The following is a 144179-nucleotide window of genomic DNA, read 5'->3' as shown; positions in this document are numbered from 1 at the left end:
TTCTATATCCTCTCACCTGTCTGTATTTGTCCTTTAGAAATTTGCTAGCATTTTTAGCTGATTTTTCTTACCAGTGTCTGGTGAGATTTGCCACAGGTAAGCAAGGGCTCACCTCCCCTTTCTTCTTGGAGGATCCTATATTTCCTTAGATTTCACGTTAGTTGGTTGCCCTGTGACCTCAGCTCTTTAACAGGTCCAAGATTTACAGGTTGTCCAGCATTTTTGTTGTTGTAAAGATGGAAGCGATTATTTTTTCCATTTGCCTATCTCCTAAGTGGAGAATGGAAGTCTATGAGTATTTTTAAAACTGTATTATGCCAAATTGCAGTATAATGAACCCCATCACCCAGCTACAATAATAATCAATCAAAGACCTCGTTAGTTTCATCTACCCTAACGGATTATTTTGCAAAAACAAATTCTGCTCATCATGAAATTTTGAACATAGTATGTAATTATAAGATATATTTTAAGACAATAAGTATATCACAACAGTGAAATAACGATTCTATGTTAACTCATTGTTTAAATAAATATCTACGTGTTTGCAAGTGTGTGGACAAACATCTGGAAAGAGATACACCAAACTGAGAGAAGCATTTGTATATGTGGGCATGGGGTGGGATTAGGTGAGGGTCAGGGTGACACGTGTTTATCTGCAATGTCTTTATTAATGATGAGCACGTATTTTTGTATTATTTGTGTGATTTTAAAAGTGTGAAGAAGAAAAAGTAAAGAAAGTAAAAGAAATGAAAGAAATGCAATTAGACTTTGGAATCTGACATGAATTTGAATGCCAGCTCCACTTTGGGCCACATGTGTGACCATGGACAAGTCACATCACGGTGGGGGAGGAAAGGAAGTGGAGAGAATTTGGAAAGGAGATACGGAGGACAGATAAGAATCCCTTACAGGATTACTTGTGCTAAGGGATTAACCAACTCACTCCATATAAACTTTCTGGCATACAGTAGGCACTCAATAAATGTGAAGATCCTCATTTCCTTTGGTGTCTCCACTCAATGTAGAATTATGAGCAGGCACACACTCATGGAGGAATATTAAATCCTAATGATAATGAGCTTCTTCTGCCCCTGTGTGGTGTGTTCAAGTTACTGCTAGAATTTCTCTCATAGAAAAACCAAAATGAATATATTTATTTTCCCCTTAAGTTGGAATTCACCTTTTTTTACCTCTTGACCCCCAAATCTGATTCTGCAGTATCTTGTTTAGGTTTCTATTACTGTCCAGTGCTTACAATATCTCTGTCTCCCTCATCAGCTTGTAAACCTTTTGAGGGCAGGGACCTGTTTTACTCTCTGTCTCCTTTCTCTCTCTCTCTCTTTCTCTCTCATAACAATTTCAAGCCTTCAGGGCTGGTGTGATGATTAAATTGCATCAAGTCTGTGAAAACATTTTGTAAACTACAAAGTGCTTTCCAGATCTACTCATTTGTTTATGCACAAACTTTTGTTACAATGCCTATTGGCTGCACATTGCACAATGTGAAGGGCTCAACTCACTCTCTTGTGGCCACATAGGACGTTGGAGAGAGCAATTGTCAAAATCTACAGAAAGACTATGGTTGGCACTGGACAAAGTGCTGTAGGAGCCTAGAGAAGGAAGGGTTAGCTTTTGCTAGGGACAGGGGCAAGCAAACAGTTGACATGGAAAGAAGATTTGAGCTACAGGTTGGGATCTCAGTAGCAGTTCCTGATGTGGAGAAGGAGGATGCTAGAAGGACTCTCATCAACACGGTGGCATGTGAGAGGCAGATGACACATTCTGGGACCACCCCAGGGTCCTGTGTGGCTGCACTTTAAGCGTCACTGTAGATGTGACTGGAGAAAAGTATTGAACCTTAGGTTGAACAAGAACACGAAGGACTTTGAATGCTGTACTGAGGAAGCTACACATAAATCACTCAAGCTTAGCCCAGTGCCTTCCAGAGGGCAGACATTCGACAATTACCTGGGACATTGAGTTAAATGGATGCAATAGATAGAATCTTTATTGCTTCTATTTTGAATTGTCTATTTTCTTTTACTTAAAGGGAGGTGATTTCAAAGTCTCAGCCTCACCAAGTCTATTTTAACAACAGCATTTCTCCAAACACTTTCACTATGCTAAAGACATTTATATTCATTTTGAAGCAAAGTCTCTTATCTTGACAACTAATGACTTTTTCTTGGAAGGTGATCCTTAAAAATATATGGCGTTTTCTCAGGATGTAAAAATCAATGTGCTAAAATCACTAGCATTCCTATACACCAACAACAGTCAAACTGAGAGCCAAATCAGGAACAAACTCTCATTCAAAATTGCCACACAAAAATAAAATACCTAGGAATACAGCTAACCAGGGAGGTGGAAGATCTCTACAAGGAGAACTATAAAACACTGCTCAAAGAAATCAGAGATGACACTAACAAATGGAAAAATATTCCACGCTCATGGATAGAAAGAATCTATATAGTTAAAATGGCCATACTGCCCAAAGAAATTTATAGATTCAATGCTATTCCTATTAAACTACCATTGACATTCGTCACAGAACTAGAAAAATAACTGTTTTAAAATTTATATAGAACCAAAAAGGAGCCCAAAAAGTCAAGGCAATCCTAAGCAGAAAGAACAAAGCTGGAGGCATCATGATACCCAACTTCAAATTATATTACAAGGTTACAGTAATTAGAACAGCATAGTACTGGTACAAAAACAGATGCATAGACCAGTGGAACAGAATAGAGATCCAGAAATAAGACCACACACTTATAACTATCTGATCTTCAACAAACCTGACAAAAACAAGCAATGGGGAAAGGATTTCCTATTCAATAAATGGTGCTGGGAGAACTGGCTAGCCATATGCAGAAGATTGAAACTAAACACCTTCCTTACACCATATACAAAAATCAACTCAAGATGGATTAAAGACTTAAGTGTAAAACCCAAAACCATAAAAACTCTGGAAGACAACCTAGGCAATACCATTCTGGACATAGGAACAGTCAAAGATTTCGTGACAAAGACCCAGAAACAATTGCAACAGAATCAAAAATTGACACATGGGATGTAATTAAACTAAAGAGCTTCTCCACAGCAAAGGAAACTATCAACAGAGTAAAAAAGTATACAGAATGGGAGAAAAATTTTGCTAACTATGCATCTGACAAAGGTCTAATATCCAGCATCTATAAGGAACTTAAACAAATTTACAAGAAAAAAACCAACCCCATTAAAAAGTGGGCCAAGGACATGAACAGACCAGACCCTTTTCAAAAGAAGACATACATGTGGCCAACAATCATATGGAAAAAAATCAATATTACTGTTCATTAGAGAAATGCAAATCAGCACCACAATGAGATACCATCTCACACCAGCCAGAATGGCTACTATTAAAAAATCAAAAAATAGCAGATGCTGGTGAGTTTGCAGAGAAAAAGGAATACTTATACACTGTTGGTGGGAGTGTAAGTTAGTTCAACAATTGTGTAATGCAGGCTATTCCTCAAAGACCTAGAAATAGAAATACCATTTGACTCAGCAATCCCATTACTGGGTATATACCCAAAGGAATATAAATCATTCTATTATAAAGATACATGCACACATATGCTCATTGCAGCACCATGAAATCAACTCAAATGCCCATCAATGATACACTGGATAAAGAAAATGTGATACATATACACCATGGAATACTATGCAGCCATAAAAAGGAATGAGATCATGTCCTTTACAGGGACATGGATGGAGCTGGAAGCCATTATCTTCAGCAAACTAACACAGGAACAGAAAACCAAACACTGCATGTTCTCACTTATAAGTGGGGGCTAAATGATGAGAACACATGAACGCATAGAGGGGAACAACACACACTGGGGACTATTGGAGGGAGGAGGTAGGAGGAGGGAGAGGATCGGGAAAAATAACTAATGGGTATTAGGCTTAATAGCTGGGTGATTAAATAATCTGTTAAAAAAAAAACCACGACAAAAGTTTACCTGTGTAACAAACCTGCATGTGCAGCCCTGAACTTAAAATAAAAGTTAAATAAAGAATAATTTTAAAATAATATATGGCTTTTTTAGAGGCTTGTCCATGTACACTTTTGGGGATACAAAAGATTCAGTAACCATATCTAGATTTCAGAACATCTACAAGTGGAGCTAAATGATTTTTTGCTAGAAGATAAATTTTTCTCAAAAGAACTTGACTGTCATTTCAGCAGTTGACAGCTAGCATTCATTAAAGATGCTACCTTCAGGCTTTTAAGGAAAAGGAAGAAAATGAAATCTAACTGGTTGGAATGGAGGGTAAACATAAATTAGAGTATAAAGTTTTAAAGTTCTTAAGAATACACTTAGAGAAACTAAAATTAGTAGAAAAGGAAACAAGGAATTTGACTAGGCAAGCTACAAAATACGGGATAAAATCAGTAAATATATTAACAAAAAGGTACTTCAACAAATTAAGACAATATTGTTTTATTTTTACCCTGGCAAAGATTTAAACATATCAATAGTAAGTGTTGCCAAGGGTAGGATAAAATGGGCATGGGCATAGCCAAGCACGGGTGTAGCGGATGCTGTAGTGTGCCACCCAGATTCCCAGTGAAGGATAGAGGCACCTATTTCCCCAGCTGCCAGGAGTGCTGCCTGCTCATGGCTCAAGCAGAGTCCTTCCCTAGGAATTGTCCTTGCCTAAGGAAGCTGCCTCCCTAGTGGATCGCACATCCAATGATTGGGCCATTAGGACACACAAAGCTCTGAGCCCTTGACTTTAATTCAGGACAGCTGAAGGGGCCATCCTCAGCCCTGTTGCTATTGCATTGCAGTTCAGTGTGTCGCTCCACCTGTCCTACTCATTCTCTTGCAGGTGCCATTCCAACAGGCTTTCCCAATAAATCTCCTGCACACAAGTCTCCGTCCTAGGTCTGTTTCAGTCTAAGATGACTGCAGTGAAGAAATAAACGTCTTTTCCTTTGCCAAATCTATTTGTATTTTCATTTATAAAATCTTACTTTGGTTCTACATTTATAAGGTATTTTTCCATCATGAATCAAATTAATATGCATCCATATTTATTTTCTCCTGGTTCTTTTAGTATTCTATATTTTAATATGTAACTCTTTAATTCATCTGGGAATTCATCTCAGTGTCCTCAGTGAAATAGGACTCTAATGGACTCTAATTAACTCCCTCCACCTCCTAAATAGTTGGCCCCTGGAACTCATTATGGGATAAGCCACACGATTCTCAACAGATTTTGAAGGTGTGTGATTTGATTCCACCAGCAGAAAGTCCGGATATCCTAAATTGGGAGTGCTCCAACTTAGAGGGTCCTTCTGCAGGACTATCAATATTTCTATTTAGCCAGCAGAGGGCTCTGGTGCATAAGAAATGTTTTTAGCTAAATTCTGCTAATTGGCTAAATTGTCCCCACAATAAATGATTTGCCTTCTCAGAACACAGTGAACTCTGCAATTGCAGAGCTCCTCTCTCCCTAGCTCCTGATGGGACCCACACGGGAGAGGCCTCTTTCTGCTGTGAATGCTACACAGACCTGTAGCTGAAGACCCTGGCAAAAAGGAATTTGAACTCCACTCAGGGGCATCCCCAAACAGAACAATCTGTCTTCAGGACTAGTGAGTTTCCTGTTGCTGGAAGGGCTCAGACAGAGACTCCAAAAACATTTCAATTAACTTTCCATAGACCCAAAGTCTGACCATCAATGCCACTGCAGGGTGGCTTTATATATGCTATTACACTTAAAGGCCCTTTATTAAATGCAACGTACTGAATGACATTCTTTGTTGAAATTTTCTCAGTGACGACTGAATGACTCTTTTGTGCTCTGATTTGAGGCTCGGGAGAAAGACCTGATCTGCCCCTAACTCTCTCCTGTCATAGCACCTGAGTTGTCTTCACTACAGGCTCATCCCACTGGCTCCCCAGAGCACTCTATTCAGTTAACATGCCCTGCAGGCGGAACAGCAGGGACTCTAGCAGCTGACCCATCCTGGGCCCTGACAGGCTGGTGGAGAGCCAGGGATGACTTCTCTGCGACAGTCATGGCTCCGGCTGTGGCACTGTGGAGCAGGGCAATCGCGAGGCTTCTAATCCCAGCGCTGCCACTGACAGATACAGGCTGCAGCTGCCGTTGAGCTCCTTCTGTCTCAGAGCCTCGCCTGTCAGTCTGTGAGTGGAAGCACAGAATGGGCAGAGCCCTTATTCTCACAGAAATCCTGAATCCTGATTTTAGGAGACGATGGTTTTGTCAGAGGCGTTTGAACCAGAGCAACTCCATCTTGAGTAAGGGTTGGGTAAAATGAGGCTGAGACCTACTGGGTTGCATTCCCAGACACTTAAGGCATTCTGAGTCACAGGATGGGATACCAGGTCAGCACAAGATACAGGTCATGGAGACCTTGCTGATAAAACAGGTTGCAGTAAAGAAGCCAACCCAAACCTACCAAAACCAAGATGGCAATGAGAGTGACCTCTGGTCGTCCTCACAGCTACACTTTCACCAGCACCATGACAGTTTACAAATGCCATGGCAACGTCAGGAAGTTACCTTATATGGTCTAAAAAGGGAAGGCCTGAATAATCCACCCCTTGTTTAGCATGTCATCAAGAAATAACCATAAAAATGGGCAAACAGCAGCCCTCGGGGCTGCTCTGTCTATGGAGTTGCCATTCTATTATTTCTTTACTTTCTTAATAAAGTTGCTTTCACTTTACTCTACAGGCTCGCCCTGAGTTGTTTCTTGCGCGAGATCCAAGAACCCTCTGTTGGGGTCAGGATCTGGACTCCTTTCCTGTAACAGTGTGAACTCTACCAAATGTGATTGGCTTTTGATTTTGTCAGCTAGGGTGGGGTTGCGTCAAGGTGATGTCTACAGGCTCTGCCTCTCCCATAACATGCAGGGCTCCCAGGACCACGGCATTGGGGTCACCTGGTTGTCTGTCACACATACAGACTCCTTGCCTGTCACCTGCCTTACTGAACCAGAGCTGCTGATGTGGGCCCAGCAATCTGCCTGTAATAGACCCTTGGGTGATTCTGATGCACAGTGAAGTCTGAGACTCCTGTCCACAGGGAAAAGTTCAGCCTCTCTCTCACATGTCTCACAAGCCCTGCAGAATCTGGCCCCTGCCTAATGCTCCTTCCTGTCCTGTGTACTTCTTTCCCCAACAGTACAGTGCACACACACACACACACACACACACACACACACACACCATACATTTTGTTAAATGATAAACTGAGGCACATTAAAATATTAGAGCTTATTTGAGCATTCAACAATCCATGAACTGGGCAGCTCCAGAATTCAAATTGTTCAGGGCTTGCCAAAGAGGTTTGAAAGAAAGGCTTTTGTAGAACAAATGTGGAAGCAGAGCAAAAAAATTATTTGGTTAGTTAATGTTTGAGCAATTGCCTTGAAATAGCCTTTGCAAAAATTATAACAGTGGGAAAATTGTGACAGTGAAAGAGATCCAACCTAACCAACTCCATCTTGCCTTTAACCTCCAAACTGCCCTTGGTCACTTCTGGGTGTTGGCCAAGCTAATGTTGGGAGAAATTTTATAGTTTAAATGATAATAGCTCTTCCCCAAAACTAAAGCCCCTATGTAAAACTAATGAAAAGTCACCAAGTTAGAAGGATGAGAGAGGTCGGAATTTGTAGTTAAATGATTACCAGCCATTATTCCAGAGGTCACAAAATTTGCAACTTCCCCAATTACTCCTGTAAATCACATTACTATTGTAGAATTAAGATTGGTCTTTTAAGATGTCTTTTCAGACTTTGGAATTTCTCATGAGCAGATGACCCCACCCAGACCCATGACTCTCCACACAACCAATCCTATGGCCCCAACCCAAAAGCAGACTCAGAGAATGAGGACCATTTTCCACATCCCTGTGACTGCATACTCAACCAATCAGCAGCATCCATTCTCTAGCCCCCTGCACCCCAAACTATCTTTGAAAAATCCTACCTTCCAAATTTTAGGGGAGGCCAATCTGAGTAATAATAAAACTCTGTTGTCCTGGTTAGCTGACTCTATGTGTGTTAAACTCTTTCTCTATTGCAATTCCCCTGATTCGATAAATTGATTCTATCTGGGCAGTGGGCACAGTGAACTCATTGCGTGGTTATAGCCTCATTTGAACTATCCTAGTACGAAGTTTAAGACAAGATAACAAATGCCCAGTTGGCTGCCTATGATTAGTTGAGCTTAAGTTTTGTTTTCTTTTAATTTCTGAGTTAGGTTTCAGTTTGCTTATACAGGAACCCAGGGTGTCAGAGCCACCTCAAACTAGTGACCTCCTATTTCATTATTTTAACAATTATGACTGGGCATTCCCTTACCATCTAGAATGTGGAGAATTCCCATGGATAATTTATACTACTGTGATTTTGCTAATGCTATTTCCTTCTCCTGAATGTTGTATTGGAGCTCAGAAACTGATACTCCAAAATATGGCATTTTGACATGCTGAACTGAAGAAGGCTCAGGTCTCCCTGACCTCCCCCTTCTTCCATCATTTCTCCCAAAGAAGCTGAAGTTTCTTTATCTAACTAAAATCCAGACCCACCAAGGAGAACAACTCTTCTTTCTTCCCCTCCCTATTATCTCATTATCTATTGCAGAAAAGAAGACCAAAATGTGACTACACCTGAACAGACTCTTTTACAAGCATAATGACTGTCCAAGGATCATCTGCATTCCAAAGAAAACTACTTACTATTTACAAGGTAAGCTCTGTTCCCCATCCAATCACTCTTCCTAGCACTCACTTATTGCCCTTCAATAGAATTCCTCGTCTCCCCCTGCCAATAACCTGTTTTACCAGAATCCAAGCCCCCATTTTTTCTGTAACTTCAAAATGATATATAAGTTCCTGTAGCTCGTTGGGAAGTTGGATCTTCATTCTGAAGGCTCCTGTGCATACACATTAAATACATTTTTATGCCTTTTCCCCAGTTAATCAATCAGTCTCATTCCAGCGATTTTTCAGTGAACCTTTAGGAGGCCAATGGCCATGGTCCCGAAAGATGTTTTCTACACAAACCCCCAGCTGACCCCTTCTCCTGGAAACCCAAGAACAACTGCTCATGCCTTTTGCTTAATCTCCTCCCCAAAGCCTCTCTGGAATCATTTGTCCTCAGAATGCATTGACTCTACATTCCTTTATGTTGTTCCATGTCCTGACTCCTGCCATCTTACCTGTCATACTATGGGGCACTGTGTGTCCACCTTGCCCCTTTGAGCCTTCACTCCTTGAAGGCAGTATCACTGTCTCATTTTTCATTGTGCCCCATGGTCTGCTCCAAGGTGACCACCACCTAGAAGGGACTTCTTAAGTGTTTGTTGGGTGAATGAGTTGTCTACAGAGCTTCAAAGAAGAAAACAAATGTTTTGTGGTCAGCTGAGTTCTGGGTAAATAGACAGTGGATTGGCCAGCTTTGATGAGGGTGTGCAGCTCCTTACTGGAGGATGGTGGAGAATTCTGCAGGGTACCCTGAGGACACTGGTGCCTGAGAACAGCTCAGGGAAATTTGCTCAACAGGGAAAGTGTAAAACTGAAATGGGAAGGGGACATTGACCATCTGGGCCTTTGTCTCATGTTGGGCTGAGATCAGTCTTAGCCATTTGGATGGTGCACATTTTAGAAGGCTGGCCCTCTTGCCATTTACTGCATACACCTTACTCATTTCAGACCATCAGTGGTTAGCACAGTGCCTGGTACATGTAGGCAGTGAGTCAGTGTTGGCTGAATCGGTGGGAAACTTGCAATGGTGCAGGGGTGACTTCTAACAGGGAAGAGCAGAAGCAGGTGGTCAGCAACAGTAGCTATAGTAGGTGAGATCCCTGGGAAGATGACTACCCTGCCTGTGTGGGATATGAGAGAGAAATAGGGGAGCCTCCTCACTTCAGGTGTCACTGCTCAGCATATATCCAGGCTTTGTTTTCATATTGGTCTTGCAAAGAGCCTTTTGGGGACAGTTTTCTTATTGAAACATACTCAGTGTTTGAACCTGCAGGTGTGGGGTGACGGCAGTCCACATGGCATCCTTTGCTCTGTCCCTGGTCTCCTGTCTCTGGCTATTCAGGTTCCCGTGAGGGTACTGTCACCCTTGAATAATGGAGCTTGCATAAGACCAAGCTCTTGTTTTTGGAGTCCTTGTGCTGAGGCCACAAGAACTTCCAAAAAGTTCACTGAACATCTAGGAGGAACAACAGAGGGTAATTGGAGCATAAATTTAGTTGGCTCAGCACATTCAGATATCTGATCCTGGCAGAGTTAGTGTCCTCCGGGGCCTGTCCTATTCCATGAGGAATTCCAAAGAGAGAGCTCATCTAGCGATTTCTCCTTTCTTAGTTCTTGGATTTCATTCCTCACTGTTCTCCCTGGGTTTCCTTACTTTCAAGAGCAACACTCAAGTCCTGAAAGCAGAGAGATGCAGCGAAGGGGTGGTTGGTTGCCCTGTTTTGAGGACCAGCATAGTCAGAGCTCCCCACTTCCCATGGTCTCAGCATAGCAGGAGCCTTCCAGTCCCAAGGACTCCTCCTCCCAAAGCCAAAGTCACACAAGCCAAGACCAGTGGATAACTCAAAATGAGATGTGCTGGTGCAGGGGAAACAGAGACCACAGAACACAGATATTGGCTTCAGGACCCCACAGTTGAAAAGGGAAGGGAAGACAGAGGGTGTATTAGTCAAGACTCTTCAGAGAAACAGAACCAATAAGATATATAGGTGTGTGTGTGTGTATGTGTGTGTGTATATATATATACACGGAGAGAAAGAGCGAGAGAGATCTAAAAGGAGATTTATTACAGCAATTGGCTTATGTGATTTTGGAGTCTGAGAAGTTCCATGATTTGCCATCTGCAAGCTGGAGACCCAGGAAAGTTGGTGATGTAATTCAATCTGAGTCCAAAGGCCTGAGAACAGAGGGGCTGCTGGTGTAAGTCCTGGAGTCTGAGGGCCCAAGAACAAGGAGTCAATGTCAAAGGTCAGGAAAAGATGGAAGTTCCAGCTGAAGAAGAAAGAGAATTTGCTCCTCTTCTGTCATTTTTTTTCTATCTGGGCCCTCAACAGATTGGATGTCACCCACCCACATTCTCTACTCAGTCCATTCATTCAAATGATAATCTCTTCCGGAAACACCCTCACAGACATGCCCAGAAATCATGTTTTACCAGCTATCTGGGCATCTCTTAGCTCAGTCAAGTTGACACATGGAATTAATTATCACAGAAGGGAAATGTCTACAGGGCCTTCCTGTGATGAGGTTAGGGTACTGGAGGCACCACACGTTCACCAAGGAGGGGGTGGTCTAGTCAGCCCAGGAGCACAGACAGAGCCCAATTTGAGAAAATGAACGGGTGAGTTTGGGGTATGGAGAAGGTGGTGGGGAGAGAGGATGTTCCAGACAGAATAAGGAGTGCAGCCAAAGCATGAAGGAATGAAACAACCTAGTCCCATGGGGGACCTCAAACCTGAATATAACTCAGTGTAGGATTGGGGAGTATAGAGGAAAGTCCAGTGACTGTGTCCTCTAGAATAATAGTATTTATAAATGCAGTTGTATATTATTTATATATAAATACATAATATTTCAGTAAATTAAAGAATATAAAATAATGTAAGTCCCCCCCAAACCTGGCCCACACAGTTTACTGAAGGGCTGGAGTGAGAAAGAGGAGAGAGCTATAAGTGAGTCTTCCAGCTCCTCCCTCACGCTCAGAAATAAAAGCAGAAAAAATAAGTTCAACCAAACTTGTAGACTGGTTCAGAAGAGGTTCTAGAAGTCTAGGGACCAGGAGCATCAGAATTTTATTAAAATTTGGAAACTTTGTAACTACCTAAACATGTTATTTTGTTATTCAATATCTGTTCCTACTCAGTGACTTGAAGAAAAGTAGCACATAGTCAGAATATTAGTCAGGACAGGCTGGGGTCTGCTGCAGAAACTAACCCAGGAATCTCTATGACTTTATGGAATAAAGGTTTATACTTTTCCTTGTGTAAAGTTCAATGTGCTCAGGGGGGTCTCTTCTACTTTTTAGTATGTCACTTGATGTATACTGCCTCTGCAAGAGAGAAAGACACATGTCACTTGCATTCACAGGCCATAATTATTCACAGTCTCAATCCAGCTGCAAGGGAGGCTGAGAAGTGCAAAGAAGCACATGGAATACTTGGTGTATGCCATCTCTGCTGAGTGTGCCCTTCTCATGACTGTCTTCTCATTTTTTTCTGCCCCCACATAGAGCTCACTCAACTCTTCCTCTAAAATCTCCCCCAGTCACCACATCCAGTGCAAACTCAGATCTCTGGGTGATGTCTGTCCATCTTCCCAGCAAGTTCGCATGTGGTTCCTTTTGGTCCAAGGATACCAAAACTGAAAAAAAAAAAAAGTCACCTGCCAACCCTGCTTCCAATATATAATGATGGAACTGAGATAATACGGCCTCAATAGGCCCTTCCCACTTGGAAAGGGGAAGGATGGGAAGTACATACAGTCACTGTCCATAGCAATTCTGAAATCCCACTGGGCAGACGTCATGAAAGCCCATATCCTTGGCATCCATGGTTAGGCTCTAATTTTGCTCTCTGAGAGATGCTTCTTTGTTCACTTTTCTCCATGAACCTGGTTCCACCCATGAGGTTATTTCTTTTTTTATAAGCTTCCTTGGTAGCATGTGAATCAGGCATTGAGAAATAAGCCCTCCTTAGGGACTGCTGTTCTAAAAGTTTGGTACAAGCCTTAAGGCTTGAAGACTGAAGGTCTCATTCAGTCTGTCTGTATGGTTTCTTTGGTAATATGACCCTCAAAAATGTAGTACGAGTATAAACTTCATTTTATTGCACTTCACTTTTTTGCACTTCACAGATACTCCATCTTTTACAAATTAAAGGGTTATAGCAACCCTGTGTTCAGCAAGTCTCATTTTTCTAACAGCATGTGCTCACTTCGTGTCTCTGTTTCACATTTTGGTAATCTCAAAATACTTCAGACTTTTTCATTATTATATCTGTTATGGTGATCTGTGATCAGTGATCTCTGATGTCACTACTGCAATTGTCTTGGGGTGCCATAAACAGTGAACTTAATTGATAAATGCATGTGTTCTGACTGCTTCATTGATTAGCTGATCTATCATCTCTCCCCCTCTCCTCAAGCCTCCCTATTTCCTGAGACATAACAATATTGCCATTAGGCCAGTTAATAACCCTACAATGGGCCTTGAAGCATTCAAGTGAAAAGAAAAGTCACACATCTGTCACTTTAAATTAAAAGCTAGAAAAGATTAAGCTTAGTGAGGAAGGCATGTCAAAAAAGTGAGACAGACCAAAAGCTAGGCCTCTTGGGCCAGTTAGCCAAGTTGTGAATGTAAAGGAAAAATTCTCAAAGGAAATTGAAAGTGCTGCTCCAGTGAACACACAAAAGATAAGAAGGCTAAGCAGCCTTATTGCTGATATGGAGAAAGTTTTAGTGATAAGAATAGAGGATCAATTCAGCCACATTTTCTTAAGCCAAAGCCTAACCCAGAACAAGGCCCCAACTCTCTTCAGTTCTGTGAAGGTTGAGAGAAGTGAAGAAGCTGCAGAAGAAAAGCTGGAAGCTAGCAAAGGTTCGTTCATGAGCTTTAAGGAAAGAAGCTGTCTCCATAACATGTAAGAGCAAGGCAAAGCAGCAAGTGCTGATGTAGAAGTTGCAGCAAGTTATCCAGAAGATCACTGATGAAGGTGGCTTCAATGTAGATGAAACAGCCTTCTACTAGAAGAAAAGGCCATCTAGGACTTCCATAGCTGAAGAGGAGAAATTAAGAAATTGATTACTGAATAAATTACTGAGTATCTTAAGTCCCCTGTTGAGACTTACTGCTCATAAAAAAAGATTCCTTTCAAAATATTACTGCTCATTGACAACGAGCCTAGTCACCCAAGAGCTCTGATGATGCTGTACAAGGAGACAAATGTTGTTTCGATGCTTGCTAGCACAACGTCCATTCTGCAGCCCATGGATAAAGGGGTAATTTTGACTTTCAAGTCTTATTATTTAAGAAATACATTTTATAAGGCTATAGTTGCCATAGATAATAAATCCTCTGATGGATCTGGACAAAGTAAATTGAATACTTTCTGGAAAACACTCACCATTCTAAATGTCATTAAGAACATTCCTTATCCATAGGAGGAAGTCAAAATATCAATATGAACAGGAGTTTGAAAGACATTGATTTCAACCCTCATGAATGACTTCCAGGGGTTCAAGACTTTGCAGAGGAAGTAACTACTGATGTAGTAGAAATAGCAAGAGAACTAGAATTAGAAGGGAAGCTTGAAGATATCACTGAATTGCTGAAATCTCTTGAGATGAAATCAACTCCCAGTGAAGATGCTTTGAATATTATTGAAATGACAGCAAAGGATTTAGAATATTACATATACTGAGTTGATAAAGCAGTGATAAGGTTTGAGAGGATTGACTTCAATTTTGAAAGAAGTTCTACTGTGGGTAAAATGCTATCTAAGAGCATACAATACTACAGAGAATATTTTGTGAAGAAAAGAGTTAATCAATGTGGGAAACTTCATGTTTGTCTATTTTAATAAATTGTCACAGCCATGCCAACCATCAGCAGCCGTCACCCTGATCAGTCAGCAGCTTTAAGTATCAAGGCAAGACCCTACACCAATGAAAAGATTACAATTCATTGAAGGCTTAGATGATTTGTTAGCAGTTTTCAGCAATAAAGTATTTTAAAATTACGGTATGTACATTTTTAGACATAATGCTATTGCACACCTAATAGCTTACAGTATGTGTAAACATAACTTTATACGCACTGGGAAACCAAAATATTCATGTATCTTACTTGATTGTGATTTTCACTTTATTGCAGTGGTCTGAAATCAAACCCACAGTATCTTTGAGGTATGCTATACACTCGTGATTTATTTGCTCCCAGCCAAATCCATGCATCAGTAACTGCACCCAAAAAATTGTTTTAAAACTGATTCTCAATCTGCATTATTTCTTCACTCCCTTGCCCTGTGCCCCACCCAACTCAATGGAAGCGCCACTGAAGTCATCTGGAGTAGTAGGTAGGAAAATCCTGCCCTTACTCTGATCTTTGCCATGAATTTGATCTTTACAGGGAAGTTTGGTTGAGATTTTATACCTTAAAGACTTTTTTGCTCCATGTCTTCCTGTTTGGGATCCAGAAGCACTTGGCTTTTCATCATGTAATCTTCACATTTCTGGATTCTCTCTATTCCTCCCTCTCTGCTCCCCTCCCCCAACCTTTTTTTTTTCACTGTAAGCTCATCTCTTCTTATAATACCTTATGAATGCAGCCAATAGCAACCAACACATAGTACTGAAGACATGTTTTCCAAGTCCAACCCTAGAGTTGTCAATTTAGTAAGCACATGGTCTGCTTCCGAAATAACCGTAGGCTGGTTTCACCACACATGGTAGTGTTTTATGACAACATGAATTGACATATTTGCATCCTAAGTAATAATTTTCCTCAATGCCTGTCACCCCACAATGAAGCAAGTATCACATATTTTAGGTTTGTTGCCATAACAGAGCTTTACTTCCAGCCTCAATTTCTGTTTTCATCAAGATAATCAGTGCAGTTGCCATAGCAAATACACTCTGAAATTGTATGGCTTATGTGATCATTGTAAGAGCTTGGTCAGCAAAGATCAGTGTCTAGGGGTTCCCTGAAAACAACTCTGAGAAGGACAGTTGTATATAGAAGGTTTACTGAAAAGTGTCTTGGGGATGCAGCTGTAAGGAAAGGAGGAAGGAGGACTGGGTGGAAGGAGATGCTGACTCGCAGTGTGGTTGCCGCAAAGCCTCAGCCAGTCTTACGGGGAGCTCTGGAGCTGGGATGGTCTTCAGTTTTGTCTCAAACCAGAAAAAGAGAGCTGGGCCTTTGTATCTAGGCACTGGTCAGCCACTGGCTACTGGCCGTTCTTTTGGAAAGGATGTAAGCTTGGGCAAGGCCAAACCCCACGGGGAGGGCAATGTCCAGTGAGGGATACAACTGTGACCCATCAGCCCCCTGAAAAGAGGATATGAGAGGAACACCGCATCATTCATCCAAGGTAGTATAAAGGCTTGGGTTTTACAGCAAAGGCACCGTCGGTGATCCCAGCTGCCCACGTCCCTGGAGCAGGAAGACTGCAGTGGACACCAGGAAGCAAAGGGCATTTGGTACTGACGATCCCAGCTGCCTATCCTCAGACTCCTTTGAATGGGAACAGCTTCTTCTCTTTTTCCTGCCACGTGTCAAGCAAGGGCTTCTCATTTGTAGAAATGAAGCAGAAACCTCATTTAAAGATGATACTGGGAAATTTGGTTGTGATGCAGCAAAGAAGGGGATGGGAGTGCAGGGATGTTGTCAAGTTGAATGCAGACCACCTGACAGTATAGAGGTGCTCCATAAAAGGTCAAAGAAATTAACGACCCCCAAACTGGGAAAACCCTTATGCCCAATGATATTAATCCCAGAATCATTTACCAAAGTGGATATCTGAACAAACCCCAAAAATCCAATAATAAGGACTATTTAAGCTAGCGTGGGCATGAAATCGTGAAGCCAGGCTGCAAGCTCCTTGGAAACCGAGACAGACCTAGCACAGAGCCCAGCTCCAACACTGAGTGGGTGATGGATAATCCAATCAGCACACTTACTGGGGCATAAAAATGAGAACATGCTGCAACAGCATACAATGTGGAGGCCATGATGTTAAGACTAAAAGCTGGATTCAAAATTGAAAGCTCACTGTAATTAAAATAAGTAAAGTATACATGCCGGTGAAATAAGGCAGGAAGAGAAATTAGAAGGGAAAGAAAGCAGCTATAAAGGGCTCTAGGTGGTATCTTTGGAAGCTGAGAGGCTGGGGAAAGCAGAAGAAGGAGAAGGAGCTAGGGGCAGGGTCCGGGGAAGAGAGATGTAAGCCCAGGCACAAGCCATCAGCAGGCGAGTGTGGCAACAGGGCAGCCATTTTGGCTCCAGCCGGTCAAGCCGGCTTATCTCAGGGAAGAGAGCTCTCCACGTATGGGTGGGTGCACTTACCGTCTTCACTTACAGGTAGAATCTGACTATCCCTTGGTTCTTGGGCTGGATATTGTCTAAATCTCTGGGATGAATCCAGCTCAGGTAAGTTAAGCTACTCGTAATGAACAGAGGGTACTGGGATGACAAGTCAGATTTGATCACATCCTTTTTATACACTTTTCACTGCACATCTTTGTTCTGTCCAAACTGGGTGTTGTTTGAGCAGCGTCTAGGGTATGTGCACACTTCGTCATGTCGTCACTGCCATTGCCACCATTGTCATCATCAATCACATGTATTGATTCGTCCACAGACAAACATCCATGCACAAGGCACTCTTCTAGACGCTGGGGTAAAATAATTAACAAAACAGTCAAAGTATCTGCCTTCACGGATTCACGGTGGGAGGAGCCAGGGAAAATAAACAAGTTGCACATAGCAATTGAAGAAAACTAAGCAGGGAAGAGGTATAGAGGTGCAGGGTGGGGGTGATGAGGAGGAGGGACCAACCAAGGGGAGGGGAGGGGAGCAGCCAGGGAAGCAGGAGGAATGATGAGGTCATGTATTGGACTGGGGACATCAAAGCAAGGGAGTGTTTCCAGGAGTGAGGGAAGGGCCAGGGCAGCACTGCTGCTGATGGCTCAGCTGACCTTGGCCACAGCAACTTTGGGGGAGGGGCAGAGGTGTCAGCCTGATTGAAGGGGGTTTTAGAGAGAACAAGAGGAGAGTAATTGGCTCCTCAGGCTGTGAGTATTGGGTTTTTGAGTACAGATTTTCTGAGCACTTTTGATGTGCCTGTTACTCTGCTAAGCAGCTCACAAATACCATTTCCTTTAACCTTTAATGGTCTTTGAGGAGGGGATCATTTATCTCCCCCCCCCCACCTTTTTTTGAGACTCTTTCTATCTATCACCCAGGCTGGAGTGCAGCGGTGCGATCTTGGCTCACTGTAACCTCTGCCTCCGGGGTTCAAGCGATTCTTCTGCCTCAGCCTCCTAAGTAGCTGGGATTACAGGCGCCCATCACCGTGTCCGGCTAATTTGTATTTTCAGTAGGAGTTTCACCATGTTGACCAGGCTGGTCTCAAACTCCTGACCTCAGGTGATCCACCGGCCTCGGCCTCCCAAAGTGCTGGGATTACAAGCGTGAGCCACCACACCCGGCCCCATTTATCCCCCTTTTGACGGGTGAGAAGACCAGGTTTTGGCTCCTGTGAAGATATTCTGTAGATAAGGTTGACAGTCATAATCAGTTGACTTTAACTAAAAAAGACTATCTTTCATAATATAGATTGGCCTCATTTAATCAGTCAAAGGTCTGGAGAGTAAAACTGAAGTTATCTGGAGAAGAAATTCTACCTGAAGACTACAGCTTCGACCTGAGCCTGAGTGTTCAGTCCACTGGCTTGCCCTACAGATACCAGACCTGCCAGCCCCCATAACAGCTCCCGCCCATTCCTTCACATAAATCTCTCTATATATGTGTACATATAAATATATGAAAATATATGAATGCATAATGTATAAAATATATATGGAGGTATGTATATACATGTGTATATATAAATAAAATTTGTATTGTATATACTGTGAACCCTGAATATCTGAGACAGTCTCAGTTAATTTAGAAAGTTTATTTTGCCAAGGTTGAGGATGCACACGCGTGACACAGCCTCAGGAAGTCCTGATGACATGCATCCAAGGTGGTTGGGGCACAGCTGGATTTTATACATTTTAGGGAGACATGAGACATCAATCAATATATGTAAGAAATACGTTGGTTCTCAAAGCAGGGAGGGAGCTTCCAGGTTACAGGTAGTTGAGAGACAAATGGTTGCATTCTTTTGAGTTTCTGATTAGCCTTTCCAAAGGAGGCACTCAGGTATGCATCTGTCGCAGTGAGCAGAAGGATGACTTTGAATAGAACGGGAGGTAAGTTTGCCCTGAGCAGTTCCCAGCTTGACTTTTCCCTGTGGCTTAGTAATTTGGGGGCCCCAAGATTTTCCTTTCACAATACATATATAAAATATATAATATATTCATATATGGATACCTATATATCTACATAGATATGAATATATAGGTATATAAAGATATGCATAAAGTATGTGTGTCTAAAGGTAAGACAGCTCTTATTGGCTCAGTTTCTCTGGACAGCCCGGACTGTAACACCTGGTCTAACGCCTTCATGGGACCCAAGAGGAGAGGCTAAGAGCCATCCAGGGGAAGTGAGACACCCAAGGTTACACTCTGAGTTGGGAGCTAGATCCCAAGCTGTTTCCTGTCCCCCAAATGATGCCTTTTCAGAAATCCGTAACAGGGAGAGAACAGAGCCAAAGAGGACCCACCTTGCTTTCTTTTATCTCCTTTCAAATGCAGCCTTTTCATCATTCCCAGAAGCATCCATGAGGTTTGTGTTAAAATGGATTGGTTTTCATGTCTCGAAACTTTAGCCCCAAAGGGAAGGATGGTGGCATGGAGTGACGGACATTTTCCCTGATTCTCATTTCCTTGAGATTTTGCATAATTTTTGGTCATTAACTTTGGGGAGCATTGTCAGACCATTCAGTCCTCTGGGGGGCAGTAATGACGTCTGCACACAGTTCCAGGTAGAAAACCCCAGGCAAAGAAGGTGTTCAACACTGGGAGCTGACCCAGTTTTTCAAGGAGCCCAAAAGGATTTGCTATGCTTAAAGCCCCACATTCCATTGTTCTTTGTCAGGGAAATTTCTCCTCCTTGTCGCTTCTGCCGTTTTTGCCCTGGAAAGCACATCATGTTCCAGGGTTTATACTGCATAGCACTGTAAAGTACTGTATGGCTTATACTGCACAGTGCTGCCATTGTCATATGGTTTGACAAGTCACCTCTTCAAGCGATGCAGGGTTGCATGGCAGTAGAGAGCTCAGCATGACACTTATTACCCCTGGACATTTGGCTTATTACTAAGCCTCAATCTCCTTATCTGTAAAATGGGCATATCACAGGTAAAACCTTAAAAGGCTCTTATGAGAATTAAACAAGGGAATATACTGGTAACTAGTAAAAAGCCAATAAATGTGAACTTTTATCATGATCATCATTAGAGTGTCTCTCTCACTCGACCTAAACTGGGGCCAGTTAAGCAGGGACTCCCTGTTTGTATGTGTACCTTTGGAATTTAGCCTGGCACAGAATGGATCTTCAAAAAGTGCTGAATGAATGATTAATTAAATGCAATGCTCATTCATGAATGATAATATGCCTTAATGAACAAAAGGGAGATGGATAGGAATCTGCTTAGGTCTAATTCTGAACTCTGAGTTTCAAACATATGTTCAGCAGTGCCACTTTTTGGTGAAACAACACTGTCTGCCAAGGTCTAACATCTAAGAGACAAAAGCAAAGCTCTGGCTGGAGAGGAGCTGGGTGGCTGACCCTCCTAGCTCAGCCTCTCACTCTGTGAGTACCTCGCACCATCTCTGGGTTTCTTCAAGAGTCCCACAAAGATAAATTTGAGTTCAACCTCTCCCATCCACCCACCCACCAATCCAGCCTCCAAAACAGTAGAACCCCTCTCCATGAAAATGTTCCCTGCGCTGTTATGTATGGTGGCAAATCTTTGCAAACAATGAAAAAGATACAGTTTCATGCGCGTCCGTGTAAAGAGACCACCAAACAGGCTTTGTGTGAGCAATAAAGCTTTTAATCACCTGGGTGCAGGCGGGCTGAGTCCGAAAAGAGAGTCAGCAAAGGGAGGTAGGGGTGGGGCCGTTTTATAGGATTTGGGTAGGTAAAGGAAAAGGGGGGTTGTTCTATGGCGGGCAGGAGTGGGGGTCACAAGGTGCTCAGTAGGGGAGATTTTGAGCCAGGATGAGCCAGAAGAAGGAATTTCACAAGATAATGTCATCAGTTAAGGCAGGAACAGGCCATTTTCACTTCTTTTGTGGTGGAATGTCATCAGTTAAGGCAGGAACCGGCCATCTGGATGTGTACATGCAGGTCACAGGGGATATGATGGCTTAGCTTGGGCTTAAAGGCCTGATATTCCTGTCTTCTTATATTAATAAGAAAAATAAAATGAAATGGTAGTAAAGTGTTGGGACGGTGAAACTTTTTGGGGGATGGTATGGAGAGATAATGGGCAATGTCTCTCAGGGCTGCTTTGAGTGGGATTAGGGGCGGCGTGGGAACCTAGAGTGGGAGAGATTGAGCTGAAGGAAGATTTTGTGGTAAGGGGTGATACTGTGAGGTTGTTAGAAGAAACATTTGTTATTTAGAATTATTGGTGATGGCCTGGATACAGTTTTGTATGAAGTGAAAAACTAAACGGAATAAGAGAAGGAGAAAAACAGGTATTTAAGGACTAAGAATTGGGAGGACCTAGGACATCTAATTAGAGAGTGCCTAAGGAGGTTCAGCATAGCCCTGCCAGCAAAGATTATTTATTTACTTTAACAGTGGTGGTTTGAGGATAGCACCAGGAGATATCAGCTGTGATGGCTCGGAGAAACAGTATAAACTGGCAGCGTAAACAAGAGCAGGGCATGTATGAGTAGTTGAGAACAGTGAATAGGAGCATGCCTAGACAGAAGATAGTAGGGATGACAAGTTTTTTGGGGCACAGTCCAAGTTAGTCTGGTGTCTGGAATGAGACTGGGGTCTAATAAAAAGGAGTGTCTATACAGGAGCTCAAATGGGCTGTACCTTGTAGCACTCTGAGGACAGGCCTGAATTCTGAGAAGGGAAAGAGGTAAAAGTATTGTCCAGTCCTTTTTAAGTTGGTGGCTGAGCTTGGTGAGGTGTGTTTTTAAAAGACCATTAGTCTGTTCTACCTTTCCTGAAGACTGAGGACTGTAAGGGATATAAAGGTTTCACTGAATATTAAGAGCCTAAAAAAATGCTTGGGTGATTTGACTAATAAAGGCTGGTCCATTATTGGACTGTATAGAGGTGGGAAGGCCAAACCGAGGAATTATGTCTGACAGAAGGAAAGAAATGACCGTGGTGGCCTTCTTAGACCCTGTGGGAAAGGCCTCTACCTATCCAGTGAAAGTGTCTACCTAGACCAAGAGGTATTTTAGTTATCTGACTCGGGGTATGTTGAGTAAAGCTAATTTGCCAGTCCTGGGTGGGGGAAAATCCTTGAGCTTGATGTGTAGGGAAGGGAGGGGGCTGAATAATCCCTGAGGAGTAGTAGAATAGCAGATGGAACACTGAGAAGTTATTTTCTTGAGGATAGATTTCCACAATGGAAAGGAAATGAGAGGTTCTAAGAGGCTGGCTAGTGGCTTGTACTATAGTATAGACTGCCTTTGCTGGTGTGTGGCGATTAGGCCTGGTGGAACTGCCATCAATAAACCAAGTGTGAGCAGGGTGAGAAACAGGAAAGAAGGAAATGTGGAGAAATGGGGTGAATGTCAGGTGGATCGGAGAGATGCAATTATGAGGGTCAGGTGTGGTATCAGGAATAATGTGGGAGGCCGGATTGAAGTCCAGGCCAGGAACAATGGTAATTGTGGGAGCCTCGACAAAGAGTGAGTACAGCTGAAGGAGCTGGGGAGCAGAAAGTATATGCATCAGGTGTGAGGAAGAAAATAGATTTTGGAAATTATGAGAGCTGTAGAGAGTGAGTTGAGCACAGTTTGTGATTTTAAGGGCCTCTAAAAGTATTAGGGTGGCAGCAGCTGCTGCACGGAGACATGTTGGCCAGCCTAAAACAGTAAGGTCAAGTTGTTCGGACAAAAAGGCTACAGGGTGCATTCCCAGTCCTTGTGTAAGAATTCTGACTGCACAGCCCTGCACTTCAGCTGTGGGTAATGAAAAGGGTTAGGATGAGTCAGGGAGAGCCAGGGTGGGGGCAGTCTCTAAAGCTGTCTTCAAGGAATGGAAAGAGGAGTGGGGAAAGGATTTAGGATCTATGGGGTCAGCTAGGTTTCCTTTTGTGAGTTTATATAATGGTTTTGTTAGGATGGCAAAACCAGGTATCCAAAGGTGAAAGTATCCAACCATGCCCAGGAAGGAAAGGAGTTGTTTTGTAGAAGGGGTTGGGGTTTGGAAGATTAGCCGACAGGATCAGCAGGGAGAACACATGTGTTTTTATGAGAATTATGCCGAGATAGGTAACAGATGAGGAAGAAATTTGGGCTTGACTGAAGTAATGGGGGCTGTCTGTGAAGCTTTGCGGCAGGTAATTGGCTGAGCTTGATGGGTGTCAGGGTCAGTCCAGGTGAAAACAAAGAGAGGCTGGGATGAAGGGTGCAAAGGAATAGTAAAGAAAGCATGTTTGAGATCCAGAACAGAATAATGGATTGTGGAGGGAGGTATTGAGGATAGGAGAGTATATGGGTTTGGCACCATGGGGTGGATAGGCAAAACAATTTGGTTGTTAAGGCATAGATCCTGAACTAACTTGTAAGGTTTGTCTGGTTTTAGGACAGGTAAAATGGGGGAATTGTAAGGAGAGTTTATAGGCTTTGAAAGGCCATGCTGTAGCAGGCGAGTGATAACAGGTTTTAATCCTTTCAAAGCATGCTGTGGGATGGGATATTGGCATTGAATGGGGTAAGGGTGATTAGGTTTTAATGAGATGGTAAGGGGTGCATGATCAGTCACCAAGGAGGGAGTAGAGGTATCTTATACTTGTGGGTTAAGGTTGGGGGATACAAGAGGAGGATGCAAAGGAGGCTTTGGATTGGGAAGAAGGGTGGCAATGAGATGTAGCTGTAGTCCAGGAATAGTCAGGGAAGCAGATAATTTAGTTAAAGTGTCTCGGCCTAATAAGGGAACTGGGCAGGTGGGGATAACTAAAAAGAAGTGCTTAAAAGAGTATTGTCTCAGTTGGCACTAGAGTTGGGGAGGTTTAAGAGGTTTAGAAGCCTGGCTGTCAATACCCCCAACAGTTACGGAGGCAAGGGAAACAGGCCCTTGAAAAGAAGGTAATATGGAGTGAGTATCCTCCGTATTGATTAAGAAGGGGACGGACTTACCCTCCACTGTGAGAGTTACCTAAAGCTCGGCATCTGTGATGGTCTACGGGGCTTCTGAGACCATCAGGCAGTGTCAGTCTTCAGCTGCTAAGCCGAGAAGATCTGGGAAGGAGTCAGTCAGAGAGCCTTGGGCCAGAGTTCCAGGGGCTCTGGGAGTGGCTGCCAGGTGAGTTGAACAGTCCGATTTCCAGTGGGGTCCCACACAGATGGGACATGGCTTAGGAAGAATCCCGGGCTGCGGGCATTCCTTGGCCTGGTGGCCAGATTTCTGGCACTTGTGGCAAGCTCCGGGGGGAGGCAGTTCTGGAGGAATGCCTGGCCACTGCGGTTTAGGCGTTTGGAAGTTCTTGTGTGCTGGAGATGTGGCTGGGGTGGCTGGGGTTTGTCTCATAGTGGAGGCAAGGAATTGCAACTCAGAAATATGTTGATACTTGGCTGCCTCTACTCTATTATTGTACATCTTGAAGGTGAGGTTAATTAAGTCCTGTTGTGGGGTTTGAGGGCTGCAATTTAATTTTTGGAGTTTTATTTAATGTCGGGACCAGACTGGGTAATAAAATGTATATTGAGAATAAGACGGCCTTTTGACCTTTTAGGGTCTAGGGCTGTAAGCATCTCAGGGTTGCTGCCAAACGAGCCATGAACTGTGCTAGATTTTTATATTTGATGAAAAAGAGCCTAAACACTATCTGATTTGGGATAAAGAAAAAGGAGCATTAACCTTGACTATGCCTTTAGCTCCAGCCACCTTTTTAAGAGTAAATTGCTGAGCAGGTGGGGGAGGGCTAGAGATGGAATGAAACCGTAAGCCGGACCGGGTATGAGGAGGGGAGGTGATAAAAGGATTATAGGGTGGAGGAGTGGAGGCTGAGGAAGAATTGGGACCTAGCTTGGCCTGGCGAGCAGGGGAGAGGTCAGATGGGTCTGTAGAAAAGGAAGATCAGAAAGACTCAGCGATGCTTGGGGTTGGGACTGAGGGGACAGGTGGGAGGGAAAGAAGGAAGATTTGGGATGAGTTGCATAGCGAACAGAGACTAGGGAAGGACTGATGTGTAAAAGAATGCCTGGATGTCAGGCACCTCAGACCGTTTGCCTATTTCACGACAAAAATTATTTACATCTTGTAGGATGGAAAAATTGAAAGTGCCATTTTCCAGCTATTTGGAACTACTGTCGAGTTTGTATTGGGGTCAAGTGGCATTGCAGAAGAAAATAAGATGCTTAGATTTTAGGTCAGGTGAGAGTTGAAGAGGTTTTAAGTTCTTAAGAACACAGGCTAAGGGAGAAGAAGGAGGAATGGAAGGTGGAAGCTTGCCCATAGTGAAGAAGGCAAGGCCAGAGAAAAGAGAGTAGAGACATAGAGAAGGGGTGGGGGGTTCTTGCCCTCCAGAAAAGCAGAGAAGGGGTCAGGGTGTGGAAATAAGGGGTTGGGGCACAGAGATAAGAGGTCGGGGCACGGAAATAAGAGATCGGGGCACAGAGATAAGAGGTCGGGGTTCCTGCCCCTCCCCCAGAGAAGCAAGACTTGCCGCTAAGGGTGAAGCAGAAGGGGTTGAGGGGTTCTTGCCCCTCCCCCAGAAAAGCGGGACTTGCCGCTAAGGGTGAAGGGGAAGGGGTTGAGGGGTTCTTGCCCCTCCCCCAGAAAAGTGGGACTTGCCGCTAAGGGTGATGGACCAAGGCAGGCATCCCTTCATGGTCTGAGATCTCTGAAACCTGGGTGAATAATCAGGTGTCCCTGCAATGATTAAACACCAAGGGAAGGCTGCCTTCCCTAGTCCGTGACCGGCACCAGAGTTTTGGGTCCACGGATAAAATGTGTCTCTTTCGTCTCTACCAGAAAATGAAAGGAATTGAAATTAAGAGAAGGGAGAAATTGAAGGGTGGCGCCAAGATGAAAGGAGAAAGAGGTTGAGGGATAGTGAGGGAGGTTGGAGAAGAGAGTAAAAAGAGGCTGCTTACCAGATTTGAAATTGGTGAGGTGTTTCTTGGGCTGGTCGATCTGAGGACCTGAGGTTGTAGGTGGATCTTTCTCACGGAGCAAAGAACAGGAGGACAGGGGATTGATCTCCCAAGGGAGGTCCCCCGATCCTAGTTAAGGCACCAAATTTCATGCACGTCCATGTGAAGAGACCACCAAACAGGCTTTGTGTGAGCAATAAAGCTTTTAATCACCTGGGTGCAGGCGGGCTGAGTCCGAAAAGAGAGTCAGCAAAGGGAGATAGGGGTGGGGCCATTTTATAGGATTTGGGTAGGTAAAGGAAAAGGGGGGTTGTTCTATGGCGGGCAGGAGTGGGGGTCACAAGGTGCTCAGTAGGGGAGCTTTTGAGCCAGGATGAGCCAGGAGAAGGAATTTCACAAGATAATGTCATCAGTTAAGGCAGGAACAGGCCATTTTCACTTCTTTTGTGGTGGAATGTCATCAGTTAAGGCAGGAACCGGCCATCTGGATGTGTATGTGCAGGTCACAGGGGATATGATGGCTTAGCTTGGGCTCAGAGGCCTGACATACAGCAGTGGAGATATTTACACAACAAAGTAAATCAAGACATCTCCACTTGATGGAACAAATTTTGGCTGATAACAATAATTCTGAAAGTAATGTTGTAACACAGGAAAAGACAAGTGGAAAAACACTGGAGCTTTGTAAAATATGCCTTCATCTGATGAAGGGATGTGGAGAGATGTGGAAAAATTAAAACAAAGTGTTGGGCTGGACTAGAGGGATTCTGGGTGAATGTTTTCCCATCTTTCTCATTTGCTTGATTGCTAGCATAAAGCTACTTGTGCAACATATAAGAGCCAAGAGTTAAAAAAAGACAGTTTTTAAAAAATACAAAGTCATTAACTGGGAAGTTCTTATTCTTTGCTCCTATGCTAAAGCTGTTTGACTTGATTCCAGCAAACATTCAAGTTGAAGATAGTATTGTACATTGTTTGTGTGTCTGTGTGCATGTATATGTATATGTGTGGTATGCGTGTGCATGTGTGGTGTGTGCACATGTATCCATGTGTATGTCTATGTGTGTGGTGCATGTATGTATGTGGGGATGTGTGTGCATGTGTGTGCCTACATGTGATGTGTGCACGTGTGGTATGAATAAGTGCTGTTTGTGTGTATGTGTAGCATGTGTATGTGTGTATGTGTGTGCATCTGTGGTGTGTGTGCATGCATGCATATGTATGTTTATGCACAGTAAGTATGTGTGTGGGGTGTGTGCATGTGTGTGTGTTGTTTGTGTGTATGTGTATCATGGTTATGTGTGCATGTGTATGTATGTATGTGGTGTATGTGTGGCATGTCTGCTGTGGATGTGCATGTGTGTATGTTTGTGGTGTGTGTGTACATGATGTGTACATGTCATGTGTGTATGCAAGTGTCTTAGTCCATTTTCTGTTGCTATTACTGAATACCACAGATTGGGTAATTTATAAAGAATAGTGGTTTATTTATTCTACAGTTCTGGAGGCTGGGAAGTACAAAAGCATAACATCAGCATCTGCTGAGGGCCTTCCTGCTACCTCATGACATGGCAGGAAGCATCACATGGCAAGACAGAGCAAGTGTACTAATCTAGTTCTCTCTTCCCCTTCTTATAAAGCCACCAGTCCCCCCATGGGGGCCCCACCCTGATGACCTTCTCTAATCCTATTTATCCCCAAAGGCCCTACCACCAAATGCCATCAATATATGAATTTGGGGACTAAGTTTCCAACACATAAAATCTGGGGACACATTCAAACCATAGCAGCCTACGTGTGCATGTGAGGTTGCATGTGTGTCTAGCACCTCTGAGAGGTAAGTTCTGGTGATCCCAGCCCTGCCACAGCCATCTCTCTGCCTTCCTTCATTAGCCAAGGGGATGCTTCACCAGGCTGGCACTCCTGATGCAGGGCTCTATTAAATACACAGGTTGTCCCTGGCCTATTCTTAGTTCTGGCAGATTCTTACAGGAGGAAAATGAATTCTTCCCCTGCTCAGAAACAGCATGTTCATTCCAAGTAGTGTCACCACTGGGAGATGTGACTGTTACAACGCCTTGTAAAATAACCAGACACTACTAGACAGAGTGGTTTGTTTGTTTTTTAAGAAAAATATTTGAGGGCCAGGCGCAGTGGCTCACGCCTGTAATCCCAGCACTTTGGGAGGCCGAGGCGGGTGGATCACGAGGTCAGGAGATCGAGACCATCCTGGCTAACATGGTGAAACTCCGTCTCTCTAAAAATACAAAAAATTAGCCAGGCATGGTGGTGGGCGGCTGTAGTCCCAGCTACTTGGGATGCTGAGGCAGAAGAATGGCATGAACCCGGGAGGCAGAGGTTGCAGTGAGCAGAGATCACACCACTGTACTCCAGCCTGGGCAACAGAGCAAGAATCTGTCTCAAAAAAAAAAAAAAAAAAAAATTTGAAAGTACCTGTGCTCAGTATGGTGCAGTAAAAGATCATGATCTTGGAATAGGGAAGACCTTATTCCAATTTCAATCTTACCTCTGCCACTTCTTCTACCCGTTAGACTTTGAACTTTTGGGCTAACCTTCCTGAATCTCTCATCTGCAGCTGTTTTCTCATCTATAATTGAGGATAAACATATCTAATTTTAGGATTGATAAGAGAATGAGATGTGATAATGTACAAAAGTATCAATGTCTATCTGGCACATAGTACATGCTTAATAAATATTAGTCTCAAATTCCTAAACATCTTGATTTGCGAAATGCTCCACTCTTTTTTGTCCCAGTTTTTTTTTTCCTGTGTCATCCTCCCTCCTTCTAACGTTTAATACTAATGATGTTAATGAGGAGGAATCTGGAAGTCTGTTAACTGGCTGAGCCCTTGTTTCCCTTCTCCATTCTGTTTGCCTTGTCTACGGATCCCAGAGGGAGCTAATCTCCAGAGCGTGGGGTGGGGGGGTGGTCCTGGTTTTGTGCTAATTACAGGTATGAATCATTATCCCCTATGAGGTTGAGCAAGGGCCCAGACATCACCTTCCTGGAGTTCCAGGGTAAATACTGGGCATTTTAAGATACCCAGTGAGAAGCACTTGGGCCTCAGAGACCTGAGGACTTCAGAAGGAGTGGAGGAAAGGCCACCACTTACCCACACTATGGGCCTGGTCCTTGGACAGCAACTGCTGAAGAAGGCAATGAAATAGTGGATTAAGTTCTGCCTTCCTTTGATGCTGGGTCAGCACAGGAAGCCTTGAGAGCAGGGAGGCTCTGCTAGCCAGGAGCCTCAGCAGTGGGGCCAGGGGCTAACCCCTGGTCTACACCAGCTCTACCTTTTTACCTGCATAAACTTCTGCTGAGGACATATTAATAATCAAACTAAACCAGCACCCTAAAGAGGTGAAAAAAAACAAAAACCCATAACCTATCTAGAGGGTCCAAAGGTGGAGAGAGAGGGAAGCCAAGATAGACAGAACAGGTACTCAGTGAAACAGAGGGCCTGGGGGAAGCAGATGACTTGAATTTTAAAATATAAGAGTAATATAAAGATGTTCAGGTGATAGTAAGAAAAAGACTCCCTGGGACTAGTCTCTGAGCTAAACAAAGGAAAAGGAGGTGTCAGTCATAGTTGAGGCCTAAGTCAGTGGCTCAGAGGGCCAAGTGCATGAACTATCTGAAATCTCAGAACAACATGACTTTGAAATCAGGAGAGAAAAGATAAGAGACTAGGAGGACAGAGGCGGGAGACTTAATACACGAACTACAGGCATTTCAGAAAATGAGAAAGGGATACATAGAGAAAGGACAATCAAGGAACAGATGACATAACAGAAGACCACTGTCTTGAGACAAAGAAAAAAACGGAGTCTGTGGATGGAAAAGTTGTACCAAGTTCTAGGCCTGGATTAATAAGAAAAGGCATAGATGTAGGCATATCCTGGTAAATCCCTGAATTCTAAGGATAAATAGAAGGTTTTATGAGCTTCCTAGCAGAAATAAATTACCTAAAAGGATAAATAATTAGACTCACATCAGACTTCTCTGCATTAACTAGAAGATTGAAGATGGTGTAATTGCATCTACAGACAGCTGAGTGAAAAGGATGGAGAAACCAAATCCGTACTCAGTCAAGGCCATCCTTCACTAGAAGAATATACTCACATGATCCATCTGAAAAGGGACTTGATAATAATATTCATTAAATGATAAATGAACCCAAAGATAGACTAAAGATGGGGAGATGAAGGGCAGGGTACATGGTATTCAGTGATATGTAGTTAAACATAATATTGTATATATGTGTGTGCACAATTAGACGCAGATGAACATGATGAAACTGTCTGGGAGTAGCATAATATGCTTGTTAAATTCTCCTCAAACAGAAGGAAGAGACTATCACACAGAGTTCAAAACTGTGAAACCATCACAGCAAAACCTAGGAGTTTGGAGTGGTGCAGTAAAGGGGCAAATTGACATCAACTTCAAAGTCTCATTGCAGGGGCCAGAGGGAGGGGGCGGTGGGCAAAAAGGAGGACTAAGCTGAAGGAGGAAAGTGAGAATATCTCCAGGACCCATCTCACTGGGCCGAGAGAGAGTAAGAGCAATGCTGAGAATCTTGGTGCATAGGCATCTTTGGTGGGAAAGAGAATAGTTCACATCTGCAGGGCTTCGTGGCTTACCCCTATAATCCCAGCTATTCTGGAGGCTGAGGCAGGAGGACTGCTTGAGGCTGGGAGTTTAAGACCAGCTTGGGCAACATTGTGAGACCTTGTCTTTACACGAGAGAGAGAGAGAGAGAGAGACAGAGAGAGATAGAGAGAGACAGAGAGACGAAGAGAGAAAATAGCTGGGCATGGTGGTTGAGGACGGAGGATTACTTGAGCCTATCACATGCGTCCATGTGAAGAGACCACCAAACAGGCTTTGTGTGAGCAACAAGGCTGTTTATTTCACCTGGGTGCGGGTGGGCTGAGTCCAGAAAGACAGTCAGCCAAGGGAGATAGGGGTGGGGCCGTTTTATAGGATTTGGGTGGGTCGTGGAAAATTACAGTCAAAGGGGGTTTTTCTCTTATGGGCAGGGGCGGGGGTCACAAGGTGCTCAGTCGGGAAGCTTCTGAGCCAGGAGAAGGAATTTCACAAGGTTAATCGCTCAGTTAAGGTGGGGCAGGAATAAATCACAATGGTGGAATGTCATCAGTTAAGGCAGGAACCGGCCATTTTCACTTCTTTTGTGATTCTTCACTTGCTTCAGGCCATCTGGATGTATACATGCAGGCTTGGGCTCAGAGGCCTGACAGAGCCCAGGAATTCAAAGTGGCAGTGAGCTATGATTGTGGAACTGCATTCTAGCCTGGGTGACAGAGTAAGACCTGGTCTCTTAAAAAAAAATTTAAAAGAAGGTTTCTATCTATCTATCTCTATCTATCTATCTATCTATCTATCTATCTATCTATCTATGTATCTATCTATCTAGATATAGATATAGTAAATATATATCTTTAGAGAGAGAGAGAGAGAATAGTTAACATCTTACTTCTGGATATTTGTAGCAAAATGTATAATCAAAGAAGAGAGCCAGCAAAGGAAAAGTCAATGCTAATGGAATGGGTGTGGACAGAAGAGCTCCATATTCACAATGGGAAGAAGTAAAATGAATAGGAACATCTTGGTCATTAGACCTAAACTAAGACAATAAAAGTCAAAAAAGGAGAACCAAATACTAAACATAAAACAAATTGTAAAAAATAGAACAAGGTCTACCAGCAATTACTCTGTATGTTGAATGGCTGGATTTTTCCCACCCAAAGACAGGGACTTTCATATTGGGTTAAAAGATGAAATGCAACCATATTCTGTGTTTGAAAAAACTATGCTTAAGACAGTAATAAGTGCTTAAAATAAAGAGAATGGCAAAAAGAATTTAGTAAGGTGGAATGGTTATAAGATAAAACACAAAAATCAATAGTCTTTCTCTCTTCCAGTAAATAAGCATCCAGAAATGGAAAGGAGGAGAAATATTTTATTTGCAGTAGTGATAAACACTCTAAAGTATTTATAAACAAATATAATTGTAAAAGACAGGACCTATATGGAGAACATTAGAAGATCTCAAGGAAGGATATAGAACTAATACAGAGCTGATCAAAGGAAAGGACATAGTGGGTTGTAAAATAATATTTCTTATAAAAATGTCAGTTCACCTAAAAATAAATATGTAAATGAAATAAAATTTTGATTGGAATTTCAAATGTAATATTTTTCTGAAGTGAGTTATTGAATAATTTAATATATAAATCTATATGGAAAAATAAATGCCTGATAATTGTCCCCACACACACATCAAACATGCGTGGGCCTGAAAGTAGGCCATGCCCTGGACGTATCAAAGGTATAAATGAAGAATGAATGACTCATCTTACCTGACACTGGAATTTTGGAAAAAGTCAGAGTAACCCAACCAATGTGGCACTGGTATCGGACTAAACAGATCAGTGGAACAGAATAGAGCATGCAGAAACTGGTCCTGCTTAACAAGGATTTTCATGTAATAAAAATGGTGGCTAAATTTGGTTGGGAAAATGGATACTTGAACACATGGTGCTGGAACAACTGGTTCTCCTTTTGGAAGGAAACAAAATTGAATCACTATTTTACATCATCCAAAAAAATTTAGGTGGATTACAGACTTGTGTTAAAAAGATTAAAAATTTGCAAGATAAACAATATGTATAATCAAAGGGTGGAAAAAACCTTCTGAACCAAGACAAGTAACCCAGATGTTAAAAAAGAAAAGGTAGGAATATTAGGGTCTATAAAATTTTAAAATATACATGGCAAAAACACTCATGAATGAAATAAGAAGACAGATGATAGACTGGGTGTGGTGGCTCATGCATGTAATCCCAGTACTTTGGGAGGCCTAGGTGGGTGGATCACCTGAGGTCAGAAGTTCCAGACCAGCCTGGCCAATATGGTGAAACCCTGTCTCTACTAAAAATACAAAAATTAGCCAGCTGTGGTGGTGCATGCCTGCAGTCCCAGCTACTTGGGAGGCTTGAACCCGGGAGGCAGAGGTTGCAATTAGCTGAGATTGTGCCACTGCACTCCAGCCTGGGCAACAGAGTAAGAATCTGTCTCAAGAAAAAAAAAAAGACAAATGGTGAGTTTGGAAAGAATGCTGGCAGCACAGATGACTCTATGTATGCATGTGTGTGTGTGTATATATATGTACATATATATGTATGATGTATTCAGTGCTTTAAAATTTGATGAAAACAAACAATACAAGAGAAAAAAAGGGCAGGCTATATGAAGAAGCCGTGTATACAACTGCAAATTCAAATGCGCAAGAATTATATTAAAATTCTCTAGCAGTTAAGAAAAGAGCTTAAATACTACATAAGCATTACAGTTGCAATGGTATATCACTTTCTACCCCAGAGCCTGACAAAAATCTAAGAGAATGATAAATATTGCCAGAGGCCATGTAGGCCAAAAAGCTCTCTCCTGCACTTTGAATGGAAGTGTGAATGGTTAGAACCTTTCAGAAAAGTAATCTGCTAACAACTGTTAACATTAAAAATTCAAATGAACTTTGACCTAGCAATCCCATTCCTGGGATATATTCCATAGAAATGAAACTACTGGCATGTACTCTCATATTGTAATTGCCCAACAGGTTCTTCCCGCCTGCTGCACAGACAAAAACCATTCACTTCTATCACGGTATTGCAGTAAAGAAAGAGTTTAACTAATGCTACACCAGCCACACAGAAGATGGAGTTATTACTCAAATCATTCTCCCCCTAGGTTAGGAGGTTAGGGTTTTTCCAGGATAGTTTGGTGGGCAGGGGACTAGGGAATGGGTGCTACTGATTGGTTGGGGACACAATCACAGGGGTGTGGAAAGGGGTCCTCATGTGCTGAGCCTGCCTATTGGTGGAACCACAGGACCAACTGAGTCATGAGTCATGAGTCTAGGTGGGGTCAGTCGGATGCCAGAATTCAGAAGTCTGAAAAACATCTCCAAAGGCCAATCTCAGGTTCTACAATAGTAATGTTATTTATGGGAGCAATTGGGGCAGTCACAAATCTTGTGACCTCTGGCTACCTGACTCCAGAGCAGTAAGGGATTATAGAAAGTATGCCTACATTTTAGCAGAATTCAGGCCCCTCTCATAATCATAGTCTTGTGGCCTTTCATTAGTCTTACAAAAGCAGTTTCAGGCCCCAAACATGCAGGAGATCAGTTTTAGAGAGGGACTATGATCATCCTTGCTTCAAAGTTAAACCATAAACTAAATTCTTCCTACAGTTAGCTTGGCCTATGCCCAGGAATGAGCAAGGACAGCCAGCCTGTGAGGCTAGAAGCAAGATAGGGTCAGCTGTGCTAGACTCCCCTTGCTGTCATAATCTTTGCTAAGGCGGTTTCCGCATGGACAAAGATGTCTGTTGCAGCATCATTCACAGAGGCCCAAGACAACTAGGATTAAGCAGGTGCCTCTTTTCTCCTTATAATCAGCTTCAAGATCTTAAAGCTCATAACATTTCATAACACTTTGCATATGTATTAGGGCCAGCTGTGGTCAGTGATCCCTTCCTATAGTATTTGCATTTTTAACAGAACACTTCAAAGACCAGTGGAAATTCAACTGTCTTTGGGGCCTGAGGGTAGCCTGAGATCCTCCTGAGGTGAAGCTGCAGGAGTGGGGTACTGTTTCCCAGGTAGGAGCACCTTGCATGGCAGGCTAAGAGTCAGACACTGCTTTGCAGGCAGAGGGGGACTTTAAGACCATGTGATCTACGTGATGAAAGCTGCATTCATGGAAGGAGGGGCTGAACTTGAGGAAACCACTTGCCCTGGCTTTTTGTTCTTTGCTTTCTGAGGCAGAGCCCTACCTGGGGGCATACAGACCATGAATGGTTTCAGAACATTCATAACTGCCTTAGCATTGGATGCAACATCTCGGGTGTATATGGACATGTGTGTCTTCCAGGGAAGAGGGTTACTATTTTCATCAGGGTCTCAGAAGAGCCTGTACCCCACAAAAGGTTAAGAATCACTATTCTAGGGAGATTTTTTTCTGATAAATTATTCCATAGTCATGAGTTCATGCCTTATCCTGCACTGTTCTAGGGATCTGTCTGTTTAAACAGGGAACCCATGGGTCCACGCCATGCACATTGCAGTTTTCAGAGGCTGGGCTGGCCCAGGGAAAAAAAAACATGGCTGCTTTATGTTGAGTACATAAAATCACAGGAATAGAAGACATTATAAGGGAACAGGTTGGAAAAGGGTGGGGCAGGTCAAGTCAAGTCAGGATGAGGTCTGAATCCACCACAGGTAATTATTGATCAATTTAATATGGAACCAGGTAGATGGCATCCCGTCTTTGCTACTTATTGGCTGTGTGGCCTTTGGCAAGTTACTCAGCTTCTCTGCTGTCAATGTCTTCATATGTGAAATGAGGGTAATGACCATCTCTCCATCATGGAGTGTGGGTGTGAGGATGAAATGAGCTAATGTATTTAAAGCACTACGAATACTGGCTGGAACCTAATAAGCACTGCAGAACATTCATTTTTAATTATGATTATTGTCATTGCTCTTACACAGCAGCCCTTCTGGATTAATGAAGGCAATATGGTATCGTGCACTGGTTCTCAAAGTGTGGTCCCAGGACCGGCAGCATCAGCATCATCTGGGAACTTGTTAGAAATGCAAATTCCCTGACCCTACCCAGACTACTGAGTCAGGAGCTCTGGGGGGTGGGGCCAGCAATCCATGTTTCCACAAGACCCCCAGGCGATTCTGAGACCCCCTCAAGAGAACCACTGGTGTGGTCATTAAGAACACAGGCTTTGAATTCTGGCTTCACCATCTGCCCTCTGTATAAACTGGAGAGACTTATTTAGCCTTTCTGTACTTTGGGGTACTCATCTGCAAAATGGGGATGGTTCCAGAATGAAATGCAAGGCAATGCCATCGTGCACGGGAAATGCGTCAGTACCCAGCACAATGAGTACTCCATAAATAACGGCTGTAATTATTAGTATTACGGGTGGAAAGCTATTGTTTGAAGAAACCGTTACAATAGAAGCAGCTAGAATGGGCAGCTTTAGGGTGGACGTTGATTAATCAACTCTAATGGCTGTGTGTATGTGCCTGTGTGTGGGTGTCTGTATGTGTGTGTACATGCTCACATGCACACATACTCATGCCCTTTGCCCTGAGGGGAAGGCAAATGCTTTGTGATAAGAGCTTCTGCTTGAAAGCTTTCTTTCCTACCATAAAGCCCCTTTGAGTACTGGGGGCCACATCTTGAAAGAGAAAAGTGTTTGTAAGGGAAGCACTTCAGACTGTCCCTTCACAAGTTTACAGGGTCAAAATTATCACAGTCCTTTTACTTGTCTGTGAAAGTTGCTTCTTAAGCTTCGTCCTCTCACTGTAGAGCTGCCATATCAAACTCGTCAGCTCCCGTAGGGGCAGGGGATACCAAGGCTCTAGTGGAAATGGTAGGGCTCCAGGATCTCTTTCCTCTCTGCAGGTGAGTAACAGTGAGCCCCGGAGATGCTCCTTGAGCCTGGGCTACGGTAAGGCAGGTGGAGAGCCCCCCTAGGCTTACTCAGGACCTTCCTGGCTTTTGCATCCCAGGAAACCCCTCAGTCTTGAGCAGACCAGGATGGGCAGTCACCCTCTCTGCAGGTCCTCCACTCAACTTTTCTTCAATAGCTGTCACCCTGGTGGAGGCAAACCGTGGGGTCAAATAGCCCATTTCCTGGTGTGTGGCTTGCCTGCCCTGTCAAGGCGGCAGTGCCCAATAGAAGCAGTAGCCAGAAGCTGTCTTCCCTTTTTCTAAGGATTCTCCTGCCAGGTCCTGAAACTTCAGCATGCACAGGGTATCCTGGGGGCTGTTCGATATGCCAGCACCCAGGTCCCACCCACAGAGAGTCTGAGTCAGAAGGCCAGGGCCAGTGCTTGAATTTGTGCCTCCTGGCCGGTGTCAGGAGGTTCTGATGCAGAGGGTCTACAGACCAGGTTTTGGGAAACACTGTCCCAAAGTCTAGGAGCCCATGCTAAAGGCTTCTTGTTCTGGATGGCCTTGTCAAGTCGGGCTAGTTTCAAAGTTCTCGTGAGGAGCTTGTAATAATGAACAAGCAATGCACAGCTAACACACTGGCATTCAGAAGTGTTTAAAGCAGCATACTATTTAATCCTCAGAAATTGTTCATCCATTCCACAAACCCTGGATGAGAAGCTACATTAAGTAAGGAGTGAACAATGAGACCCTGGGTTTGCTAGCCTCGCAAAGCTTAGACAGCAGGGGGACATGGGCATGGGGCAGACAGCCTGTGGGCCAGATGATGGTCTGGTGACATGACAGCCACCCCCCTCTAATGTCTGCATCACAGAAAGGAAGCCAGGAGCAAGGATGTCTTCCCTGTAGGGCTCTGGATGGATCTGCCCATGAGGGCCATCCATGTCCCATCCTCAGTCACAGTGAGCTGTGCTGAGGAAGGGACTTGGCTATGCCCCATCTCCTGTCACTTCTCCCCTTGATTCCTGATGCAATGGACTTTAATTTTTAGCAACACCAAGCAGCCTGCAGCTCCCTCAGATACCTTATTTTGGGTTTTATTATCTCTGCCTGGAATCCTCTTCCTGCCCAGGCATCACCTCCTCTTAGAAGCCGTCTTGGGCTCTCTGGGTTGGGCCAAGCCCCAGGGCTCTTGCTTTGTCTGCCACTCTTGCATCTGACTCACACTCCTAATTTGAGCCTCTTTGTGGTCAGGCCCTTGCTTTGGTCAGCTGGAATTACCAGCTCCTGGCACAAAGGACAGGAGGTGGTCACAACTGTTTGCTGAGTAGATCCTTGTATTGGTCTCCTAATTCACAAACTGAGTGGCCTCAAACAACAGAAACATATTCTCTACAGTTCAGGAGGCTGGAAACTCAAAATCAAGGAGTCAGCAGGGCTGGTTCCTCCTGGAAGCCTGGAGGGAGTGGACCCCCATTCCTCTTCCAGCTTCTGGTGGCCATGGGCAGTCCCTGGCCGCCTTTGGCTTGCAGGATCCAATTTCCATCTCTTTCTTTTCTTTTCTTTTCTTTTTTTTTTTTTTTTTTTTTGAGACAGACTGTCACTCTGTCACCCAGGCTGGAGTGCCATGGCGCTATCTCTGTTCACTGCAACCTCCTCTTCCCGGGTTCAAGCAATTCTCCTGCCTCAGCCTCTCGAGTAGCCAGGATTACAGGCACCTGCCACCACGCCCGGCTAATTTTTATGTTTTTAGTAGAGACGGAGTTTCACTATGTTGTCCAGGCTGGTCTCAAATTCCTGACCTTGTGATCCACCCACCTCGGCCTCCCAAAGTGCTGGGATTACAGGCATCAGCCACCACACCCGGCCTCCATCTCTTTCTTTACATGCCTTTCCCCTCAGTGCCACTCCCCTCCTCTGCGCCTTCTCTTCTAGGGACACTTATCATTGGATTTAGGGTCCACCCTAATCCTGATGATCACGTCTCGAGATCCTGAATTACATCCTCAAAGATTTTTTTCCTATAAAGTCACGTTCACATGTTGCAAGTGGACATACCATTTTGTGGGGAGGGCACCACTCAACCCAACAACCCACATTTCCTCTCCAGGCCTCGGTTTCCATCAGCCATGTCGTGGGGGCTGGACCAGGTGCTGTCTGTGCTGTCAGGACACTGTGGAGCCAGGGCCAGGGCTGTGCTTTGCCTTGAGGGGGAGGGAACAGGCTGCATTCTGAACAGAGTGTTTCTCATGGTAGTTGGGCCCCCTGGGTATGTGCAGCACAAAACCCTCCAGTGAGTGTGTTTCAATCAGTCCCATTTTCCCCTGAGCTCTCCATTCTCCACCAGACCTTCTGGGGGAGACATAAAATATGAAAAAATGAGTTTTCATCTTTTTGTAAAGTAGCAAGCAGAGTCTTATTTATTTAGGTTTTTATTATTATTATACTTTAAGTTCTGGGATACAGGTTTGTTACATAGGTATACACGTGCCATAGTGGTTTGCTGCACCCATCAACCCATCATCTACATTAGGTATTTCTCCGAATGTTATACCTCCCCTAGCCCCCCATGCCCCAACAGGCCCCCGTGTGTGATGTTCCCCTCCCTGTGTCCATGTGTTCTCATTGTTCAACTCCCACTTATGAGTGAAAACATGCAGTGTTTTGTTTTCTGTTCCTGTGGTAGTTTGCTGAGAATGATGGTTTCCAGCTTCATTCATGTCCCTGCAAAGGACAGGAATTCATCCTTTTTTATGGCTGCATAGTATTCCATGGTGTATATGTGCCACATTTTCTTTATCCAGTGTATCATTGATGGGCATTTAGGTTGGTTCCAAGTCTTTGCTATTGTGAACAGTGCTGCAATAAACATACGTGTGCATGTGTCTTTATAGTAGAGGTATTCTCGGTACTTTTACCCATGTTTGGTAATTGAACAAGAGTTGCAATAGTTGCGTAGAATTTTAAGCGTTTTTTGAATTGTCCAGTTACCAAACACAGATAGAAGTACCGAGAATACCTGATGCAGCACCCAAGCATAGCAGGCAGATTTAGAGATGCCTCTTGCAGAGGGCACTCACCATGGGATGTGGAGGGCAGGGGCCTGGAGATACTGATGTTGGATCTACTCCTTATCTCTCAGTTCAGAAAGACCAATCTGGTGTCTGCAGCAGTTCTCTGCACCTGACAGGTTGATTCTCAGAAGCCCTGGTGTATTAGGCCAGTTTTACGTTGCTATGAAGAAATACCGAGGCTGGGTAATTTATAAAGAAAAGAGGTTTAATTGGCTGATGGTTCTTCAGGCTATACAGGAAGCATGGTGCTGGCATGGGGAGGCCTCAGGAAGCTCACAATCATGATGAAAGGTGAAGTGAAGCCAGTATGTCACGTGGCCAGAGCAAGAGCAAGAGAGAGAGATGGGGGAGATGCCATATGCTTTCAACCAACCTGACCTCTTGCAAGAACTCGCTCGCAATGGCAAGGTCAGCACCAAGCCACTCAGAAGGGATCCTGCCCCATGACCCAAACACCTGCCACCAGGCCCCACCTCCAACACTGGGGATCACATTTCAACATGAGATTTGGAGGGGACAAACATCCAAACTAAATTACCTGAGAAGCTGAGTTCTTAGGGTTTTATTTCATTTTATTTCAATTTCATTCTCTTTATCCTTATTCTCAATCCAATTGTCCTCTCCTTCCATACACCTCCATTCTCACGTACTGTGTGTCCTGCCAAACATTGATTTACTCACGTCTCAAGAAAATTACACAATTTGAGGAACATATATACACACATATATATTTAACATATATGTAATTGTTTTGGATATATATGCATATTATTTATGTAAGGTCAGCTGAGAGAAAGGATGAGAGAGAGAGACCCAAGTTCAGGAGACTAAGTTTATTGAACCTGCTGGCTGCTCCATTACAGAGAAGGCAGCCTTGAGCTTACAAAATGAGTTTTATATGGGGGAGAGAGACCCTGGGGTCGTTTGTTGGTTAACTCTGCCACATATCACCTGGTGACATTTATGATAGCAGGAACTTACAGGAGGGTAAAGTTTGTTTATGCTTCCTACGACCTCCCCCTGCCCCCCGTGCAGTCCAGATGGTTTGTAATTGGGATTTGCTTTATCGCAGTAAGGCCTGATAGGTAAAGTCTGCAGGCTTCACCATGGCGCCTAGATAAGGGCTTAGAAATGTAAAAAGGCTTGGGGGAAGGGGAGGGGTGTTGGCAGTGCCAAGAAGCTTTTTTGGGTCGGTTTGTCCCTAACAGTTTACAATATGGAGAATGTGAACCCCCAAAATTTGAGACAGTCTCAGTTAATTTAGAAAGTTTATTTTGCCAAGGTTGCGGATGAGCGCCCATGACACGGCCTCAGGAAGTCCTGACAACATGTGTCCAAGGTGCTCGGGGCACCGCTTAGTTTTATACATTTTAGGGAGACATGAGACATCAATCAATATAGTAAGAAGTACATTGGCTCAGTCTGGAAAGGCAGGACAACTTGAAGGCAGGAAGACTAGAAGAAGGGAGGGGGCTTCCAGGTCATAGGTAGGTGAGGGACAAAAGGTTGAGTTCTTTTGAGTTTCTCATTAGCCTTTCCAAAGGAGGCCATCAGATATGCATCTATCTCAGTGAGCAGAGGGGTGATTTTGAAAAGAATGGGAGGCAGATTTGCCCTGAGCAGTTCCCAGCTTGAAGGAGCCCAAGATATTTTCCTTTCACAATAATAATTCTATTTTCTTCACAGTTTTCACTCCTCATTCTGGTTTTGAAATCAAGCTGACAGCTATGTAGATGTGTATTGTACCTTTTCTTTTCCGTTCCCCTAGTGGGGGAAGCCTAGATTACGTCACTTTCAGTCCTCTGCTACTGTAAATAACAGAGCGATGAACATCTTTGAATATGCCTCCTTGGGTAGCCCTGGAGACTTTCTCTGGAATTGGAACGTGGAGGTGATAGTGCTGGGTCATTGAACATGAATACATCCAGTATAAACACAGCCACGACGCCCTTCAGAAAGGCGGTTCCAAGTTCACATGCATCAGCATTGCAGGAGAACTCCACTTTGCTCATATCCAAGCCCACGCTTAGTGTTACCCAACTTGCTCATTTTGCCAATCTGGTGAATGCAAAGTGGTATCTTAGTTTGATTTGCATTTCTTTGCATACTAAATAATAGCTGTCCAATCCACAAGTACTTACTTATCCTTTTTGTGCCTCAGATTTCTCATCTTAGGAGGCTGTGAAGATTCCCTGAGTTAACTCATGTGAAGTGCTTACAACCACGCTTGGCATAGAGTAAATGCTCAATTAATGTCAGCTAAGAACAGGCAGTCACTGTTTGTGTAGCAGGACGAGCCGCAGACAAAACCTCTCAGACACCAAGCTATAGAAGGAAGGGCTTTATTCAGCTGGGAGCATTGGCAAGCTACTGCCTTAAAATCCGAGCTTCCCGAGTGCACAATTTCTGTCCCTTTTAAGGGCTCACAACACTAAAGATTTCACATGAAAGGATCGTGATTGATTTGAGCAAGCAAGGGGTACGTGACAGGGGCTGCATGCACCGGTGGTCAGAGAGAAACAGAACAGGGCAGGGAGTTTCACAGTGTTCTTCTATACAATGTCTGGAATCTATGAATAACATCGGTTTCTAAGTCATGAGTTGATTTTTAACTACTAGGTTTAGGCCAGGCAGGCCCAGGTCCAATTTTGGGCCTGGTGCCAGGCTGCCTGTTTTTGATTTCCTTGTTTTTTTTCTTTAAACAGGTACTGAGTATAAAACAATATAAAACAATATGAGAGGGTCTCTCTCTTCCCTCATTTGTTGATGTGAATACACCTAGGAACAGGGAGCACACAAGGTGTGAGGCATGACTTGCCCAAAATCAGAGAGTGGTGGGTGGTGGAGCCAGATTCAAATACAGGAGGCCTACCTTTAAAGGGAAATCTGCATTGAAGGGAATTTTAAAATTTATAAAGTGCTTCTCTGTGATGTATTAATAATAGAAGTGCCAGAGTGGAGGGAGTGCATGTGGCTTCCCTCCCCCAGAACCCCTTTCTCTGAAAGCTGCTCACCTTTAGTCCGGGCCAAAGAGACAGAAGTCAGTGTGTAGGTTATGGCACATGACACCCTTCCCCCAGCCCCCACTGGCCACAGACATGCACAGTCCCCTGAGAATTTCAGCCCTGGGTTGGTTGGTGATGGGCCCTGGACCAGCAGGTCAGTGGGGATTTGAGGCCTGTTGGTTGTGGAGATTCATCTGGAGACAGAGAGATGCAAAGAGACAGAGACAGAGACACAGAGACAGAGACAGGGTGACACAGAAAAACTGTAGAGATGGTTCTTAGCAGCTCCCTGAGGCCTGGCTGTTTTGTGGTTCCCAGATATTTTGCTCTGTCCCTACTGAACTCCTGGCTCATGGCAGCTTAAGTGAGTTTCAGTCCCTTGCAAACTAATGCACCCTGATTGAAACTGATTAGTGGTGGAGACCCGGGATCCCTACTTTGCATTCTACTCACTGGCTGTTAACATCTCAAGGGCAGTCACTGTTTACCAGTACAGCTGTATTACTCCAATGACTATTCCAGTGAAAGCAGATATAGTCCTCAGGCCCATCCACTGGAGACTGCAAAATCAAGCTATTGGTATGATGGAATGGGTACAGATGTTTAAAATGATAAATATGATGATCACACAGACAAGGTCCTTTGCTACTTTGCTACCTGTCAATGAAAGAGTTAACTAAAAAAAGTAGGAAGCAGGAATATATATGGATTACAAAGACAGCAAAACAATGTTGACACATTGACAATGATCAGCAGAGGCTCTGGAGAGATATGACTGGTTGCTGGGTTAAGATAAAGGAGTTTATATTTTTATGTGATGCTGATGTAAAAAGAAAGAATATAAAATAATATTGTTTGACCAGTATTAAAATGCACCTTTAAAGCATTTTCTGATAAAATATCTTGAATATGGAATACACAATACATCCAGTAATGCCTTCTTTGGGTCTGGGACCACCAGGCAGGACAGATGGTAGAGATAAGCCAGGCACTGGAGCCACAGAGACCTAGGGTGGGTGCTGGCTTCCCTGTGGAATCTGCATAGGTGGTTGTCATTACCTGCCCTTGATGCATCCCAGTCTGGTGGTTGATGGTCTCACTGCCCTCAGCAAGCTTCTCTCCTCCTCCTCATTGATTCTTTTCCTGACCAGCAACAGGAATTGAGCACCCAATGCTGACACTCTCATATTTGAGCATCTACTGTTTCCCACATGCTTCTGAGTACTGACACACAAAGGTGACTGAGACCAACTATATCAGTTCTGGAGTTTCAACTATGAGTGACAGATAACTCAGTCCTGACTGGCTTACACTGGAAATGCACTTCTTAGCAGTGTCAGAAACTCAGAGGGCAATTGGAGGACCCAGAGGCTCTATGGTGCCAACAAGGATGCAGGTTCTCCCATCCTGTCCTCTGGCATCCACAGTGCTGGACACACACTGGGGCTGGATTCCGTCATGGTCAAGGAGCCATTGGGCCAATGTGGAGAGAAGAGAGTTCCTCATTCATGGCCAGTTGAGAAAAAAGAGTTCTTCCTCACTAACTCTACAGGCAAAGCCCAGTCTTCCTTCTGATTGGAGCAGCTCTTGTGCCTGTATTGCCCCTGACCAACAGCATCTCCAGGGCACCACCACACACTGACTGGCTTAGCCCTGGGCTCAGGACCAGTCATTGCCCAAGGGGATGAGGTTGCCACAATAGTTTGGACTAACACATCCCCATCCCCAGACTGGAGTTTGTTTCTCAGGTGTCATTCTGCTGTATAGTGGGAGGCATGGGGAATCGCAGTGGGTATTTGGCAGTCAGCCAGTGTCCACCACACAGACTCTGTCCTCAGAGGTTCACAGTGTAGTGGCAGGAGTAAAAAAGTCACTGTAATACAGGAGCCGATGGAGAGCCACAGAGGGCCTGCCTCTAGGACACAGAGGAATGACAGCTTGCTCAGCCTGGGGTCCTGAAAAATGCCTGGGAGTCCCCAGCTAATTGCAGAACTAGGGCAGGGGAGGGTAGAAAGGCATTCCTAGGAGGGACAAGTTCCCCTAGAGGGCCACCTTTTGTGTGCCTAGCTGAGCAGTGGGTGGTGCTAGAGCAAAGGGTGGGGTAGAAGCAAAGACCACATTCATGGAATGACCCCAACCTTGGTGCCCTATTTGGGTTAAGCAGCTTTTGCGAGCAAAGTAGGGCCATGGTGGTCTTCAATAGTAACCAAATACAATCAGATCAGCATGTTACAAAACCACACTTCCTATCTGGAGTCTGAAGATCTTTATTTGACCATCTAGGAAGGAGTCTCTTCAACGTAGCTGAAGGATCCTCTCTTCTGACTTTATCGTCCTTCAGTTTGTCAACCCTTGTCCGTTTCCACCAAGCAGCTGGTCTGCAGGGAAGGCCCAGGGGCCTTGTCTGTGACTCAGTCGCCTGATTCTGCAAATCTGATGTAAGCTTTCTGCTGTGAAGCCTTACTGAGCAGCATGTTCCCCTGCCACGGGGAAGTGACAGACAGTGACTGATGTGTGCATGCAAAGGTGTTGCCCAGAGTGTAGGCTGGAGGGAAGATGAATAGAATCCACGCTTGTTTTGTGTTTTGGGTTTGGGGGTAGGAAATCTAATTTTAAACCAACAATGAGTCATAATATTTATCTTCTTTTCTGGATCGAACTAAAGGAAGCACAGTCTGAAATCTCACCGGTGATCCCTACTTGCTTAAATGGGTCCTCTTGAGCTTTGGGGGCCACTGAACAATAGTTGTGACACAGTGATGCATAGTGTTCTTCTTGTTTCTTTAAAAATGTCTCTGCCTCTCTAAGTCTCTGTCCCTCTAACTATCTCCTCCTCTTCTCTCTCTCCCTCTCTATTGGGACAGTATTTCATGTGGGTATCCTACAAATATCTATGCCAGGCATTATTAAAGATTCAGAGAATATGAATTAGTAATTCTCAGGTTTATTGAGGAGACAATTTATATAGCTGGGAAAAAAGCAGCAATAACACACAGAAGGTTTGCTGGTGTGAAATGGTGATATCAGCTCTAAGCTGCAGGCACTTTCTCCACCATTGACGAGGTGGTTTTCCCAGGGGAGGTGTTCCTTGGCCTGGGCCTATGGGGATGTGCCTGGGAGGATTTGGATTTACAAATAAGTTAAACCTGTGTACACTGAGCACCTCCTCTGTGCTGGGCCCTGGACTGGGTTGTGGGGACACAGATGAGTTATGTCCAGCCCCTTCCTCCAAGGAGCCCAGAGTCCAGGCAGCGTGGCAGCATCCCAGGTGCAGCACGCAGTGTGAATCATCAGATCCTGCCTGCCTGAGTACCTGGGCTTAGCTTGGTGATGGAAAATACCCTCTGATCTCTGGGACTGTGTCCTCACCTGTAAGGGGACAGACTAGACTTCACCACCTCTCAGGCCCTCCTGGATCTCATATCTTTGAACCTTTGTATTGTGTTTTCTAGAACCAGAAGCAATAGTTGCTGTTCTTGGTACTGACTAGTAAAGGAGTGCTGAAATCAGGATGGGAATTTCTGGGAATTTGGAAGCCCTAACATCTATCTCGATGCTCCCTGATACTCCCCACCCCAGTCAGCTGATCTCTTCTTAGCCAAGCATCCTAATGGCTGGGATGGGCAAGAGGTGGGCGCTGGAGGGTGAGTGAGAGGTGGTGGCTCTCCCCTTGCCCATCAGAAGAGGAGGGCAGGTCCAGGACTTGTTTCTCCTGTTTGTGCAGGGAAGCCTGGGGGTCTGACCCTGAGGAGGCTGGGGCTGGATCAGAGCATTCAGCTTCGGAAGACCCATGATGGCTAAATCTGATTCTCTGTGCCTCAGATTATTTTCCTGCACACAAAGTGACAACAGTAGGTTTAGAACCTCAGTCTCCTGATGGCACTGAGGTTAACTCCTTGCCTAACCCCAATCTCACCTCTTAATCACCCCCTCCATATCCTGCTGTGAAACAATACTTCTCCACAGCTCTGCGTGAGCTACAGTTCAGGTGTCTACAAATCAGGGCAATGTACAAGATCAGAGCCTTGGATTAGCAGGGTCCATACATGATGCCTTCTGGAGCTTCTCAGCCCACCCCCCAGTCCTTGCTGTGTTTGTACTTTAGGAATTTCAGTTTTGTTTCCATATTATGCAAGTATTACCTGGGGGAGCAGGGAGACGTTACATGTAATTACGGTGAATCATTTAGCAAACAATTAGGGGACAGAAAACAAGTCACTGTTTCCAAAACCCCTCTTTAATCACTTTGCACATCCTCAGAACCCAGAGCAAATATTAAGATAATTAATCACTGCCAACCTGTCACTCATAAGGATCTCACTTCCAATTAATTATGTGCTGTTGGTATTCAGTCCAGGAGCAGACTGAAATTTTGTTCAAGGTCACACTCTGAATTCTGGATCCCCTCTCTGTGGGCAGAGATTCAAGTCAGTTCTGATGCTTTCTCTAGGATTATCTGTCCCCAGCTTGGCTGTCATCGACAGTGAATTCTGCACTTCTATTTCATCCAAGTTCTTCTGCACGACCTTTATGTAACCTTCCATTCTTGGAGAAGGAGGGAGGGACTTTCCAACAATTTCACAAAGATTGGGTTACACACAGGCTGCTTGAACATTTAGGTGAGGCTGGGAGATTTACCAGCATTTGGAAGCAGGATGAGGTGATGCCAGATCACAGAAAGCAGATGGCTTCTGGGTGGGGCAGTTTCGGAGAGCCAAGGATACAGGAGAGACCCTGGGGCTGGTTGCATGTGCTGAGGACTCACCAGCATTTTCCTGGGGTCTGGCACATGGTGAGAGCAGCTAAGTGTTAGTTTGGGTAGATGGACAATGAATTATTAAAACTTTATGCTTCTGTTCTCAGCACAGAACAGGTGTAAAATGAATCAAACTCTTACTCTGCCTTCACAGCTCAGTTCATGTCCTCATATGTTACCTCCCTGAGGAGCTTTCGGAGATACGCTTTGCTGCACTGGGGGCCCTCCTTGAACTTCCACATGCCCCTCCACCTCCACCACAGCTCAGATCCTCATGTTTAATTTCATTTATAATAGTACAATTTAAGTAAAATAATGCATATTAAAGTTTAGTTGAGGCTTTTTGAAGACGAAAGATTGAACACATGTTTTTAGCTTTACTCCTTCCCGAAACCCCATCCAAATGACAACAAAGGAATTTTTAAGAAGGCTTAGACCCTTAAGGCCAAAGAGAGAAGGAGAGGAGGGAGCAGCAGATCTGGAATCTACAATTGCAGGCTGGAAAGCAGATGGATGCGTGGTAACTGAGCAGATTGGAGGCATTAAACCCTAAGTCAAAATGAGGCTGAGAAGCAATGGATGAGCATCACTGAACGAACACCTTACAGGCTCTGGACCTGGTGGCATGGTAGTTTTGGAAGTGGAAGTGATTTGGGGCTAGAAACAGAAGGATTGGTTGAAAGTTCAAAAAGCAGTTAGACTTCCAGCTTCCTCAGCCACTTCATGCTACTGGGCATGCCCCTTTCCCACTCCAGCAGAGGGGTGGGAGCCTTATTCCCTGGAGAAGATAAAGAGAGAGGCTCTGGACTTGGGACACCAAGGGCACAATTCTGGAAAACGCTACATCCTGGAGGCCTGAGAAGTACCAAGGGCAGACAGTGGAAGAGTCTGTCTTGGGTGCAGGTAGCAAAGTCACACTTTGTCTGTAGAGAACTTCCCAAAAATTATACAGCTGGTGAAAAGTCAGTGTGTCGCTTCACACTCATTAGGCTGGCTATTTTTTTTAAAAAAAAATACAGAAGCTGGGCGCGGTGGCTCACGCCTGTAATCCCAGCACTTTGGGAGGCTGAGGCGGGCAGATCATGAGGTCAGGAGATCGAGACCATCCTGGCTAACATGGTGAAACCCCGTCTCTACTAAAAATACAAAAAACTAGATGGGCATGGTGGCGGGCACCTGCAGTCCCAGCTACTCAGGAGGCTGAGGCAGGAGAATGGCGTGAACCCGGGAGGCAGAGCTTGCAGTGAGCCGAGATCGTGCCACTGCGCTTCAGCCTGGGTGACAGAGCGAGACTCTGTCTCAAAAAAAAAAAAAAAAAAAACAGAAAATAACAAGCGTCAGCAAGGATATGGAGAAATCAGAATCCTTGTGCATTGCTGGTGGGAATGTAAAATGCTGCAACTGCTGTGGAAAAGAATATGGTGACTCCTCAAACAATTAAACATAGGATTACTATATAGTACAGAAATTCTACTTTTGGGTATATACCTGAAAGACGTGGAAGCAGGCACTCACAGAGATATTTGTATACCTATGTGCATAGTAGTGGTTATTAACAATAGCCAGGAACGGGAGCAACCCAAGAGCCCATAAATAAAATGTGGTGTACACATACAAGTGGTGTACACATACAAGAGGTGTACACATACAATGGGTTATTATTCAGCCTTAAAAAGGAAGGATATTCTGACACATGCTGCAACATGGATGAACCTTGAAGAATTACGCTAAGTGAAACAAGCCAGTCACAAACGGACAGATAGTGTAGGATTCCACTTATGTGAGATACCTAAAGTAGTCAAAATTGTAGAGACAGAAAGTAGAGAGGAGGTTATCAGGAACTAGGGAGAGATGAGAAGGGGGAGTTAGTGTATTAACGGGTACAGGGTTTTGTTTGGAATGACGAAAAAGTTCTGGAGGTCGATGGTGGTGATTCACCACAGTATGAATGTACTTAGAGCCACTGAACTGTACACTTAAAAATGGTTAAAATGCCCGTAATCCCAGCACTTTGGGAAGCAGAGATAGGAGGATAACTAGACGCCAGGGGTTTGAGACCAGTCAAGGCAACAAAGTAAGACCCTGTCTCTAAAAAAAATAAAAATATTGGCCAGGTGCGGTGGCTCATGCCTGTAATCCCAGCATTTTGGGAGGCCCAGGCAGGCAGATCATGAGGTCAGGAGTTCAAGACCAGCCTGGCCAACATGGTGTGAAATCCCGTCTCTACTAAAAATACAAAAAAAAAAAAAAAAAAAAAAAAATTAGCCAGGGCATGGTGGTGCACACCTGTAATCCCAGCTACAGAGAAGGCTGAGGCAGGAGAATTGCTTGAACCCAGGAGGCAGAGGTTGCAGTGGGCCAAGATTGCGCCACTGCACTCCAGCCTGGGCAACGGAGTGAGACTTTGTCAAAAAAAATAAAAATAAAAAACAAAAAATAAATTAGCTGAAAGTGGTGGCATGTGCCTGTAGTCCCAGCTACTCAGGGGGTGAGGCAGGAAGATCACTTGTGCCCAGGAATTTGGAGTTGCAGTGAGCTATGATTGCACCACTGAACTCGAGTCTGAAGAACAGAGCAAAACTTCATCTCCAAAAAAAGAAATGGTTATAATGATAAATTTTATGTTATGTACATTTTACAACAATAAAAAGCCAAGTTTTTTTTATTATCACCATGTGCTGGTAATTCTGAACAATGTTTTTATAAAGGATTCCTACCTGAAAAATATCTTGTTGGTCTATATTCTAAATAACTGTGTGGTTACTGTTGAGTTTCAATAATACAGATGTCAGATGGGCACACTCACACCTGTAATGTCACCACTTTGAGAGGCTAAGGTGGGAGGATTCCTTGAGCCCAGGAGTTCAAGACTAGCTTGGTCAACATAGCGAGACCCCTATCTCTACAAAAAAAATAAATAAATAAAATAAAATAGCTGGGCTTGGTGGCACATGTCTGTAGTCCCAGCTGCTCAGGAGGCTGAGGTGGGAGGATGACTAGAAATCGAGAGTTTGAGGCTGCAGTGAGCCATGATTGGGCTACTACATTCCAACCTGAGTGACACAGCAAAACCCTTTTTTCAAAAAATAAAAAAGTATGTATAGATGTAAGCTTCAAAACAGCACATTTTATTACTGACCCTTTAATAAGCATTTTATTCTGCATGGAAGTTATTTGCAAGAACCCCAGCATATGAGGACTCAGCACATGTATTTGGTTGAGAGGAGATGGCTAACACTTCAGATCTTGTGCAGCTTCCTTGGTTGTGACCTGGGTCCCATCCCTGGGGTGCGGCATATTCCTGCATTTGTAAAGAAGATTGCAACAATGAGAGATTGTGAATGCAAAGACAAAGAAGCAGAATTTGCATTATTTCACCCTTGGCATTCCATGTGACTGCTTGGAATTTCATGAATGCTTAAAATTTAAATCAGTAAATCAGAGTGTGAACTGAGTGCAGTACTTTGGTTTGGCAAGTGCGGATTTTAGTTCTTACATAAAATACTTTACTGAATCTGCATAATATAATTAAAATGAAAATTTATCCGTCTGTTATGTTAATAGTTTGTTTTAAAACTAAAGAAATAAGGAAGTGATTAATGCTGATTTTACATGATTATTACTGAGAATAATTTTTTCGTATAGAAGAGAGGGTTGTAAATAGGGCCTGCTCTGGGAGAGGGCTGGACTCTGCTAAAAGTTGAAAATGCTGATCATGGACAATGAGTTCTGCACAATCTATTGACATCCAGAAAGAGATTAGGAATCTTTTCTAGGAAATTTCACTAACTCAAAAGAAAAGTGTCAAAGATACCAAGATCTGGAATTACCTAAGGAAATAGGCAGTCAGATCACCCAACGTAACTACAGATAACAAGCTTCCCCAGCCACCTTGCCCAGATTGCTAGTTACCTTCTCAATAACTAGTTGTAAATACCACTGAACAGCTAAGACATTTTGGGAACGCACTTAACACAAAAGCTATCAAAACAAACAAAAAGCTACTTGACTGTAATCCCAGCACTTTGGGAGGCCGAGATGGGCAGATTATTTGAGGTTAGGAGTTCAAGACCAGCCTGACCAACATGGTGAAACCCGTCTCTACTAAAACTACAAAAAAATTAGCCAGCATGGTGGCACATGCCTGTAGATCGCACCACTGCACTCCAGCCTGGGCAACAGAGCAAGACTCTGTCTCAAAAAAAAAAAAAAAAAAAAAAAAAGCCACTTGAAAGAAGCAGAAGCTATTCCGGTAGAGTGAACTTCACATAAATGATTCTTACTATTCTTAACAATTAATATTATTAACATATTCTTTTATAGAGAAGAATGCTTTAAAAAAGAATATGCTATAAAAAGGACTATTCCAAGACCAAAAAAAATCTTGAAAATTAAAAAAATGATATCAGAAATTTAAAAAATCAATTAAAAGGTAGCACTTTGAGAGGTTAAGGTGGGCAGATCACTTGAGCCCAGGAGCTCGAGACCAGCCTGGGCAACATAGCAAGACCCTGTCTCTACAAAAAAAGAAAAAAAAAAAATTAGCCAGGCGTGGTGGTGTATGCCTGTAGTCCCAGCTACTTGGGAGGTTGAAGTGGGAGAATCACCTGAGCTTAGGAGGTCAAGGCTGCAGTGAGCAGTGATTTTGCCACCACACTCCAGCCCAAGTGGCAAAGTGAGACCCTGTCTCAAAAACAGAAAAAAAAAAGATAAGTAGCAAGACAAAGTTGAAAAATCTCATGGAAAGTAGAGTGAGAGACAAAGAGATGAGAAAATAGGAGCTAAATGATGAGAAGGTGTGAGCACCAGATTAGGACATTCAATATCCAAGTAAAAGCAGCTGCAAAGAAGGAAAAGAGAAGAAAGAGAAAAGAGGAATTCACCCATAAAGAATTCAAGTTACTTTCCTGGAACTGAAGGAGCCAAGTTGCTGGTCTGGAAAGACTCACTGAGCACAGAGCAAGGGAGGACAACAGACCCGTCTACATGAGGCACATGGCCATGAGCTTTCAGGATGCAGGGGGGAAGGAGGAATCCCATTTTCTTTCCAAAGGGAGAAAAGGCTTGTGAACTCCAGCACTGCATGACACAAAAGACAGGGGAGCAAAGCCTTCCAGACTCTGAAGGAAAATGATTCCATCTAGAATTTTGTGTCCAGCCAGACTCTTGCTAAAGTGTGAGGATAGATGAAAGACAGGTTCAGAATTTCCGTCTTACTTTGAGATTTATTCATTTTTTTTTGTTTTTTGTAGAGACAAGGTCTTGCTATGTTTCCCAGGCAGTTTTGAACTCCTGGGTTCAAGCAATCTACCCACTTTGGCCTCTCAAAGTGCTGGGATTACAGGCGTAATCCCACCCTTCAGTGGGAAGCTACTGAAGGATGTGTTACACCAAGATGAGGGTGAGTCGAAGGAGATCCAGGCATGAAAAACAGGAAACAGGGGGTGCAACAGACGAAGACCCCCAGATGATGGTAAGGAAGATCCCAAGAGGTCAGCTGCACAGCAGGTGGAGAGAGCCCAGCCCAGATTGGAAGAGGTCAGAAGGAGCCAGGAGAAGTTTCTGTAAGATGCAATGCAATTGTGAGACTGCCTAGTGTGTCTGCACACATTGGGAGAAGATTTACATACCAGGAGACTTCAGAATAGAATAGTGATAAGCATATAAAAAATGAAACAAACAACCTGAGAGTGGGATATGTAGATTTTTATCTTGAACCAATTTTTAAAGCTTTATTAAGGTACAATTTACTTGTAATAAACTGCACATATTTGACATACACAATTGGACAAATTCTGACATACAGATGAAGCTGTGAAACTATGTCCTTTTATAATCCCTCTCCTCATCCTTCCCAGGCGTCCAGGTAACCATTTATTTATTTTGCCCTACAATATATATGTTTACCTTTTCTGGAATTTTATATGATTGGATCATAAAGCGTTTACTCCTCTTATTTTCTGGTTTTATTTGTTTTGTGTAATTACTTTGAGATTTATTAATAATATTATATGAGTAGTTCAGCCTTTTCTTTTTCTGAGTACTCTTCTGATGTTTGAATATGCCACTATTAATTTATCCATTCATTTGCTTATTTTCAGCTTTTAGCTATCATAAATAAACTGGTATGAACAAACAGACAAATAAAAAACTAAATAAACAGGGTATGAGGGAGGGACAATGATTGACTCCAGATATACGAGTACAGGTTTGATGAGAATGACACTAAGATGGGATTAGATGTTGGAAAGATTGATTGGGGGAAACACCTTTGAAGGATCTAGTGGGAAAGCCCAGACAGAGGCAGCAGCACTTGTAGAACTCAGTGCAGGGCTGGCCCCTGTGCAGGAGGGAGGGAAGGGAGGAAGATGAGGCGGGGACAGCCCAGGCTGCAGTGCAGTTCCCAGAAAGGAGCAGCCAGGACAACAGGGGAGTCTCCAGCCCAAGAGGCCAATTGGAGAAGTTGCACGTCTTGCAGGAATGGACCTGTGCTCAGTCACTGGGCCACAGGGATGTGGCCTTGTTGTGAAGGTAATGATGGGCCCAGAGGGGCAGCAGCTGAGCTGTTAGTCTATTATACTCCCTTCAGGAAGACACTGGAGTGGTGCATTTTGTGGCCACCAGACCACACTATATGGCTTATCTAGGTAGAATATTCACATCGTCAGGATCATGCAAAGCTGCTGATCTAAATAAAATGACCACATGACCCCGTTGGGAGGATGAAGGCCAGAAGTGTCTGTGGTGGGTATAGGAGCTAAGGAAAGAGGGTTAAATTCCATAGTAGGAAGTCAATAGAGAAAGCCTCCAAGTCAGTCACCCTAATAAATAGATTATCTATAGATATAGTGAATCTGAAAAGGATCAACAAAAAGAATAAAAAAGGATTACCTGTGGGGAGCAGAAAGTGAGAGAAGGGAGCAGAGGGTGGAGATGGAAGAAAGCATAATAGATGTATAAATGAAAACTAGATTTAGCCAGTGTGGTCAAGCACCTGACACATAGTAAGTACTGTGTACATGTCGTCGTGATGAAGACGATGGAGTGCTGACCCATAGTTGGTCTTCGTGCAGTCTTTGTCATATTCCCTCTTTTAAGGGTGAGCCATTAGCAATGGGTGCTTATTTTAAGTGTTCCTTATTTAGTAATGAGAGCCTTTTAGCATCTATCTGCCTCTCAAACCAGCCACCTTATGGGAGCCAGGACTGCTGTTTTATTCCACATTAATTTATTTCTACAGTGTGTGGACTCCCTCCCTCCATCCCTCCCTTTTCTGAGTCTGTGCTGCTGAGCAAATGTCTTGATGGTGCAGGAGCGGAGATGGCATGTGTGTTTTAATAAGCAGAAAATGCCAGGGTGGGGGTGGGGGGAATAGTGGTGGCTCAGGCAACGTCAGCTTGCAGATGGAGCTGGCAGGTTAAGTGGAGCAAAGCTAGCTGTAGCCACACTCTCTCCAGCTCTGCCCATGGTAAGGAGCAAGGCAGGGTGGGAGAAGCAGGAGCTTCCATGCACTCCTGGAAGTCTGCTGCAGCGGATAGGGCCATGGTGGGGGAAGACCTGCCTTAGCTGTGCTAAAAGGACATTCATAAGGAGGTCTGGGCCCTAACCCCCCAGCTGCACCAGGGGAAAGAGGAATCTTGGGAAAACTGGCCAGCTCTGCCCATGGCTCCACAGTTTCATTGCACTTGCAGATGGAAAGCTTGGGGCCCATATGAGGCTGGTCACTGGCAAAGGCTAATGACAACAAAAGCTCAACACTCACCTGGGCACGAGGACATGGGGCTCTGAGATGGGCTCTCCTCCTTCCATCTCTGGGCCTCAGTTTCTCCAGGATAAAATGATTGGTTCTCTTCATGCATTTTGGCACTGACAAATTTCTATCTGGCACAGTGCCTGCACACAGGAGGTCTGCTTAAACATCTGTGGAGTGAATGCCATGGGGCACCTGCTTGCTATGGTCCTTTCTCCCTCAAGTGTAAGAGGCAGAGAAAGCAGGGAGAATGGGGAGCTGCTGGGAAATTTAAGAATGGATTGGGGAACTCTAAACGTAGCTTTCAGGGGGCAGGGAAAAGGCCAGGCACACACCCAGCTTTTGGTGGAGAAGGCACAGCCGAAAGAGGCAGGCAAATGGCTTTAGGTTACCATGACAACGGCAGCGGATAGGAAAGGCATCCAGAGGATGCCAAGAGCGGCATTTTTCCTCCTGCCTTTTTTTTTTTTTTTTTTTTTTTTTTTAATGACTGGCTTTCTTTCTGTAAGGGAAAGAGAAGAGGAGGTAGAGGGGAAAGAAGGGTCCAATAGAAGGGAGTCTTGGAGTGCAAAACTCACCTTTAAAACTCTAAGGAAATCCATCCCTTTGTCAGAAAACTGGCTGAGCCTGCTTTATGACTGGCAAGAGCCAGTCAATTTCCACAATGGCAGTAGCTGCTGAGTAGCTTCTATGAGGCAGGCCCCTTGCTCAGCCCTTTCCACACCAGGAAGTTTGATCCTCCCCAAGGATGCCATTGACATAGAGAATTAGGCCCACGGTACAAATGGGGAAACTGAACCTCAGATAGGGTAAAAGCCTGTGTCTAAGGGCAGCATGGTGAGTTAGGATTGATGCTCAGGTGCCTCTGGCTGCAAAGCAGTGGCACTGAAACTCTCTGCCAAGTAGCCATGGCAAAACCTGGCAGATGTGGGAGGAAAGCCATGATGATCATGCTTCTTTTTTATTTAGGTGACACTTTCAGGAAGAGATTCCCTAAACCTGTGTCATTGTATTAGTCGTTTTTTACACTGCTCTAAAGAACTGCCTTAGACTGCATAATTTATAAAGGAAAGAGATTTAATTGACTCACAGTTCCACATTGCTGGGGAGACCTCAGGAAATTTACAATCATGGCAGAAGGTGAAGGGGAAGCAAAACACGTTCTTCAGAAGGTGGCAGGAAGGAGAATGAACACAGGAGGAACTACCAAACACTTATAAAACCATCAGATCTCATGATAACTCACTCACTATCACAAGAATAGCATGGGGGAAACTGCCTTCATGATCCATTTACCTCCAACCGTTCTCTCCCTTGACATGTGGAAATTATGGGAATTATAATTCAAGATGAGATTTGGGTGGGATCACAAAGCCTAACCATATTTTTCTGTCCCTGGAGCCTCCCAAGTCTCATGTCACTTTCACATTTCAAAACCAATCACGCCTTCCCCACAGTCCCCCAAAGTCTTAATTCAATGCAGCATTAACCCAAAGTCCAAGTACAAAGTCTCATCTGAGACAAGGCAAGTTCCTTCTTCCTAGGAGCCTGTAAAATCAAAAGCAAGTTAGTTACTTCCAAGATACAATAGTGGTACAGGCATTGGGTAAATGTTCTCATTCCAAATGGGAAAAATTAGCCAAAACAAAGGGGCTACAGGTGCCATACCAGTCCAAAACCCAGCTGGGCAGTCATTAATTTTTATAGCTCCAAAATGATCTCCTTTGACTTTATGTCTTGCATCCAGATCATGCTGATGCAAGAGGTGGGCTCCCATGGCCTTGGGCAGCTCCAGCCCTGTGGCTTTGCAGGGTATAGCTCCTCTTCCAGCTGCATTCACAGGATGGCATTGAATGTCTGTGGCTTTTCCAGGAGCATGGTGCAAACTGTCAATGGATCTACCATTCTGGGGTCCTAGCAGAGGGGAACATAGCAGAGGTTCCCCATAAGGGCTCCACCCCTGCAGCAAACTTCTGCCTGGACACCCAGGAATTTCCATATACCCTCTGAAATCTAGGTGGATGTTCCTAAACCCCAGTTCTTGGCTTCTGTGCACCTGCAGGCCCAACACCATGTGTAAGCTGCCAAGGCTTTGAGCTTGCACTCTCTGAAGCAATGGCCTGAGATGTACATTGGCCTCTTTTAGCCATGGCTAGGATGCAGGGCACCAAGTCCCAAGACTGCACAAAGTAGCAAGACAGTGGGTCCAGACCAGGAAACCATTTTTTCCTTCTAGGCCTCAGGCCTGTGATGGGAGGGGCTGTTGTGAAGACCTCTGACATGCCCTGGAGACATTTTCCCCATTGTCTTGGTGATTAACATTTAACTCCTCATTATTTATGCAATTTTCTGTAGCTGGCTTGAATTTCTCCCTAGAAAATGGGTTTTTCTTTTCAATCACATCATCAGGCTGCAAATTTTCCAAACTTTCATGCTCTGCTTCCCTTTTAAACATAAGTCCCAATTCCAAACCATCCTTTTGTGAATCCATAAAACTGAATGCTTTTAAGAGCACCCAGATTGCCTCTTGAATGCTTTGCTGCTTAGAAATTTCTTCTGCCAAATGCTCTAAACCATGTCTCTCAAGTTCAAAGTTCCACGGATCTCTAGGGTAGAAGCAAAATGTCACCAGCCTCTTTGCTAAAGCATAGTAAGAATCACCTTTATTCCAGTTCCCAAAAACCAGCTCCTCATCTCCATCTGAGACCACCTCAGCCTGGACTTCACTGTTTATATCACTATCAGCATTTTGGTCAAATCAATTAAACAAGTCTCCAGGAAGTTCCAAACTTTCTCACATCTTCCTGTCTTCTGAGCCCTCCAAACTGTTCCCATCTCTGCCTGTTACCCAGTTCCAAAGTCACTCCCACATTTTTGGGTATCTTTATAGCAGTATCCCACTCTCTGCAGCGCCAATTTACTGTATTAGTTCATTTTCACACTGCTAAAAAGAACTATCTGAGACTGGGTAATTTATTAAGGAAGCAGGTTTAATTGACTCACAGTTCAGCATGGCTAGGGAAGCCTCAGAAAACTTACAATCATGGCAGAAGGTGAAGAGGAAGCAAGGTACCTTTTTCAGAAGGTGGCAGGAAGGAGAATGAATGCAGGAGGAACTACCAAGCAGTTACAAAACCATCAGATCTCGTGAGAACTCACTCACTATCACGAGAATCGCATATGGGAAACTGCCCCCATGATCCAATGACCTCTACCTGGTCTCTCCCTTGACACATGGGGATTATGGGGATTATAATTCAAGATGAGATTTGGGTGGGGACACAAAGCCTAACCATATCAGTCATGCAAAGATGTTTATTTCCAGTGACTGGAGTCAACAGAACGCTCTCTCCTCCTGGAGTCTTCAGTTGCCTATGATGGGTGTGTAGGTGGGTGTAGCCATGGGGTATTGGATATATGCAGACCCCTAAATTAGCACTTAGCAGTTGTGTGACCTGGGGCTGTGCCTCAGTTTCCTCTCATGTCAATGGGGATGGCCATGAGATCTTTTCACAGGGCTACAGAGATGACTGAATGTGCAAATGCACATGGAGCCCAGTGAAGTATCTGGCTCATACCACATGCTCAATGGACATCAGCTATGTTACTGAGATGAAAAGGAAGCTGAGAGGAGGAGGAGGGTGGTTCCCCAAAATCTTGCAGCAGCAAGTCAGGGCAGGGCAGTGGCCTGGACTCAGCCTCCTGGTTCTCATGGTGTGTGCATCCATCTGACTCACACTTTGGTGGATGCAGACCCTCACCCATAAGTAGCCCAGCTTCTGGTCACAGACATCATAAGGACACAGATGATACCATGCCAGCTCTCTGGGACCTCCTAACTCTGTGTATGTGTGTGTGTGTGTGTGTGTGTGTGTGTGTCACAGAGAGAGAAAGATATATATATATAAATTGGAATTACAGGCTTCATGAGCCCTGTGGATGGGGGCCTACAGCACTACCTCCCTTGGGTTAATGTTTCGTCAGTGAACAGTCTCACAATTCATTATTTACATCATGCATGCTGCCATAATTGACTAATTAGCTTGAACTATCTGCTTAGCTCATTGGACAGGTCACTGCTCTGACTGCAGGCAGGGTGAGGATCCTGGAAGGTTAGTCCTGGAAGGAGCCTTGAAGGCACCAGGAGACAGGTCTGAAGGCGGGACCACATATGTGGAGGGTTGGGCACTCACATGGGAGCACCCCCTAAAAAGAGAGTGGGTTCCAGATACTAAGAGGACGTTGAAGAAATAAAGGCAAGCTACATTTACTGAGCGCATGCTAAGTGCCCAACACCAGGCTAGGGGCTTATACACACATTCACTGGCTAATTCTTTGTGTTGGATATTTTTATCTCTGATTTGCAAGATAGAAAAACTGAGGCTCAGAAAGAGACATAGAAACTTGTCCATGGTCAAAAATCTTTCAAAGGAGTTAGTCTTTTGCATCTGGAGCCATGGACTCTCACGTTCCTTGTCAAGTGCTCAGAAACAGGAAAGCTGAGTGAAACATGGTCCAGCCACCAGATGGATATGGTGGGTGGAGTGTGTGCAGTCTGTGCTCTCTCGTCAGTGTGGGAATGGAGACGTCAGTCTTTGTGATATGTCTGTGAAAGGCTGGGAGTTGGGTTCGCCAGAGACAGAGACTGCTGTATTTATAGCGCGTGGGTTTCCTAGGGTGAAAGATAAAGTTGCCCGGAGCCCGTGTGGAGAGCATCCCTGGATACGCTGGAAGTGAGTGGCTCATCACTGGCCGAGGCTGGCCTTCAAGGCCAAGCCATCTGTCTTCTGAGGGTGGATGAGTCAGTGGGCAGCTGCCTGCCACAGGTCAGTGGCATGTCTTTGGGGAGAGATTGCTGTATTATTAGAAGGTGTTGACATGGTGCTCTGTTTGCAAAACACTTCTTGGTCACTTTAAGTTTGGGAAATATTTGGTGCAAGTTTACTAATGCCTGAGAATCAAATTTTCTTGGGCAAGCTGTTTTTCGGTGAGTCCTACAAAAGGGAACAACACCAGACGGGGAATTATTGCTACAGTAACCAGAGGTAGTTTAAAGAGTCATCAGATGTGACATCTTTCTAGGACACATTTCTGTGTCACATTTCTGTGACAAGAAATGGAGTAGGAAGAACCCCTAGACACAACCTAGCTCAACCCACTATTTAAAAAGCGTGGAGACTAAGGCCCAAGAATGGCATTCTCAAGGTCATTCAGCCAATTAGCCAATAAGGCAAGAGTGAGACTCAGCTTCCCTGTCTCCAAGCCCTCGACAGGGAGCATGAGAGTTCACGGCACCAGACGCAGAAGGCTGACTCATTTGAGCCTCAGGGGTGCTTGTCAGCTTATCATCAATTGTCCAGGCAGTTGCTTGGTCCCAGCTGGTTAGTTGCTTGGTCCCAGCTGGAGCTAAGATATGAACCTGCATCTTCAGCTTTTTAGTTTGGTGACCCAACCACTTACTACCCCTAAAATTGGTACATAATCTCCCCAACCCTCTGTCAGCTTGTCCAAAAGTTTTCCAGCTAAATCAAAGACTGCATAGATGGTATAATGAACACTTGTCATATCACTTAACATTTCTGAACATTTTTCCTGTATTAGGGGAAATTCTCACATTTTTAAGTCTCTCCTCTTCAAGTAAAAGCTAGAAGTCGATTTCCCAGCCATTTCTGAGAATGTTGCCTAGATGCAGGCCATCAGAGGCATCCATGCAAGGCCTTGATTTGGAAGAAGGAAACATAAAAACGCAGACCCACATGCAATCCTTTCTAGATGAGGATGGTGAAGGATGAGGCAGAGGCAGCATCCAGATCTCAGTTCTGGCAGAGCCCAAGGATGCAGCAGCTGTGTCCTGTGCTTGGCGTCTGCAGGGCCTGTAGCCAGAGGCCATGAGATCCAAGTGAGCTACAAGCAGTGCAAAGGGGCGATTTGGAAATCGTTCCTGGGCATGTGGTCTCCAGGCCCCAGTCTCTGGCCCTCTTGGAGATTCTGCAAGCTCCTAACAATCTTTAAGAAATTCCTCTTCCATTTAAACCAGATAGAGTAGACCTTGTTGTCTGCAACTTAAAATCTGAATGGGCACAAATATCATCCTCATTCTCATCATCGTCACCATCTCTACGATTTGTATTTTAGATATAAAATGGCTTGAGCCAAGTGTAGTGCTGTACACCTGTAATCCCAGCACGTTGGAAGGCTGAGGCAAGAGGATCTCTTGAGCCTAGGAGTTCAAGACCAGCCCTGACAACATAGTGAGGCCCCCATCTCTACAAAAAATTTTAAAAATTATCTGGGTATGGTGGTGCATGCCTGTAGTCTCAGCTATCTGGAAAGCTGAGGTGGGAAGGATCGCTTGAGCCCAGGAGGTTGAGGCTGCAGTGAGCCATGGTTGTGCCACTGCGCTGCAGCCTGGGCGACAGAGCAAGACCCTGTCTCAAAACAAATAAATAAATAAATAAAATGGCAGGTGGGTGTTGCTGTCCCTATTTTCTTGAAGTTCATTTTTCTTTTGAGAGGAAAGGTGTCCTGGTATTTTTCTTTATCTTACTTTATATTACATTGTAGACATGCAAGCTATGCATGTATAATAAGTGTTCATGTTGTTCATTAAAGATTTGCTGGCCACTGGCTAGCTGGGTAGAGAGGTGACATTTCCATGATAAAATATGTCCTAAATCTGATATTTCATTCCTGATTGGTGTTCTTATTAGGATGATTTCAACTGCATGTAATAGATGGCTCCATTAAAAGTGGCTTAAACAAAAAAGGAACCATTTTGCATAACCAGAAATTGGAGTGGATCCAAAAGCAGGGTGGAGTCAGTGTTGCTTAACTCAGACACTCAGGTGTCATCAGAGTCCCTGGTCCTTTCCATCTTTATGCTCTGTCATTTTTGTGTGGTAGCTTTTATTCCCAAGCTTATCTCCTCATAGTCATGAGATGGCTGCAGCACTTCCAGACATCACAGATAGACACCAAACTTCAGTAATACAAAACATCAAACCACATTTACGTCCTTCCTCTTGAGGTATCCCTTTGGAAAGTGATGACACCCTTTCCAGAAGCTCCCCAACAGATTTTCCTTCATGTCTCACTGGCCAATAAATTATGCCCTATATCCTTTCTTAAACCAGTCCTGGCAGAGACATAGGTTTATCATACTGACATGTATCATTCAGGATTCATGCCTTGGGGCTGCAGATAAAAGATGAGAAGAAGGGAGGAGTGGATTTTGGGTAGCAGCAAAGTTCGCCAATTGCCTTCAGTGCACTGGCTCTCAAGTTAGCTACGTCCACATGCTTTACCATCTCACAAGAGCTAAGCAGGTCGGTGTTGCTGTCCCCATTTTCTTGAACTTGAATTCAGGCAGTTGAAAAGTGGTTTGCCTAAGGTTGCCCAGCTAAATCATAGGAGAGTTGGGCTTGGAATCCAATTGATTCCAAGTTCAGAACCCCCATGGTCCCCTGAGGGGAAAGCACTCTTCCTACAGTTTATGCAGAGGTTTTGCTAAAGCAAGAAGAACTTCAGCATGGAAATAGCTTGTTAATTGGAGGAGGTGGCAGAAAAATGTATTCCCTTGCTGGGTTTAACCTTGTATTTTAATTAACTGTTTAAAGGAAAGAGAAATGGTTTCCTGTTGGCTGTTGAGAAGTCTGACTCTGTGCTGCTGAAGTATTTACTCTCCTGTAATTGCTGGCCATCTCTCAGGCTCAGGCAAACTGCTGCACAGGAGAAAAGAATTCAGCAGTGACTCAATGGGACTTCCATAGGAAGAAACTCCTGCCAGTGGCTAACTGTGGTTTGCTAACGGTCTCCTTGGGAAGCTCATTGGGGATTTATTTCTTGGCAGGATTAATTTCTTTAGAGAAAAAAATCTCAGCTGCCTCTTCCAGAGGGGGTTGGTGGTGGGGGAAAAGGGGGTAGAATTTTGGTTACTTTCTATGTGGCATTTTCCTCCTAAGTGCGTGGGCTATGCTGGCAAGTAGCTTTGGATTTGAAGGTAATTTTCTTTCTAATTCAGATAAATTCAGTTTATTTTAACTCCCATGTACTGGAAGTATTCACTGTGTGGAAGGCCCTGTGCCAGGAGCTGAGGAAACCAGGGTGCCTGGAAGTATGACAGTGCTTGGCATATAGTACACGCAATCTGTGTTGATAATTGGTCACTGCATGTTGTTGAGATGCTTAGAAATAATGTGCGTACAATGCTTCACTCAGCGCTGCTTACTAATTGTGCTAAAAGTTCTTACTACTGTGCTAAGAGCTAATGCTTATTGAGTGTTTCCTTTATGCCAGACACAACTCTAAATACTTTTCATACATTAATTGACTTAATGTCAATTAATCTTACATTAATTGACGTAATGTATGAAAGGTATTTAGAGTTGTGTCTGGCATAAAGGAATTATTATCATGACACTATGTAACTAACTTAATCATTACAATGACACTATGAGGCAGGTACTATTTTGACTCTGCTTGTGGATGAGGAAGCTCAGAGAATTTGAGTAACTCATTGAAGGTCTACATAGCTGGGATTTGGAGTTAAGTGTCTTGCCTTTGGAAATCGCATTCTTAACCACCATAGTATTTTGCCTCTTGCTGTTTAATATTACTCCTACTGTTGTGATGTTATTCTTATTATTCTTTTCTATTATTATTCTCACTGTGATGCTTCCCATCACAGTGATGTTTTCAAGAATAGTCTTTGTATAACTGGTACTTTCTTTTGGTTTCCTTCTTGCAATTTGGGCATAGTACTTCCATGTGAGCAGTGAGTATGGGAGAAATCCTTGGTGGAGTATCTTTTCGGGAACACATACGTGTTCCATCTTGCTGTAGATGCCACTTTTCTTCTTGACAAAGGTTTTTCATCTTAACACAGGGCAGGCTCCCAGCTGCTGCAAAATAGATCAGCACCATGGAGAGCTCCCGTCCAGTCACCAAAATGGAGCAAGGGCTTGTGGTCAATGGAAGTGAAATTAAAACTGTTTTAAAATGTAGTTTTATAAAAACTACAATTTGTGGAGTGACTTCTATGTGCCATACACTTTTCATACCTGATCCTATTTAATTCTCACAACTACACAGCAAGGGGTGTGTGATTATTCCCGTTTTTCACATAAAAGAGGACTAAATGTCAGAGGTGAAGCAACCCATTGTCAGTCGCACAGTTAGCAAGTAGGGAAGTCAGAGTTAAATCCGATCTTCTGACCTCAGATTCCTTACTTTTTACACTAGATGATGATGCTTTATATTGCCCTGGCAATTCAGTTGTAGGTTTCACCCTGGCTCCCTGACCCAAGGCCACTCCCATAGGAAACGACCCTTAGCTGTCAGAGCCAAAGACAACAGTCTGCAAGAGTCTGCACTGGTTGTCTCCTTCTGTCCCTACCTGGCCATTCTACCTAATCACCTGGGCTTATACTCACAGACGTAGCTTGCCATGATAATGGGTTATGTATCTATACTGTTTATTGGTGTGGCACTGGCCAGCTACCAGCACATACAGCAGGTGCTCAACTAGTATCTGTTGAATGAGTGAATAATCAACAAGTAAGTAAGTGGATGAATGAGTGAATTGCCTTCAAAGGATCTTCCTCAAAGGCCTGGCCTCCAGCAGTTTGCTCTCCTTTTAATCTTGCCTCCTGAGCTCCAGAGCTCCTCCAGAGATCTGCATCTTTGTTTCTGAATTCTGATAAAGGAAAGATGAGTGATTGGGTGGGCAGGAAGTGGGCTACCCAACATGTACAGGGAGCTATTCTTCTGTGAGGTAAGCAATAAGGTCCAATAAACATGTGGGGAGACAAATCACTCCACTTGGAGAATATTGTCTTCCTTGTGTGAATGTATTAGAGATGTGTCTTTAATTTCTGTTTCTTCATTAATCATTGAGCACCTATTGTGTACCAGCCACACTCAACTTCTTTTACTCCTCTATATATTCCACATTCTTTCATTTCTTAGCTTTCTGGCATGCTGTTCCCTCTCTTGGGAATACTATTCTATTGTCTGGACCCTGTGTCTGGATAATTCCTACTTCTCCTTCAAGTCAGAGAGGAAACATTTCCTTCTGTGAGAAGCCATCTTCTAACTCCCCAAATCTGTGGTCAGTGCTCCCTGTGTCGTCTTTGACTTTTCTCATCATTGCACTTCGTAGGACTCTGTAATGTCATTTTCAGCCTCTTTGTCTGTGTCTTTCCAGGAGATGAGGATATGGAGATGAGGGTCCCTGATGGGCTCTCTGTTATATTTCTACAGTGACTGGCAGCAATATAGTAGGCATCTAATAGATTTTTAATTAAGTGGTTAAAATAGAACATATGCATAAATTTTCTGAGCAGTAGAATAATGTACATAAATGTACATTATTTATATTCTTCTCCATTGGGTGTTGCAGAGGATGTCAGCTTCTTTCTGCCCAGTCTGTTGTTAAGCCATAAATCCATTCCTCTGATGTTTCTACCTCGAATATCTCTTCCCACAACACCTACTGAGCACGTTTTTGTTGCCAGACATCGTTTTACACGCCCTTCTTGTGTACATTAGCTTACTTGATCCTTAGAACAACTTTCTAAAGCAGGTTCTACTATTATTCTCTCCATCTTATAGATGAGGAAACTGAGGCAAAGTGAGGTCGATTAACTAGTCACATACCTTTTGTATTAGTTAAGGTTGTTGTAGAAAATAGGTGACACATACAAATTAAAGCAAGTTTAATAAAAGAACAATATATGAGGTTGAAACATGAGACTGTCAATATTTGTTGATTTTTGACTTTCAAAAATAACAATTTTATAAGTTTGAACTTAATGCAAATGTATGACCAGAGTTTAGGGCAAGCAACAAGTGATGGTGCAGTACCCTGGGGCTAGCAACCCAGGAAGCTGAGGCACTGCTAGGTCTGAAGGAGTGAGAGGAGGTAGTAGTTACCAGAGCCTAGAGAGGGAGCCCTGTGGACAGTCCACCTGAGAGGAGACGTGGCCTTTGGTTGAGCCCATAGTGATCCAGCAGGGAGACAGGGAGCTGGGAAAACACATTTCTCAGCCTGTTTCTTCTCAGTTTCTGCAGTGGTTGCCAGGGCTTTCCATTGATTGAACAACTGGAAGCCACAGGTCCACGGTGTTTGTTGCTGCAGTCCATAGAGTTCAGCCTGTTGGAGCACAAGGCAGAGTGTGAAGGGTAGAGGGTGATTTATAGGGACAAATAGAAGACGTCTGGCACAGCAAGTAAGTGAGAGTTGGGTGAAAACCCAGGCAGCCTAGTTACAGAGCCCATGCTCTGAGCCAGCATCTCTCATTTTGAACTTGATGGAAAGAGCTGAATCTGTATAGTCACTGGGGCACCAAACTCTCCTCTTGGGGATTTCGGTGGAACTTCTCAGGAATTCAGACTTACCAATGAATTATTCACCCTTTATATTAATATTTGATTTCTAACAAAATAGCTGGTTTTAAGACTGCTTTGGTGCAAAATGGAGCCAGTTTGAACTCAGGGCTGCAGCCTACTCTTTGCAGGTCTTGTTCATCTTTGGTAGTTAAATATTTTAGTGTGTAAATAAGGGCCCATGTCAGGCTTCGTAAATATTTTAGAAGTTGAGGCTGGCTGTCGAGATGATGGCACATTAATGAACATTGATGATGTCCAACCAATGGAAGGCAACTCATTTAGATCACAAAATGTCAACTCTGGGACAAATCATGTGAACCTGGAATTTTTTTTCAAAACCCATACTTTGAGGAAATTTTGAGATAAAAAGCCCCAAAACACCAGGTCTGAAAGAGAAAGAAATGAGAATATGTGTCCTGGCATCTGTGGCAATAGTTTTCCCTGGGCTGAGGACAGCCTTGTTCTCCTTCCCACTTTGATACCTTTACAGTTGATGTTTCCTCTGGCTCAAACATCTTCTACCTTTAATCCCGTGACAAAATCCTACTGATTCCTCAAGTCTAACTTTCCTAGGAAGGATCTCATGATTTTCCATCTTGTCCTAGGCAGAATAAACCATCTTGGGTAATAGGATAGTTATATATCTGTCTCCTTGACTAGACTATGAATTACCTTCTTCTCATGGCTAGAGACCATGCCACAGGCATCTCTGGAGCCTCCAAGCCTAGCATGGTGCCTGGCACACAGTTGGTATTCCATAAATGTTGGATGAATAAATAAAGGAGCCAATAAACCCTATCATCTCAGAGGAAGCTGTCTTCAGTATTGGGGGAGGGCTCACTGAGAGTCTGTATGAAATTCCATGGGAAGCCGCTGTGTGTGTTTTCTGGGTACAGTAGGGAGCATCAGCTGGAATTCTAAAATGACAAGTGATGAAAGAGATATATGCACTTGTGCCTTAGTTTAGGCTGCTATAACAAAAAACAATACCACAGACTAGGTGAGTTAAACAATTAACACTTACTTCTCACAGTTCTGAGGTCTTTTTTATAAGGGCAGTAATCTCTCATGAGGACCCCATCCTCATGACCTTATCTAAACCTAATTAACTCCATAAAGCTCCCACCTTTTCAGATTGGTGATTAGCAAATTAGGGCTTCAACATTTAAATTTGTGGGGGGGTTGAAGGGGACACAAACATTCATTCCATAGACACTGAGATACTGGGTTCTTTCCCAGAATGCATGTGTGCCCATAGTCCTGTGATGTCAGTCTAAGCCCACCTTTCACCCCAAGGAGCAACTGCTGGAATTCTCTAGCAACATGAGTCCAAAGTTCAAAGCCTTTGGACCAGACAATGCTGATTCAAGTCCCAGCTCTGCCGTTCACTAGCTGTGGAATTTGGTACATGACTTACACTCTATTTGCCTCAGTTTGCTTGTCTTTAACTTGAAGCTGGTCACACCTAGCCCTCTGGGCTGCTGCAAGAGACCCAGAACATTATGGCGACCTCTTCCAGCAGCTGTGATTGATTATGTCTCTGTCTTCCTCTGCAAAAGTAAGAGGCACAGGAGGAGACGTGGGCACTGGCCTGGGAGCACAGGAAGGATATGGCTAACTTCTGACTATGACTGATGCATGGTGTCCTGTCCCATCCACTCCACAAAGATTCTTCTGAGGACCACCTGGAACAAAGGGGTTAAGGTATCTGTCTACACAGAGGGCTCTGAAATTGCAACACACACACCTTTGCCTTATGAATAAATATATCTCTGCTTGTTCTCTTTGTGGATAGAAGATAGAGTTCAAATCTCAAATCACTGATGAAGAGATCATTGTGCTCACATTTCAATATGTAGCTACTTCCAAGTTCCTAATATTTAGTTTTCCAATCACATAGACCTCTGCTACCAACCCAGGTGAAACTACACTTAATTTTGACAACAAAAGGATTTTGAAACATTATTGCATCTGAATCTTGTATCTTTATCATTCTTCAGTGAAAAAATTTAAATACACATATCTATCTAAATATATCTATCTCTATATATTCTTTCATCTCTATGTATTTACTTTTTATTTATCTAACTATCTATCATCTCTATATAATTTGTAATTTCTGTGATTAACTGCTAGCAGAAGCACATATTTCTCAGTTCCCCAAATGATATATAAAGATGTAATCTACACAACACTGAGAGACCAGAATTATTAAACTCAAAACAAGAAAATGAAGGCTCAGCAACATTGAGGGTGTGATCCAAGATCAATAGCCAATACGTGGCAGTGTTGGGATTTGAACACAGGTTTTCTGCTTCTGAATCCCAGTTCCATTTCTGGATAACTTCCTGGCCCTCAGAAAAAAAGGGGGGTGGCCCTTGAAGAGTGAGGATCGGCTTTCTGCACACACTTATTGCTTTAGTACTCACAGGCAATGGAATTATCCACCAACTTTTCTGGAGGAAAATAGGATAGGTGAGAACTATCAGCAGCTTGGGTGGCCAAGCCAATATCAAACCAGAACAGCCAATTGAAGCTGAGTTCACACAACTCTTCAATACTGAGGCAGTCTCAGAACTTCAGAACCCAAAGTTCTATGGTATAGTCTTTAGAACTAAAAACACTAAAGCGAGCTCTTTAGAAATGAAAACAAAGTTACCAAAGAAAGAACATGGCCACAGCTGGGCGCAGTGGCTCATACCTGTAATCCTAGCACTTTGGGAGGCTGAGGCAGGCAGATCACGAGGTCAGGAGTTTGAGACCAACTTGGCCAACATAGTGAAACCCTGTCTCTACTAAAAATACAAAAAATTAGCCGGGCATGGTGGTGGGCACCTGTAACCCCAGCTACTTGGGAGGCTGAGTCAGGAGAATCACTTGAACTCGGGAGGTGGAGGTTGTATTGAGCCGAGATCACACCATTGCACTCCAGTCTGGACGGCAGTGTGAGACTCTTGTCTCAAAAAAAAAAAAAAAAAAAAAGAAAAAACGAAAACAAGAAAGAACATGGCTGACCTTGGTCAGGACAACAGAAGCTCGGGTGGCAAGAAGGGGAAGAGAGTTATGGTAACCGTGGGCAGGACGCCGCACTGTGGAGGCTGCCCGGTTTCTGTTCTGAGAATTATGAATCTCTCTGGAAACCGACTGAGGGGCTAGGCAAGCCAACCACATATCCACTCCAATAGAAGCTACACTGTTCATTCTGGCATGCGCAAGCTCATGAGGAAGCGCCTGAAATCAACCTTCCCTGGCTCGAGGTCTCAGAGATGAAACAGCCTGTCTGCATCTTGGCAGCTTTGATTTGTGGCTGGACCACATGGATGGGTCAGTCAATCTGTGCCTTTGGCCTTTCGTGCTAGAAACAACCCCTTCCTGGTTAAGAGAAAGATGAGATAAGGGAGACATAAAGTGTAGGCTTTGGATCTTGCCAGAATTAAGGCTGACTCACCTCTCTGTGTTTGTTCTAACTTTGATTCTTTTAGTCTCAATGAGACAGATACAAGTTTAAAGCGCTGTCCTCTTATTTTTGATTAACTACAATGCTTGGGGCTATTCAGCTATGACCCCCCTGCTTCCTGCTCTTGGCTGGGAGGTGGGATGTTTCTGCTGCCCCAACAGGATGCTGAGTTGTGCTGTCCTCTTGGTAGTCAGGGGCGGATGACAGTGTTGGTTGTCTCGGCTTTGAAGCTGAGCATCTGTCTATGTACCTGGCGGCTGCTGTGTCAGGGAGGGAGGTGTGAGGACCTTCCATTACTTTCCCATGGAGACATGCAACCATGACTCTTACCCCATTCTGGAAAAGTTTCCCCATTACTCCCTAATGGAAGTGGAGAAAGTAAACAAATACAGCTCTTAACAAAGAGTCTTGCGATAGTTTACTAAGAATGATGATTTCCAGTTTCATCCATGTCCCTACAAAGGACACAGGAAGGGGAACATCACACTTCGGGGACTGTTGTGGGGTGGGGGAAGGGGGGAGGGATAGCACTGGGAGATATACCTAATGCTAGATGACAAGTTGGTGGGTGCAGCGCACCAGCATGGCACATGTATACATATGTAACTTACCTGCACATTGCGCACATGTACCATAAAACCTAAAGTATAATAATGATAATAATAATAATAATAATAAAAGAAAAAAAAAAAAACAAACAAAGAGTCTTTTAAGAGAAAATTTACAGCTATGTAATCTCGCTTCTCCTGGCAACATGTAGCCCATCTTCTGGGAAAAGTATTCACAGTTTTATGTAACATGTTTATGAACAACAGAAAATACTGACAGTCTGTTCATCCCGTCTGCTTCCCATGACAGGGAGGAATCATTGCATAGTGGTGCCAGAAGGTCTCCCGGTCCACAAGGGGATCTTTCTGGAGGTGTCCTGTTATAGGGGTCCTGCCTTCAGGGAGATGGAGGCCACAGAAGTCTCCTAGGTGAGCTCTTTTGGAAGAGGAATCAGGAATTTGGCTTCTGGAACTTTCTCTTCCTAATGCGTGGCATGCTCCTAGCCAGTCTGGGCTCATGAAGTCACTGGTAGGAAAGTGCCTAAATGGCCAACGGGGTTGTTGGTGTGGAGAACAATGAGACAGGGAAGCGGGTGGGCTTTCTCATGCTCTGCAGGCAGCTGGTGGGAAGGTGCCCTGAGCTAAGCATGGGGGTGGCAACATGTAAAGGAGAGGAGAGTGAGCTGAGGCCCTGGTATTTACAGGAGGAGGAAGGGGAAAGAGAAAGAAGGATAAATAAAGAGAGGGACAGAGGCAGAGAGGGAGGGAGAGGGAGAGGCAGAAAGGGAGGGAGGAAGAGGAAGAGGCAGAGAGGAACAGAAGGAGAGGGAGACAGGGTGGGAGGGAGAGGGAGAGAGAGGGAGGGACAGAGAGAGGCAGAGAGGGAGGCAGAGAGAGGGAGAAGCAGGGAGAGAGGGAGGGAGAGGGAGAAGCAGGGAGGTGGGGGAGGCAGAGAGGGGCAGAGGGAGAGAGGAATGGAGGGAGAGGGAGAGAGGGAGGGAGAGAGAGGGAGAGGCAGAGAGGGAGGGAGAGGGAGAGAAGGAGGGAGGGAGAGGGAGAGGAGAGAGGGATGGAGGGAGAGGGAGAGGGAGAGGGATAGAGAGGGAGAGGGAAAGGGAGAGAGGGACGGAGGGAGAGGGAGAGGGAGAGACGGATGGAGGGAGAGGGAGAGGGAGAGAGGGATGGAGGGAAAGGGAGAGGGAGAGGGAGAGAGGGATGGAGAGAGAGGGAGAGAGGGACAGAGGGAGAGGGACGGAGGGAGAGGGTGAGAGGAATGGAGGGAGAGGGAGAGAGGGATGGAGGGAGAGGGAGAGGCAGAGAGGGAAGGAAAGAGGGATATGTCCTTGAAGCTTGCTGTGAAGGACACTACGTGACACCACTCTAGGGGATCATGGGGGAGATATGGACAATGGTTGGGATGCTTTAACGAGCAAAGCTGCATGGTTCATAGCAAAACACTGACAATGACCTTAAGGGTCAGCAGTAAGAGAACAGGGGAATTTGTGATGGTATGTCTAAACCACAGAACCCTGAACAACCATCACGAGGGCTTGCCCATATAGATCCATTGATGTGGAAGCATATTCATAATTGCCAATGACAAAATTATTTGGAGGCAACGCTCATAGCATGAGGCCATTTTTTGTAAATTACAATATCCAATCTATTGTTTATAGGTCAATGTCTGGATGGCCATTCAAGGATGTCATCTAGAACATCTTGTGACCCAAGTTACAGAAATGTGGAGAACTGTCCACTGCAAGACTGCAGGGGACACAGGGGCAGTGGCCGAAGAGTGTGCCCTGCCAAAAGACAAAGAGATTTCAAGATTCAAGAAAAAATGGACTCACCAAACAGATACACAAGCCACCTGCTCTATAAATTACACACTAAATATTAATAGTGGTTGCTTCTGAGTGGTGAGATTCGGGAGTTAGCTTAATTTTAAAAAGTGCTTGTATAGAGTTTTTAGAATTGTAATTTTTTTTGACTGTGACTATGAGTGTGTGATTTATGAAAAGACAAGAAGAGTAGGACCGAGTTGCCATGTGACCTTCCCTTTCTGTTGCTGGCATAAGGCCCCTCTCTGGTCCTCCCTGCAGGTGAGGGAACCATGCAGACTGGAGGGAGCAAGGCCAGGAGGGGCCCCCAAAATGTATGCCCAACGGCTCCCTGACTGCCTTCATGTAGCAGCAGGAGCTTAGCATGACCTGAGCATGAGCTATGGGCCAGGCCTGGTGATGCTGGCAGCTTCAGCTGGTCAGGCTCCTTTAATCCTCACAAAGCTCCTCCAGGTGGGACTGTTGTTAACCCCTCTTCCAGATGAGGAAAGCTGAAACTCAGAGTTCTTGTGGGCTGCCTGCCATCACTTAGACTGAAAGAGGCAGAGATGGGACTCAGGACCAGGAGGTTTCTGGCCATAGGGCAAGTGCCCTGTGGCTCCAAACCACTAGGCTACACTTCCAGCAGCATGGCTGGCCCTCCGGGGTTAGGATCCGGCCTTTCAAAGTTGCCTTCCCAGAGGAGAGGTGAAAGGCCAGTTGTATTGTGATCAATACAGGGCCAGCTGTATTGTGATCAAGAAGTGCCAGGGCTGATGGGAATCTGTATATCGTGACTGAGCTAGCCAGATGGTTCATCACACCACCTGGGCCAGGCAAGGTGCTGACGGCTGGTGGACGTGTGGCAAATACCTGATTCTGCTGGTTTCTGGGTGTGCAATTTCAGAAAAGTCAATTTGCTTTTTTTCCTCATCTTGTAAAGTGGGGATAAACACACACACATCTCATGGGATTGTTCTGTGCCCAACAGGATGAGTAGAAAGTGCTTGGTAGAGTAGATGGCCCTGGCGTTGTTTCAGGTATTGCTATTGCTGGCCAAGGCTGGGCTCGGGGCTCACTCAGATGTTGAAGATGGAGAGGTACTGCCAGCCTCTCCCTTCCACGTCCCTTCGTGATGGCTTCAGATCTGGGGGAAGCTATGAGTTTGCCCAGTGTGTGTTCATGGTCTCTACTAAATTAGAAAGGAAACAAGACAGGGCATGCCGGAGCTGTGGGAAAGGGTGTCCCTGCTCTGTTCAACATTGAACAGGCAGCTTTATTTCCAGGCTGTGGATTAGGACAACTTAGAAGAACCATCCCGGGAACAGAGGATTGGAAAGGCACTTTTCCCCCTCAATACATTTCAAATTCGTATACTTGAAAAACCACTGAGGCTTCTATAGTCCACACAAAACAGTCTCCATTTAACAGCACCACATTCAGTTTTTTTTTTTTTTAAATAAACACTATGTATAGGCAAAGGAATGACATTGAAATGTTTTATATCCCACAATGTTGAAAGAAAAGACATCGAGTATTTTTTTTCCATTGCACCTTTATTGTTTATTCTGTTCACTGTTCAGAATTTTCATACAGTCTTTCTAAAATCACACAGAGCCTATTGAGTAGCTCCTTCCCCCTGACACTGCTTTATTTCTAACCAGCCTCCTCTCGTCCCTTGTCCTTAGTGTATGATATTCTGCTAGTGTCCAGGGAGTTCCCAGGGTTGTTTTTACAGGGAAGGGAGAAGGGTGTGCAGTGGTATTCCTGCAGCTTTCTCTCCTCTCCACCTCCTTTCTTGTTCAGCAGCCTCTGGACCCCCAAGGGCTAAGGAATCTGACACATCGGGTTTGGATCCTGACTCCACTAGGAGCCATGTGATCTCAGGGACATTTCTTGACCTCTCTGAGCCCTTTTTCCTTCTTCTACAATGTGGGGGAAAGACTCCCTCTCTCACAGGGTTACTATGAGAATTCAATGACTCCAAGTATCCAAAGCATCTGGCACAGTGCCTGGGCACACAGTGTAACCTACATGCACCTTAGCTTCCTTCCTTCTGGCAGGGAAGAGAAGATACCTGATAAATCAATGCCAGAGCCAGCTTCTCAGGGGCATTTGCTTTATAAAAGAGCCTGGTCCCTTTAACAGAGCCCAAGAAATGACTCTCTAATGGTGGAATTTCAGATACCATAACATGGGTGAGGGAGAGATCTGGAGGCATAGACTTTAGAAGCCTCAGAATCATTTGAATCCAGCCAGGCAGACTGCTGCTGCTTCTGCCCAGGGGCAAGGCTGGTGATAGAGTTTGGCTGTAACCCCACCCAAATCTCATCTTGAATACCCATGTGTTGTGGGAGGGCCCTGGTGGGAGGTAACTGAATCACGGGGGCAGGTTTCCCATGCTGTTTGCATGATAGTGAATAAGTCTCACGAGATCTGTTTTAAAAATGGGAGTCTCCTTGCACATGTTCACTTCTCTTGTCTGCCACCACGTGAGACGTGCCTTTCACCTTCCACCGTAGTTGTGAGGCCTCCTCAGCCACGTGGAACTGTAAGTCCAATAAACCTCTTTCTTTTGTAAATTGCCCAGTCTTGGGGATGTCTTTATCAGCAGTGTGAAAACAGACTAATACAGCTGGCGTGGCAGAAGGAATACTAACCCTCTCTTTAAGGTCATGCCACCGTAGCCAGGCAAGGGCCCATTTCAGGGAGCCAGGAGAAGGGAGCTAATTTGTTTTTATGCAACCATCCCTGCCAGAGACGAAGTAGCTTCATGTGGGTGTAAACCAGGGGCTTTAAAAATACAGCAGTCCTTTAGGGCAATCATTAAATCCCCTCCTCATGCCCCTGAAAAGTCACTTGTCACAGGGCTGTCCTCATAGCCTGAACCACCATGAGCTCTCATGGGGGAGTTCTTGTGTCATTTATACCCCACCTGCTTTTGAAGAGGATCCCAGGTATCTTGCAAAGGAAGGAGTAATGCACCTAATACTGAGCTTTCCACCTTGTTCTTCCCAACTCTCACGGTACATGATGGCTAAAATCAAAATCTGATAAACGAGTGGTCACAAGAGAATGAAACAATAACGCTGCCAGTAAGAAGCTGAATATTCTGTTCAAAAGTTCATCTGCAAATATAGCCACGCTCTTCTTCCTCAACGGTAGTCCTTTTAATTTTAAGCTGATCTATCACTCAGCCCTTATTCATGCATAATTCTCAGTAAAGATAGGGTGCATCTAGGGTCTGCATGCCCACAATCATTTTATATCTCCGAGATAACAACAAAAAGCCACTCAATGGACAATCTTAAAACATGCACCCAAAACCATGGCTGACAGTATGGGAAAATGTCCTTCAGACCAAAGAGGCAGAGAGAGAGAGAAGGAGAGAGAAAGGACAAGAGCGCAAAAGTAAAAGATTCAAGATGAGACAAAAGGACTAGAATGGTTCCACAATAGAACATCTGCAGTTGGGGGAGAAGGGGACAAAGCAGATAAAACTAAGGAAAGCTCTATGGATCTGGCAGCGCCTCTCCAAGTATTTGGTTCATGCTAAAAAATAGAGCACATTTATTAAAAATATATATTTATAAACCTTGATATGAACAGATACACATGTCAAGCCAATGAAAAAAGAAAAATAAGTTATCTCCCCGGTATCAAATAGTTAGACACTTTTGATGAATGGGATGCCTGTCAAAGGGCTGCCCCTGTGGTTTTTCCACTAAATAGCTCGTCAAGTGAAGATGAAACACTTGTCCTGGGAGACACACATCTGAGCCATGTCCACCCTATTCATCTTTTCAAATATGTGATATCCGTCAGCGATCTGGAATAATGAATTTCTGCACCCATCCGCTCACCGATGGTGTCAGAGGCTGGTCTTCCAAGCATTCTTCTGGGCCCTCTGCCAAAGACGTTGAGTTCCTAGTGCTGTGAATGAGTTTTATTGGAATCATTGTGCTTTAGTGTCTGCTCTCTGCAGGAGGATCGGTCTATTTGTGTGACCTTTTGTAAAGTCTGAAGGTGCATTTGATTGGGTGGTGTGTGTGGGTCAAGCCTGCTTGTTCTCGCAGGGTCTGGTCAGTGATGCGCCGACACGCAGGACTTCCGTCTTTGGCCATTCCAAGGCCTCTGAGGACGCTCTGGGCCATTCACAGGGTGGTGTATATGTAGACAAATATGATCACAATCAGGTTCAGAATGGTCCCGATAATCCCCAGCATTGCCAAGACACTCTCCTCTTTACTTTCTTTTTCTTGACCTCCTCTGTCTTCATCATTTCCACTCGTGATTACCATCTTGGTTGCAAATGTCTTTATTTTCCTTGCCAGGCTAACCTGTAATTGGAAAGAGGCAGCACAAAAGATGATCATTTATAAGCATGCTCTCCATAGCCAGGCAGATCTGCAGTGGGTAGTGATCTGCTTGCAGGTCAGACCACGGTGGGAGAATGACAAATCACACAAGGATTCTATCTTGGGACACCTTACTCTTGGCCATGGGAAAATGGCAGAACACGGCTAATTGGTTTAGAAGATGAGTGTCCTGACATTGGTACAGAGAGAGGAGCCTAGAAGTCTACCCGAGCATCACCTACTTTGTTGAGCTGGTTTTCCCCCTTTCCCTTGAAGGAGAAACTGGGTCAGCTGCACTGCAGTGAAACTAAAGTCTGTGCCCCCTGTCCTGGTGGTGGGAATTTCACATACTCTCACATATTGGGTTACACGCAAGAAACATGCTGTCCTGAGTATCCACGAAGTGTGTATGGGGCATCACAGTCCTACCATGCTAAAGCTCTGACTGTGGTATGGGTAGGGGTGGCTGGAAGCCAGGGAAGGTGATTCATTGAGACCAAGCAGGATGGTAAAGGGTCTATGCACGGTGTGGATGAGTAGCACCATGAGAAATTCTTATAATCCCTGGTAGAAATAGATATTGCTACAATCATTCCAGAAAGTTTCCTGGCATTAGCTAGAAAAGTGAACAGACATATTCTACCACTGGGCACCTGCTCTGCCAGGTTATACCCTAGAGAAGGCCTCACTTCTGTGTACCTGGAGACGTGGACAGGACTGCTCCCATGGGCTTCATCTGCCATAGCAGAGAACTGGAAGTTACCCAGATATGCACCGAGAGGAGAGCAGATGAACATGTGGTGGTCAGTCTCTACAATGGAATATTATATGATAGTGAAATGAATGAATTACAACTACATGCAACAGGAAGAACAAAGCCCAGACACTTAGCGGAGGGAAAGAGCACATGGCAGACAAATTTGTGCAGCACAATTTGATTTACAAAGGCTCAAAACAGGCAAAACCAAGTCATCTATTGTTTTAGAGATGTGCTCTTTGATTTTCATAAAAAGTAACGGAATGATTGGCACCAAAGTGACTAGCGCAAAACTCAGGAGAGTGGCTTTCTCCAGGCAAGAGTGGAGCAGGCTGCCATGAGGGAGGGGCACCAGTGGCCTTAGATACTAGTCATCTGCCATCTGTTAAGCTTTAAACTGTTCCTTTAAACTGCAGGCATATCTTCCAGCTACTCTTTTTGTATGCATGATATATATTGCAATAATCAAAATAACTTTTTATTTTCGAAGACAGAAAACATGGCCATCCAGGAGGCAGACTGGGCAGCCAAAGCCTTCTTTCCCACCAATTGCTGGTCCAAACCATACGTAAAATAGGATCAGTGTGTGTGGTGGTGGCAGCCTGTCCACTTGTGATGTGATGTGCATCAGGCCAGCCCCATAGCTACATTTCCTCCATTGGAGGGCTGCGCCTTTAGAGCCAGAAGGCTTTTCACACTTCAGGGTTTGATGATGGTTAAATTTATGTGTCAGCTTGACTGGGTCATGCACGCCCAGATAGCTGGTCATGTGTTATTCTGGGTGTGTGTGTCAGGATGAGATTAACATTTGAACTGGGAGACTGAAGAAATCAGACTGTCCTAAATGTGGGTGGTGACTGACCAATCAGCTGAAGGCCCGAATGAAACGAAAAGGCTGACATTCCCCCAAATTCCTCCTGCCTGCCTGCCTTCAAGCTGGGACAATGGCTTTTTCCTGCCTTTGGACTCGAACTGTCGATCTTCAGGCAGCTCTTCCTGGGCCTTGAGCCTGCAGGGCTTCAGATGGAACCACACCACTGGCCATCCTGGGTCTCCTGCTTGCTGACTCACCCTGCGGATCTCAGGACTTGCTGGTCTCCGAAATCACATGAGTCAATTCTATATAATAAATCTCTTTATATACACCTATATATATCTTACTGATTCTGTTTCTCTCATTCGAATGCTATCTTAGGGCACATATCCAGGAAGGATCACAAACGGGAATCCAGGAATGCAGGCATGTGAAATGAGATGGGAAATGAAATGTCTGCATGCCCTCCCTCTGTGCACGTGAGCCCCTGAAAGTGCTAGGTCGCTCGCACCTTACAGAGCGGCCCTGGATCCGGAGCACAGTACATGTGAATGAATATCTGTATGAAGGAGAGGCAAGCACATCAGTGAAGAATGGAGGAACTGATGCAACATGAAACTGTGCATAAGTGAACAAATGAACACCCTAAAGGCAAGTTTCATATTCTTCACAACTGCTGTTTACTAGATAGGCCTACAGTGGGTTCCTACTCCCATAGCTCAGCTAGGGAAAGCTTCTAGTTGGATTCGTTCAGTTTTCCTGCTTTCTCTCCCCTCGTATACTTTTAATGATGTATAGTAAACATACAAAGTGCACAAAGTTTAAATGTACAGCTTGATACATCTTCATATCTGTTTAGCACCAAGATCAAGAAACAGAGCCTTCCAGCACCCAGGGGCCTCCCACAGTGTCCCATCCAGTCACTATCCCTACCTCCTGAAAACCACTATCGTGGCTTCTAACACCATTGATGAGCTTTGCCTGGTTTTGAATTCTGCGTAAATGGAATCGTACAGTATGTCCTCTTTTGAGTCTGATTTCTTACTCACAATGCTGTGTTTGTGAGCTTTGCTCACGTCGTTGTGTATAGCTGTGGCTCATTCACTCTTATATGTGAACAGTATTCCATTGGATCACTACACCCAAAATTTATGTCTCTATTCTATGGTTGATGGGCATTTTCACTGCTTCAAGTTTGGGGCTATTATGAATAACACTGCTATGAACATTCTTGTATACATCTTCGGGCAAGCATATATATACATCTTTCCCAATATTTCATATGAAGTTTTTTAACATACAGCAAGTTTGAAGGAATTTTACAGTGAGCACCCATAAACTCACCATCTCAAATCCATCACTAACATGTTCCCATACTTGCTTTGTCACACATCTTCCCATTCCTTATTCATCTATCTTCTTTTTTGGGTGCATTTTAAACTACATATATCATTATTACTATTATTAATATCATTATTACTATTATTATTATTATTATTATTATTGAGACAGGCTCTTGTTCTTTTGCCCAGGCTGGAGTACAGTGGGGTGATCACGGCTCACTGTATCCTTGACCTCCTGGGCTCAAGTGATCCTCCTGCCTCAGCCTCCCGAACAGTTGGTACCACGAGCGTGCACCACCACGCCCAGCTAAAATTTTTACATTTCTTTTTGTAGAGACTGGGTCCCACTATGTTGCTAGGCTGGTCTTGAACTCCTGGGCTCAAGCAATCCTCTTGCCTCAGCTTCCCTAAGTGCTGGGATCACCATGTGTGAGACACTTGGTGTCTTTAGGGTGTTCATTTGTTCACTTATGCACAGTTTCATGTGCATGTGCACACTTCCCTAAGTGTGAGACACCATGCTTGGCATAAACTGCAGATATTATTTCATTTCCCCGTAAACACTGCAGCAGGCTGCATGTTTTAACTACAGTTCAGTATTTACAGTTTTCTCTTTTAATGTAAAATTCACATGTGCATTTCCTATTGACTACATACATACCTAGACAAGGAGCTGCCGGGCACAGGGTATGCATATGTTTGACATTAGTGGATACTGCTAAACAGCTCTTCAAAGTGGTTGTGTCTGTTTGCTCGTTTGTAGGTATTAGTGGATCCCCCCTTTTTATTTTGGTGACTCCATGGCTCAAACTTTGCACAAAGTCACGAGAAGTCAGTTGTAAGAACCTTAGAAATCCACTCCCTTTACTGCCCTGGACAGATGTCTATCCAAGCACTAGTCATCTCTTTAATGGAGTCTCTGGTTTATCATCCGTCTTCTTAGAAAGACTGCAAGCCCTTGGAGGAAGGACTTTTGAATCCCCACCTCCAAGCGTGGTGCCGGGCATGGAGCAGGCACTTAAGAAAATTGTGCTGAATGAATGAGTGGGTGCTCTGGGGCAACCTGGCATCTCCCAGTCTCTGCAGGCCAGGGAATAGATTGCCAGGGTTGGTTTAAGAAGATGCAATTAGTGCTGCCTTTATAACCAAAGACCCATCATCACAGTCACTCAAGCAAAACAAAGTGCCTGTCATGGAGGCTGCTTGGTTTCAAGGCTTAATTTAGCCTCTTCCCTGAGTTATCTCGAGATAACTCTGACTCAGGAGGAAGTGGAGGGGAATAATCAGGTCAGCTGTGTTTACTTTCCGAGGACTCTGAAGCAAACAAAGACCTAGAAGAGACCTCCTCCGACTCACAGAAGAGTTGCATCTCGAGTGTTTGTTTCCAAGTTGCTTAAGTCATCAACTTGGAAACTTAAATTCCCCTGTAGGTAACACGTTGGGAGTGTGGCTTGATTCCCAGGGGAGTTACTGAGGGCTTCCTTAAATGGAGTAGTTAGAATATTGTTTTCTTTGGAAAAAGTTGTCTGGCCAGGGTCTGGAGGACGAACAGTGATGGAGGAGACGCACAGAATCCAGATTAGCCTAGAAACCAGAACAATGACAGAGATGGAAAAGGAAAACAGAAACAATAAGCAACAAGTATAATAATAACTGCACATTTAAAATGGATTAGAGAGTATAACGGGAATGTTTGCAACTCAATGAATAGATGCTTGAGGGGATGGATACCCCATTCTTCATGATGTGTTATTTCACACTGTGTGCCTGTATCAAAACATCTCAAGTACCCCATAAATACATATACCCGCTATGTAGCCACAAAAATTAAAACTTAAAAAATAAAATTAAAAAAATTAAAAATAACAAGCAAAGGCTGGGGCCAGTCAATGTCTGACATAAAGCTTGCTAAAGGTTATACATTCATTTATCCACTCAATCATTTACTCATTTCTTCCTGCCAGGGGCTGGGTGGAGGGGGAAGTAGGGATTTGCTGATAACAGTAAAGGCGTTTCTTTTTGGAGTAATAACAATATTCTAAACTTAGATTTTTAGTGACAGTTGCACAACTCTAAATACACTAAACATACTACTTCAAATAGATGAATTTTGTAGTTTGTGAATTATATCTCAATCAAGATGTTAATTTCTAAAAAACAGTATTCACAATAGTATCTGAAATATAAAGTGCCCAGAAATAAACCTAATAAAGATGTGTGAAATTCTGATGAAGAATACTGTAAAACTTTACTGAAAGACATAAAAGCAGACCAACACGAAAAAGAAGACATACCATCTTCATGGAATGCTAGATTCAATATGCAAGATTCAATATCCTAAAAACATCAGTTTTTCCTAAAGTGTTCTATAGGTTTGTTGCAGTTCCAGTCAAACTGTCTATGAGGTTTTTGGTGATATTTGACAAGTAGGTTCTAAAATGTATATCAAAGAGCAAATGGATAATAACAGCCAAGATGTTTACTAAAGAATAAGGTAGGGAGATCTGCCTCATAGGGCATCAATATGTCTTAGGTCTAAGGCTTATACAAGCCTTAGACAAATAGGCCAAAGAAACAAAAACAAAGTCACACACACATGGACACTGCTGATCCACAGGGGAAAATGGGTCTTTGATGAGCAGTGTTGGAATAACTAAGTATCTGTATGAAAAAATAAATGAAGTCAAACCAGTAGTTCATCAGTTCCAGATGGATTATAGATAAGGATAGAAAGAGAACACTTCAAAACTTTTATAAGGCAATATAAAGGAGTATCTGTGTGACCTTGGGGTAGAGAAGGATATCTTAACAAGACATAAAAGCTCAAACTATAAGGAAAATTATGAAATTCGATGACCTCAAATTCAATATCTGTTTATCAAAAAAATAAAATATCATCAAAAGTGAAAAGTTAAGCCACAAACTGGGATATACACTATACATCATTCTAGTCTCAAATGAGTAAGAAAATGATAAATATCCAGTAGAAAACTGGGCAAAACCATGTCCAGGCATGGTTTACAAAAGAGTAAACAGCCGTAAAGAAGCTAAACCTCAGTATCAGAGAAATGCCCATTGAAACACAGTGAGCTACCATCAAACAGTCATCAGATTGGCAAGAACTAAAACATCTGACAAGACCACCGAACACTGACAGAGTCTGTAGGGTAGCAGGGACTCTCAGATACCTACTGCAGGAGTATCAGTGGATACTGTCACTTTGGAAAACAGGATGGCATTATCTTGTAAAGCCAAACATACTCACGCCCCAGTGACCCAGCCATGCCACCTTGAGATACACACCGAGTACACCTGCAAATGAGCAGCAGGGTACATGGATAAGAGCATTTAAAGACAGCAATGTCAGCATAAGCGAAATGCTGGACCCAGCATCAATGGCCATCCACAGTGGCCTGGATCTACTGTTGTACATTCTCATGCTGGAAAAACACACAGCGTCGAGGAAAAAATGAAATGCTGGAACGTGCCATCGCATGGATGAATTGCAAATACAATATCTAGTGAAAAAGCACGTTGCAAAAGACCACAGAAAGGATGTTCCCACTTATGTGGGAAGTTCAGAAACAAGGAGATTCTAACAATATTTCATATGGAGATACAAGTGTGATAAAAACACAAAGAAAAACGAGAGACTAATAATCCCAAAGCCGACGTAGTGGTTCCCACTAAGTGGACAGGATGGAGAGGATGCTCAGGACTCTCTAAGCCCTGGTAATATTTCTCAAGCTGGTGGTGGGTACATGAGCGCTTGCTCTTTATACTTACATTCTAAATATGCTTCTCATATTTATTCCATACTTAATAAGTTAATTAGTGATTTAATACTTACTAGTTAACTGCATAATTAACAATAAAACAATACTGATATTAAAACAAATTAATTAGCCAAAACAATTTTTTTAAAAAAACACAGGGTTTTAAAAACTGGGTATATTAAGTGCTGTGCTGAATGCCAAAAGAAGCCCTGCATGGTAACCAGGAAGGGAGCCACTTTTCTGGAAAGACAGAGTGCTCCTCATCAGCACCCCTACTGTGCTAAGGGATGGGCAACTCACTTTCAAGCACAGTTCCCAGCAAGCCAGTCCTCTGCCGGGCTGCTTCCGATGAGCACACTTGAGAGTTTTTAATCATTTGCTTAATTAGGATGCATGTCTTGGATAATAAACCACGAGTATACAGTGACACAGTGCCGTGTGTGGCCTGGGCCTAGACGCTGCAGGGCAGCTAGGGAGAGCCCTGCAGGGGGACTCAGGGTTCAGTGTGGAATCCCAGCCGGTCAGGGCTAGAAGGTACTGAGGTCATGGCTCACTGGGCCTGCCCAGCATTCATAGTTTTTCTTTGGGTATCAGTGTCTCGATTTTCCTTTGGAAAATTACCCTTCCCAATGGAGGCTGTAAATCAAGCTGCCATGGGGATGGGTCCGGATCCTGGCTAAGCCTATAAGATGCTCTGTCTCTGGAGCTTAGTCTTAGGTAGGGTGATAGCAGGTGGGTTAACGGTAAACACTGACTCATCCTAGCCACGGTGCTGAAATGAGGTTCCATTAGCTGCTGCCGCCTGGATGCCTGGAGCTAGGCTGACTTTTGCCCTTTTTAAAGCTCAGCTCACCATTTTCTTCTATCCCATGAACTACCCCATATCCCTGCAAAAAACAGTGTTTTTGCTTAAGGCAGTTGGAACCCATTTCTTACCATTATCTGTTGCATGCAACCAGAGCTTTTACTTGTACAGAAGGGGTATTCAAGTTTACTTTGTTGGCTTCTTTGAGCTCCCCCTAGAAGAACACACAGTGCTAACCAAGCCTCCTCTTGAAGACTTCCTATCATTCTAGAATTTACCACCTCTCAGGAAGTATATTCTACCTGCTGACAGCTCAGTCAGGAAAGCCCTTTGCTTTAAAACAAAATATTCTCGCTTAGCTTGCACCCACTGGAACTACTTTTATAACCAGGAACTAAACAAAAGCAAGTCCTTATTATCTTCTGCAAGGGAGCACCACGGTTTTTGAAAAATTGATACTGAAGGAACGACAGCTCTGGCTTCAGATATAGCTAGGATCCAATCTTGTCTCAGTGGTTTATCAGCTATGTGACTGGGGCAAGCTGCTTCATCTCTCTGAGCTTCAGTTTCCTCACCTATAAAGTAGGGATAATAGTAGCTTGTAGGATTAAAGACATTAGTTGTAAGTCTCCTAGCTTGATGAATGGCAGCCACTATGATTAAGTGGTGATGATGATGATTGATGATGATGATGACAATGATGATGACAGAGGCTCATTCTCATGACTTCAAAAGCCTTTTGTCCAGCTAAGCACCTTCTGTTCCCTATTTGTCCACATAGCCACTCCTAATCATGATCCCTTCTCCTGGGAAGGCCCACCCTAAAATCACAGCATGCATAAGGAAAACATAAGGGAAAGTTTTTTCAGCCCAAACTGGGCAGGTTTGTCCTCTCCCTCCTGGATGTGGCACATCCATGGATGCTAATAAGAACCACTTCACTTTGGGGCCACCACACCATGCCGTGACTCATGATGCTGCAAAATCACATTGCTCCCTGTTTGTGGAAGGTGAGCATTTTTAACCCAAGAATAGGACTTAGTATTTACATTACAGTCCAGGGGGCTGACCTCTGCCCACTGTGCCAATCTGTTGAGTTTGCCTTGGCTCCTAGATGACTGTCTTCCTACACAGTCACTGTCCTCCCAGCTTCAGATCATCCACACACTGGATGTGCACACTCTCCATACAGTTACTCACCTTCCAGTTTTTGACTAGGTTTCCAGCTTAATACCAACTAGTTCATTAGCACTCTTCCAAGGCTGTCAATCGGTTACTGTTTGCCTTCTCCTCTGGCCCATATTTATCCAAGGTTGCTATAAGGTCCACCTAGGGGCCGGGCACGGTGGCTCACGCCAGTAATCCCAGCACTTCGGGAGGCCAAGGCGGGCAGATCACAAGGTCAAGTGATCGAGATCATCCTGACCAACATGGTGAAATCCCGTCTCTACTATAAATACAAAAATTAGCTGGGTGTGGTGGCCCGCACCTGTAGTCCCAGCTACTCAGGAGGCTGAGGCAGGAGAATCGCTTGAACCTGGGAGGCGGAGGTTGCAGTGAGCCGAGATCGTGCCACTGCACTCCAGCCTGGTGACAGAGTGAGACTCTGTCTCAAATAAAAAAAAAAAAAAAAAAAACAAGTCCAGTCCATCTAGGACTTAAGAGGTCTCTAGGTTAGTGACCCTGCTGGACAGACCATGGCTGAGCAATATCCAAGATGCTGGGTCCTGGCACTTTCTGCAGCCTCTATTTGCTGGTGAGGTTTCCTCTTTATTACTTCTGTAGACCAATTTCTCAGAGCCAATTCTAAGAAATGGAGTTTGTCCCTTGCCAAGCCACTCAGTGATCAATAGTAAATTGGGGAATGAAAAATTCGTGTGATTACGACTCACTGATGCATTACCTGGCAGCTGAAAGTGATGGTGACCATTCTCAGCAAACTAACACAGGAACAGAAAACCAAACACTGCATGTTCTCACTCGTAAGTGGGAGTTGAACAATGAGAACACATGGACACAGGGAGGGGAACATCACACACTGGAGCCTGTCGGGGGGTGGGGGACAAGGGGAGGGAGAGCATTAAGACAAATACCTAATGCATGCGGGGCTTAAAACCTAGATGATGGGTTGACAGGTGCAGCAAACCACCATGGTACATGTATACCTATTTAACAAACCTGCAGGTTCTGCACATGTATCCCAGAACTTAAAGTAGAATTTAAAAAAAAAAGAAAGAAAGAAAGAAAGAAAATGATGGTGACAAAGACCATGAGGTAAAAAAAGGAAGATGCCCAGCCGGGCGCGGTGGCTCACACCTGTAATCCCAGCACTTTGGGAGGCCGAGGCGGGCAGATCACAAGGTCAGGAGATCGAGACCATCCTGGCTAACACGGTGAAACCCCGTCTCTACTAAAAATACAAAAGAATTAGCCAGGTGTGGTGGCAGGCACCTGTAGTCCCAGCTACTCGGGAGGCTGAGGCAGGAGAATGGCGTCAACCCGGGAGGTGGAGCTTGCAGTGAGCTGAGATCATGCCACTGCACTCTGGCCTGGGCGAGAGAGCGAGACTCCCTCTCAAAAAAAGAAAAAAAGGAAGATGCCCACAATGTGGTAAGGGGAAAAACACAGGATATTAAAATTCAGTTCTACTTATGACTGCAAATAATTTTTTTATTAAATAGTTTATTTTTGTTAATGATGGGAATATTTTCTCAGTAAGTTCAATTTTGTAACAGGGAAGGATAAGCTAGTGTTAGATCTAGAAAAGTTAATACAGCATTATCTTGAAATTTCAGGGGGGGAAAAGTGGTTGATTGGAACTTCATCTATCTTTTTTAACCAAACAATGTTAAAATAAACACATTTGAATAGAAAACTGTTATCTAGTTCTTTTATATTTCAAATGTAAAATACTTTAATAGAGAAAATTCCATTTTTCTGCATCTATTTAGACAATATTACAATAAAAGGCAGTGTGGAATGCAGAACGTAGCCAGTGAGAATATTAGGTAATGTAAATTTAAGAAGAAATTTGCTTTTCCATATTAAATAAAATCAATGATCACATAAATTCAGATTATGGGGACTAAAATAAAAATACAAAGTACAATATAGTGCATGTAAGATTTTTAAAAACTTACTTGTTTAGGAAAAACATGCTGGGGGAAAAATTCAGAAATGTTCTATAACATAGTTGATTATGTTAATTTACTTTTATCACATTCAAAGCAATCAATATATAAATAAATAAAACTACGAAGACTACGAGTGCTTCTGTTTTCCAACAATCCTCGAAGAACCTCACCAGCCAAGTGACAAGAACAATGCCAGCGTGCAAGGAGAAATCTTCGTGTCAGTATCTCTCTGCTTGAGAGGCTGGAATTTGAAAACCAAAAGGGGTCGTTGCTGTATGTGAAAAATGACAAATGAAGGAGGTTCTGACAGCCTTTCTACAATGCAGCAGAGATGTTCAGGCTGAATGGGAGTTGGCTTTTGGGTCATTTAATTCTAGTACCAACTTGTTTGTCAAAATAATGCCAGTCTCAGAACTAAATCTTTGCTCCCTGATGTGCTAAAAGGTACCAGACATTCCAGAAAAGGAAGACAGGGATTATTCTATCCAAATTTTTTCTATTACTTGCTGGCTGCTTTCAATGGAGTGGCTCAGGCTCAACTGTAACTCTGAGTGTTTCTCCATCTTGAGAACACTTCCATATTTTGGAGCAGGGAAGGTTCACGCTGATCCTATCTACAAGGGCAAGCTCCTGCCTGGAAATTTAGCATAGCTGTCTGACAAATCTAGCAGATGAGGCCAGAGCACAGAGGAAGCATCAACTTCTCCCCTCCAAGAAGAGACCTCAGTGGTCACCCAAAACACAGCCGCCCATAACAATGGGCATATACAAATGGAAGACAAGGGCTCTGGACCTCAATGAGCTCACGGGCCAGTGAAGGGAAAACAAAAATTGATCACTATGGTGATGAGGGCCCAGGGCAATGCAGAGAGGGCATGCAGTGAACTGTCTCCAGAAGATAGGAGGTCTGAGCTGACACATCAAAGGCCAGTAGGACCATCTCAGCTGATGGTGGGAGAAGGGCACCAAGGCAAGGGACTGGCAGATGTGAAGAAAATGTGGAAGTGAGGAATACTACGTCGAGTAGGGCTGGCGCAGCAGCATGGTGAGGGGGTTGTCCTAAGAGCTGAGGCTGGAGGGGGAAGCGGGGACTAGAACAGAGGCCCTTGTAAGTCATGCAAGGCACGTGTGGAATTTATTCATTAGATGCAATGGGTACATGCATGTTCAATTCCTGTTTATTTTTTCAATCACACATATACACTATGTATACTCTTGTATGCATTGGATACTTTATATTAAATTTTTGAAATTCACTTGGCTCCTAAAATCAAACCACAGTAAGTAAAATGGGTAACCGGCTCTCCAGGACTAAATGTCTGGACAGGGTGGCCGCCAGCTCTGGCAACATTCCACAGCTGCCTTCCAGGCTTTCAGGAAATGAGTTGGGAGCCTCTGAGTGACAGAGTCTGAACCCAGGCAAGGTCTTTGTCAGGGGCTGGGCAAGGGTTTTCCAAAGGACAAGCTCCTCCACACACGCCCATGCCCAGCACAGGCAGCCATAGAACGGCCCGGCTGTCATCAGACAGCCACTCAAGGGAGACGGCAGCCAGGCCATCCCTGGTGATAGGAATTACTCCCAGGAGTTCCAAAGAACCAGTGAAGAGATAAAATATCTGTAAAGCATTTAGTCTGATCAACGGAGGTTCACAATGATTAGTATTACTTACAGTGCTTCCCCTCCCTAATTGCCAAGATGTTGCTGGATCTAGCTTTGTACTTGATATCTGTCATGATAGGGCCAGTAGCTACTATCCAGCCACACATGACGATAAAAGTCATAGCTACTAATTAGTAAATACACAGTTCCTCCATCCATTCACCCACTCAACAAATATTTACTTAGTATTTAATCTATGCTGGCCCCATTCTATTTTGTTTTTTAGAGATGAGGTCTCACTCTGCTGCCCAGGCTGGTCTCAAACTCTTGGGCTCAAGTGATCTGCCCACCTCCACCAAATGTTGGGATTACAGGCATGAGCCACCGTGCCCAGCCAAGACCCTATTCTAGAGACACAGCGACAGCACAGACAAAAATAAGCATTATCTGCATTTTAGAGAAAAGGAATTGAGACTTAAATAATTAGTGAAGCTCTGCAACACTCCAGGAAGTCTGCAGGTACTAGGGATATGGCAGTGAAAAAAGTAAAGAAATAATCATAAACTGAGTTGCGATTTAAATCATGCAGCCGACATGACTCCCAGGTATTGCCCATGTCCTGCCTGCCCTCAAATGCCCACCACATTCCAGTCCCACCACCGCCTGCTGGGGCTCTAACCCCTGTGCGTTTGTTCACATGCTCTTCCTGGCTTGGATAACTACTGCTGCCCCTTTGAGGCTCGATTCCATTGGTAGCATTTCCCAGGACCCTGTCTTCAGATGTCTGGGCAACTCCTGCCCTATCCTGTGACGATCTCTTGATTTGGGTCTTTCCCCACTAAACTGAGCTCCTTTGGAGGGACAAGCCTGGGTGGGTCTGATTCACCTCTATGTCCTCTGGCCCCTGCCCTGGCCTGGGGCAGCCACGGTGTTCAGTACTGAGAGTGAGTGCATGCACTGGCTCACCCTGAGAGGCAGCTGAGATGGGGGGGTAGGGACAGCCTAGCCCAGCCCGCCTAGCTGGATTTCCCTATAAAGAGATGGCAGCAGCCGGGCGCGGTGGCTCATGCCTGTAATCCCAGCACTTTGGGAGGCCGAGGCGGGCAGATTACGAGGTCAGGAGATCGAGACCATCCTGGCTAACATGGTGAAACCCCGTCTTTACTAAAAATACAAAAAATTAGCCAGGCATGGTGGCGGGTGCCCGAAGTCCCAGCTACTCGGGAGGCTGAGGCAGGAAAATCGCTTGAACCCAGGAGGAGGAGGTTGCAGTGAGTCGAGATCGTGCCACTGCACCCCAGCCTGGGTGACAAAGAGAGACTCCATCTCAAAAACAAAAAACAAAAACAAAAAAAAGAGATGGCAGCAAGGATAACCTTGTTTATTTTCTTTCTCCCCCTGAAGTCTGATGGAGAGGAGGATTAGTTTACTGTGTGTTGAGTGAGAAAAGTTTAAATACTGATCTAAAGAGAGAAAAAACAGCTCCCTGTACTGACACTTAAGGGTAAATTAATCAGTATTTCCTTTGCTCAACAAGAACACGTTCTTCAGTTGTGGGAAAAGTTAATTCTGTTAGTCTAGACTTCCCTGAGGAACCCAAGTCATCAGGTATCTCTGAGGAAAGGATGCTTCAACAGTGGAGATGAGACGCAGGCCTGTGGTACAGACCTCCAGCCCAGCAACGTCACCCCCCTGCCTGCCTGCCACTTCCACTGGGCCATGGACCCCACTTGCCAGGGGGACTCTACCTCCAATTCCCAGGAGTAACGGGGAGTAGGGGAAGGACCCAGGGATTTGGGTTCCAGGTATGGCCCTCACTGAGCTGTGTCACCTAAAATACATCAACTTCCCTCTCTGGTCCTCACCTGTAATGGATTCATGATGGGCTCAAACTGGGTGACAGCCAAGGCCTCTTATGGCTCCAATAGTGTACATGGAGAGGGGAAGAAGGCCATAATCTGAGAAAACTGATTTTGAGACTCTTGTAATCCCAGCTAACTCTGTGACCAAGGGAAAATCTCTTAACTTCTCTTAGCCTCAGTTTCCTTGCCTTTAAAATGGAGCCAACAGTAGAGTAAGCCCAGATTCTTCATGAGGTTGTTAGAGAACAAAACGAGGCAGTGTATATGAGAGCCCTCAGTAAGCTGTCAGGGAGAGACCAGCATCTGCCCTTCCTCGATGCTAAGAGGACAGATGGGAGGATGCACTTTGCCTGACAGATCGTTGCCTGGTGAGAAAGAGCCTCCATCAGAGTGATGGCAGTGGCAGGTCGTCTGGAGCGGCTGAGTAGGCAGGAGCCCCACCCCACTGGGTGCAGCTGCAGCTGCCCAAACCATGGCTGCAGACTCAGGCCTCCCTGCACTCTTGGGGACCTGGGAAGTCATCCCTGCCCTCACAGCCTTGGAAGTGCCTCTTCCCCACTGTCTGACTTCACCCTGCTGTTGGCATCTGCTCTGATTTCGGAGAAAACTGGGGGCCAAGCCCGGGTGCCATGAACAGCATCAGGAGGCAGACAGATTCCTGAGCAGAAGCAGGCGGGTCCCTAGGAAGGCTCCACCTTAAGGCCAGGGAGGGCCTGAAGGCTGGGGGCCAGGCTGCCAGTCCTGCAGATCAAACTGGGGACTTGTGGTGCCTTTTCCAGGCCCACCCATGGCTGCCCATGGACGAACTGGCACACACTTCCTCTCCTCTGAGGTCCGTAAAAGCCCCAGGTTCAGCTGGAGCAGGGCAGAGGTCAGAGAGGACAGACAGACCACAGGAGGACCAGCTGCAGAGAGGATCTATCCTCTCTACTGAGGGCTTCAGAGATCTGCACAGATGTTGTGACTCAGCTGCAAAGAGGAGTCACCCTCTTCAGGGCCTCCTCTCTGCTGAGAGCTGCAGAAATGGTGGGACGACCTGCTGGCATAAAGGAGCCATTCACTCCAGGGGCCTCTTCTTTGCTGAGAGCTGTACACTCAATGGGATGACCTGCCTACAGAGAGGAGCTACCCATTGCAGATCTCTTCTGAGCTGTCGTACCACTCAGTAAAGCACCTCTTCATCTTGCTCACTCTCCACTTGTCTGCACACCTCATTCTTCCTGGATGCTGGACGAGAACTTGGGCAAAGGCACCACTGGCCACAGAGATTTCTGGCCAGAAAAGCAACGTCCTAAAGATCCCGTAACAAGAGTAGCAATACCCCCACCTTGCCCCTTACGCTTACCATTGACTTCCAACAAGAAACAAGTATTTTCCAACTCTTAAAGGCAAAGCTTTCTGGAAACAAAATTGGCAACACTTAACAAAACCACATATACATTTCCCTTCCAACTATGCAACTCCATTTCTTGGACTCTACCCTGAAGATAACCTCCAATGCTACAAAAACACACATGCAAGTTCATCCACTGCAGCATCATTTATAAATGCAAAAATACGAAAAGCAACCTAAATACTCAGATATAGGAGAAGGGCTGAATAAACCATGGCACGTCCACACAGAGTATGATGTGGTGGCAAAAAGGAAGGAGGAAGGACCCTATGAATGGACTTGGAGAGATTTCAAGGACCCAATGTTGACTTAGAAAAGCAAAGTGTGAAAGTGCATGCTACAGACACGTAACATACAACAGTATGCTACACCTCATGCAAGAAAGGGGCTACAAAAATGCATGCATGCATCTGCTCACTTGTGCAAAAGAAATATAGGAAGGGTAAACTAGAAATTAAAGAGACTGGTTCCCTAGAGGAGGTAGGAGAGAAAGGGATGCAGAGAAGAGGGGGTAGGATCACGATGGCGAGGATGGGGAGGAAGTGATGCTTCTCTGAGTGTATCTTTTGCTATAGATCTGACTCAGGAGCATTGCGATGTTTAGCATGTCTTTCATATGTCCACACAAAACAATTCAAACCTACCAAGACTGGAAGGAAACCCAAAACGGAATGTAAACATTAATAAGTGGACCAAACTATTACAAATAAATAGTATTACCACCCTGAAGGGGGTGGGAAAGAAAATAACTTACCTAAGTAATTTTGGAAAACAGTATTTTGATTGGATAGTGTAAGGCTGAGGACAAAAAGACTGTACACAAATGCTATCACCTACTCAGTAATTGGGTAAATGTGCTTCTCATGGGGACACGGGTTAATAAATCTGAAACTACTTTAGTGTATACTAGAATTAAATAAGTATATTTTAGCTGACAAAAGCTGAGTTTCTTGCTGTTGGGGAAAAAAATTGCAGGAAAGGGAAAAAGTTAAAATGAGCCTTGTGATGCTGGACTAGAATTAGAGAGACCAGTATAAACACGTGGTTTTTAATATACATCCAGGTAGGCGGACACAGAAATACAGATGAGTGTGCATGCGTGGATTAGTGCCTGTCCATGTCATTCCCAGCTATGTCCCCTAAAAGGCCTAAAAGCAATGATAGCTCAGTGGCAATAAACATACCTGGCACCCAAACCTTGGTTTCTCTATGCCATTCTCCAATAAAATGAACCAGGGTTCCTTGGAGAAGTGGTTGATTCCAGAGTTGAGGAAGGGAACATACAAGATAAGCCTTGAACATCTTGTGATACCAGAAAGTTAAGGAAGTGTTCCAAAAACAGGTGGGGGTGGAGGGGCTGGTTGAAAACACAAGAGCAAACCTGAAGGAACTTCTAATGGCCAAAGCTGGGATAATTTGAGCAAGCAAATAAATAACCACAGGATTAGATTATAAATCACAGGATAAAAGAAATGTCTATGAGTTTTCATTGACATAAATAAATAATCACATACATAAATGGGGGAGAAAGACCAGTTCTTTCTTACGGTAGAGTTCCAATAAATAAATGTAGGACTACAAAGAGAGAGAGAAACAGAAAAATCACCAGTAGGCAATCACCACAGTAATAATTATTGTGGACAAGATCTACCGATGGACGCTAAAACTAATGAGCTCATGTTTGAGGATAAAGAGATTCACATGGTCTCAAAGTATTTCCTCCAAGGTATTTATCAACTACGAAGAAAAGATAGTAACTTTACAGTGAAGCCTGGCAGACATCCCTTTAACCCAGTGATCGAGGTCAATGTCACCAGTGATGTCCACACCATGAATCCTGATAGGGGGCACCAAGAAGGTCACATCAGCTCTGTAGGATTCTTGCCAAAAGTGCACAACCTCAGTCCAAAAAAGAACTTCAGACAAACTTAAACTGAGGGACATTTAAGAAAATAGCTGACAAGTGCTCTTCTGAAGTGTTAGGGTCACGGAAGACAAAGAAAGACTGAAGAACTGCCCCAGATTGGAGGGGAGTAAGGAGACATGGTGACTGAGCAGTGTGGGATCTGGAACGGGATCCTGGACGGAAGGACATTTGTGGGAAAACTGGTGCAATCTGAATCGGTGTGCAATTGAGTTAGTGGTATTACACATTGGTAACTTCCTGGGTTTGCTGATTACACTCGGGTTATATAGGATGTTCACTGGAGGGGCCACTGGGTGCAGAAACGACTTCTATATTAGCTCAAAATTTTATAAAGAGGTAATGCTTAAGTCCCTTATTCAACGATTTCACAAACACCTAGGCCAAACCACCAGGCCTTTGCTAAGCCACACTTAAGGATTTGCTCTAGTATCAATCCCTCTAGAGGATGCAGGGAACAGAGGCTAAGGAGTGCTGGATTTTAACCACAGCTTCCAGGGCCCTGGTGGAATGAGCTGGTTTTTGGTGACAGGCTCTGGGACAGTCTTTGGTTACAGAAAGCCCCAGAACTGAAGGGATCTCTGGAACATCCTGCGCAGGTCCTCAGCCGAGGCTAGTGTCCTGAGGGGAAGAGGATATAAACTCAGGCCCTGCAGGGTACTCAGCCCAGGCAGCCCCTCCACCTCCTGCACTTATCTCTGCAGACCTTACCTGCCTTGGTTCTCAGAAGCAATCAGGGCCCAAGACCTGGAAGGGGCTCCCCACCTCTCTGGGGCTGAGCCTCAAGGGCCCTGGGTTCTGGGAACCCCAGCTTCTGTGTTTCAGGGATGACACCTGGGCTTTACCAGTACACAGTGTGGCCCACCTCTTAGGACTCGGCCTCTGGCTGAGCTCCTGTCCCAGGAACCTGCTTGGGCTACTGACTTTCATGCCTGTCCCTCACCCGCCAGAGAGAGTGGTCTGCCCTGCACCTGCCTGGTGGCCTTGGCTGTGCTCCTGAGGACTGGAGGTCAGCCTGCCTGCCTTCCTGAATCCTTCCAGGGCCCACCTTTCCTCTCTCACTCCCTCCCACTGTGCTCTGCCTATCACCAGCACGTCCTCCACAGGCCTTGCATGTTGACTGCTTGCCTGGGTTCAGTCTGTCTGCCAGAGTGACCTTTTCCCAGATCCCCAGTGAGGCAGGTTCTAGTCTAAGCCAACCACCCAGGCACCCCCCACAGGAGCCAGTGATGGCCTCTCTCTCCAGCAGGATCAAGCAAGGCTCCAGGTTTGTGCTGAGGGACCTAGCGGAACCCATGTTACAGGGGAGTGAAGTATTACATACTTAGCCCTCCAGGATCTGCAAAATCCACCTTGCTCAGCAATGGGTGATTACAGATGGCCACTCCCTTCTAATCATGAGGCAGGAGTCCAAGTTCCCTCCCCTTGGGTGAGAGCCCAAGCAGGTTCCTGGGCCAGCCATACAGCCCAGCAGCTTTCATTTCCTGTGTCTTGGAACACTCCCTCTTGGGAAGCTGGCTGCCATGTCAGTATCCAACTCCCCCGAGGCCACCTGCTGTGAGGAAGCCCCAGCTAGCCAGGTGGAGAGAAACGGGCAGAGAAGCCCTACAGCCCTGGCTGTGCCGGCCAGCCCAGCCCAGTTGCCAGCCAGTGGCTCCAGCCCCAGCCACCATCTGCCCCCAATACCCAGGAAACCTAAAATGAGAACCACCAGCTGAGTCCAGTCAACCCACAGAACCCCATGAGATAACAACTTTCTGTTTCAAGCCACTAAGTTTTAGACTGGCTTGTAACACAGCAGTAGGTAACGGGAACACTGGCTGAAAGAGGCTTTTGTTTGCAATCCTTAAGGAAAAGAAGACTTTTTATGAATATCAATTTTTTTCATCTATAAAGTGGGGAGAATAATTCCACAGGTAACTGAGCAAGAACTGTGTGAGCAGGACAATGATCATTTGTGATCTGTGTTGAATGTTTGTCGCTGGTGATCTCAAGGGGTCTCTGGGCTTCGAGCTTAGTCTTCCTGCACAGGGACAATCGTGCTGATGTCATCATCTCTTACTTTCGGCTTGCTGAGTGACTGTGGTCACATTTAAAGCAGTCAGCAGAGCCTCTAGCATTGCTGACTGCTTCCCAGGGGCCAGGTAATGTTCTAAGCACTTTATGTCCATCAACAATTTTAATGCTTGCAACAACAGAAGAGAGGAAGGCGCTATCATCACATTTTATAAATGGGCAAAGTGGAGTCAGCGAGTGGGAGAAACAGCTCCCCATTCCTCAGCGTGTGAGAGAGCTGGGATTCTCTCATTTTCACCAAGGCCATGCTCTGAATGGCCCCACTCTATTGTTTCTGAGCCTCAGTTTTCCTGTCTACAAAATGGAATAACAACACCCGATTACTGCTGTATGGATTCAATGGGAAACAGTCATGATGTCTGGTACACATTTTTCTCTCTCTCTCCACTCCTACGTTTTATGGCTCAAAGTTGCAAATAACAGATATTTACTAAGAAAATCTATGTTCTCAATGCTTTTTCAAAGACCCACCCATGAAAGGAGAATGCTTTTTAAGGAAATCCAGCTTAGAGTCCCCGATAGGATCAGAAATAGAAGTTGAAACGATGCAGGGAAATGCAGACCCCTTCCTCTTGGGAAGGTGGAGGTGACACCGTCTCTAGTCTTTGTCCCCAAGGTCCATGCTGAGAGGTTCAAATAGATGATGAAAGTGATGTGGCCAGACTGTCCTTTTACCAAGCAGGCTCCCCCACCCCATCCCCATGATTACCCAGCACTCGAGCGTCCCCATTTCCAAATACCCCTGGGGAGATCAGGGTTTGCTAAGGGCACAGAACAGCTCCCGTAATTGTGATTTCCTAGCGCTCAGGTCTTGCTGAGAAAATGGCTCAGTCATGCTAGCTGTGGATCAACAGCCTGTATTTCATGAATATTTTTCTTTGGCGGGCTGCACCCATCAACATTTCACTTACTCATGAGCATTTGCATTTTAATGTGATTTTTTCCGACATGACTAGACAGCTGGGTGGGTTTTACCATCTTCTGTGATACAAAAATTCTCATCTCTGCATATGGATCCCTCCAACTGTGTTTGCGTCCAGCCTGGAAATAGCATCCTTCTGAATGATAACTTTTTGAAGAAACTGCGGCTGACATGCAGGGAGAAGTCAAGCTTACAATTTTGATCCAATACTTGTCCAGACTAACAGGGGTTAAAAAAAAAAACTTGAAAAAAAATGACTTTGCTATAAGGTGCTACACTGGAAAAATACACTTGATACTACTGCTGCCTAGCTAGCTAAATTCCTGCTACTCTCCCCTCTCTGTCAATCCCATCACAACTAAAGGACTGAACATCCTTCATCTTTTTTGAAAATACTACCCCAGGGCCTTTACACTGGCTGTCTCCTCTACTGGAACACACTTTGCCCAAACTTTTGCACTGGCTGGCTCCATCACAGCATTCAGATTGCTCAGATACCGTGTCCCTGCAGCAGAAGTCTTCCAGGATACCCTGTCTATAAAGGTCCCCTATTCCCATCACTCTCCAGCTATGTACCCTACTTCATTTTCATCAAAGTACTGAAGAAAGTAGGATTCCCTACTCCAAAGTATGTTATTTTTTCATTTCTCCTCCCTGCTTTGAAGAGAAGCCACTTGACAGCAATCGTGTCCTTCACTGCAGCCCCTGTGCCAAGAACAATGCCATATGGCAGAGGCTCAATGAATGAGTATCTGCCCATTTTCCAGAAAAGGAAGCTGTGGTTCCCTGGGGTTAATTAATTAGTCTACGATGGCCCTGCTAGGCGCCAGGGCTGTCAACCCTTGGGGCTGTCCTGAGCCCAAATCCACAAGATTAACTCCTGTGCTCTACATTTGCAAAATTTACATCTCCCACCTCTGTCCCTTAACTTCCTTATTACTGGCATCTATATGGGGCCCGGCACCCAGGAGAGGCTCACAAAATGCTTACAGAAGGAGGGTCTGAATACATGAGCAGAATCCCTGGCCCCCAACTCTCTGGGGAGAAAGAGAATGTTCAGGCTTTTCCAGTCTGACCACTCATTGAACCCTCATTCCCTTCTCTACTAGTTCACCAGATGGTTGCCCAGATTTCTGCTTGAGCATTTCCGGGGCTGCATGAATCACCTCCCAAAGCAGTCCATAAGCAATGGCTCCTGTCAGCTCTGCCGGTCAGAAAGCTCTTACACCGAGCCAGACAACAGCACTTGCTTGCTTCTCTGTTAAACATACACCTTCTGAAGCTGCTGCCTGGACTGTCTCTTACCCATCTCAAACATTATGCTAGAAAAGAAAAGAGAGAAATCTATATATGAGTACTGAAACTAAAAAGCAGGGAAAAATGCGCTCCTAAAAAATAGGTAAAGGGCGCAAAAATAACTAGCCAACTAAATAAACAAAAAAAGAAGCAAAAGGCACCTATAAACCACATGCCTTCAGTCCTGTCTCACCGCACATAAATGAGCTATATCTGTCCTTTATGAGCCTGTTTGCCTGTCCACAAAATGGCGATGTGGAGAAGGTGGTTGCACCCCTTCTAAGGGCATCTGCTTCTCCTCTTTTGCCATGAACTGTTTTAATGCCCACGGTTCTTCGAAACCCGGCACCACTTGCTCTCCAAACTAGTATGCGCTCCAAGGCTATGTGGAACTGTTGGCCACCTTGTCATAAGCAATGACAGCTAACTTGGATTAAGGCTTACTATGCAACCATCATGGAGCCCACCTCCTGCCCCAGCTGGCTCATTTACTCCCCAGCACAGACCTAAGAAGGAGGCACTGTGCCCTCACCAGACAAGAAACCCAAACCTTCACATGGCCAAGTCCTTTGCTGCCCTGGACTCCCATCAACTGGGGCCAGCAGCCCTGGGACGGGCCTGGCACTTGTGAGCCTCTGACCCCTGGCTCTTGCTCAAGCCATGCTTTGCTTTACTGGTTCCATCTAATAACACTCAGCTTACTGTCCAGCCCAGTCCTGGTGCTGTCTCTGCTCTAGTCTGCCTCAGCTCCCCCCAGCACAATTCATGGCTCCTTTCCCCGCAATCATGCAGCCCACTAACTATACATCCCAGCAGTGCAGCCTTCCCTTCGCCTCACAGTGCACCTGTTTACACATTTGTCTCTCCCTCTGAGTTGCAGGGCCCTTGAGGGCAGACGCCGCGTCTTAATGGCCTCTGCACCCTTCTCACCTCTTGTATTTAAGCATCGTTTTATGCTTACAGGAAGATTTCATATACATCTGCTGAATAAATGGAAAAAAAAAAAGGAATAAAGAAAAGCTCCCAATAAATGGCTCAGTCTCAGATTCCATGTGATCTAAGGAGCATCCCAAAGCTGGAGGACCGAGAACTTCCTTTGAATGATTTCACTGTTTCTCTCTGCAAGTCGGAATATTCTACAGGAGAAAGTTCCAGGAGCAGATGAGGGTGACATGAGCTAAAGTATCTACGGTTTAATGGTTCCTTCCACATTTTCCTAATTTTGCACTGCTATGATCTAAATGTGTCCCCCCAAAATTCATATGTTGAAATCTTCACCCTCAAGTTCATAGTATTAGGAAGTAGGGCCTTTGGAAGGAGATTAGGTAATGAGGGTGGAGCCCTCATGAATAGAATTAGTGTCCTTATAAAAGGGACCCCAGAAGACAGCTCTCCACCCCTCCCTCCACTAGGTGATGAGGCAGCATGAAGACGGTCATCTGCAAACCACCAAGCGGGCCCTCTCCAGGCACTCAAACTACTGGCAACTTGATCTTGGAATCCCCAGCTTCCAGAACTGTGAGAAATAAATGTGTGTAGTTTAGAAGCCACTCAATTTATGCTATTTTGTTATAGCAGCCCAAATGGACGAAGACAGGCAGCCTGCCTGCAGTCAAACACCCCCTTGAATTATTCCGCATGCAGGTGAAGATTTACTTCTAACCAAGCCTCGGGGACCCAGGAATCCTTCTAGTGGGTGCTGCTCCACTGTGGTCCCCATCTCAGAGCTGAGGGTCTCCTGTTCTGAGAGGGAGAAGTCTGAGCTTTTTGTGGGGGGCTGTGAGATACCTGGGAGTGGATTCTGGGGCCTCACCTTTGACAAAAGACATCAGGCCAATGAGAAGCCACCAACCATCCCAGATGTGGCTGCATGGTCTCCTGACAACCACAGAACTCCTGGGGCCTCCAGCGTACCACGGAGGAGGCACAGACCAGTGATGGTAAATGGGAAAGTCAGCGTCTCCCACAGCCCCAGTTACGGAGAGATGCCAGCCTCCATGCAATCAGCAAAGTAGGACAAGTCTTGGCCTAAAATCCACTTGAAATCAATCAAGTTTTGGGGGGAAGAGAAGCAGAGTAGAAATCAGAAGACTGGGGTTTGGTTACCAGCTACTCATTTCTACCTGGGTGACCCTGGTCAGTTACCCAGTCTTTCTCAGCCTGTTTACTCATTGGCCAAAGAACAATCTCACAACAGCTGCTAGATGTTTTTCAACTCGAAACGAAAAGGCACAGGAGAAAGTGAGCGGCAGGAAGAGCAGAGTCAAAACAATCAAAAACTGACCTTAGAGACAGAAATAATTCATGGACTAAAGCAAACAAACAAACAAAATGCTCTAATTACTATTCCAGCACTCAGTATCTATAAAACGAAAATAGATTCTAGGAAAAGAAATGATCAGAGACAAGAAAAAGCTCTCAGAGGTTTAAAATGTTAGTGCCAACATGTTTTTTAAAAGTTAAAAAAAAGCAAAACGACAAACCAGAAAATGAAGTCAACAAAATCTAGAATAAAGAGCAAAAAGGCAAAGAAATGCGAAAAATGTAGAAGAATATAATCCCTTTCTGGAAGATTTAGAGCTGACAAGTAAGAGGCTCAGATACGGAGAACAGAAAACAAATGAAGGTTTTAAAATAATCAGTTCCATTAGAATCTCCCAGAGCTGAAGGATGTGGGCTTTTAGATGAAAGGGGTCCACTGGGCATCCAGAACAATGAATAAGTGAAGACCCACCCTGGAGACTATCCTCATGTAATACATGAACCCCATGAATGAAGAAGAATTCTTAAAATCTTCTGGACAAGAAAAATAGAGAATAAGTAATCTACAAAGAACCAGGAATCGGACTTTTCATCAGCAACAAGGAAAACTCTAAAGTCTTCAAAATTCTGAAGGCAAATGATTTAGAACCTGGAAATTGACCTTCAGTGTGAGCATAAAATACAGACATTTTCAGACAGTTTACTTTCCATGTACCTTTTCTTAGGAGGTAACTTGAGCAAACAGAACCTCCAACCCAGGAAAGCAATGACGGCGAGCCCAAGATGACCTGGGGGTAGCAGCCTTGGAGAGGATGCAGTACCCTGGGTAGAGGAGGGGAGAGCATCCTGAGAGGGGTTAGCTCTCCAGAAGAAAACAAAACAAAACAAAACAAAAAATCAATGGGGAAAGGCTCAATGGAACAGGTGGTATGAAAAACGGGAGAGTATGAAAAAGGCATATAAAGCAAGAAGAAAAAAAGAAAGGCAACCAGAAATCCCAGAAAAAATATCCTGTGCAATAAAGTCATGATCCAAAGATGAAGCAAACTACAATATGGCATGCTTCCAAGCAACTGACATTGTGTAGGTGGGAGAACCCACTCAAGTCTGTTCCGGGCCATTCTGCTTTGAGTGGTCTAGGGGTTCTGACATTGAACTCCAGAGAAGAAAAGGTCATCCCAGTGCATGAGTTAACCCAGCATTAGACACCTCTGATGTAGCAATAATTATAGCAATGTCACCTACTGTTCTCAACATTCAGAGTCAAACTATGGACAATGCATACGCTAGAGCGTTCAGGATGGGATGCAAACTTCAGCAACCTTGAAGGAATGTCAGCCTGAAGGTAGCAGGTGGGTGGCACCGAAGCTTGAGAGGAAAGACAAAAGAAACAATATGGATTAACAATCTCACTTTATGAAGTAAGGAAACAGACGCACTGTGCAAGGGTGCTGGAGAAAAATGTATCTAAAGATTAAAAAGTAACAGATAGAAGCACTTTAATAAGCACGGATGAAACTGAGAGGAGGAGAAAGAGCCACTAGTAAGGCAGTGGCTTCCTCTTCCACATCACGAAGTCCATGATTGGGGCTCAAAGACGATCAATGCACTGTCTGGGTGCAAATCCTGGATCACACAAAGTGGGGACAAGGTTCTGATGAGGATTAAACGAGTTTATAGGAAAAACATCCCCAGAACAGTGCCTGGCACAAAGCAAGCATTCAAGATGTGTCAGGGCTTTTATGATACACTCACCTATACAATTTGATTTGTGAAAATGCGCATGTGTTAATTTTTAAAAATGGTTTTACTGTGAAATAAAAACATATGCCAAACAGAGCTATTTGAAGGAACAGATTCCAACGCAAGCCCAAATCATGGCACAAACTGTAAAGTACGATTTTAGAGCCCGCTAAGCAGGCAAGGCAGCCCGCTGTGGGAGCTGGAGAGTGTCATGGAAAATATGGAGGGCTGTGGTGAGGAGGCTTCCCAGAGCCAGACCTGCAAGGAGACCCTGCCCTTTGCATTCCCAAGCTGCAAACTGCAGAGTACTCTGCTGCCGCATGATATTGACATAACAGTGTTATTTTTTGCAAATGGAAAATAAATGTTTCCACCTTTTGGGGCACCTGGGCACTTTTTACAAACTGCTTGCAAGTGGGATTCAAACTGCTACTCTCCTGATTCCATTTTTATTTGCAGAGTAAGGCAAACAGAGCAGAGGCTTTCTACTTCTGTTTTTGCGAAAAGAAACACAAGTGTGGTTTGGAATGGCCTCTAGAGCTCCAGAGGGTGTAGTGCAGCTTCTGGCTTGCCCCTCACCCTGCCCAGTCCCTTCATGGAAGTCCCAGCTTTATTCCATGCAAAACAGGGCAGGAGGTGCTTCGTCCCAGGAGGTGGGGCTGCAGTGAGCCTTGCTGCCACAAACGAAATCTCCAGTGGGTACGGGGTCATGTCTGTGCACTGCCCCTACTCAGCTGGAACAGCCCAATCTCTATTTCTGGGGTTCTGCCTCAGTTTCCCCATTGAGCTTGAACACTGACACTCTGACACCCTGCCTGGCTCACTCCAGTGCCCACCTTCTAGAAGACTGGACTCTGAGCCCCATTTCTCCCACAGCTGACTGCATAATCATTGAGATCGGTAGGAAAGGCAGCAAGAGGGTAGGTGCAGTGAGAGGTGCACAGGAGTGGGGCCAGCGAGAAGGCCGGTTTGAATGCCCACTCTGTTACTCACTGGCAGAAACGTTTTTTAACCTTGCTGAGCTTGGGCTTTCTCAAGGATTCAATAATTTAACAAATATGCGACCAAGTGCCCACCTGGGGCCAGGTACCATGCTAGGTGTTGAAGATTTGGGAGGTGCACAAAGCATGTTGCATGCCTGTAAGGAACTTACCAAGAAAAAGGCCACCTGGTGGTGGATACTATGATGGGCAGGCACCATGTGGTGGAGCAGCCCAAAGACACCAGAGCAAGAGCCTGCAGTGGGAGGGACCAGGGTCAAAGAGAAGGTGACCGCGGGCTAAGATCTGAAGGAGGAAGAGAAGTGGGAGAGTGTTCCATTGGAGGCAACAGCACGTGCCATGGCTCAAAGGAAGAAAAAACTGGGCCTGAAACACCTTCCCGAGGTCTGGGGCACAGGGTGCTGGGGGTGAGGGAGATGCCAGAGAGCTTTGCCAGGAAGATCAGAGACCCTGGAAGCCCTTGGAAGGGCTTTAAATCATTGGTAAAATTCCCATTTTGTAGCAATGTGAGGCTGAGCGAACCATGATCCTAGAGGATGCGTCGGGAACCCCTTGTAAAACAGATGTTAACATGACCATCCCACCGCCTGGGTTTTGGCTTGCCTCATTTGACAACTCTCCGCTCCCTTTCCTCACACACACACACACACACACACACACACACACGCACGCACGCACCACACACACTCTAAGAACATGCACACATGTGTGCTTTGCTGGAACTCAGGTCTTTGGCTACTGAGCTAAAACAGGGCCCCACACTTCCCTCACTCTATCAAACCAGCAGGCAGATCTTTCTATCTTGCCCAGTCCAAGCTTCCTGCCCTTCCCACCGGCCCATGCTCTCCTCCTGGGTTAGACACATCTGTTCTTCCTGCCTGGACTGCCCTTCTGCACATGGCTAACTGCTACTCTTCCTTTAAGATGCAGCTCAAGATGTCCCCTCTCTGGGGCACCTTCTATGACCCTCATCCAGCTTCAAGGCGGTTCTGCACTTCCTGCACTTAACTGGCAGACATCTGTCACCATTCTCTGGAGATGCTGGCTGTCTGGCTTGACTCCCTGCCTTGGCCATTTCTGTGCCCTCAGCTCCAACCTATCGCCAGGAGAGAGGTGGTGCCCAGCAGGAACGTGTGGCGGGGATGAACACTCCATCCCGCAGTGCCCTGCACCAATATGCACGTGCTGTGGACTCCAAGAGGAAGCCACCTGTGGCTGAGGACAGGAGGTCTCTGGGTCCTCACTCTCTCCTTCACTGCAATCGCATCTACACCTTCCCTGTGCGTCATCCCAATCCCATCTGACCCTTGCTTAAAACAGTCCTTTCTTTTAAGATCTCTTGAAGCTGTGCAATATGCAGACAAGGAGGCCGACCTGTGGGAGAGCTTGCTCTTCCAGGCATGGCCTTAGGGGCTTTTTGTTTTATGTAACATTCCGACAATCTATAGACCTACAGCTCAGCACCTGCAGAAGGTCATGGGCCTGGTTCCAAATCTTCTTTCTCAATCGACTGGGAACAGTTTACACCAAGAAAAAAGTGTTTCGACAAGCAGGACTGTTGCCAGGGGCCCCGCAAACCCTGCTCTTCTTCAAGTTCACAAATCCTGATCCTCACGTGTGAATCTCTCCCTCCCCGCCCTCCTCCTGCTAGTGTGGCTGTCCTGGATTAAGGTGCCTGGGGAAGGGGGACCCAAAAGCCACTGGGCTCCAACAGGGCATGACTTTGTCTAATTTGTCTAATTCATTTAGGGGGTCCCCAAGCCCTTGCACAGATGCAGCACATAGCGTGTGTTCAATGAGAGCTTGTTAACATCAAATGCACTGCCTGATCCCAAAAGAGGGGAATTTCTGACAAAATGGCATTTTTCATTGAAAGGAGCCCTAGACCAAGGAGATGTGTTCTTCCTCCTCAAACACGCTCAACATCCCACGGGACCTTAATGCTCACCTTAAACCAGTGCTCGAAGCCAGACGCTAACCCAGCTTGGATGAGCCAATCAGCAATGGCTGCTCCTCTTCCCTCTTCTGGAAATCTGCCAGTTTCCCTGAGCAGTCATCTCCACAGGGGAGCTATCCACCATAACAGGGCAAAATCATCTTGCGAATTTGAATCAGCATTAGCCAGGGTGGCTCTGTGTGCCAGGCACACACTGGACCCACCATGTACATTTCTGCAAGGCTATTTGCAAATGACTGAACAGGCCCAGAAAGACCGGGCATGTGCCCACATAGTGCAGCCACAATTCGAAGCTGGTGGTGAATCTTAACAATGAATGTGGTGTCCATGAACAGCTTTGAAAATGCCTGGTGCCAGGCTCCAGCTCAGACCAACTGCATCATTCATACAAAGTGAGGAGGCCTGGGCATGCACATTTTTCAAATGCTCCTGGGAAGGTTATTCTCATAGACAGCTGGGTTGAGAACTCCAGCACTTGAGCAAAAGCTGCCTTTGGCAACGGGTCTTGTCTGTTTTTGTTAAATGAGCACCTGCTATGCCCCTGGCACTCCGCTGGCTGCTTGACGGGGAGTGTGGTGGGGGAGATCCATGGTCTTTCAGAAGCAGCTCCTGCTCTCAGGGAGCATCCAGGTGGCTTTAGGAATCAGGGACACACGCAGAACCTGAGGACAGACCCAACCCCTTAGAGCCATAAGGAGTGAGGGCGGCCCCTTCCCTGTTGGCCCCTGGTCACTTTTGATTCCACTTTGCAGCAAATTTTTCCTTCACAGGACAAGCAGTCAATATTCTTGGGTCTGCTGACAGCACTGCCCAGCCATGTTGCTGCAGGTTCCTGCCTCCTGAAACCCTGGATTCCCATCCTGCAACCCTAACTTTCCCAGGCTGCCTCCCATGCTGACAAAAGGAAGTTTCCTCTTTTCCAAGATCCCATGTGGCCTCCCACCTCTCCCACTATCCCTGTCCCCAACTGCTTGGGTTTCCACTAGTCCTTGGCAGGGACCCTCATGAAACTCTCTGGAGAGTCCGTGTTCCCTCTCTCTGGTCTCTAGTGAGAAAATTTTCCCATCCCATTGGCCACAGTCACTGCAGACTCAGTAGATCTAAAACTTGACGCATCTTCAGAAATTCACTTGAAACTGCAACAGGTTTTCAGAGGGGCCACCTCCTTGCCCAAATCTACCACCTTTTCCTATAAGTGGCTCCCACTGGGGCTACATGGCCACCTATCCCTGTACCACCAGACATATCGAGGTGCTGTCTTCAACCCTATTCTTCAATCAGGTCCTGCCACTTTGTCCTGAGGCATCTCCAAGATAATAAGGAGAGCTGCGGGCATTTCAAGTCGTGCATGGTTTTAAAATGCATCATCTCATGGAACCCCACAGCAGCCCTGCAGGGTGCTCAGAGAGTGAAGAGACTTGCCCAGGGGAGCCTCACAGGGTCACAGCAATGTGGGACTAAAGCTGCAGAAACATGGCAGCTCCCATGAGCCTGAAACTGCTGGAGGGGAAATGGAGATGGCCAGGCATCCCTGCCCTAGAGATGCTTGTCATCTGGTGGGGAAAAAGAATCAGGCCAGCTCGAATGTCTAAGCTCCATGCCACTTCCCCAAACATAGCTTCCTCGGCCACCCTGAGATCAAAATGATACCCCGACCCAGTAATGCACCAGGTGCTGCCAGGAGCCCTGAGGAAGGCGACACATCCAGCCGGAGGTGGCCCGGCTCCCCAGAACACACAATGTGCTCGCACTGCCACCCACTCACTGAGGCCACGCACTTGCAGCATCTCAAACAGATGCGAAAGCGGCACAACCCGTCCCCAGGCTGGCAGCAGCTGACTTCATGCCCCTCCTGGCAGAGGGACTCATGAGCACAGCCCCTGCTGGAAGCATCTCATGGGCCTGAGCAGGGGACTGAGGAGAACCCAGGGACGGGAGAACACTGACCAGGCACAGAAACTTCTGGGTAACAGCATGGTCCACCAGGGGCCCCCTGGCAGTGCATCAGTGTCATAGGGGACCTGTGTCCCCCCAGAAGATATGCTCAAGTCCTAACTGCTAGTACCTGTGACTTTGTTTGGAAATGGCACCTTTGCTGATGCAATCAAGTTAAAATCTGGTCACATGAGTCAGGGTGAGTAAACCCAATGACTAACGTCTTCATAAGAGAAAAAGAGAGGATTTGGACACAGACAAATAGATGCACAGGGAGACAGGGGCAGAGGCTGGAGTGGTGTAGCTACAAGGCAAGAATGCCAAGGATTGCGGGCAACCACCAGCAACCGGGAGGAGACAGGGATCCTGCCCTGGAGCCTTCCAATGGAGCGCAGCCCTGCTGACACTTGGACTTCAGGCTTCCCATCTCCAGAACTACAAGGCCATACATTTCTGTTGTCTTAATCCACCCAGCTTTTGGTATTGTTATGGCAACCCTAGGAGACTAAGCACCCAGCTAGGACACGTAACAGACAACAGAGCCAAGATCAGGAACAGCCTCCCAACTGCATGTGTAGTGAGTGTATAGTAATAGGGAGATGAACTTGGCAGCAGAGACTCTGGTCCAATTCCTGCTCCATCTCTTAGGAGCTGTGTGGCCCTGGACAGGCTCCTGCGGGTATCTAAGCCTTTTTCCTCATCAGCCATTTTGGGCCAGTAAGCCTTGCTCTATCCCAGACTTGCTAAATTTGACCTGTGCCCACGAAGGGGTTTTATAAACAGAACTTATATGAATCGCAGGGCTCTTGTGGAGAGAGGGTGAAAATTATTCCACAAGCCAGTGGTTTTCTCCAAAAAAAGGAATCAACCATCAAAGTTGACGTCATGAACACGACCGCTGGCAGCCTGTGTCTTCAGACTCAGAGGTGGGTGAGTGACAGGTTCCTCTCAAGCTCCAGGGAAAACCCCCGAGCAAGTGGGACCTTGGCTCTAGCTTCCGAATGGGGATGCACTTTCAGAAATCAGTCAGTTTGAGTGTGTCTGCATATGCCAAACATTTGCTCTATTTAAAAGTGTTTGCCAACACAGATTTCTAATTTGCGAATGTTAGTTCAACCTCCACATGGCCGACGGGCTATCTTTCTAAATCACAGACTAGATCATGTCGCTTCCCTGCCCCCCAACTTCAGCAGGCTCCAGATACAGGTCGACTCTTTTTGCTGCTGTCGGGGTTGTATTATTATTGTTAAAAATGATCTCTGAGGACTCCACGTGCTGCGGGTCCCGGTGTAAGCCCACAGACCTGTTCAGCTCTGTGACCAAAGTCTCAGCTGTCAGAGGTGAAATGGGAAAACCAACAACAATACACTTTGATTAATTTAATTACATTTGATTAATTTGATGAATGAATAAATTTAAAATACTTTTATGATTCTAATATTAAGGTCTTCCTGTTTTCTAAATTATTTATCACATGCTGATGAGAGAGGGCAGATTAAAATTGGGCAATCTTATACCAATTTCTCAACTAAACAAATATCCTCTTCTGTGGACATCAAAAGGCTGGCAAACACCACCCTAAACCAGAAATTGGTTTTGAGGCAAAGGTGTAGCAAACATGCTATTTCTCTCTCCCCTCCTGCACATGCTACCTGGGGAAACTGTCCCAGTGACAGCCTCAAGGGACAGCTTTCCCTACCATGTGACATCACCTCCCAGCCACAGCTGTTTAGAGCAGAGGGCTCCTCACCAAGCCAGGCCACTCTACTTCTCTCCTGGGAAGTTAGGCCCCAGGGAGATGGAGCGAGCTTTAAGACCACACAAATGTAGGGTTGGGGCTGCCATACTGGGGTGACCATTGTCTGGCCATATGCTCAGAGGACAAGAAGAAAAACCCGAAGAGGGAGAGGAAGGTTAGAGACAAAGGGGACCAGATGGTGAGACCTGGGGCTCCAGACACAGAGGAAGGAAGACATCCTTGTCGCTGATGGCTTCATTTCTCCTTCACGAAGCCAGACTACACTTCTTGCTTCAATTTCCATGAAATGCCAATTTCTTATAAAAAAATCTCCCATTACTGGGAAGCTAAAAAAGGAGAAGTGCTTGAGCCTAGGAATTCAAGGGTGTGGTGTGCAATGATTGCGCCTGTGAATAGCCACTGCCTTCCAGCCTGGGCAACACAGTGAGACCCCATCCCTTGGGGAAAAAAATCTCCCATTGCTTAGAATCATTTGTCAGTTTTTTTTTTTGTCTTTGTGCCCCTCTAAATTCCATGAGGAAGGAGACAAGATAGGCCTCATGAAATGCTCACCAGTAAAAAGCTGTTTCCTAAATGGTTGAGTGGAGGATTCATGGATGGATGGGCTGGCTGGGGTGTCAGACGCAGGAGCCAGGAGAGCAGCCATCTCTGCGCTGCCACCACCCCTGCAGGTGCACAGGAAGGGAGGCACTTCCCGTACTCTGCTATGAGAGACCAGCCAGAAGCCAGACAGGGGTGACGGCTCCGTGGGCTTACAGGGAAGATGAGTCTCTGCTTAAGTTACTCCTCACGAGGGAGGTCTACCCTTGGTGAAGGACCAGGACACAGGAAAGCCAGAGTTACCGGGAACAGTCAGCTCCCAGGCATGGGGCTTGCCCAGGGTGCAGAGAACCTGAAAGTTCACAGCCTAGGAGAGGACAGCAGCCTGCTAAGTGGTGGCCAGGGCAGGAGAGTGAATAGCGGAGGCGGAGGAGGAGGAGAGGGAGGGAGAGGAGGCGGTGAGGGTGGAGGAGGTGGTGAGGGTGGAGGGGGAAGGGCAAGCCAACTTCTCCTTCAGATGCAGCAGGCACAGTGCCCAGGGCCCACAGAAATGTTCCAATTTAAAATCAGAAGGAAAACAATGAACTTCTGGGTGGAAGAAAATGTTTTAATATATAACATTAATATGTTCATCTTTATATCAGCTCAGTCCTAAGAAATAATTTTTAATTTTTCTTTTTATGGAGGAAGAGGCCCATGAAAACAGAATTGCCCAGGACCCAAGAAAGTGAGAATGTGGCTCCAGGTGAAGGGAAGGGAGGCCAGGGACAGCAGGGGAGGGGAAGGGAGGTGGTCTGCCCCAAGGGTTTGATCAAGGCCTCTTTGAAGCTGAGGAGCAGCAGCTGGACTCGCACACAGCTCTGCTTCCTTCTTCAGAAAGGACATCTGAAGGGGAAACAGCTCACATGCTTACAGAGGTCCTATTTCACGGGGCCCGTGGTGCTTCACACTTTACACTGCAGAGGGGTGACGGCCATGCTCGGGATCCGACACCCCACTCTGCTGCCTTGCAACGGTCTACCTTGTGTAAGTCACCTAAGCACTCCGTGGTGGCTTCAAACGTACTGGCATCCTTCGGCACTTCTCCCATCAAAGGATGGAGTCTAACTGCCCCCCTATCCCCTTGAATATGGGCTGGCTTTAGGGACTTGCTTCTAAGGACATGCTGGAAGTGATACTATGTGACTTCTGAGGCTCAATCACCTAAGAGGATAGAGACAGACACCCCCACCCACTACAACCTCTTGCCCTCTCTTGGGGCAATGGAGCCCTAGGCTACAGGTAGGTAGTACAGCTACCCAGCCACACGAAGCATCCACAGAGCGATGGAGAGTCTCGGCTGTACCAGCCTCCCCGCTCCCACCCTCAGGCTGTGCGCCCCTTCTCACTCAGGGGCCAGACATGTGAGTGAGGAAGCCTCCCAGACGATTCCAGCCCCAGCCACAGTCTGACTGCAGCCTCACATGAGGCCTGCAGCAAGGCCACCTAGCTGAGCAAAATAAGTGATCACTCATGTTCGAAACCACTATCTGAGGTGTTTTTGTATGCACCAATACATACTCGAAGGCTTAGTATTTTCATCTGTAAAATGGAAATAATAAAAGTAACTCCTTTATCAAGCGCTGTACACATTCAGTGAAAGAGTCCATGGAAAGGACTTATTGCACAGGGTCCCTACCTCGTTAAGCACCCAGCAAATATTAATCAAAGCTGGGATTACCATTAATTGTTGTTATTATGCCCATTTTTCAGAAGAGAAAACAGGACTCACAAAGGCTGAAGCAAATTGTCCAAGAATCACACAGGGAGTTAGAGGATAAGCTCAGATTTCAATCCAGGTCTGTCCAGTGCCTCACAATCTGACTCAAAGAACAGCTTCAAATAAAAGGTGCATGTCCCCCAAAGTGACTGTGACAGCCATCAAAATCCTGTTGAAGAACTGCCATTCCAATGGTGAGATTGCAGGGACAGAGTGTCGCCAGCCAAGTGCAGCAGAATCTGGGAGGTACTAGGTCCTTGCCCAGGAAAACAAAAGGAACTGAGGTCAGATGCTCAAAATGTCTTAATAATGATTACCCTGAATAACCACACAGAACTCATACATTTTCTACACTGTTTTGTCATCCATCATCTGGTCGGGTCCCCAACCCATGAGGATAGTTTTTATAGCTTTGCTCTCCTCTTTCATTAAAATGAGAGTCAATAAGGTGGTGAAACCTATGAAATGTGCCAGCAGGTAGATTAGTTCTGTCCAAAACTGCAATAATTTATGGGCCTCCCAAGATTATTTATCCAATACACATATTTACTAAGTTTGGGGGTAATAACCTGGGAAAGTTTGCAAACAATTCCTTTATGTTGCACGGGGCTGTAATGGATGCATTTTATGAGCAGGAACTGTACTTATAGATCTGCCGAATAAAGCCCTGAAGGTTTTACTGTTTTGAAGTCAGCCAGCAGAGCTGTCATCAGCTTCTCATGCATTTAGGAGAACCTCCTTGATAAGGTGAGAAACAGTCAGGAGCACCAGGCTGCCCCAAAAGCTCAGCCAGACTGACCGCTGCACAAGTCCCTTTGCAAACTGCATCCCCCATCCAGTCACTAACAGGCCAGGAGTAACTTCCAGGTGCCAAGCAAGGTTCACCCCAGGTACTGAGGATCCAGGGAATAGACAGTTGAAAGAAGGAGATGGAGCCAGTGATGATGATCTCACGAGACGGTTTGGCTTAAACTTATGCATATACGTAAGTGTGCACTAGGGGCTCTGAGAACCAGGATGAAAGGCTTTCCCGGACCTGATGGTGCATTTCAGGAGCCCTAGAGCTCCAAACAGAGAACTCAGCCCCATCGATTTCCATGCCCAGATCCTGACAACCATTCTAATCTGCTCTGATAACTTGCTACTAAATTCCTTTCTCTGCTTGCATTCAACTTCCACACAAGCATCAGAAACCAAGAAGCAAACAAAGGGCCAGACATCTAGGGGTCATGCCCAGCCCCCTGGCTCTGGGACTGGGTTCCAAGATGGAAGACAGATGAACAAGGAGAAAGCCATATCCTCCATGCCTGGTGGGCAGCAAGGCAGTGTGAGGGCAAACTGTCCATTTCGAGGTGGACTGCTGCCAGCAATGGGCACTGGGCATTGGCCGGCCTCAAGGATCATGACCGACTCCCGAATGATTTCATGTGCTACTCGGCCACAATTCCACTTCTCTTCTCTTGGCCTCAATTTGTTGACCTGTAAATGGGACCCATGGAGGATGGAATTGCATTCCCTTTCCAGGCCCATGTCCTGGGTCGGGGAACCCTCCAGAGGATGGCAATCTTCACTAGGAGGCTGACTGCCTGGGATGCCGTGCCCTTGGCACCATCTGGCAGTCAGCCAGTCAGGAAGAGGGCTCTCTGCCAGGCCCAGACTCCACAGAAAACAGCTAAGAATTTGCCCACTGGCTTGTGGAACACGCTTTTCTGTCTCTCTCTCCTCCTTAGCAATAAGAAGGTGAAGTTCAAGGGTAGTATAACCACCCGTGACCCTGAGACACTCTTCCCTTCTTCATGTTCCCTTTGTCCAGCCAGCCCTGCAAAAGTCACCGGCCCTGCCGAGCACGTTGATTTCAAAGCAAATGGTCACTGAGTGGCACACGCCTTGATTCCAGACTGTGTTCCCCTCTCCTACCCACTGAGCCTACTACTGTGGGAAGCTCAGGGAAGCTGGCCGGCAAATGTGTGCCCTGGATTCTGTCAGCTGTGGATGTAGGTCTGGGAGCATTGTTTTCAGGCCAGGAGCAGCCTGAATGCATTTGCAGAGGCACAGGGAGACCCATGGCTCGGTGAATCAGGCTGGGACACTGCCCGCTCCATTTCCTGTTGGCTAGAGTCCACGATGGCTAGGCAGCAAGTGCTGAAGCCAGCGGCTACCTTGCTTTCCTTCCGAGCCCCAGCAGGGCTGGCAGAGTTGGGATCTGGGCAGCAGGGCCCAGAGGATTAGTCAATAGATACAGACAAGCAGAGACACTGCAATCAGAGAAACGGTACCTGAGGTTATACCCGGGACAACCACGCTCATTCCCACACAGTATTTCTTCCTGAACGTTTTACACATCTTCACTATCCTATAATATAGAGGGTATGGGGGGTCATAAACAGGGCTACCAGCTATCTTTTTAATGCAAATCCTCAGTCAAACCCCTCCCACAGCTCCCTGTCACCTGTAAGACATGGAACCCTCCTTAATCTAGCATTCAAGACCCACTCCCAGTTAAGCAGGAGTGACCCAGCCTTGTCCCTGCCTCGCAGCCTCAGCCTGACTCTACAGACCTATAACACAGTCCCCTCTCCCCAATAAACAGGCCTCTGTGCTTCTGCTCACACTTGCCCTCCTACCTAGAAGGCCTTTCCCGCTCATCTCTGCTCAAGAAATTCCTTCTCATCATTCAGGGCTCAAGTCAAACGCCTCCACCCTCCCCCGACCAAACCCATCTTTCCTATCTCTGTCTTCTCAGAGCACGTCAGTCACTCTAATTAGCTACAGGTAGTTACGTAACACGTTTTCCCCAACTGTCTCTGAATCCATAAAAGGCAGGGAACATCTCTACTTTCATCCTCCACCCCACTTTGCTAATGGCCTCTCAGTGAAGGCTTGGTCAATGTGTCCACAGAAAGCATCCCAAAGAAGATGGATGCTGAGAGTGAAAATGCTTCCCTCCTTATGATTCAAGGTAAAGCATCTGCAATGTCAGACCCAAAAGCGTCTGAAGTTGTCCCAGCCTTTTTCACTCGTTTGCACTGCTGGGCAGGCTGGCTTTCAGAAAACCAAGCCCTGGCTCCACGCGCTGAGCACGCATCCCATCTGAGAGACCCCACAGATCTTCCAGTTACGCACTCAGCTCACCTTGGAGGTGAATCTCACAACATGGTCCATCTTTCCCTCCTACTTGCCAAGGGATTGATACTTTCGAGTGCAGTTTGCTTAACCTGGGCCCCAAGAGGGCTGCTGTTGATACACAGGCCAGAGCAACTATTTCTCAGTAGGAGGGAAAAAAAAGGCCAGAGAAATACTTTCCAGACCACATCGTTTCATCTGTAACCAAGAGCGGCAGTCGGAGACACAACCACTCAGACACAGATTGTGGGGACCACAGTGTTTGGACGTAGCAGGTGTCTTGTGAATACTTGTGGAAAGAAGAGAAGGAGGGATGACAGGGCCCTGGGATCAAAAGTGGCTGAGTTAATAGTCCAGCCCAAGAGGGCTGCAGTCTACATCCAGAAACTTCCTCGGAAAAAAGTTCTAGAGCCACTTTGACAATGCGGTCCCATGATGAGTCACCCTGTAACACGGTGCCTGGAATTAAAGAGCTGCTTCTAAATTTACTTTTACTATGGTGGTGGGCAGGCCCAGAAACAGATTTGCCCAAGTGGGCTTAAGAGTGTCAGTCTGCAGGGGTTTTCAGCGTAGTGGCAGGACAGAAAACAGAGCTTCACAGGGCTCTGCCCCACCTACCGGGGCTGGCACCCTGCCTTGCCAGTCCCCAGGTCCTGTGGCTCCTCGGAGTGAATGCCTGGCAGCTGGGTGGGTTCTAGGGCTGTGACATGAAGAGGAAAGCAAGGGGGCAGGTGGTGGGAGAGGAGGTGAGATGGAGGGCCAGATCGTGCAGGGCCCTGAGGGTCACCTTAAGGTCCCTGGCTATTGGGCACAGGGGGCACTGAAGATCTCCCAGCCGAGGAGAAATGAGATCCTTTAAAAGACTCACTCTGGCTACCATATGGGAAACAAACTGTAGTGCGCAGAGGAGGAGGAGCGGGAAGTGTGGTGAAGAGAGAGTCGAATGGCTTGGACAGCATGGCGGTGGGTGAAGGTGGGAAGAGTGGCCAGCATGGGGGTGAGTGCCACATTCTGAGTCCTTTAGAGCAGGGAGGGGCATTGCTGATCCGCCACCCATGAGAACGAGTGCTTCTCGAACACCACTGTGCTCGAGGTGAGAGTGACCTGGAAGTGTGTTAAACATATAGATTCTGGGCACCCCCATCCCCAGAGGTTCTAATTTGGCAAGTCTGCAGCAAGGTCCACCCGTATGCATTTTAATAAGCTCACCTGGTGTTTCCATGGAAGTGGTCCCTGGATCACACTTGGAAAAAACCTGCAGTGACCCAATCTTTGCACTTGAAACCAGTGAAGGGTCAGAGTGGGGGGGTGGGTGGCTTGGCCCTAGGCACCCAGGTGAGAGGAGACAGAAGGCCCCCTGCCGCCCAGCCTGGGCTCTCCCCACCAGCCCCAGGGTGCCTCCAAGTCTGCAACAGCTAAGTCCTCCAGATTCTGAACAGACCCCTTAAAAAGGGCAGAGGGTGACGCCCCAGGCCTACTGAAACAGTAGCAGCCTATGACATACTACAGCTGTCTGTGTCCACCACTGCAGCCTCAATGCCTAGCAGTGCCTGGACCAGAGCTAGTGCTCCATAACTGTTTGTTAAACTGTTGCCCCTGACATCTGTCTGAGGAAAGGATGATGGTGTGTGTGTGTGGAGGGGTGGATCCTAGTAACCAGACAGGACCAGACAGAGGCATGCTCTGTGGAGGAGATGGCTCCACGCCTGCACAAATGGACAGAGCCACTCTCAACTGCCACAGGGACGTCCTCGAGCAGACTGGAGGACAACCAGCCCTGCTGCAGAAGCTGCATCTACAGAGAATTTTCAGACCGAAGCAATGTTATCTTGTCAGTAAAACTGAGAGAGGAACAGTCTCAACATTCCCTTTTAGAAGCCGGGTGTATTTTTCCACTCCTCCTTTTCAGATGAAGAACACAGGATGTGGCTTTCACTTCCACCTTTAGACTTGAACACTGCAAAACCGGACGTACTGTTTTAGAAGTATTCGATAAAGCCCTCTGAACAAGTTAAAGGATAATGGACGTACTGTTTTAGAAGTATTCAGTAAAGCCCTCTGAACAAGTTAAAGGATACTGTATTCATTCATAAATCATTTTAAACTTGCACGTGATGCTCTCGGGGGCATTCACTTTATGTAAAAATATAAGACTTATCAATATTGATCATTTAAAAAATGACTGTCATTATCATCCATTTTCTGAATTAAAAGAATCAAGAAGTGGATCAGGATCCCCAGACCATATTAGCAGACAGAGGCGGAGAAATGTGGCAGGTTGGGAAAAATGCCCTGGGCATTCTCTGCTTGCTCTTTTGCTTGGTGATGCTAAATGAGGTACATACAGCAGCTCATCACAGATTATTAAGAAACAGAAGCACCTGGAAATACATTGACCCTCCCCAAGACCACCACCTGACCTTGGGAGTCAGGTTTCAAAAATGCGGGTCCGCCAAGGCATTTAGCCTAGCCTCTCTTAGCCACCACGAAGGACTTAGGAAGGTGGAGGTTTTTAACTACATGAAGTGCCGTCTGTACTTGTCATAAGCCACATACAAAGACAACAAGAAACACAGCTAAATTTCTTAGTGAATTTATTCTGTGCTTCTCGTTGCTGGAAATAAGCTACTACCATGCTCCGAATAAGTGTTCACAGTAATCATGTATCAGAGGCTATGAACTTCTCTGTCTTCTTATCTTATCCTCTCTGGTGATTCTGCAAAGCTACTCTTGCATTTTCTACTTTTTAGTAACTACACATATTAGAAATCTAGCCCAGAGCTGAAGCCCTGGGGCACCTGTTCTTTCAAAGTTTGGGGGCAGAAGATGCAGATTCCATGGGCCGCACCGAGGACACGCAATGTTATTCCTCATTTACCAAATCAAAAACTTGTGCTGACTGCTGAGATGTGGTATTTTAAAGATTGTAGATGAAGCATAGTCAAGCTTTCTAACTCATTCTGTCTGCTTTTTCTCATTCATCACCTATCAAGAAACTTGAAGCTTTTGGCATATAAGCAGCTCAGTGATCCAAGGGAGATGGAAGGAGAGTTCTGTTGGTGAAGACGTCACTCACATGACACAGGCAAGGCCAGCGTCAGAGACAGAAGCATTCTCAACTGCTGGTGAAGAAACCCAGCCTGAGTATCATTAGCAGAATGTAAAGCCACGCGATGGGGCGACAGAGTATTTCAGGGATTTTCCTTTGCTCTTTGTAAATTGAGTGTTACCGACAGGACTCTGGAATACCCGGTCCTGGGAATGGTGGATGCTTGGCCAGCTCTGCACACTTACAGCGAAGAACAGCAGCAGCTGTACTCACATGGGTGACCTTCCGAAGGCTGTCCCCAACATCAGCTACGACGGCATCTCTACTCAGTAACGTGAAAAGTTCTTTGAGACCTACCTTTCCTCCCGAGTCCCAGAAACTCCTAAGAGCTGTAGGTGAACCGTGAAGGTCTTACATGTGTTCCTCTGAATACCTTCTCTAGTCTGTTGTTTGGGGGAGGATTAACTCATGGGCATCCTGGAGGGGGAGAAACAGTTCTTTTGAAAGCTTCTGTTACATAACTTTTATTGTGTCCCTTTTTCAGGAGGAGCAGCCTAGCGACAACTCCTCAGACTGACGTCGCATATGTCAGTTTGTGTTCACCTCCCACAGAACCCCAGGGGGATGAATGCAGGACCCAGGAGAATGAATGTAGGACCCAGGAGAATTCTTTTAGCTTTTCCCAAAGAATCACTAGCACTAACCCTTTTAGGGTTACTCTTGGCTTATTTAGGAATCTTTTTGGAAATGGACACGTTTGACTTCGTGTAGTTAAAAGAAATCTAATGTACTAACAAAAATCCTGTGAATTTAGAGGTTTATTGACAGCAAAATCACCTCCGTATGTTACTTACGTCAAATCATCTGCATGCTTTTTTAGTGCCACGGTTATCTAGAAATTGGGGAGGAAGGACACAATTTGGTTGCCAGACAGACACACGGCAGCAGCAGTGGAAATGAGGTCCAGCACGGGTTGATTTTAACCCCAGCAGAGTCCATTTAAAACATTGCATGGTTCTGCCATTTGATAATTATTAGAGACTAAGAAAGACACTTCAGCTCTCTGAGCCTGGGTTCCTCATCTAGAACACGGGGTTCATAATGTCTGCTTTGCGGAGTTGCAAGGACAAAATGTTGAAGGGCTGGCGGTTCCTTCCTCGTGCCCTCTCTATCTGAAAATGACTGCAGCTTCACCAGGGAGCCTGACCTCAGACAACACACTTCCTTAGATGTTACAAGGGAAGCCTGCACACAAAACCTGGCAAAAAATACCATTGCCAAATTGACAAGCTTCTTCCAAGCCATTTCCCAGCTTCAGCTGAGTTCAAGGCTCTAACTAAAGTACTCTCCATTTTCAAAACAACTGCAAACAGTAATTACATACTTCCCCTCCTTACCTTCCAGGAACAGCCTGAGATTGAGGTGAAATCTCCAAGTCCCCTGAACCCTAAAGCTACACAGATATAATGTCATATTCTTCCTACCCCATTGACCCAAATTACATAATGGTTCTTGCATCTTCTGCCACTCGGATCCTAGAGAGGGTCATGGCTCATTCTAGTGCTCTCAGATTTGTGCTGAGCCTCTACCGTGCAAGGGGACTCTGATAGGGAAGCCGGCATGATCACCTTTAAGATCAAAGCTCCATCCTCCTTCACACACTCAGGGTACGGAGTCTCCACTTAGGGTAATAAACAGCATATCTTCTATAATCACCAATTTCTTATTGTTTATAGGAATGTCTAATTGGAATGTTATGTAACCTTAAAGTACAGAGCATTCTGGAGCTATTAATAACCAGCTATACCCAAATTTTGAAGATTCTTCAAACTTAGAGTTTGGAGGGCGACATCTGGTACCAATACACACACATATATGTGCAAACGTACACACCCATTGCATATATGTAAACCCAGACCCAGCAAATGGAAATAATTTGTCCAAGGCCACAAAGCCAATTAACAACTGAGTCAGGAATAAACCCCAGGTTTTCTGGCCTTTGGAAGCTGTTCTTTTCCTCCACACTCCGATCAGTCCAGGTGTGCATCCTCACTGATGCAGAAACGCCACAGCACTCGGGCTGTGTCCTCATGATGCTAAGTGTGGCAGCTGCAATCATGAGGGCATGGTCTCAATCCCTGACTTAGAATAGTAAGCAAACAAGGGAAATATCTCATCGTTGTTATTCACTTATGATACATAGCCCTCTTGTTCTCCCAAAAGAAATCCGAGGCACTTAAAACATATTTTAACATGAGGCCATTATATGTATGGTGTGGAAGAGTTCAGCTTTAGAGATCTCACAGAAAAAAAAAAACTGGGTTTAAGACAAAGAAAAACTGAAAAGGAAGAATTTATTCTTGATGGCTTATTTTCACACTGGGAGAAAAAAAGCAAAAAATATGAGAAAACTAATGAATTAAAAAATAAATATCAGTAACAAGAGTAATGTTTTGTGATGTAATCTAGCTTTGGCTATGAGTAGTATGATCTATGACACAAAAATCATTATTCCATAATTACCTCAGCATTTTCAAAAGCAACTTAATGAAGATTGTTTCTCTGCATTCATTTTTATTCAAAACCTTACCAGTTAATCATGAGAAGCTAAAACACACAATGCTGGGAGATTAATATCCCTATACAAGATGCATTATTTTTCCTTTGCAGACCCCTATAAGCCTGTCAAAAATGAAAGCTTTGCTCTGGTTTTGTGAATTTAAACAGTCACAAAACCCGCTGAGAGCCGAGTTTCTGGGAAAAAGGTGAGACGTGCCCGTTTCATTTGGGATTCGGCAACATTTTAAGAGGCTCATTAATCCACATCTTAAAAAGACCAATGACAACCCCATTAATGACCCATAGGTCAAAGTGATGGATTTAGCTCTAATCCACAGCCAAAAACTAACTCAGGGTCTGAACATCCTTCAGCCCACCTTCCTTGTCCCAGCCCCTCTACAGCCAAGCTAAGGCCGGCTCCACGCATCGCTAATATACTCAGCAACCAATGGAGTTGCAAGAGTCTAAAAAAAAATCACTTTATTTATTTGCAGTAATTGTGCTGGGAATGTTTTACCTATGCAAATATGACTGATTATTTTTGGGAGGGGCAGGAAAAGCTCACCAGCTTGCTGCTTTCTAGCCTGCTGGGCATCTTGTTAATGCACTGTATGTCATCAGCTCTTAGGAGCTAATGTCGTCTCTCCTACTGAAAGGCCTAACCTATCCCATAACCCCAATCTGGTAGCTTGGAACATTTTATAGCCACTATGTGTTAGCCCAATAAATAATCTATTAAGCACAGCTCGAGCTTCACCACTTTTGGGCTGAACCTGAATCTCACAGCTCCCTGGAAACCAAGTCCTCTTCTTGGAAATCAACAACCCATTCAGTGTAGAATGTTCGTCCAAATGACTGGACTAAGACACCCTAGCTCAAACCTGTAACTTACTAGTTTTGTCACTCATAGAATCATTTAGCTGAAGGGGATCTGAGGGGCTGGTCAGTCCACCCTTGCTCTTTACTAACAGAGACACAGAGGCCCCTACTGCTAAGGGACTTTCTCTGCACCAACACAAATGTACGTGTAGACAACTGAGCTCAACACTGTGACTCCACCAATGGAACAAGCCCCTCAGACCAGGACCAACTGATTCCATGTGGCTTGCCCCTTCAGGATTGAACTAAATGCACTTAAGCAAACAGTTAACTAAATGCACTTAAGCAAACAGCTAACAGTGGCAAGCCAGAGAACTGGGGGCATGCATCAGGCATCGTATCTGCATTAAAACTCATTTTCTTTGGGGCTCAGAAGTGTTTGGGGCTCAGAAGTTCTGCTGACACTGAGGGCTGGCAAATATGAGCCAACACTGGGCCAGCCCCTGTACAGTGGCCATCTGGGATCAGTCCCCGCTCCGGTTAAGTAATCATCTCCAAGATTTACAAAACCAGGGGCAGGTAACCTTGATGAGCCCTGCCCCCAGGGAAAGGTTTAGGATGCAGTTCTGAGGCCTAGCATGTGCTGGGCACACAGGAGGAACCACTGTCCTTTCCATCCTTCAAGAGGACTGGGAAAACAGAACCCCAGGAAAGAGAACACCTAGGAAAACATATTATCCTCTCACCTGAACTAAAAAGTAGCTTTACACTTGGAGTACACATTAGGGGCTGGCAGCAACGTGATGGCAGGATGGACAAAAAGTGCTTGCTACAGGCAATTTATTTCATCAGAACAGATACTCATTGGAGCAAGTATTTTCACACACATGCAATGACTCTTGAGACGTTAGCAGTTAGTAGAAGAAATGAGACAGGTGTGTTTGTTACAAAGGGAACAGTCTGGCAGGGAAGTAGAGTACCCTGGTTTCCAATCCTGGTCTCCCACTTCCTAACCTTGTGACCTTGATTAAGTCATTCAACCTCTCTGAGCCTCAGTTTCCTCATCTGGGCCAAGGAGAAACGGGGACCTATTTCCCAGAGTGGCTTTGAGGGACACTGCCCGGCACGGCCTGGACACCTACTAAATAAGAGTTTTTGCCCCCAAATGCTAAGTCTGAACCCAGCTGCATACACATGCCGTTATCTAGACCAGACAGGTCTCCCGCCTGCATGTCAAACCCGCATCTTTCTCCAGAAGGCAGAGGAAAGCACCAGGTCTGCCCGGGCAGTTCTGCCTCCTGGCGGGGCTTCGGGGCAGGGGAAATTGAAGGATTCAATCGGAAGCCCCGAATGTTTCCAGGCTGTAAGTGGGGAAGGAGGGTAGGACAGGGCCCCGGAGGCGGCCTCCGGGCCCTGCGAGGGGAGCTTTGTTCGCGAGGCGGAGGGCCTGGCTTACCGAGAAGCGCATCCGGAGGCGGTTGAGGGGCGCGCGGGGCACGCAGCAGAGCCACAGCCCGGCCCGGACCCGGAGCGCCGGAGCCGCAGGAAGGCGAGGAGGAGGAAAAAAAGGAGGCTGCCGCCCGCTCCTGCCTCATTCTCCCGGGCAGCGTTGACCCGTGGGCCGCCGCCGGATAGGGCTGGCCGCCGGGCGCGGGACCCCGTGCGCGCTGCTCATGTCCCCGTCTGCCGCTGGCGAGGTGTGCGCGAAGCCTGCTCGTCTCTAGGCGGCACCCGGGGTCTCCTCATGCCCCGCGCCGGGGCTCGGCGGGAGGACCTCGGGGAGGCAGCGCGGAAGGAAAGAGAGAGAAAGAGACAGCATGAGAACGCGCAGAGCTGCACCCCGCGCGGGCCGGGGGCGGGCCGGCGCCAGCAGGACCGAGCTGCCCCACCCACAGCGCCTCTGCGCCCCGCGCTGCGCGCCCAGCGGGGCGCCGAGCCCCAGAAACTTTAGCACATGGCTGGTCCGGCGGCCGCGGTGGCCGTAGCTGCCCTGCTCTTCGAGCGCCCCCAACTGCTTCCTGCCCCAGCCCCAGAGCGCAGCTTACCAGCGGAGACCGCGACCGCAGCGGCGGGGCGCCCACCCGGCCGCAAGCAGAACAGTGCGCACCTGCGGGAAAGGAGGAAGGGGCTGGCGGCGCCGGGGTCCCTGCAGGGTAGGGGCACCTCGGCGGCAGCAATCGGCGCAGATTAAGGCATCCTGGGCCGGGGCTGCGCGCGAGCCAGGTGTTGGCAGGCCGGGATGGGGGAGGGTCTGTGCGCCCCTCGCCCCGCGGCGCCGCTGCTGACGACGCGCGCGGGCTTCCCCGGCCCCGGGTCTGCGGAGCCAGCCCCGTTACCTAGCGACTCGCTCCGGGGAGCCCACGCTGACGCGCGGTGCGAGCCGGGCTGCGGCAGCCGAGGGGCGGGGAGGGAGGGGAGGGAGGGGAAGGAGGGGAGGGAGGGGAGGGGGAGCTCTAGTGCGGGTAGGGCCGGCGGCTGCGGGCCGAGCTCCTCCCTCCGCCTCCCTCTCGGCGTTGGGGAGGGGGCCCGGGAAAGACGTGGCCTCCGCCTGGCGCTGGAGAATGGGAGGCCTTCGCGGGGCGGGGGGACGGAGGGAGGCACTGAATGCCCCTGTCCCCGCAGTGGGGATGCAGCAGCAGGTGGCGGCTATGTGGCCTGTGGAGGATCGGCACCCAGAGGCGCGCGGTGAGCCCGCCGCGGCGGTAGCGTGGCGAATGTGGCTGTGGGTGCGTGGGTGTGTGGGACACGCTCCCACCCACGTGGCGTACATGGGGACCTGGGGACGCAGGTGAAAGAGGCGCCTCCTCCTTCCTCTGGTCTGTCTCCGTCCTTCCTGGACATTTTGCTCCTGCGCTGTCTCTTTCTTCATCATGGAAGCCCAGGTTGCTCCGTCCCCCACTCCCAGCTCCTCCTATTTTCCAGGGAACGGGAGGATGGCCTGGCAGCTGAAGGTAGTTACGTCGTGGTCAAACCACTATACCCCCAATCCCTGCCGCCGTTTGGCGCCTCCCCAACCCATCCCCATGCCCAGTTGCCCGCCTTGTAGGCCCTATAACCTGCCTCGGGGCGCCTTCTGCTTTCTTGGAAGACTTGGAACCTCTGACACAGAAGGGTTCAAATCCAGGCCCCTCCAATTGCTTTCAGTACGCAGGACATTTTTACCGTCTTCAGGAAGATGGAGTCCTTGTCTCCAAAGGTCATAGCTAAGTACTAGTACCTAAGGCCTTCCATGAATGTGAACATGATTTTCTAGAAGATAAGCAGCCTGTCTCCTGGTTCTCTGAGACCTCACCAAAATCCACCCCAACGTCCAGGGAAGTAAGGCAAGTGCGGGGAAATATGGTCAGAGTAAGCAGCGACCATGGTCTCTATCGACGAGGGGGCAGATTACCCGGGTCCGCTGGGTGCCTCAGAAGCAGAGCTGGGGGAAGAACCCAGACATTCTGGTTAGCAGGTTCCCAGGGCCCACCGCTGTGTGCCCCTTCCCGAGTTGGATGGTGCAAGGAACCTCCTGCCCCTACTTCTCAGAAGATCCTCCTGCCTACCAAAAGGCTGCTTCCCTCCCATCCCTGCTACAGAATAGGAATCACCTACCACCTCGCCCACAGCACCAACCCATACCCTCCCTAGCTGGCCTTTCTGTCTTCCTCTCTGGTATGGATGTGGGGAGAAAGATGTAGAGACGAGACTCAGCAGAGATTTAGGGGAATCAGGCCTGCCCAGGAACACCCACACCCCATCCCTGCAGCTCTACAGCACAGAGTCCCTCCATGAGGGGCTTTGGGAAACAGCAGAGTCTGAGTGGTTTTTGTTGGCTTAGTGACAAGACATTTCCTCCAATTATTATTATTATTGAGATGCCAGTAACTCCTGTTGAAAAACCCTGCAAGTCCATGGAAACAGAAGCCATGTGTCTTAAGAAACCAGGGTCCAAAGGCCACACTTTTCTGAGAAAGGCACTTTGCATCCCAGCCTGTGTATAACAGTTGCATTCCAACATTTTCCAGCGAAATTGGGAGCAATATCTCTGAATTTCCCAACCAGTTATTATGGGTAGTTGCAGACAGGGAGCTGGTCCCCAGAAACTCCAGAAGGACTATTTCTATGTGCCAAATTGGCAGCCGGCTCTTTCTTCAGCCCCAATTTCCCAATCTGCGGGTAGAGTTTGACACCTAATTTGGTCAGGGAGCCCAGTGCTTACAATAAATGAAACCTCAGAGCTTGGATTCCATGCGTCCCACTATTCCAGGAAACAAAGCAGCCTGTAAGGAAGTGCGATTTGACGGCACAAGTGTCTCATTCATGGTTTGCAGAGATTTGAAAAATGTTGTTTGAGCATAGCAAAAGCTGGCACATACATCTTTTATTGGTGTGTGTATGCATGAGGAAAAAGGCAGCAGGGAAGACTCCTACATTACATAGTCATTCTTCATGTTTTTCTCAAATAATAGGAAGTGGGGAAGGCACAGGAAAGCCAGGATTGAGGAAGCCCATGATCCCTGTGGCCACACAGGGATTGTTCCTCAGCAATGCAGTGGAAGAACATCACCTTAAATTTGTAAGGAGTATCTACTGAAGTCAGGCACAGTGTTAGGCACCAGGGATGCAAAAATGACTTAGATAAGTCCTCTATCTTCTGGGTCCTCATAGGGGCTTTTACTGAGGGCTTAACCCATGCCAGGAACTCCAGGTACCAAGAGTTTTATCTAGGAAAGCTCATTTTAACCTCACCAAACCCTGTAAAGTGGGTCCATTATCTTTGCTTGGGAAGGGAAGCTCAAAAAGGTTATGTAAGTTCCTTAAAGTCATGAAGCTGGCAAATGATGGACTTGGGGATTTGTAACCCAGTCTTCCTAACCCCAAGCCCAAGTTCCTAACCTCCTATACTGTCTGCCAGGCTAAAGGAAAAAAGAATAATAGTAACATAGCTAGTGGTTGCTTGAGACTTAGGATTGCCAATGAGATGTGTGCGTGGAGTCTCCGCATAGTTCCTGGAACAGAGTGAGCTATTGATAAAAAGATAGTTATTATCATCACTAGACCCTCATAGTTGTGAATTTTTATGCTCTATCTTATAGAGGTTACCAAATACTATTCTTGGAGGCATAGAGGAAAGTGACTATACCTATCTGCAGGGACTACAGCTGGCTGCCCAGAGGAGGTGGCATCTGAGTTGGGTCCCCAAGGATCCGTAAATATTGGCCAGGTGATAAGGCAGAAGCAAGAACAAGCTAATCAGGAGGAATATGCAGGGGAAATCCCAGAGCTGGTAACAAGCAGCTCTTGTGTGCAGGAGCTGAGAGAGACCCAAGGCAGGTAGACAAGAAGTTGAAGACATGGAGCAAGTCCTAGGGATGCTGAAGGACACAGGTGGAAGAAAAGTCTCAAAACTGCAGGGACTGCCCTTCTTTTGAGCTCTCAGGGAGGCAAGTAGAGAGGGAGCTAGGGGAGCCCATGCCTCCTGTTAGTGCTGGTTTCCTCCCTGAAGGAGCAGGCGAGGCCATCTGCTGAGTCTGGCCTATGGGGTGGTGAGTGTGAGACAGTGGAGCAGGTAGCTATAAGAGGATCCAGCCTCCAGACAGCCACCCAAGCCAAGACTTAGTGGCTGTGCTTGACTGAGGCTCCTCCCATCATTCATAAGGACGATGGGGTCCTGATCCCTACCAGCCTCCACACTTTGCAGGGACGTGGCAAGGCACACAGTATACTTCACCAGTCCCTCTGGGTGAGAGGGCTTGGCGATCGGTAGTGAGTGTAATGTTTGCATGAGACACATAAACAGTACATCTGTTTCCAGCTTTTTGCAGATATTAGCCTATTGGATCCACAATCTATTCATTCATTTGTGCAGGCATTCAGTTAATAAGTGTTTAATTGAGCACTTATTAGGTCATGTGGTTGCACAGAAGAGAGGCCCTTCCTTGGATCTAGGAGATTGAGGAAGCTTTCCTGGGGTGAGGGAGACTTCTAAAATGAGTCTGAAAGATAAGTGGGAGTCAGTCAAATGAAAGGGAAATGGTTTGGGGGTTGGGGAGCAGAAATATTTCAAGTCCAGAAGCAGCACTTGCAAAGACTTTCAAATACTGAAACATTAGAGCCCACTGAGAAAGCTCAAACCTAATTGTTCCTTTTAGAGAAGAAATACTATGTGAAGTGCAGTCAGACAGGTGTATGATATGGGGTTGGGGGTAGTAGGACCCAAGAGGGAGAAAGGACTTCTTTAGAAATGGCTCAGGGAAGATTGGAAGCATCCTTCCTTTCTAAAAATCAGTATCTCTACTATTAATGACTTTTTTTTTTTTTTTTTTTTTACAGTGCTCTGAGGTTTTCAAAACCTCTCATTTCCCACATTTCATTGGCTCTTATCATATACATGGGGGTTTGGTCTGGAGGATTCCTCAGTCTCCAAGCTGATACCTGACAGACCCTGTGACTTGAACCTGGGGCTTCCCCCTGGGTGGTCTGGCCCTGCTAATTTTTTTTGTTTTTGAGATGGAGTCTCGCTCTGTTGCCCAGGCTGGAGTGCAGTGGCACGATCTCGGCTCACTGCCAGCTCCGCCTCCCGGGTTCACGCCATTCTCCCGCCTCAGCCTCCCGAGTAGCTGGGACTACAGGCGCCCGCCACCACGCCCGGCTAATTTTTTGTATTTTGAGTAGAGACAGGGTTTCACCGCGTTAGCCAGGATGGTCTCGATCTCCTGACCTCGTGATCTGCCCACCTCAGCCTCCCAAAGTGCTGGGATTACAGGCATGAGCCACCGCCCCCAGCCTGGTCCTGTTAATTTTTAATACTTGCATATGGCTCTTTACAGTTCACAATGCATGTCCATCTCCCTGAGCTCACTTGACTCTGTCAGCATCTCCAGCTTCAAAGGAAGAAAATGGTAGCCCAGGGAGGGGCAGCGTCTGTCCAGCAGAGCTCCCTGGTTAGCAGGAAGCCAGAAGGGTGACTGGCTGGGCTTATCCAGACAGACTGCCGTCTCTGGGCTGAGCAGCAGTTTGACTCATATGCATTCATGCGAATAGGACAGCCTGTGTCAGTGGCAGGGCCTGAGTAAAGAGTGACATAAAGCACAGGTGAAATGAAGTGAAGAGCACTCAAACATTTGTTTAGGATCAGCTTTCAGGTCGGAAATCTTGCTGTGCAACACCCATATCAAGAGGTTATCAAAATGAGATCCCCAACTGACCACACCAAGGACGTGGTGAAAGATTGAAATTGGGGCAGCTGGGAAGAGCTGAGAGAAGTGGCAAACACAAAAGAGATAATTTGGAAAGAGGATACCATCAATTTCAAATAGCTACAGGGTTTTCTTATAGGAGAGAGCTTGATGAGCTCTTACAGGTGGCCCCAAGAGGTGGAACTAGGCCACGAGGAAGACAATTGCTTTTTTTCAAGATGAGAAGGAGCACCTTCACCCTTAGAGCAGTGGCCAGCAAACCACAGCTCATGGGTCAAATCTAAGTCACTGAGCACTTCGGTAAACAAGATTCTAGTGCCCACCCATTCGTTTTTGTCTCGTCTGTGCTGCAAGAACAGAGATGAGTACTTGCTACAGAGACTGAATGGCCCACTAAGCCTAAAGCATTTAGTGTCCAGCCCTTTACAGGAACAATTTTCCGACTCGTGACTCACAGCAATCCAAATAACAAATGAGCTCTCTTGGTAAGTAGTGAGTTCCCCGTCACTTGCGGCATTCAAGCAAAAGCTGAAGCCTTGTTAAGCAGTGATGTTGAAAAGGGTCTGAGTAACCTGTAAGGTCCCTTTGAGATTTTAAGAGTCCAACAGTTAATGACATTTATTCAAATTTCTTTGCTGTCTACCTGTTACAATAGTCACAACTATAAATGAATAATCGATGAAGCAGCCTCAGCAGGCTTTCAGGACTGTAGTTTTTCATGCCAGTATCCAATGCCCATCAAAGTGAGCAGTGGCTTTCTCTGCCTGTTTAATATGACAAGATAGATGAGGTACAAATTCAGGCAATCTCAAGGATGAACATGTTGGAAATCTTTTTACACCCAAGCCTCTCCCACTGGGAAAGAGGCACTCATTGATGAATAAGCTCATTAATGAGTAACTGCGTGGATCATTTCTGGGCCACCGTTATATCCATGTGGCTCACACATTACTATGTGTTTGAAAGGGATTAGGTATGGTATCAGCGACATTAGTTTTGTTGGGCTTCTGTTGGTGTATCTGGGGACATCATTCAGCAAACTCGCTGCCAGACCTTGAACTGGACAAAGTACCTGCCCTTGAGGAGCTGGTCTTCTCGGCCCCACCTAGCTTGGCCAGAATGTGATGAGGACCTGGTAGATTCCAAAGGCAAGGAGGGATATACTCAGCCGGTGGTGTATCTAGCTAGCAAAGCAACGATACTGCACAATGTTATTAACTGAAATTTGCTTTCTTTCCAAGTAGGATCACACACAGAAACATAAATAAATAAAAATCATCTCTTAGAAAAAAAAAGGCTGTGGCTGTTTCATTATCTTTTTCTCAACCAGATTGAATACGAACAGGTTCCATTTTCCCATCTCAGACTGTCTTGCAAACACCGTGATGTGTTGGAAACAAAATGTTCTTATGCAGTAATCTACAGCCTGCGTGCTGAAGCAAAGATTTCCCAACCAGAAACGAATAATGTCCCCTTATGAATAGCATCGGCAAAGGCCAAATTGATTAATTCCTGTTTTTACTGTCTTTGCACAAAGACTGCTTCCCTCATCCTAAATGGCTCGATCCAGTCCACACCACGGTGAATTCCAGGCACTGATTTTTCTAAAGCCCTCATTGCTTTGAGTTTTCATTCCTTTCTCCCATCAAAGTAAGACAGCAGCAACAAACTCATTTTACATTTTTACATTTTACATTTTTCTTGCTGCTGTTTTTGTTTGCAGGTGACAGATAATCAAGGTGGTTGGTTGCCATTGGCAGGATTCCCCAGCTGTGAGACAGATACCTCTAAGAGGTTTTCACCTGAGAAGCATTCAGATATTATTCAGGCCTTAACACATCCACTCTCAGTCACTTAATCATGCTCAAAACCTATTTGAACCAAACTCATGCTTGCTCTCCAGCTAGGAGAAATCTCGGTGTCATGGCTGTGTTTATTTAGAATTTTAAAAGACCACAGAAAGTGTTGGGGATGTCCACCTGGTAAGACATGAAAGAAGCATCACATAAAAATGCCACAGATGTTTCATGCCTTCACAGGGATACCCTCAGCCCAATGCTCCTTCATCTTCTATTCCCATTTTTGCCTGTGATGTAGATTGTCTAATCTCAGTGCTGAGGTCTCCTCTCTAGCCCAACCTTCCCCTTTCACCTCCCCACCAGGCCACAGGACACACAAACCTTAGCCTTGTTTTATTTATCTCCCCCAGCCATAGCTTGGACAGTGTTGAATTCCTAAATGAGAGGTGGTTCTTGTTTTTTTTTTTTTTTATGATAACTTACAATGCACGGGGCAAGGTAGTAATAGCCTTGTCCCCAGTTAATTACAAACAAAATGATTCCTATATATTTTATTTATAATTAGTCGATGTCAGCATGCTTGGTTTCAGCTCCCAAGGTAAGATTGGAGAGCATTGTTTGTTAAATTAATTGCTCCGTGTACACTCAAGCACACATTACCTTATTCCAAGGATAAATATTAATGTAGTAATTCAGTTCTGCTGGGGAGATTGTACATAAAATAAACATATCCATAAAATTACTAAAAATGTAAAGGTTGTTGAAGTCCCTCGTTCTTCCTCTTAGTCTCAACTCTCCATAATATTAATTGTTCTAAAAGCTGACAAATATTCTCCAGTGACAGGGAAGCCATGGTAATTAAGAGATGACATGCCACAGAGCTGAACTAGGATCAGAGACCATTTCTCGACCCACACCCCCACCCCCCTCCACAGTCAACCACATCATCTGCTAAGTTTGGAGCAAACTGTCATATGATTGCCTCCGTCACGCTGAAGGAGAGCCTCTTAATGGACGATGAGGAAGGCAAAGAGCTCCTCATCTTGTCTTTCCAATCTAGATCCTTCCTAAGACTTTTTATTCTCACAAACCAGCCATAGGCTGACTTGGCCTGTCTGAAGCTCTGCATAAAGCCAAATCCAGCTGGAGTTCCTTGCACTAGATTCCTCTAAATAAATAAGGAAGGAGGGGCTTTGGATGACTTACAAATATCTCATGAAACACAGAATGTTGAATTGCTAGGGTGACCATATTAATAATCCATCTAGGAAAATGCCTAAAGCCATTTCATTGATTAAAGAAAGCTTATGCTTTCCATAGGAATAATCAGTATATTATACATCTCTGCTTAGTTTCATCATCATCATCATCCTCGCCAGCATTAATTGAGCCTCTATTCTGTGCCAGGCCCTTTCATGTATATTATTTCTACTTAAAATTCATACTACCACCACAAGCTCACATCATGATTCACATTTTTCAGATGAAAAAGCAGTGACAGAAAAAGGCTATTTTTTAATCTTCAAAGATCCAAACTTAGCTAATGAATATTTCCAATTGTTAGAAGCCATTAATTAAAAGCTAACAGTAAGATATACGTATATATAACTAGGCAAAGGCTATTGCTAATAAATTGCAACACCTTCTGTCACATCAATGAACAAAAATGCAGAACTTTCAAGAAATAGTTTCTCACTTTTCAGACTAACAAAACAAGCAGTGGCTGACAGACTTACCTCTTTGCCTTCTTAATGGCTGGTGTGTCAAATTACTGTTATTTTTGGAGTTCACCCACTCAAAACACAGTCACTGTACCTACTTTGGACAAAGAAAAAAATGTTCTTTCATCTCTTATCTGTTTTTTTCTAAACAGTTAAGATTTAAGTATCAGGAACCTTGTTAAAACATCATTGGAATCCATCACATTTTTAGACATCACTGAAAATACAAGTCCAGAGGGTACCTCTCTGTTAGCTTCCAACCCACTTCAGTCTTCTTAATTCCTTTCTAAGTTTGGTCACTAACTGCATTTCACAGCAGCCATTACATTTAAAGAGCAAAGTCCTGTTGTTGGCTTGAGTAGACCAGGAAAGGTAGATGAAAGTGAAATGTGTGGATATGAAGATGCTTTTATACACTCTCCATTTTCCAGTCAAATTGTTGCCTTTTTAGAAGTGGATGGCATCCTCTGGGTGTATGGGTGTGGGTGTGCATGTGTGCGTGTGTGTGTGTGCTTAATCAAATGGCTGGAGAAATTATAAAAGAGAAAGATGCAAGTGATAATATAAAAAGCAGGAAGCAGCGACGGGTCTCTTGTGATGACTTTGAGTTAATACTCCTCTAGGGAGGACAGAACAAAAAAAGGAAAGCACAAATACAGCAAAATCTGTCCTACAGAGTTAAAATCTGTTGGATCAGCCAAGTTTTTCTGGCAAAGCAGTACTGAATATCTGTTTACCCTGTTAATCTTAACTCTTACAACTGGAGAGTGACTAATATCTGAAGGTTGTGATATTTGTTGGGGGTTGAACATGATGGAGGAATGATAAAGAAAATGCAGACTTTTTTTCATTAACTTGGAAATGCTGCCTTAAAAAACTAGCACAATGTTGCCCTTCTCTCCCCTGACATAAGATCAGCTCATGAATGTATATTACAGATCCAGCCATGGTACTGAACCTGGGATTTCCTTGGTGCAGTGTGATCAAGACGCATGCATGGTTAGGGCCAACCCTAGAAACTGTGGGGTTTAAAGCTTCTAGAGATATTTTGTCTGTCTTTCACTCTTATTCCAGAGCTAGATTTCTGGGAGAGGTTCACGGGGCCATATTGGTTCTTCCAGTAAGTGACAGACATGCACAGATTGCGAAAATCTTCTGAGGGTTATTTCTCCTTTATGCATGGTTGATGTTAGTGGTGGTGGTGGCTGTAGCTACTGCTTATTGAACATCTATAGCTAGCCCTACAGAATGCTGGCATTCCGTGTCTTGTTTTATATAATCCCTCCACCAAACATGAAAGGTGGTCCACATATTCCCCACACTTACAGAGTAGAAAGCTGAGGGTCAGGAATGTGAAGAGCATGCCCAAAGTCACTACATCAGCTATCTTTTGCTATGTAACACATTCACAACACTTAGTGACTTAAAACAATACACACTTATGATCTCACAGTTAGATGGGCACAGCTCAGTTGAGCTTTCTGCTCAGGGTCTCTCTTAAGGCTGAAATCAGTGTGTCAACCAGGGCTGGGAGCTCATCTGAAGGCTCAACAGGGGATGTATCCACTGCAGGCCTCTTCTCAGGATATTGTTGACACAGTTTAGCTCCTTGAGGGTGCTGGACTGAGGGCCTCACTTCCTAGATGACTGTTGGCCAGTGGCCAACAGCAATTCTTTGCTACATGAGCCTCTCCAGTATTGCAGCTTGCTTCATCAAAGTGTGCTAGGCAAGAAGACAAAAAAGAGAGCTGCAAGAAAGATGGAAACCAAGATCTCATGTAACCTAATGACAGAGGTGACATCCCATTACCATTGCTGTATTCTATTTGTTAAAAGAAGGTCTTGCTCACGTTCAGGAAGAGGGGCTTATACAAGGATGTGAATCCCAGGAGACAAGGACCAGTGCGGACATCTTATAGTCTGCCCACCATACCACTCATCTAATTCCAGTAAGTGCCCTTGCCATCATCAGCTCTTCATGGAGCACTCCTATTGCTACTCTCTCCTTGGCACATCTTTCTTATCCTTGGAGGCTCAGCACCAGCCACCTTCCTCCAAGAAACCTGCTCTGGTAGCTCCTGCATTCCTTTTCCTCTCTCTCCCCAGTGAATCCACCTAGTACTTATAGCAGCACATCACAGCAACTGAGAGTCAGTTCCACTTTTTGTGTAAGCTCAAGACACACTTTCAAGGGGCACATATTCTCAAACAATGCAACATGATACCCCAGGGTTCTGCAGATCTTCCTCCAGGCTGATATTTTGGAAAGAAAGGGAGGGCAGAGTTCTGAACTGAAAAACACCACACTCACCCAACATCTGCCCTCGTTGACTTTATATTAGATTTCATTTGAAGAAAGATTCCATGCTTAATATATATTTAAAAGACACTTGTCAGAGAAGCTGTATTACAAATGATAGGTTTCCCACATGGCCCGCCACTGTAATATTTCTTTGGGAAAATGCATTTAAAAATCCGAATTTAACCCTAGGTAGAGAGGAATATCCCCAAGTGTTGCTAAGATGCGGGTGGGGGGTGAGGGGTGGGTGTGCAGAAAAGAATGGTAATTTATTAAGTATTTTTGTCTAATTAAGAGAAAATACTTTTTTATGTGCCTCCTAGGATCCACCCAGAGGTATCCTTCTCTCCATTCCCATTGCCTCAACTTTATTCCCAGCATTTGGACTTCCTCACCTGAATGCCTCAACAGGTTTCCACCTGGCCTCCTTGCCTCCAATTCATCCTCCAACCTCTATGCTGAGTGAACTTCCTAAACTATAAGAGGAAGCATGCCATTCCCTTACCCAAACCCCTTTGATGACATTCCCCGAGACAAAGGCAAAATTCTCGGTTGGCTCATGAAGCCTTTCATGGGCAGCTGTCATTTATGGATGTCTTTATCTTTTGAACAACCTCTTTACACCTTGACAGTTCCCATATATGATTCCCACATTCCCATGATGGAATAAAATCAGCATCCGCAATAACACGTTCCAGCCTTCCTTGCAGCTCGGACGCAGGCAAGCAACCTGGCTTCTTCCAATCAGACCCCCACTGTGAAAGCTGGATGCCAAAGTGTTACCTGAGGCAGCAGACACAGTGGTGAGCTGGGAGATAGTCTCCTACCAGGCAGAACGGTGGGAAATCTAACTTCTCTGGGAGAGCTTTTGTTATCCAGTGTGGGATGACTGGTGCCAACGGTGGGGATGGGCAACCATGATGTTCTGGTGTGCTGGGTCTCACCATGGCTGCAGAGTTTCTGACTGCATGGTGTCTTAACCCTGTGAGCCAACTAAGAATGGAGTCTGTGGTATGTCACTAGGAATTCTGACTAATACCAGGTCTTTCATGTCCCAGCCCTGGAAAATTTCTTCAGCCTCTTTCTTGGCACTTCCATAGCATACTCTCCATACTGTGATCTGAGTATATTAAAGATGTTTGGAATCAACCAGATACTTCATTTTTTTTTCTCTAGTGCCTGGGTGTTTTTCACATGTCTTCCATGTCTGAGGCATTCTTAGTTGTTCTTTTTTTACCTGTATTATTCCTACTCAGTTTTCAGTTGCTATCTTAAGTGTCACTTTCCCTGGATATTTTTTCCTGACTCTCAGGTTTGTGTAAAAGTCCTTCTTCCAGATCTGTACTTCCCTTACTGCAGCGCAGAAACAACTGATTTTAATAGGCAATTAACTCACATACAACTGCCTCTAGATCATGGGCAAAGAACGTGTACATTGTTCACCATTTGCAGTGGGCAACTACTGTTTGGCCTGCCCATAATTGCACTTTTTCTCTTGTCATGGGAAATGTTCTATCCAATTCAATCAGCCAGAATAAAGGCTGCTGCCTCCTGCCGATTTCCACCTCCCTGGCCTCAGTGGTTAGTAGTCTGGATACCTGACACAAGCTGGGATGATCAAAGCTCTCCATTAGGAATTTTCAACAGGAAAGGAGAAAAACTGGTTTTCAGCTCTGCCCAGGTTCCAAAGCTTGAGATTCAGGTGCAGGGATTTTAGTGGCCATGCCCTTCATGTTATTTATCTATTATATAACAAATTACCACAAACTCAGTGGCTTAAAAAACATACATTTGCTATTTCACAGTTTCTGTGGGTCACAAATCTGAGTACAGCTTTGCTAGATCCTCTGCACCAGGGCCTCATTTGAAAGCTGTAATCAAGGTGGGAACTGATGACCCTGTCTCATCTCAAGGCTCAGCTGGGGAAGGATCCCCTTCCAAGTTCACATGGCTGTTGACAGAACTGGATGCTGTTGCCCATGGGCCCAAAGGTCTCAGTTTGTTGTTGGCTGGTGTTGGCCAGAGGCTACCTTCAGTTCCTACATTACTGTTGGCTAGAGGCTGCTGCCCCTAGTTCCTTGTCACTGGGGCCTCCCCAACAGGCCCACTGGCTTCATCCAAGCCAACAAGAAAAAACACGTTAGCAAGAAATATGTTACAGTCCTGGGTAATGTAATCACAGAAGTGACATCATTTTACCTTTGCCATATTTATTGGTGAAAGGTAACTCTCAAGTCATGCCCATACTTAAGGATAGGGAATTGTATAAGGTTGGGAGTGCTAAGAGGCTGGGATAATTGGGGGGCACCTGAAACTCTGTCTGCCACACACCTTCTGGGTAAAAGTCATTTTGGAATAAAAGAATAAAGCAGAAAAAAATAAAGATTTGAGGGTGTTGCAGGTTCTCTTTCCAATTGTACCTGACTCCCAGCTGGAATCCTACAAGTTTGGTTCATGACCCAGTAAATTACGTGATGGTATTACCTTTTTTTTTCCCCACATAAGCCAGTATGTTTTGTGTCCATTTCAACCAAAAATTTCTAACTAATATGTAATTGTACTTTTAGTACCTAGCATAGTACATGAAATATGAGAGATGACCCTAATTGGTCAATAATCAAATTGAGAACCCTGCCAGTTGTTCAAATATTTTAGCAATATCTTTTGTTGTTGTTGTTGTTGGAGACAGGGTTTCACTGTGTCACCCAGGCTGGAGTGCAGTGGCACAATCATGGCTCACCACAGCCTCAACCTACCTGGGCCTCAGGTGATCCTCCCTCTTCAGCCTTCTGAGTAGCTGAGACCACAGGAGCACACCACCATACCTATCTAATTTTCGCATTTTTTTTGGAACCTGGGTTTTACCATATTGCCCAGGCTGGTCTCAAACTCCTGGCTTAAGCAATCTGCCTGCCACGGCCTCCCGAAGTGCTAGAATTACAGGCACGAGCCACCGTGCCCGCCCTACTTTGGCAATTTTAAGTCACCAAATCATAGGATGTTGGAGCATAGAGCCCTCTTTTTAATGTGCTCGTTTTACATTCTGAAGAAATTGAGGGTGAGAGAAAACAAGTGAATAATGTGACCTTGGCTACACAATTAGTTATGTAGTGATGGAGCTGGAACAGAGTTCTAAATCCTGACTCTGCATCTGGTCCTTTCAGCAGGAAAGAAAAACAACTAGACCCTAACGTGAGAGGATGGGCAACTCAGTACCATGGAGAGCGACTTGCATGTACCAGCTCCTCTATGCCCTTAGCCTTGAATGGCCAATGGCTTGAGTCCATGAATTAAGTATTGCAATAAGAATATCTGCTCTACCAAGTACAAACTTAGCTGAGTGAAATTATTTGTTTTGATATGATTAACAGTCTCAACAGTATAAGAACTATACAGCACATTCCTCTTGTGGCTGTGAGTACTACATAATTTTCCTTAATGCTTGTCAAAACAGGAAATTTAGATAAGTTGCTATTCTTTTACAGAAGTTCAGTGATTCTTGATAATCAATTTGTTTTAGAAAGAAATCAGCATTCTTGCAGTACAATGATCTAAAAATATGCTCTAGGAAAAAATTATTTTATAGCCTTATGCAGAATGCATGTCTTTTTTGCTGAATAATGTTCTTTGCTTCTGCAGAGTCATGTGCATTCCCCACTGGCTTGGTTCACATAGTCCAAATAGTTGAAATGTTTTGCTTGCTCTTTTTAATATTTGAAGGATGTCAGCACACATTTTGGCATAGTTGGAAATGGCCTGCAAGGGGTTCTCTTTACAATATTTGTAAAAAGTTAATAATGTCTCAAATTTGCTAGTTGTAGAAAATTGAACATAAATATTTTCAGTGGAAAAATATTACCTGACCCACACTTCTCTAATTCTGCAGTTTTAAGGCACATTGAGTGTGAGTGTGGTTTGTAAGCATTAAAGCATGACACAAATGTTAATCGTCCTTGTTAGCAATAATAGTATTGTTGCTGTGAAATTTATTATTAACAGACCTGGGGGCAGATGCACCTTTTTCATTTGACACACCCACAAAAGAGATGGCTGCACAGATGGTTAAAAATGGTACTTCAGTACAAGAAGCTGGGAGAGGACTGTTATAGAACTCACTAAATGGGGTTGGGTCCATCTTTGCCAGCAGATTTTGAACTCCTCAAAGTCTATTCATCTTTTCATCTGCCCCTTCTCCGTGCCAAACACTAGATTCATAACAAATGTTCCTTGCTTTGCAATGAATGCCTCTTAAAGCCAAGTCACTCAAACTGAGCAGTTATGCGTGTTGTGGAAGGGCTGAGTTTACTTTCTCCATCAATCACATCTTGTGGCTCTCTTTCCTTCTCTTTTGATTTCCTTTGAAATACCAGAAGTTGTAAAACTTCAAAATGATGCCAATTAGAAATTGGTGTAACTCACAGAGAAAACTGAAAATCTTTAAAATGGCAGCAGTGAAGACGAAATATGATAAAGGAATGGACAAAATGGGTAGCTATTTTATTACGCTATGTAGCATTTAATTAAAATTTTAATGTAGGAATTTCAGTGTGGGAAATCTCTTTTGAATGCTTTAAACAAAGCCACATCTTCCAAAAGATGAGAGCCATTGTTAGCTTTTGTCATTGTGACTCAGTCACATGAAATTACTGACCTACATTGATGACTGTTATCTGATAAGGCAGGTTCAACATCACTTTGTTTTGGTGGGGGATGATGGCCCTTATGTGGCTAATACTGGTTTTTGATCTTTCTCTTTCCTATCCTATTGTCAGCTCCATAGAATGGAAATTCAAGATGACCATGATTGATATTTCTACCTTTTACTAATAGTGTGACCTTAGCAAGAGATTTATCTACGTCTCTGTTCTTTTATCTGTAAAATGGGGATCATAGACTTGCTTCAGAGGCTTCTTATGACAAATTAAATTAATCTACATAAAAGTACTTTGTAATCTTTTAAGGGGTTTCTTCTGCCCTCCCTCCCCCTTTTCCTCCCTCTCTTCCTCCCTCTTTCCTTCCTTCTTGCCTTTCTCCCCACCCCACTACAAATAATAGTTGTAAGTGCATTTCTATTAGAAGAAGGCATGGGGATCAGCAGAAGCAAAGGTCTTCCAGGTAATGGGGATGGATCACAGTTAGGATCTTACTTGTAAGTGATTAAATTTCACATTGAATCTAGTAGGTTTGTTTTTAAGGAACATTCCAAATTTTATCTTTATTTTTGTTACATTTGTTGTTGATTGTTGAACACTTGGAAAATAAGCCTACTACTTGTCACATTACTGGAAAAGTTCTGTCTTCATTATTAGGCTTCAAATCATTTGTGTCTTTTCAGATGAGCTTTAGAGATTTAAACACACAGAGCTTGAGAACTTGGAAGGGCCTTAGAGAAAATGTATTCTACTTCCATCATATTGTGGAAATGTAAGCCAAGGCCCAGACAGACCAGTAAATCAGTAACAGAGTTGAAAAAATAATGCAGGTTCTTGTCTGAGGCTCTTGTTGCTACTCTAAACCACTCCCAGCTCTGAAATCTGTTCCCATCTTCCTGCTGTCAACACCTTCCTCCCAAGGCATCATCACTTGTTTTGTAATCCAGTCATTCAGGATACAAGGTGAAACTAGCAATGCCCTGGATACCGTCCTTCCAGAAGAAAAGCCACTGATGAGTGATTGAGTTTGGCATCACGGGCAGACAAATTCTGGTTTGGTTACTTTGAGATGACTCCTACTTGCTTGGTGTGTTTTGTGGCATTCCAGAGATCTGGAAAAAATTCTAAAACTAGTGAAATCCCCAGCTTCTTATCTACACTGGGACATGCTGGAAAGAACAGAGAACTGGAAGCCTGATCACTGAGATTTGGCCCTAGCTCTTCCCCTAGATCTCTGTATGACCATGGGCATGTGTCACAGAGCTTTTTCATTCATGCATATGGCCAGACAGCTTTTCAGTGCATTCAGTCATTAAAGCTCATGCCAGGCACTGGGAATCAACCCACATTCAAAAAAGTGTCTCTGTTCTTGGGTGGAACAGTCTAGTGGGGAAGGCAGATACAGAAAATATATACTGGGCTGCAGTAACTGGGATCAGGAAAAGCTTAATGAAATTGTACCAGACGTATACTGGAGGTGATGTCCAGGAGAGACTTTACAATAGAGGTGAGATTGAAGGTGAGGAAGCACTGAAGGAGTCTTGGAAAACAGGTGGATTCCAGAGGTGGAAAATGATATTCATACATTCATTTACTCATTCATCCTCCCATCCATCCATTTATTCCATTAACAGGTGTTAAGCATATCCTACAAACCAAGAAATAAGGAGATGAAAAACACAGTCTCTGTTTCCACAGAACTCCTGTGAACTTGAGCAAAGACTCCAGGGCCACAAAAGAGCAGATGGGTTCAGGGAACAGCAAGTGACTTGCTCTGGCTGGAGCAAAAGCCTCCTGTGTAGCAACAACAGGAAAGACTAGAGAAATGGACAGGGCCTTGTACACCATGAAAAGCCTTAAGAACGGTCGTAGGAGGTTTATGATTTACCTGGAGGACTGGGACAGGGCAGGGATGACATCATAGAGAGAAGGCAGGGATGAAATCACCTAATTTGAGTTTCTGGAAGACCTTGCTGATTGAAGCGTGAAGAACGAATGAGAATGAGAAAGGACAGAGCAAAGAAAAGGGAACCAAGTGGGAGGGTGTTGCTGCTCTCAGGGGAGATCTCATGTTGACCTGGACAAGAGCGTGGTAGAGGAGATAAAGAAGATCTTACTGAGCAGTAATTACAAAATCTTATTTTAGATGCTCATTTTCCAAAAGAGAAAGTTGACAGATGATATGTCTTGCCCACAGGCATTACCATGCTCAGAATTCTCCTACATGACATTTGATGCGCACTCTTGGGAAAACTGGACCCTGCATTGGTTCCACCAGTGGCCAGGGATGGAGGTTCCCTTGAGTTGGGCCTCAGTTTCTTCATCAGCCAGTCTAAGACTTGAGCTCATGTTCCTCTGGCCTCAGCTCTGTGAGTGTCTATGCCTGCTTCCTGGAAGCTGACACCTGATATTTGCAGCATCTGCTTTTTCCAAGGACATTTAGGGTCTTGCAACTTGGGTGATTTTAGTAGATATGGTCCTCTAGGAAGACAGAGGCCAGTTGAGGAAAAGTGGCAAGGGCAAGGGTAATTAGGGAAGCCATCTTAGGAAGTAGTGGGCCTGGATGGGGTACAGAAATAAGGAGGGCATCTAGCTGGAAGAAAGGAAACCTTCCTGGGTGCAGAACAGGACTGTATGGTGGCCCTGGCTGTTTATGGTCAACAGCTGTCCTGATTGGCCGTGGCCTCCCAGGCTGGAGGGTGAATATGATAAACATCATCCTGAGCCTAAGCCAGTAAGGCAATGACCTCCCTCTCTAGGATGCATTTGCTGAGTGGGAAGAGAGGAAGGAGAAGGAGTTGGAAAGAGAAGGAAGGGGTGTCCCAGGAGTCAGATAGAGGCTGATGATGGAGGTCTTGCACACCAAATGGAAAACATGTGCAGACAGGTCTCCACCCACCTTCTCCGTGCTCTCTGAAACCATGATGCTGACAGTCTAGACTTGTGCTTCAGAATGCTGGCTCCCTCTCCAATCCCACATGCTCATCCTCTCCACGCCTTGGTTTACCCATGTGAAATAAGGGATTAATAATAATAGGACTAGCACATTGTGTCTGTTGAAATGGTGAAAGGAAATAATACATGCAGGTCCCTATCACAGAGCTTGGCATACAGTAAGAGCTCAGTGCAGACTGGCTATTACTTTCATTTCAGAGGGGCTTACTGGGTCCTGAATATTCTGGCCTAGCTGGTACGTTTCACAATGAATGTCTTTGCTTGGATCCTTCACCCTCACCCTCTGAACCCTGAGCTACCCCACGACCAGCAATGTGATTCTTTTTTTCCTAAAAGACTCCTGTCAGTTTCATACATTTTGCATGATCCCCTTCTCTTTAGAAAGCGGGTTTTCAAAAATAAATGCAATTTAGGATGACATACTTTCCCCCTGCCTGCTACATTTCCACAAGCCCTGTTCGGCTGGAAGGAAAATCAGCCGGGGGTTCTCAGTGAGTATGCTCAGCTGTGGAAATCCTTGGGCTATAAATAGTGAGTGTGTGTGGGTATTTTTTTAATAATATGATGGACTCATTTTCCCTGATCATAAAATCCATGGCTTCTATTTATGGCTACAATGTTGCTCGCTAGTACTGAGGGATTTTAAAAATAGGTTCCAGGAAATAAGATGTGCTTGGCTAACTCTCTCAGTAGGGAGGCAGCAGAAGGGGCCTAGAGATTTGAGCCTGGGATTTAGGGTCTTTGCGTTAACCCCATGCTGCCTCTGAGTTGTCCTTGGTTCCAGGTTCCCTCGGGTCTTGTGCTTTCAATTTGCATTACATTGCTTGGGTGAAGAGATTTATCTATTCACTCATTGAGAACTTGCTCTGACCAGCCATGCTGCTATGCTTACTGGGGAAATAAATAGAAAGTTCATAGTACCAAGGCACTCACAGCCCAGTGGGCAGACCTGTAAATACATACAGGATTCCAGGATGTAAATGTGATAAGTGCCATTGCACAGGTATGAAGAAAGGCCTGGGAAGCACCAAGAAGGTACATGTAATTATGCCCATGGCAGCAGGAGAGCCACCTGTGGTTGATGGAACAATGGCCCCCAAAGAAGATGTCCAGGTCCTAATCCCTGGAACCTGTGAATGTCATATGGCAAAAGAAACTTCACAGATGGGATAGAGTTCAGGATCTTGAATGGGAGATGGGAGATGGGAGATGATCCTGGATTGCCTTGTGGGCTCAACATGGTCACAAGGGCCTCATTAGAGGGCAGCAGGACTGTCCGAGGAGAGAGAGAGAGAAGGTGATGTGACCACAGAAGCAGAGAGAGATTGGAAGGTGCTACGCTGCTGGCTTTGACGATGAAGGAAGGGGCCATGAGCCGAGGGACACAGCCCTAGGATCTGGAAAAGGCCAGGACACAGCTTCTCTCCTAGAGCCTCTGCAGGGGAGCACGGCCCTGCCAACACCTTGGTTTCAACCCTGTGAAAGTGACTTTGGACCTCTGGCTTCCAGAACTGTAAGAGAATTAATTTGTGGGTTTTTTTTAAGCCACCAAGGTTATGGTAACTTCTTTCAACAGAAGCATCAGAAACTAATATACCACCCAAGGTACCAATTGGTATTGGTACCAATATACCAACCAAGGGCCGTTGTAAGGCCCATCTGGTGATCAGACCCACCCAATACCCATTCTTTTCTGATGGCACCTGCACCGCAGTTGTTTAGCTGAACCCCCTCCTTAGTGGAGCTTGTGTTTCATTGAGACAGGTTCACCTCTGGTTCTAGGGGAGGGCACAGGGATTAGGCCTAAACTAATTAGTACAGTTATTCTTCAGGCTCAGGACTGAGCATGTGTCATACATGGATCCAGTTAGGTGAGAGCCCAGGGTTTTGCTTGTTTGTTGTAGAGACAGGGTCTTGCTCTGTTGCTCAGGCTGGAGTGCAGCGGCATGATCATAACTCCCTACAACCTTGAATTCTTGGGCTCAAGCGATCCTCCCACCTCAGCCTCCCCGGTAGCTGGGAATATAGGTATACATCACCATACCCAGTTAATTTGTTAATTTTTTATCAGGACGAAGTCTTGCTCTGTTGACCAGGCTGGATGGAGTATAGTGGTGCGATCACAACTCACTGCAACCTTGACCTCCTGGGCCCAAGCAATCCTCCTACTTCAGCCTACCAAAGTGTTGGGGTTACAGGAATGAGCTACCATGCCCAGCCAAAAGCCCAGGGTTTTGCTGGATGGTAGTACAAGGAGATGCTTTCTCACTGCGCCCCCACCTCCCATCTTTGAGGATAAATGAGGAAGCACGTCTTCCCAAGAGGCAGGGGCTATCTTGAAACCTTGAAGAAAGACTCATCCTGAGAAGAACGCAAACACCAAACAAGCGGAACCTGGAGATACTGAGAGAAACAGGGTCCTGGTTGTGTCCCCTGAGCTGCTGAACTTTTCAGATGCACAAACTCATTACATTTTTTTATTAAAAATGGTTTGAGTCAGGTTTTCTCTTACTTGCTCTTGAAGTATCAAAATAAAGACTAGAGAGGTTCTGCTATGAGCAGAGTGGGGGGAAAATGGGAAAAAAGATGAGAGGCAGGTATTGTGATTGGAATCTGCATGTGGTAGAGAGCCCGGAAGGCCAACCTCC

General features: G+C 45.4%; 1 protein-coding gene across 3 annotated transcripts; it reads right to left on the bottom strand.

Moving 5' to 3' along the window:
• Window positions 1–73896: 73896 nt before the first annotated feature.
• On the bottom strand, window positions 73897–123264 carry TUNAR (TCL1 upstream neural differentiation-associated RNA). Of its 3 annotated transcripts, XM_063652049.1 has the most exons (4): window positions 122970–123264; window positions 122381–122698; window positions 117904–118023; window positions 73897–76698 (listed from the first exon to the last, which is right to left on the bottom strand). In XM_063652049.1, the coding sequence occupies exon 4, from the start codon at window positions 76657–76659 to the stop codon at window positions 76513–76515; it is 147 nt and encodes a 48-aa protein (XP_063508119.1). In that variant the 5' UTR covers window positions 76660–76698; window positions 117904–118023; window positions 122381–122698; window positions 122970–123264; the 3' UTR covers window positions 73897–76512. The 3 variants fall into 3 exon arrangements, with proteins under 3 accessions (XP_063508119.1, XP_054305639.1, XP_054305642.1); XM_054449664.2 differs by lacking the exon at window positions 117904–118023; XM_054449667.2 differs by lacking the exons at window positions 117904–118023; window positions 122381–122698; window positions 122970–123264 and adding an exon at window positions 80987–81062.
• Between the last annotated feature and the right edge of the window lie 20915 nt (window positions 123265–144179).

The sequence above is a fragment of the Pongo pygmaeus genome, chromosome 15 (assembly GCF_028885625.2).
Source record: "Pongo pygmaeus isolate AG05252 chromosome 15, NHGRI_mPonPyg2-v2.0_pri, whole genome shotgun sequence".
Taxonomy (NCBI): domain Eukaryota; kingdom Metazoa; phylum Chordata; class Mammalia; order Primates; family Hominidae; genus Pongo; species Pongo pygmaeus.
The sequence above is the reverse complement of the archived record's forward strand: the minus strand, read 5'-3'. Positions and strand labels throughout refer to the sequence as shown.